General features: G+C 42.7%; 4 protein-coding genes and 1 long non-coding RNA gene across 9 annotated transcripts; 3 read left to right on the top strand and 2 right to left on the bottom strand.

The window, feature by feature from the left end:
* Positions 1-7,163: 7,163 nt before the first annotated feature.
* On the top strand, positions 7,164-42,731 carry LOC147901031 (uncharacterized). 3 transcript variants are annotated; one of them, XM_087376207.1, is made up of 7 exons: positions 7,164-7,678; positions 7,836-7,923; positions 19,714-19,808; positions 19,921-19,993; positions 41,233-41,325; positions 41,628-41,714; positions 42,359-42,731. In XM_087376207.1, the coding sequence occupies exons 1-7, from the start codon at positions 7,392-7,394 to the stop codon at positions 42,422-42,424; spliced, it is 789 nt and encodes a 262-aa protein (XP_087232333.1). In that variant the 5' UTR covers positions 7,164-7,391; the 3' UTR covers positions 42,425-42,731. The 3 variants fall into 3 exon arrangements, with proteins under 3 accessions (XP_087232333.1, XP_087232335.1, XP_087232334.1); XM_087376209.1 differs by having other exon boundaries at positions 7,650-7,678; positions 7,825-7,923; XM_087376208.1 differs by lacking the exons at positions 7,164-7,678; positions 7,836-7,923 and adding an exon at positions 12,561-12,811.
* Positions 42,732-49,162: 6,431 nt separating this feature from the next.
* Positions 49,163-69,997, top strand: LOC147901032 (putative methyltransferase PMT20). 2 transcript variants are annotated; one of them, XM_087375426.1, is made up of 9 exons: positions 49,163-49,416; positions 51,143-51,429; positions 51,680-51,828; positions 52,176-52,371; positions 53,084-53,294; positions 59,466-59,763; positions 60,102-60,476; positions 60,582-60,659; positions 69,549-69,997. In XM_087375426.1, exons 2-9 carry the CDS (start codon positions 51,166-51,168, stop codon positions 69,784-69,786), a joined length of 1,809 nt encoding a protein of 602 aa, XP_087231552.1. In that variant the 5' UTR covers positions 49,163-49,416; positions 51,143-51,165; the 3' UTR covers positions 69,787-69,997. The 2 variants fall into 2 exon arrangements, with proteins under 2 accessions (XP_087231552.1, XP_087231553.1); XM_087375427.1 differs by having other exon boundaries at positions 51,165-51,429.
* Positions 69,998-99,058: 29,061 nt separating this feature from the next.
* LOC147901033 (putative methyltransferase PMT17) lies at positions 99,059-102,688 on the top strand. Its single transcript, XM_087375933.1, has 6 exons — positions 99,059-100,183; positions 100,516-100,726; positions 100,815-101,112; positions 101,207-101,599; positions 101,697-101,774; positions 102,357-102,688. The coding sequence occupies exons 1-6, from the start codon at positions 99,527-99,529 to the stop codon at positions 102,598-102,600; spliced, it is 1,881 nt and encodes a 626-aa protein (XP_087232059.1). The 5' UTR covers positions 99,059-99,526; the 3' UTR covers positions 102,601-102,688.
* A 3,853-nt stretch (positions 102,689-106,541) lies between these two features.
* Positions 106,542-107,969, bottom strand: LOC147901034 (uncharacterized). 2 transcript variants are annotated; one of them, XR_015541231.1, is made up of 4 exons: positions 107,748-107,969; positions 107,611-107,652; positions 107,372-107,545; positions 106,542-106,932 (listed from the first exon to the last, which is right to left on the bottom strand). It is a non-coding gene; the product is annotated as an uncharacterized LOC147901034 (long non-coding RNA). The 2 variants fall into 2 exon arrangements; XR_015541232.1 differs by having other exon boundaries at positions 107,085-107,545.
* Positions 107,970-125,444: 17,475 nt separating this feature from the next.
* LOC147901035 (wall-associated receptor kinase-like 20) lies at positions 125,445-128,108 on the bottom strand. The gene is made up of 3 exons (XM_087375430.1): positions 127,300-128,108; positions 127,155-127,214; positions 125,445-127,050 (listed from the first exon to the last, which is right to left on the bottom strand). The coding sequence occupies exons 1-3, from the start codon at positions 128,084-128,086 to the stop codon at positions 125,948-125,950; spliced, it is 1,950 nt and encodes a 649-aa protein (XP_087231556.1). The 5' UTR covers positions 128,087-128,108; the 3' UTR covers positions 125,445-125,947.
* Positions 128,109-144,179: the final 16,071 nt, after the last annotated feature.

Below are 144,179 nucleotides of genomic sequence, written 5' to 3' on the forward strand. Positions count from 1 at the left end.
AAAGGTTGCAATGCATGCTTTCCAATGCAAGTCTTTCTGGTGGTTTTTGGGGTGAGGCAACGAAGACTACAATGCATGTGATCAATAGATCACCTAGTAAGAGTTTGGATGGTGGTATTCCTAAAGAGGCATGGAGTGGCAAGAAGCCCTCTTACTCTCATTTGCGTATATTTGGGTGTGAGGCATATGCACATGTGCCAAAAGAGCTTCGAAAGAAGCTAGATCCTAAGTCTAGGAAATGCATCTTTCTGGGTTATGGTGAAAGTAGAGAGATGGGCTATCGTCTCTGGGATCTAGAAGCAAAGAAGATCATACGCAGCCATGACGTAGTCTTCAATGAGAAGAAGATGCATAAGGCACCCATGAGGGATGTGGAAATGAGGAGAATCCCTTTCCAGGATGTGAATCCACCTGCATATATTGATAGACAACAAGCTGTCCATGCACCAAATGTACAAGAAATGGTACCACCAAGTACTCCCACAGGTATACAATCAAGGATAGATGATGGATCATCTATTGGTGGAAATGATGAGCCAAATGTGGCTGATATGTAGGTGGGATAGCAAGCTGAAATGCCCTTGAGAAGATCATCTAGAGTGTCTAGACCGCCTGATAGGTTTGTTCCAGGGGTAGACTATGTGATGCTTCCTGATTGTAGGGAGCCTTCTTGCTATAGAGAGGCTATGATGCACAAGGATCAACGCAAGTGGGAGTATGCTATATGCAATCAGAGATGAGTTCACTTATGAAGAATAAGACTTGGGACTTGGTTTCTTTGCCACATGGAAAGAAAGCATTGCCATCTAAATGCTTGTTTTCTAATAACTCACTAAATCATTTAATGTGCCAAGTGTTTCCCAATGAACTTGGTAATAATGCATTCTAATCCTTGGTGGAATTTATCTTGATTTTGACTTGTAATTTATAATTCTTTTCTTGCAAAGTAAGGAAAAAACTCGTATCAACTTCATTGTTATTGCTCATGTCGACTTAAGAAAGTTGAGTACCATTAGTCAACTCATTTATATGCATGGAATTGAACAAGAGTATGATAGAGAGGTATGAGAAAGAAGTAGTTGATGTGAAAAAAAGGTTGCTTGAGTATGCTTGGGTGCTGGACCACAACTCAAGAAAATCTTGAGTATGGTTCACTCTTTTCAAGTTTAAGAGTTCAAAGTATTATTATACTATGATCAATGCCCTGATTCATCATGATTTAAAAATATGATTACTACAACATCACAAGTATGACAACTTCCACTATCTTATGTGTCTCTAGGATTTCATATGTTTCCACAATTTGTATATTGCAACATAATATTTATGGCAGAGTGGTTGTTTTAATGCACATGTTGATTATGCTGTTCTTATTAATCAACTCTTCCTCTAGAGGCCTTCAAGTTGGTATCTCTAAGGATAAAGAAACCATGAGCATGCCTTACTAGACTCCACTATGGGAATTAAACAATTGGTTTGCTACTGGAATAAGGTGAAACTTCATTTGCACGTCAATTACTTTCCTATCACATTTGTTTAAAATCACACTTCATTTCTTTGGGGCTTTGTTGGAATGTCATGATGTCTTGTTCGTCAAGTGGCTTTGTGCTTTCCTTTCATGCAGCTCTTTGGGCTACCCAAAGAATCATTGTACCTTGTTATGCTAGCCTTTCGATTTAGCAATTCATTGCTTTGGGCCTTTTTTGGATTGATGTGATGGCTTGCTACTCAAATGTACTTTATGGGTTCCATTCACATAGCTTATTGGTCTACTAGCTTTTGGAATGTTATGTTGATAGCTTTCTCTAGTACCCAAAGTTATGCAATGAGTCTTCAAACTATTATGATGAACTTGGTCCTTTCCAAGCTTCCTTTGGACCAAGCGCGCTAATGAAGACCTTGAAATGGTTTTAAGATTATTATGATTGTCCTTTGGCCCTTTACAATACTGAAGGCCATAGTTCAAGCCTTTACAAATGAATATAAGATATAAGGGCTACTTATGCTATGCCAAACACTTTTATCACTCCATGTAGATGTTGTGCTACATATAATGTAAAGACTAAATAACGTGAAAAGTTCTAGCATGCCAAGAAGTTGTAAATTAGGGAGACTAGTAGGACAAGTGATGGAATAATGATTTCAATGTGTGTGTGTGTGTGTGTGTGTGTGCGTGCGTGCACATGTGTGCATGTGCATGCATGCGTGTGTGTGCACACGTGCATGCATGTGTGCGTGCGTGCGTGCGTGTGTGTGTGTGTGTGTTTGTGTGTGTGTGAGTGAAGACTCGATAAAACTCTATTTCATAGTGAAATGAAAAAAATTTTGGTAATGGACACAAAAGAGAAAATTACTATAATTTAACATGCGCATGAGTAAATTAGGAAAAAGTTAAAGCAAATTAGGGAAAAATAGGGGAAAACAAGAAAAATAGAAAAACTTATGGAGAAAATTGGGGAGAGAGAGGAAAATTAGGGAGAGGAAAGTTAAGGAGAGGAAAGTTAGGGAGAGAAGAAATTATAAAGCTTAGGGAAAATTAGAGAGAGAGAGAGAGAGAGAGAGAGAGAGAGAGAGAGATTGGGAGAGGAGAAAATAGGGAAAGTAGGAAAAACTAGGGGAAATTTAGAGTGAGGGAGAAAGAGGAAAATTAGGGATAGGATGAAATAGGGAAAAATAAGGAGAATTTAGAAAAAATAGAGGGAAGTAGAGAAAATTAGGGGAAACTAGGGACATGAGAGAAAATTAGGGAAGATTAGGAAAAATTAGAGAAATTCAAAATTAGAGACATTAGGCAAAATTAGGGTGCATTAAAGAAGTTAGGCAAAAATAAGGGGAAAATAGGGAGAGAGGGAAATTAGGGGGGTTTAAAACTTAGAGAGAGGGAAGTGATAGGATTAGTAAAAAAAGGGGGGTTTTCAAAAGGTAAAAAAGTTAATTGCATGGAGGCAAAAGGGGCAAAAGGACTCTCTCTCTCTCTCTCTCTCTCTCTCTCTCTCTACCTCCAGTGTTCCCCAAAAATATTTTTGGTTGCACAACAAGAAACCTTAAATCTCAAAGTTTGTAGATTTTTGGATCAACCTAGTCATCACAAACTTGAGATTTTACGATTTGTCCTTATAAGAAGGGAAATTTTAGCACTTAAACCACATTAAAATTTTACTTTTTGTCATCAAGGCCTTTGAAAAATTGCATCCACATATCCTAACAATTTAAAAAATTTACACTTATGATTTTACACTTTAAAGGAATTGTAGATAATATTGAAGTTATGGAAATGTAAATGCACATGTTACAAGAAGGAACATAGTTCCTCATACATTCATGAAAATGTAGAAGAAAATACATTCAAGAAACATGTGGATACATCTTCATTGAAAAAGGACCAAAATAGCTCAAGGATCCATGATACACATTCATAGCACTTCAAAATATCCACGTCTACATGTTTTTACTGCATTGCGCCATAGTTGTATAGCTGGCATAAAATCACAGTGAAGGGAAAAAAGCTTACCTGGCATTCAAGCAAAACTCCAAATGATGCTCCACGACCACCAAAGACTAGACCCGAGTGGACATTACTAGTTGAGAAGCAAAGATAACAGAGTAAATAAAACAGCTTCATCTTAGAAAGACAATGAAAAATGTCATTTTTCCTACTAGCTCATTACCAGATAGCTTCATAAATGTTATGGAGACCAAAATAGATACAACAGGAAACGTTATGGCAAGAGATCCCTTTGGAACCTACAACCTTCAACGTAATAAGGAAGATTGTATCAACTCACCTCTAAGCAAGTTGCCAAACGAAGAAGTTACTGAGGAAGCGAAGGATGCCCTTTTGAGTTTACATGCGTGCTATCTCCACGAAGATCGAAAGATTTGAGTGATCCTCTCCAAAATTATGATGAATTTGATGCTGAGGTTATATGAGAAAGTGTGGTATTTTTCACCTGGAAGCAAGCGAGGCCAGGAAATAGAAAAGCGATATGCTGTGACTTGAACAACCTTCATAAACTGAATATCATCTTGTAAGCAAGGCACTCACAATGTTACTTGGAGGATTTCTTTTCTCGTTGTAAGTGGGGCATGTGAAAGTGAGTGCGTAGCAACAACTTATACAATACTGGTCGCATTTGGGATTCGGGACCATATTGTTCGAAATGGCCCCTAAGTATGAAAACATTGCAAGCGTGGTTAGTTACGATTGTGTGGACGAATAATCTGGCTGCAATGCTATAAGCAAACTGTGTTTGGTACCGGATTTGTGGGTGAATGTATCCCAAATGCTCAAACTTTGGCCTGAACCATGGAGTTCACCTTCGATCTACCAATTGTCGAAAAAGGTAAACTGTGGAGTTCACCTTTGATCTGCCAACAGTCAAATAAGGGAGTGAAGGATATATTGACAATCTATGAGCGATGGATTGAGCAAATTCATGTGCGATGTGTATCGTGTGTCTATATTGTATGTGTGTGAGTAAAGAACGAAAAGTTGTGTAGAAAGGTAGCGGGAGTAAGCAAGCTGAACTAAGCGTCTCCTAATATTTGAGACCTTGATGTAGAAGGGAAGCGCCACTAGCGGAGGCTGCTGAAGCAGAGAAGGTCGAAGATGAAGAGGATGAAAAGCTAAGCCCCAAGAAGGCAAGACATAGGAGAAGGATGCAGCAAAGCCAGGTAGGCAAGGTAGGAAAGGCAAGGGAGGTAGGAAAGGCAAGCAAGGTGCCAAGGCTACAGCTCTGGAGCCTGAAGAAGACCCCAAGAATGGGCTTGTTGCAGCTTCTAAATCTTCAATAGTGATCGTAATCGAGGAGCAAACTTAAGAGAAGATCTGGTTTAGAGGTGGCTTAGCCAAACGTGGCAAAGCCTTATAGGTTATAAGGGAGATGAGATTATCTTGATCCTCCTCCACAAATGATGATCTTACATCTCTCTCTTCTCTCTAAACCGTAAGCTAAGGTCTTTGTATATGTAGACATGCATACTTAAAAAACCTTGACTTTATAATGTAATCCACTAAAGAACATGCATGTTTTATCAACTCAAATTCATAAAATTTCCAATTTCAATCTTGCAAGTCAAATCCCTAGGAAACACATACAAGAACAATTTCCAAGTTTTATTTACTCTGTTGTCTTTGTTATAGCAGCAATGTCCACTCGGGTCTAGTCTTTGGTGGTCATGGAGCATCATTTGGAGTTTTGCTTGAATGCCAGGTAAGCTTTTTTCCCTTCAAATCTTATGATGTAGTTTTCTGAGGTTTGGACTCTTGTTCTCCTACCGGTCCCAGATCAGATCTTTGCTTTTGAGTGTAGTTGGAGCGCTACATCAGGGATTTTTTTTTTTGAGCTCAAGTTGCTACGCATCTACAGTATTTCTGTTCTTTCATAGCATGTTGTCTTCTGTCTTTTTGTTCTTACATAGCTTTTTCCATTCTTCTTAATGTAGCATATTAAAATATAATATATAATGGGCTTTCTTACCAGTTTGTGTGAGGAATATCTCTAAGCTTTCATTGTATTTCATATATACAGATTTTGGTCTAAGCATGAGTTAAAGGCAAACAACTCTTTTTGCTTTTCCCGGATTGACAAGAGTGATATCTCCAATGAAAAGAAAGAGAGTAAGAAAATCCTTGTCAGATGTAGCATCATGCTCTCAAGTCACATGTGACTTAGATGTAGAAGAGATACTAGGCCCGAGTAATGAAGATGAGGTCTCTAGAATTAAAAATGCATGTTTATATTGGAGTGATTCATGGGCGATCTCTTTTGAATGGGCATTTTTTGATAGAAAGCTTGGACACATCTTTTGTACTACATGTCAAAAAATGAGAAAATGTTGTGTGTTATTGGCAGTGATCTCGCTGAAGCTCTTGAATTTCAACGTGCTTTTTGTAATGAAGTCAAAAGTAACTTGCAATCTCGGTTTCTTGAAAATCATGTGTTGGAGAGCTTTAAAATTCTTGCACCCTCCACATTTCCTTCAACTCAAGAGCTGAAAAGCTATGGAAGGGAGGAAATGAACTAGGAGTGTTGGTACAACAATTTGGAAATGATGCAAAATTAGTGGATGGCACACATGTAGAATGCTTGATTGATGGTAGAGCATTGAAGAGGGAATACCATATTTTCAACATACAAGCAGCATCAGATTGGAAAGGCAAAGTGTTGAAAGATACGTGGTGCTTTATTGGTAGAAATGAAGTGCTACGTCAAAAATATCCCATGCTTCTTCGAGTTGCAGAAATTGCAATGTTGCAATGCAGTAGCATAGCTATTTGTGAAAGGGGATTCATCATTCAAAACATCATTAAAAACAAGTTGAGAAATAGATTGTAAACCAAGAACTTGGATTCTCTTATGCGAATTTCAATTGAAGGTCCAACTCTAGTAGAATTTGATTTTATGCCGGCTATACAGTTATGGCGCAATGCATCAAAAACGTGTAGACATGGATATTCTAAAGTGGTATGAAAGCGTATTATGGATTCTTGAGCTTTTTCAATGAAGATGTATCCACATGTTTTCCTGAATGTATTTTCTTCTACATTTTCATGAATGTATGAGCAACTATGTTCCTTCTTGTAACATGTCCATTTACATTTCCATAACTTCAATATTATCTACAATTCCTTTAAAGTGTAAAATCATAAGTGTAAATTTTTAAACTGTAGTTTTTCAAAGGCCTTGATGACAAAGGGTAAAATTTAAATGTGGTTTAAGTGCTGAAATTTCCCTTCTTATAAGGACAAATCATAAAATCTCAAGTTTGTGATGACCAAGTTGATCAAAAAACGTACAAACTTTGAGATTTAAGGTTTCTTATTGTGCAACCAAAAATATTTTTGGGGAACAGTGATTTATAGATGAAACCTTGAATTTTATTAAAGGCAATCTATGATCTCAACTTCTAGACCCAATGGAGCGGCTGTCTAGCCCCTCGTAGATTGGGTCAGGTTACTCGTTGTTGTTGGGAAAAAATGTTCTTGGAATGAGGATGGAATCATGATATTCAAATTTGAAGGCAGGCCAAATTGACGTGTATAGGATGCGTGTGAGGACACGTGTGAGTTTATACTGCGAGGTTCTGCTGCCGCCTCCACATGGGCCAATTTTTGTCACCTCCATTTCATCCGATTTGCACTGTGAGACGGTGTGATGAGCTCATTGAGGCTTTATGAGAGAGGAAGCGTTGTTGGAGCCCAGAGTTAGTCTTCCTTTCGGATGATCTAGCTCAGCGAAACTGTGAGAGAGGAAGAGTAATTGGGCTGTTCGGCACTCAAAAAACGGAGCCAGAAAGAGAGAGAGTAGAGGGAGTAAGAATTTATTCCTGTCAAGAACCCACGTTGCTCCAGCATCTCACACGCATTCTTGCCGCCTGCCGTATCCAGCATGTCTTGCATTTTAGGCAATGCGCTCTCCGCACCCCTTTCCCGGCCTTCCGACAGCTTCCACTCGTTCTCGCGGATCAGCATTTCATGCAAGCACAGCGCCGCTTGCAGAACACTTTCATCTGGTTCTAAAGCGTTTCGGACCAAGGTGCCCCGGGTCTCCCAAGGGGATGGCGGCGGTCACGATGGTGGCGGTGGTTTGGGAAATAGTGGGGGTGGCGGAGGATCGGGGGATGGTGCCTTTGGCAAGGCGGGGGGAATCGGACTTTTTGGAAGCTTGTGGGCAAGGTTTGTGATAGCTTCAGCTATGGTGACTGTGCTTGTATTAAGTCTTATCTTTTGAGGTTTTGACACGTTGAAAAGGGTGGTCAGTTTTGTTCTATGGAAATGCATTATTGTTTGTTAACCGTGGGGCTATTGGAAACCCAATAAAGTGATGTGCCAGGTATATGGAATTACTGGACAGCCACCCTCTCGTCATCAAGAGCTTGACTGCAGGTGCTTTCAATCTGGTTGCCGATCTCATCTGTCAGGTATAAGTTTCTGTCAGTCAAGCAAGATTAAAATGTGTACCACATCTTTTCTGTTTCTACGAACTAATATATGTTTCATACTAAGAAGGCTTCTACAGCGAGCTGCTTTTTGCAAGTGCGTTCATTCTAGTGGAGGATTGGAATAATAACCATGATTGTCTGCGTCTCCAACTCTATTCATTAGCCTTAACAAAAATGGCCGACAGCAAGACAGTCGTCCAAAAAGGAATGGACTATGATGTCAATTGACATCATTGCACAAGCGTGCAAGACAAGGACATCAGTTTCAATGTGTGTGTGTGAGAGAGAGAGAGAGAGAGAGAGAATGTATTAACGTCCTCAGGATACCCTCGCAGACCTATGAGACAAGGTACAAGCAGAAAAGTAACCATACAAGCTGCTAAGGGCTGAGGCAAAGGGCTTGCCTAAGGTCCTGACCCCTTGTTGAGTGCTAAACTAAGAAACTCACAAGTATTCGAATTGCAAAATGCTAAAAAATATTGAGATACCAAGAGATGGGATCAGGTGACATCTATGATCCCGGTGCCATGGTAGCTCTCCGGTGGGATGCAAAGATATCGCGTATCTCCCTCTATCAGGTCCTCTCACGTTGCGGTGGGAGGCGTGGTGTCCGTGATCTTTGAGCCGTATTGAGAGTGACACCTCGATTCTGACAATCCCCTTGAGTAATCTGAGATGGGCTAGATCCCCATCGTGCGTGCTTTGGTGATCCTTTGCATCGTGTGTGGTCTTTTTTTTGTGGCTCAACAGCTCCGTGTCGTCTCTTCCCACTAGTCCACTCTGCCCTCATGTGAGCTAGCTCCTCTTCCTCCACTCCATTGTGTCTTGGGACTGACTCAAATGCGTAGAAGTTTGTGACATGTCTTTGTGCTCGATCTATCTCTGTCTCTTGTGGCAATGCCGCCTTCTGCAGTCTAGTCTGTCTTGGTAGGGTCTCTCGTTGTCGTTGCGTCTCAATCAGATAGAGGTTGACACAAACGTGGTCATGAAATTGGATTAGCCGAGAGAGTGGTGTCCCTCTTGAAAGACGCAATGGTATCATCCACGGATCTCATAATAGATTGGGCAAGTACATAGGAAATGCTCCTCTGTCTCCACCACCTCCAATGTGCATAGCTGTAGATCTGCTGCTCTCTAGGTGTGCGTGCAGCTCTCTTTGCCTCCATCCTCAACTGATGTGACAAGACCCATCTGTCCAATGGCAATCACAAGGTCCATATCTGTCACGGGCTTCCACAGCCCGTGGCCATACTGGACTGCCATGTAGGCCGCCAGCTAAGTAGCAACCGGTGCAGCAACAGTTGTAGCAAAGGCATCATATTTGCATAGCACTAACTTAATAGAGTGCTATAAAGGAAAGGGTTAGATGCCCTAACCCTAACCCTAATACTAACCCTAAATGGGTTTGTATATATTCTACATTTTCAACTAAATCTAGTGTACAGTTAGTCATTTGTGGTGTGCTCTCTAGCTGTGTCCTCTCTCCTCATCTCTACTCTTCTCCTCTCCCCTCTTCATATTTTGTCAGTTTCTTCTCTTGCTCCCTTTACTCCTTCTCATGCAGGTGGGACGGAAAGTTTGTTCCACAGTGGGGTGTCTTTAACCTAGCTCAGTGTAATCATCTGCCTCTGTTACGAGAATTGGAATTATCCCATTAATTTAATCCTTCAGTATTTAGTTTAGTGAGATCCAGCATTTTTATCGCGTAGCTGATGCATGTGTGTTTGCTGTTCCGTAGTGATGCATGTGTGTTTCTACATGGTTGGATATACGGCTATGGCTGTATGAGTGTGTAGCATTGTGTGCACTACTTACGCGATGACGGTATGTGTAGCATGTGTGCACCATCCGTACGATTTTATTCATGTGTAGCATCAAGTACACCATGAGATGATATGTATCACATGTGTGCACCATTTATTTGTGATTTATTGATTTCGTGTTGCCATAATACTGAAAGGTTGATTGATTGTGGTGATTGATTTCAATGTTATCTTATGCTTGAAATATTTCATTACTATTGATTGTGTGAATCCAGGGGAAGAGTAATTGATCAGGCGATGGCATCTGGCAAGTATGATCCGTCATATTTTGGGCACGTAGGCGCAACTCAAGTGATGCGGGAATGAATAAGGCTTATGCCTAATTTTTTATATTACAAAAGCTTATGTACATATTTGAATTTTGGAATATTAGTGGCTTAGCTAAGTGTATAAACTAAAGTTAGAAAAAAAGCTTTATTTTTAGAAAAAGCCAGCTATTCTAGAAGGTGGATGGGATTTTTGTAAAAGGGTGCATGGAGGAAAGCACAGAGGCTTTTGTATGATTTTTGCTCGGAAGCTTTTGGAGGAATATACATAAATACATAGGAGGTGGAAGGAGAGCACCACTTCTATGGGAGGAGATTGTACCGAGCACGCTTGTTTTGTCTCTTCCGTTTGTGAGTTTTGAGAGTTTGTGCGTATTTTCGAAGAGTGTTGCTGTGTTTTTCAAGGATTTGCAAGTTTCGCGAGCGTTTCCTGTCGCAATGGTATCAGAGTCAAGGTTTCGTTGTCCATAGCACGAGAAGCACACGCACCTCGCGTCCTTGAACAAGAAGCCGCAGCACGTATCACATTGTGGACACCACGTACAAGAGCGCAACGAAGTTCGAAGTAGCAGAAGCAAACAATGCAAAACGGATTAGAGGCAGAAAAATGTGCGGCGAAGGAAAAAAAAATCGCATTCAAAGAAGTTGGTCGTACGCAGATAGGTCAAAGCTTGCGAACGCACACCCGTGTCCTATCTTCTCCAAGCATACGATCAAGGCGGCGACCAAGGCATAGTCCTTGGCATACCTGGCATCGAAGGCATCGTTGGCTGCGCGCAAGGAAGCCTTGGGAGATTGCTCTTTAAACTTCCCGAGAGGTCTCCCATCCCAGTACTGTTCTAGCTCAAGTTTGCTTAACAATTGGTGACTATCCACTAGGTCAAGTCACTTTGTTGCTCTATTCTTTGAAGTTTCTAGTCATAAAGATATCCTTCAAGGCAAAAGTGCAAACAAGGGAGCAACCCAATGGATTTTGGAAGAGGAGAATCTCAAAAGCAAGTGTTCACAAGAGCAGGAGGCAGTCTACAAGTGCTATTGGACACAAGCTTTGCTTTGTACCTTGCAACGTGGATTCACTTATTGGAATCGTGTGAGTTCGAGAGCCCACAGAGATATTATTCGACAAATAGCCGCTTTCAAAGCTTGGAAATTGAATTGAGATAAGTCTTGTGTTTGTGTATATTTCCTTTCATAGTGATTTCTTCTTTGCACCGTGCACATACTTAACTATGTCTGGAAGGCGTATTCCATCAGAGATAGGTTATCCTGAAGATCTACATCATGATGAGGATGTGGAAAACGAAAACCATCGGCCAAGAAGTTCAATACTGATGACACTTACTGAGGAAGAATGGCAAGAACGCTATCAGCATGAGAAGCAACAACGTCAAGAGATTGAAGATGCTCTACGCCAAGTGACGACAACTTGGAAGCCACCTATACCGATTGAGGACGAGGAACCTATGCATGCATCAGATTCATTGGATGCATGGAAACATCATGCACGAGACCTTGAGCAAGAACTTGAGTACATGCGCAACATGTGCGACACGCATAAAGCCAACGAAGAACGTGCAAATTGAATGTTAAAAGAGATGACTGAAGTCACAAAGAAGCGTATGAAGGACAGAGATGATGAAAAAAGTGAAAGCAGCAAATCATCAGACACTAGTGATAGTGAGTGTGGAAGAAGCAAGACAAGACATCAAAGGAAGAAGAAGCGACATGTGAAGACTTCACTATGATGACATCATGACACTACTCCTTCACATGAGTCCAGCGATGAAGACAATGTACGAAAGGCCATCTTGAAAGCACTCAAGCTTCGTGATAAGAAGAAGTCTGGTAAGATTAATCGCAAAACTTTTTCTTTTCCAAAATATGATGGTAAAAGAGATGGACAAGCTTTACTTGCATGGATTAGTTCTTTCAATCAATACTTTTTGGGAGAACGGTACGAAGAGATCGAGAAGGTAAAACTTGCTGCAAGTCACATGACAAGCAATGCACAATTATGGTGGAGTGTGGTTGCCGAAAGCACTCATGTTCCAAAGACATGGGAAGCATTTAAAGATAAAATCAAGAAGTGCTTCCTACCTACACAGTTTGAAAAGGATACTCGCAGGCAATGGCGAAGATTGAGGCAGTTGGATAATGAGAGTGTGGACACATGCATCGAGAAATATCTTTCCTCTCTACTTCAATTGCAAACTATTGAGAAAATGTCCCGAAAGGAGCAATGTTGTATCTTTGTTGAGGGTTTACGCCCTACTATTCGTGCTGATGTACGTATGCTTCGACTATCTATAGCTTCTGATGCTATGGATTTGGCATTAGAGTCAGAAAGAAAGCAGGGAAGAAGCTTTGCTACTCGCACCCCTCGAGCAAAGAAGCATACTTCATACTTCAAGCAGGAGGGTGTAAGAGGTAAAGTTTGTAGATATGATGGTAAGTCTAATTGGAAACCTGCTAAGTCACGTATTAATCGAAGAACTGAAGAACTTGTCACATGTTACGAATGCAAAGAGAAGGGACACTACTCTTATGAATGTCCAAAGAATCCACTTGCCACACACAAGACAGGTACCCAAGCAAAGAATGCTACCAACAACAATGGAGGCAATGGAGGGAGAACCAATGGACGTACCAACGGTAATAGTCAGCGCAACAACTCCGCACGGATCAACTACATTGATGATGGATCCCATGATAAATCTTTCAAGCAAGAGGGTGAGGATGAGGACAATGACAATGAAGATGCCAACGACACCCCTTCAGGTAAGTGTTATTCAGGTAAAAGTGCATCTTATTTTCGTACTTCTTTGTTACATATGATTGCACTATTGCACGAAAAAGAACATAGTGTCTTATTTGATGATGGAAGCACCCATGATTTCATTTCGCAACGTTTAGTTGAAAAGTTAGGGCTCGCAACCATTTAAAAAAAAAAAAGTCAAATCAGCTTTTCAAGGATCGAATTATAATTGTTTGCAATGGTTAAGGATCTTGAGGTGACTTTAGGGCCATGAGTTGAGAGCCGTGATTTCTTAGTCGCTTCTTTGCGTGAGCAAGATCTCATTCTAGGGATGCCCTGGCGCGTTGATCATAATGCCAAACCTGATTATCTTGAACGCACCATTACTGTGACTCAAGGTACTGAGACCATGACTCTAGAATGCGACAAGAATCTTTCCTCTTGGCCTATATTGTCACATACCCAAGCTAAAAGAGCTTTGCGCAAACGTGAGAAGACATATCTGGTTATGGTCAATAAGATTGAGGTTAGTCGTGAGACTTAGAAAACTAAGCAAGAGCCTTTGGATCCTTTTCTAGCTACTTATGACGACTGCTTTATGGAAGACTTACCCCCTGGCCTACCTCAATCTAGACCTGAGGATCATAAGATTGACCTTATTCCAGGTAGCGCACCACTATGTAAATCACCATATAGACACAATCCTATTGAGCAGCAAGAGATTCAATCCCAAATAGAAGATCTTTTGGCTAGAGGCCTAATTCGACCTAGTAGCTCACCATTTGGGGCACCCGTTCTCATTGTCAAGAAGAAAAATGGAACTTTCGGAATGTGCATCCACTATCGTGTCTTAAATAAAATCACAGTGAAAAATCGATACCCCATTCCGAGAGTTGATGATCTACTCGACAAGTTGAAAGGATCCACAATCTTTAGCAAGATCGATCTTAAGTCAGGATATCATTAAGTGAGAGTGATCGAGATCAATATTTTCAAGATTGCTTTTAGAACCGAGACTAGTCACTATGAATTTCTTGTTATGCCTTTTGGATTGACCAATGCACCTGCCACATTTAGTCGGATGATAAATCGTATCTTCCTACCCTATCAAGACTTTGTGGTAGTTTTCTTTGATGATATTATGATTTATAGCAAGAGTCGAGAGGAACATGAGAAACACTTGAATCTTGTTTTTTCTCTCTTACGTGAGAACCAACTGTATGCCAACCTGGAGAAAAGCTCTTTTTTCCAACGTGAAATTGAATATCTTGGACATATTGTTTCAGTTGAAGGCATTCGAGTAGATCCCAAGAAGGTAGAAGTGATAGTAAACTGGCCACAGCCTAAAGATATCCATGAGTTACGATCTTTTCTAGGTCTGTGTAGTTTTTATCACAGATTTGTTAGAAATTTTACACACAAGGCACATCCATTGACCGAACTATTGCGTAAGACTCGTGCTTTCTCTTAGGGTGAGCAGCACACTTTAGCTTTTCAATGACTTAAGGGTGCAATGACGCACATACCAGTTTTGACCATGCCGGACTTTACGAGACCCTTCTTTGTCATGGTTACTGATGCTAGTGGACAGGGTTTTGGAGCTGTGCTCATGCAAGATAACCATCCAATTGCATTCGAGTCACGTAAATTAAAACCAGCAGAGCTAAACTATTCCACGTATGATAAAGAATTAGCTGCTGTGGTGCATGTCCTTAAACTCTGGAAACACTATCTTATGGGTTTCGAGTTACTCATTAAGACTGATCATCAGAGTCTTAGACATCTCCTTATCAGCCGGTGATCTCGGATCGGCACATTAAATGGACTGCCTTTATTGACAGCTTTAAACCGATGATTCAATATCAACCAGGCAAAGACAATGTAGTTGTCGATGCACTGAGCCGTCGATCTAGCATAAATAATATCTCAGTCATCGAGGGAGACCCTTTCGAGCCTATGAAGGTGGACTATCCTACTGATTGAGACTTTTAAAAAATTTGGCATAAGATTAAGCAAGCTAATAGCACCCCTATGGCCTCGTATTCCATTCATAATGACTATCTATTCTACGAAAAGCGCTTGTGTGTCACTGCACCATTTCGACAGATGCTCTTAGCGGAAGAGGTGGAATGGTCACCTCTATTTCCATAGTCCATGAGTCTTCTATCGAGGAGATGCGCAACCTGTATCATACGGATGCAGATTTTCAGACACCTTGGTACAAAGTCATGCTCGACGAACGCCCAGGCGACTATGCTATACATGAAGGGTTTATTCTTCAAAGGACGACTTTGTGTGTTGTGCACATACCGTGCTACCATACTTCATGATATGCATGATTCTCCTGCAGGCGGACATAGAGGCGTGGCATGCATTCTCGAGAAGATAGAGCGCAAGTTTTTTTGGCCTCATTTACGTAGTGATGTTCATCAATATGTGTCTCAGTGCCAGGTGTGCCAGCAAGTGAAGGTATCTCATGGGAAACTACCAAGATTACTTCAGCCCCTCCAGATTCCGAATCAACCCTTTGAGCAAATTAGCATGGATTTTGTTATAGAACTTCTACCAGCTATTGGTACCAAGAACAACATGTGCGTGCTGACCATTGTGGACAGGTTTAGCAAGTTTGTCATGTTGATTCCATGCAAAGGTACCATCGACGCACATGACACAACTCGTTTATTTCTCAGATGGCGGTATCTGATGTATGGCATGCCTCGTATTTTCTGACATGGATTCCAAGTTACCAGTCATTTTTGGAGAGCCCTGTTCAACAACTTTGGTACTAGGCTCAGTTTCTCCAACAGTTTTGTCAGATGACGAGACAGAAGTCTACAACAAGCTAGCATTTGATATTCAGAAATGCTAGTCCCGCTGGGAACAATACTTACCCCTAGTTCAAGGGATCTTGAACGACACCCATTCTTCTAGCATGGGTCGGACTGCCTATGAGGCACCTTTTGCCAAGAAGTTCAAGTCCCTTCTCACCAGGATATTCGAGAAGGTATACGAAGTCGATCGCATCACGAAGACCTATGAGCAAATCATGGAGTCCGTAAAAGACTGCATTGCCAAAGCCCAGGAGACCTACTGAATGCAAGCCAACAAGCACAGACGTGGCATGAGTTACAAGGAAAAGCAGTGGGTTTATTTGCGGGTCATGAAGAAACGTCTCAAGCACTCAAGCAAATGAAAAAGTGTCTGAAGGTTTCTCATCGAAGTTTTGGACCCTTTCCAATCATCTAGGTGGTGAACGATGTGGCCATGAAGTTGCAATTACCTTTGACATGGACCATGCACCTAGTATTTCATGTGTCCTGGCTCAAACCATGTGTGGGTTCGGCACTAACCACAGGTGCAGATGTGGAGCAGCCTGAAGTTGTTGATGAGGCCGAGATCGTGGAACCAGAGTAGATTTTACTTCATCGGCTCAAAAGAGAAACAAGCAATCGACAACATTTGTACGCAGTCAAGTTCAAGCACAGGGGCTCCCATGAAGCACCATGCAGAAGGGGATGTCACGGGCATCCACAGCCCGTGGTCATATTGGACTGCCACGCAGACAGCCAGCTCAGTAGCAGCGCCACGTCAGCAACCAGTTGGTTACCACCTGGACTGGTTGGTGCCACGTTTGCCAGTCATCCATGACAGCCCAGTCGGTGGGCAGTAGTAGGGTCGGCCATGCTGGTCGGTCAGTTTTAAGGCCCAAGGGGGCCTATGACAGGCAGCCCCTTGGCCTTCATTTCTCATCCCACCTCAGGCCTTCCAGCCTTCACTGAAGCAGCACCTAGGCCTCCCTGAAGTAGACCAGCAGGGTAGCCTCAGCCTCTTCATCTAGTAATGATTCACCTCCTCTAGGTAGTCTATTCTTTCAGTTTTGCAGTGAGGGTTCAGCCCCTTCATACAGTTGTATTCAGCCCTTAGGCATTCATTATTCAGTTGTATCTTTGGAGGTCCACTACATTCTCTCTGATTCTCTCACTCACATCCACAGCATCACTTTGTGTATTGAGTGCATCATCTTGCAGTTGCAGTTAGTATTGAGTAGAGAGAGAGTGAGGATAGTCTCTCTCCTGCTACAATATTTGTCCAATGGCAATCCTTAGTGCATGTGCTAGACTTGTTTGTCCTCGAGATACTCGGGTCTGATAATCATTCCATTCCTTGATACTCTCAAGAAGTGATCGTGATAGAAATGGGTCTTGGTGGAAAGCTCCTAGTCTCCATGCGAGATCCGCGACGTTTCGAGCTTGGGTAGGGCCAACTGTATGATAGAGTTGATCTTGTCTCGTGGGATAAGAGGGGACGGGGCATCCGAGCTGTATTGAAAGGGTGGGGGGGTCGATCCAACTGAATACCCCGCCTAGCAAACCATCTGGATATATGTGCATACCAAGCTGTGCTAACCTCTCGCTTTGCTAGTTGTATGACTCTAGTGCCAGCCTTGCTAGTCTCTAGGTAGGCAAAGCCCAAACCCTGTGAAGGTATGTCACTGTTTGAAAGTTGGCATCAATACGGAGTGGTTTCATGGCAAACTTTGCTTGTACAATTTGATGGGAGACTGAAGGCTTACTCTGAATCATCTTGCACTTCATAATCACATGTAGCCTCAAATCTCTGCCTGTTAGTTGACGAGAGATCACTCCCCAAGAAAACAATGGCTGTCGGTCTCACTAGCGTATCAAACAGCCATCCCTTCGTCGGGGGGTCTTGGAAGTGTGTTTGGAAGCATTGTCACTCTAGCGAGCCAGAGCTCCTTGACCTCGTGTAAGCCGTGCCCTTGTTGCATGGATCTCATGAAAACCGGTCTGTGAACATTGCCCCTAGATAGGTTTATGACTGTACGGCTCCCCTCGGTAAGTTGTGCTGATGAAGTACTGCCTGTGAGGAGTTGAAAATCATAACCTTAGTCTTGCCAAGGTTGACTGTCAAAGTCTCTCTTTGTAGAACACCACTAGGGCCGCCCAATGTCTTTGTAGGCCCGGTGCTGAAGAGGGTATGAGGACTATTTCATCTGCACACAGCAGTATTTGTATCATCAAATCAGCAAGCAGTGATGCCTCACCTCCTAGGCATTCAATGAAGGTCGTGATCTCATTAATGGAAAGCCCAAAGAGTGTCAATGAGGGGGGGGGAGAGAGAGAGAGAGAGAGAGAGAGAGAGAGAGAGAGAGATTATTAACTTCTTGGGGGCCAAAAAGGCTTTTGAGGCCAACTCTGAATTACATCATGTGTAAGAAAGAACCTTTGGTAGGGGAACCATCTAGCACATGCCCAAAGATCTTGAAATATGAGGGTCATCTCCCCATATGCGAAACCCCCAATGAGGACATTCAGGAGAGACACCTAGAAGAGGGAAGGGATAGAGCTGCTACATAGGCATGTGTAGGAGGTGTCAGATCTGGGAGGCACCTGAGCTGCCTCTTGGGCAGCAGAAGAGGGCTCCAGCTTGGGTTTGGCTGCAGTCTATGTTGAGCGCTGGAAAAGTTCATGTGGGACTATCATGGGGTATCCCACGTTTGGGATATCTATGAGCCAACACAGTGCTGCTATGCTGCCTTGCCCAGCGTATGCCTGGGTGGAGGGCCTTATATAGGCCACAGATAGGGTGGTGCGGTTACAGACCTGTTTGGGTGGTCTAACAGACCCAATCAGCCTGTATGACGGGAGGACAGGCTGGTCCTACTTCCTTTATATAAGGAGGCCTCATTGATGATTGTATGCACCCAACCAGCAGCCTCCCAGAAGGCACTGAAGCCCCTTGATCTATATTATTTTGGAGCATGATTTACATGTTGCTTTTGGCTGTCTACTTAGCTGTGTGATTCTCCAGATCTGATTTGTTCTATATCTACTTGTGTGCACAATCTTGTGGGTGTGAATCAGTGATAGTGAGCTCTGGCAACATTTTTAATGCAGGGGTGGGGCTGTAGCAAGCTCGCCTCTATATTTTAACATGGTATTAGAGACAAGGAGCTGTACATCACAGATCTCTGCTAACAATGGGGGGAGAAGGCCTTTGCCTGAAGAGAGGAAGGTGACGTCAAAACAATAAGGTGTGCAGCTTGTGAAGTTTCTCATAGTGTGTCTTGTGAATCTCTTAAGGTTATCCACATATTGGCATGCCCATTCCAAATTTTGCCGAGGCTGGAATATTGGATCAAAGCGGCTATCTGATTTGGAAAGTAAAGATTCAAAGCCATGTGGGGGCAAGGATGTCATGGGGGATTACTGGAAGCGTAGGTAAAGCCTTAAAATCAATGGATTCCATGTGCAAGGTGGTGAAGGATGCAGATCTGGCAGTGATCAGAGATGCTGAGGCATTTTCCATGATCTTCGTATGACTGCAAATTCGGTGCTTTTGATTTGCTTATGGTCAACAAGCTTCGGTGGATTCGTCACTGTCCTGATGGATGATTATCTATTTAAGGCACTTATGCTCCCTTCACCTTGTTGATCCGTTCTGGCTCAAAGTTGCAATGCTTGCAATTTTCCATTCCATTGTAACTATGGTCTCCTTTAAATTCCATTTGCTAAGGTTATTGTATCATATTATTGGTCTTCTTGCCCAATTTTCACAGGTAGACATGATATGGATGTGGTAGGATGCCTTTGGTCATTTGTTAGGCTGCATCAGATTTCACGTGAACAGTGTGCTTGAATGAGCTATTACAGCATGTATCTTCATGCAAAGTAAACAGTTGGCCCATTTTACTAGCTCATGTCTCTTTGTGATCATCTAATTCTTCTCATTTAAGCCTCCTGTTTAAGGCAAGATCTAGGAGGATGCAAAGCTAACCAAATTGTACTATTATGTACAAAAGCCGATCCTATCATGCAATTTCAAGTTTAAGCAGCTCTAGACTAGGAGGGATGGTATGATATTTCAGATTTTGATTAGTTAACCCACTGATGTTTTTGCGCAGGTCTTTATAGACAAGGCTCAACAAGTAGACATACAAAGATTGCTATCTTTTACTGCGATTGGGTTATTCATGAGTGGGCCTGGGCTTCATTTTTGGTATGTACGTCATTTTCTCTTCAAAATTCTGTTTGAATAGTTAGTTTGTTCCTTGATAAATAACTTGTAGTAGAGGATGGGTCTTTTGAGTTCTATTGGTTGGTTTGGTCAGGTATGGAATATTACCAAAAGTGATTACAGTGCCAGGATTTACAGGGGTGCTTCTACGCCTTGCTGCAGACCAAGTATGCTGCTACTCTTGAAGTGTTCATGCAACTCTTTTTGTGACCTGCAGAAAATCATGATACAATTTCTGGAAAAGATCAGAAGGCCACTATAGAATTGATGTAATCAGTATGATGCACTTTGTTTAACTATGGTATTGTTATATCATACTATCAAATTTACTTTTTTAAATGGCTGTAATCATGCTAGGGTTTTATCAAATTGCTGCACAAGGGTGTGCGCCTGCAGTGGCTGGCTGGAGTGTAAACATGATAAGGGATCATTATGTACACAGCAAAGGGAGTGCAGACATCTTATTGAGTTGCTGGATGGGCTGATTGCATCCTCTTTCTACCCAACCATTTTCAGATTCAATGCATTCCTCCTATTTTCCTCCTCAAAAGTTTACTGACTTTGATTTGGCATCCATTTTGCCTCTGTTTCTTGGAATTCCCCATTACTTGCCCTTGAGCTTCTACAAGTGCTCCAGACTCTTTTGTAGATCTGCTTTTTTTTAATAGTCGCAAAGCATTTTGGGTCCTTAACCGTGATGGCTGAACACAACACACCCATTAAAGCCAACTGGGCTTGGACCCAAGGCAACAAAGAGACAGTAAAGATTCTATCTTGCCAACTAAAGGTAGCACCAATACCGCCCCTCCATGCCACTGAGATGAGAAGGATAGTATCATGCGTGAAGCAGATCCAGCTCAGCCAGGCAATTCTTCAATGAGAAAATTTTCTCCTTCTGCAAAGCAAGTAGATCTAAAGACAAGCCTCATAACAAATATTTGATTGTTGACAACATCTACCCGAGCTGGATGAGTGAAATGCTGCACGTTCAGCAATAGTATAGTAATTGGTTGAACAACTACTGGGATTTCTTCTTCCCCTGTGAACCGTCAAGTCTGAACTGGCCCGATCACTATTGAGGGTATGCATCCACTAACGGCATGTCATGTTTAGCATCATGAGATCTCATTTTCTGTGTTTAGCATCGTATGAGTGGACAACCACCTATACTTGTGTACCATGGGTAAGCCCCTTGCTTGGAAGTTTGGTGTGTCTTTATGTAAATCAAGAGATCTGTCCTGCTGAAAGGCTTGGTGAAGTTGCTTGGTGAGGACCATAGAGTCTCCCATTTCTATTCTAGAGAACAATTGAAAAAGCATTGAGGGTCCCATAGGCTGATAACCTCTGTTGGGACCCCCTCTGGTTTGGTTAATGACTCTCCATGACACGCTGCATCCCAAATTTCTTGTGCATGTATTTCCTGGTTGTTTCCAAGGGCTGGTTGCATCATCCTTAACCCCTACCATTGTGAGCTTAAGAGCTTTGTTCCTCTGTAGCCCTCCATCTTAAATGTTCCTTGAATGATTTTTCGAGATTTGTGTCGAGTTTCCACTCTAGAGTCTAGACTAGGTTGGATACTTTTGGTGTGTGCCTCATGCATGCCTTAATTTTTGCCTCCATTTTATGAGATTCTTGTAGCGCTTTCCATTGGTTGTTTTTCAGTTCTTTTATGCATTTCTTAACCACTGTATTTATATGCTTCAAAGACTCTTTGGCATCAAAGTCAAGAGCTCTAGTGCTCCTCTATCTGAGTTATTGCACCTCTAATACAAGAGCCATAGTTAATAGAAGTTTCAGAAATGGTGATATGGAGCACAATGGGAAACAGTGTGTTAAAGTCTTGGCGACTAGCAGAAACCGTGGAAACGGAGTTGCGGTTTAAGGTTAATAATGTATATATATTATACATACATGTATCATTGATGAAAAGATTACCAAAGCAGGAAAGTTACATCTTTGATCAAGTTCAAAAATGACTTATAAGACAAGTCATATGCAATGGAACAAGTCATATCAAGTTGAGGATTTAGGAAGTAAGGGAACTTCAAAGGAGGGTGGAGATTCGAGACAAGGATAACGACCAGCTTCCAACTTGTGAACTGAATTGGGACATGCACTTTGTGAACTGAACTGTGAAGAAACTCCCTGGAACTTGAGAGCTTGGAGCCCGGAGCAAGGAACTAGTGCTGTTGGAGTGGAGCGATTGCAAGACAACTTGTTGGGTGAGCTTGCCTGCCCACAACACGCCCCGCAAGCAGCCATGGCCACCTGTTACTTGCCTGCAACACACTGAGTTGCTATAGGGAGAGGGGGTTGTGAGAGCCACAGAGAGAGAGAGACAGAGAGAGAGAGAGAGAGAGAGAGAGAGAGAGAGAGAGAAAGAAAGAAAGAAAGAAAGAAAGTTTATTAAAGTCTTTGGAAGACCGATGGGTCTATGACATAGTCACAAGAAACGTTTCATCTGTTTTGCCGTTTCGCTGTTTCAACAGGTTTTGTTTCGTTTCGTTTCGTATTGTCAGACGAAACGGATAGGTTTCGAATTGATACTTAATATATACCCTTATAGGTACAAAAAGATATGTTATATTTAAGTTAGAGTGAACAAAGAGAAATATAAAGTCAAGATACTAAAAGAAAATTCAAAACATAAACACCTTGGATTCTAGAAAAAACGGGGCAAAAATGTTTATTTTGATTTGGGCGAAACAAAGGTTTCGTTGAGAACGTTTCGTCCTATTTCGAAACGTTTCGTCTGTTTTGCGTTTCAAGGTTTCGAAGAGGACGAAACGGGTTTTCATGTGACTATGGGACTCTATGAGACTGTAAAAAACTTGGTACAAACGAGCTGTGGTGGTGGAGCTACTAAATGAGCATCCACACCAATGCAAATGCAAAATATGCAGAATGTCAGTACTAAATCCTAAGTACAACATAGTCATGTCATGTCGGTAATCGACTGTCTCATCATCATCATCATCATCACCATCAAGACATTAGGGTGGATGTGGCAATGGGGGCATGAAATCCGCGATAAGAGTGTTGTCGGCCACTCAAAGGTGCAGCCCTGGCATGTCTCTTGGTCATAGCTCTGCGTCTAACCAGGGCTACTGTGACCCCCGTAAGGCGAGACCCGACTCTAAACATGGAGGGGATGTCCCCAAATGTGATTTATGTGTCAACCCTTTGTCTGAGCTGTCGGGTCACAAGCTTCGGGTCACGGTCATGTCGAGGCCTCGTCCCATGGGTGTCCATGTGATCTGGCTGGAAAAACTCCGTGATAGAGCTCTGAGAGGGATCAGCCAAGGAAAAAGTCTGCTTCTGTCTCTGTGCTCGGAGTATCCTCTAGTAGTGTCTGAGTGCCTCATGAACGAAACCTGCCAAACATCGCCGGTCTGGGTAGGAGATGAATCGGGCCAAAACCCCATAGCTGTCTTTGAAGAGGCAAGAGAAACATCTGCGGATCTCATAGTAAATAGGACACTTGAAGATGAAGTGCTCCTCTGTCTCAACCTCCTGCATGCCACACAAAGTGCATATGCGCCTCTCCTTGGGTAGTCGCTCTGCTCTGCCGCTCTCGATACAAAGTCTATGTGAAGAGACTTGGAACTGCCCAAGAGAAATCCTCAGCGAGTGGGGTAAGTAAATCTGAGTGTACCCTGGTGGGTCAATGAAACCCTCTGCTGTGATATGTAAGAAGTGATCTCTGTAGAAGCCCAGCTCACTAGAAGATCACTTGGGCCCAGCCAGGTCTGGAATGTGTGTAGCTGTAATAGATCCTCACAGATAACTTGGTTGACCTCGTGTGATAAGAGGGGAGAAAACGGAGCATCCGTGCTGTATTGGAATGGGGGTAGTCTGTCCATGTGGAGCCCCAGTCCCTTGAACCATCTCTCTGTGCGTGCATACCAACACCTTTGGTCTCCTCTTGCTGCAAATGCCATAGAAGAGGACAGTGCTAGCCATGGTAGCCTGCTACGCCGAGAGGGGTAATCCCCATACTCTCTGACTCGGTACAGATACGTGATGACTTCAAATGCAGCATCTAGCTGTAATGGGGGTGACCCAAACTCCGCCCGAATGATCTAGTGAGGAACATATGGCTTACCACGGATCATCTGTGATAACATGAGAACCGGTAGCTGCTCCACCCTGGCCCACTCTGTATCCGACAAGCCTGGCCCTCAGCATGGACTGCCATACATCCTCGCTGGATGGACCAAGGAGTCAAAAAGCAACCCTTTGGTCCGTGGATCCTGAAGTGAGAGCGGAAGCAGTGCCTCTCTAGTCTAGCCAATGAAGCATATCCTCTGCTCAAGCGTGCATGCATCGCGGGTCTCATAGTGAAGATGGGTCCGAAAAAGACGACCCCAAGATAAGTGTATGATGAAACTACCTCAACAGGTGACCCATCAAATGCGAACTGCTCCTGGCGCATGACGGCTCGCTTCATGTAGTGAGCGGGTGACTAGGGCAGGACGATCCTCTAATAGGGGTATGAAGTCAAAGTAGGCGAGAAGTGTATACAGACGGCCAGAGTAAGTGGGTGAGTAAACGCGATCAAAGCGTATATCATGGTAGGTGGAGTAAGAACTCAGCGGGGTGGGAATTGCTGCGCGACGAGGAGTGGAAATGCTAAAGAAAAGATAGTTTTGATCAACCCTTGGAGGGAGAGGTGCTACGATAAAGTCAGTGATCCGAGATGTGAAGGCCAGTGATCCCATGATGTAGTCAACAACACTGGAGCCTCCCCCATGTGGAAAGCACGTGAAACTGCCTGAGGTGGGCCATCTTTCAAGACCATTATAAATTATGAGATCATGCATCTTGCCAAGGTCTAATAGGGCTTGCCCATAAGATGTGAATGGTCCTCGTCTGTCAGTCGAAACCCGTAGCATACCTGTCTCCTCAAGGTCAATGTCTGGTAGTAGAGTGGAATCATCCCTGAAGTCAAGGAGTGGTGCCTGACGTGCGCTTGTCCTCGTGTTGAAGTCCCCAACTAGGAGGACTTCTCCGCGGCTAGAGAAGTCAACAATGGAGTGATAAAGAGCAGTAAATGGAGATGTCTCATCCTCACCTCGAATATCTCTGGTAAAGTGGGAGGTCTCAAGGGGGAAGTAGCAAATAACAATAAACAAATCCCGGCTGTCCATGTGCCGAATCCGGATCCAAAGAAACTTGGAATGTGCATCTCTCTGCTCCACTGAGATGGCCCCCAAAAGTGTGGATTTGTAAAGGACTGCGACTCCTCTTAACCCTCGAACCCCTCTTGTATCCCTCGTCTCATCTCTGTAGGCATCCATGTATACCCGCTGACTACTGGTAGTGGGCGCTCTGGACTCTGATGTGTCTCTGTATAAAAGACTATGTCGTGACCTGTATAGGATTCCGAGAAATTCCCTTGTTCTGACCATAAGGCACTATTACAGTTCCAGATGGTGCAGGATAGGGTCTCGGATATCTGAGTCTCATAGACCCTGCCTCTCTATGTGGGAGGGAAGGTGGGTGCCTGACGGGGGCCTGTAAGGAGTCGTCCATCTCATACTACTGCCCGCTTCCCCTCCTTGTGGGCCTGATCCCGCTGCTGCAACAAGAAACGCCTCTTCTGAACCTATAGTGGAGTAAGGTCCTCATCCATGGAGATTGCTGGCTGGTCTTGTAAGGTTGACCTACGACATAAAGCCGAAAGTCGTGTTTGAGCGTCATGGAATCGTACGATAAGGGATTGCTCTCGGTTGGGGTTCATTCCTACCTGCCATGCTCTCTCAATCCTATGCTTAGTCGTCCTTAGAGTAGTGGCCACGAAGGCCGTCGCATCTGCCATCAGCGTAGCCTCAGTGCGTGGGATTCCACGTACTCTGATGTTGAGAGCCTTACTGGCTCTCAGCTGCTGCTTCAAGAGGGTAGCTGAAACCGTTACCCTTGTAGGTTTCCGTTTGGCTACGTCCACCCATCTGGACATCTCCTCGATGGCAGATTGCATGCTCGCAATTTGTGCCTCCACAACTGGGGTGCTTCGTGGGACTGTGTGTATAGCATTGACCTCCTGTCGGAGCTGTGAGATCTCCTATCCGAGTCCCTGAATAAGATCAACTCGGTCTCGGATAGCTTGAACTTGCTCTTGTATGAGACGCGCCTACTTCTGGTTGAAGCGTGTCAGATCCGGTGCGAGGCGTGACAGCTCCATCTCGCGCTCTCAGATGCTATGTACCTCTATCTGCAAGTTCTCCCAAGCCTCTGATGGGTCAGCTCGTCCGTGCCCTAGCGGAAACTGAAAGGATTGTGGCATGAAAGTGTAGGGATGAGACTGGAGGTTGGGTGATGACTGGGTGAGATGGGTGCGATATGAAGATGATAGTGACCTAGAGGAGGCAATCCTAGTAGGGTGTGGGAACGTGGGTTGACTGAGAGGCAGAGGGGAGAAAAAGGTCGAGTAGTGCGCAACAATGTATGACCCCTCCAAAGTAGGTATCATAATCGGAGAGAGAACTATAGCAGGGGAGGGTGGAGCAATCGATGTCATGGGTAGGGGTATATCAGTGCCAGTAGCTATAGCTGCAGATGTAGAGGCCGTGGATGGAAGTGGAGCTGAAACTGAAACTGAGGCTGATGCTGAAGTTGAAGCTGAGGCTGGCGTTGAAGCTGAGGATAAGGATGTAGCTGAGACGAAAGCTAAGACTGAAGCTGAGGCTGAGATGGACCCCACCTTTGCTTTGTTGTCAACTCCGAGTCCATTGCGGTTGTAGCGTGTGTTCACATCCTCGAGTTTTAGTTGTGTTTGTTTCTTGTTTTTGTTGTCGTCTTTCTTGGCATCTTTATCCGTATCTTTGCCACCTTTACCCATTTATTTTGGCTGGTCCCGTGTTCGGTGCAGGTCTTAGTGCAGGAGCGGGAGCGGGAGCATGAGTCCCCCCCATGGCGGGAGGCACACTCAGTCTTGGGGGCTGAAAATGTCGGGGAGCGGGAGAGCTCGAAGGAGGGGGCTGAAGGGGGATGAAGGCAGGGCTGCAAGGCGGAGGGTGGAAGAGAATGGATGAGGGTGGAGGGCAGTGTGGCGGGGGCAGCTGCCAATGGAGCTGCAAGGTGGGGGGGCTGTGAAGGCGGAGCTGCAGGGATGTGGGCAGCGGGCTGTAAGGTGGAGCAGCAAGGAGGGGAGGCGGGCAACGAGCGGGAGGGGAGGCGGAGCAGTAGGAGGGGAGACAACACTACAGGGCGGCGGGTAGCGAGTAGGAGGGGAGTTGGAGCAGCGAGTGGGCGAGTTCCCTAGTAAAGTTTCCATAAATTCATATAAATAAATTAAGAGCAGGGAGGGAGAGCGGCGAGCTGGAGCGGAGAGCAGCGGACGGAGAAGCTGCAGGCAAGAGAGCAGCGCGAGGGGAGTGGATGGACGAGAGAGAGAGAGAGAGAGAGAGAGAGAGAGAGAGAGTATCGATGTCTACGAGAGGCCAAAGGGTCTATGAGAACAAAAAAACTAGATACAATGAAATTTGCGAGAGAAACCCAAAAGCGGCCTCCTATCAATGAGTGACTGGACCTATGTATGCGGGTTATGCTGTTTGTGGGACTAACTCCACCGGACGATTGTGGAGAGATAAGAGGAGCTCATGTGATAGTGGCTCAGGACTTGGTGAGGATTGGCATTGAGGAGTGATAGATCGTTGTTGTTGGTGCTCGGCCTGTCCAAGTCCATTCCTCCCTTCTCTGTAGTCTTTGTGATGTAGCCCGTTGTTCGACAAGTACTATTGTCACTTCGGTGGTTTATCTCCCCAAGGAAGGATATGTTTGTAGTCCTCATGTTGTGTCCACCCGAGGTCGGGTCTGTCAAGTCGTGCACTTAAGCTCTCTGCTATGTCTGTTCCCATGCTGTTCCTAGCTTGGGTCACCCAGAGAAAGAATCCGTGATCGTGCTCTGGATGGACTTAGCCGGTCCCTCTTGTGCTCTCTCTATGCTTGTATTAGCTGGTCTCTATGTCTCCGGGCCTTGAGAATAAAAGTGGCCACACGTAGTCGATCAAGATTTCCTAGGGACTCTCTGAGTAGGCCAAAACTAATATTGAAAGAGAACGGTGTCTTCCACGGATCTCATAGTACACATGGCATCTGAATGCAAAGTGATCTCTATCCCTGTCTCTTGCATATGACATAAAGTATAGATCCATCTCTCATGTGGGATGCCCTCTGCTCCACCCGTAGCTTGTGTGAAGATACCCGAAACAAACCAATTTAGCTCCTCAGTGCATGTGGGATATGAATCTAGGTCCTTTTTTTTTTCCATGAAAAAGACTATGAAAGAAACCCGCATGAGCAAGCTTGAAGCAGAAATACATCATGTTGGGGATAAGGATTAAAAACACTCTAGAAGAGTCAAAATAATACTCAGAATGAGCTGGAAAGAAGCCATGGTTGAAGCTGAAAATGCCACCTCAACCTTGCTGTAGTCTCTGAAAAAAAGGGGAAACCCCTCCATTCCCTAAGGAATATATCCTCCTGGTAGAGGCTGCCCGGGAGGACTCCTGCTTGCTCGCCCAATCGGCCATCGGTGTGTGAATGGTATCAGCCCAAATACTGGGCAGGGTGTGTGAAGGATGGACTTGTGATCCATCTAAGGCCTATGTGCATCTAGCCCTCCAAATTTGCCAAGTAGTAATACTAGCCAATATCTCCCAAGCAGAATCCACACCAGCGTGTTTTGCTCTATAGTGGGAGATAGACACATCGTCCAGAGAGCAAGGCTTGACTAGGTGTTGTTGAATCGAGATGGCCCAAGAAGCATCCTACCACTCATAGAAGATCTGAGGCCCTGACAAAGAGAGCCAAGCCATTGATCCCCAAGTCATGAAGAAACAAGAGGGAACAAAAGTACTGAGGATCCTGGCAGCCCCTAGCCCTATGACTCTCGAATGCTTGTAGTCCCATAAGCAATGATGAACCCGTAGATGAGCACCTAGGACACATGCAGTCTGCCCCAAATCCGGACCTCCCCTTGTTCACATTGCAATCCCTCCATGAATAGAAAGCCAAAAAAATAAAGTGATCTTTCTATTTCTTCGGGATTTCCAGAGCCTCCTCCAAAAGACTTTGCAAATCAGCGGAATCTTGATAACTCTCCCAATGAGGGGATTTGGAAGGTCTCCAACCTCTACGAATCTCTTGGTATTATTGACCGTGTAACCAAAAGAAGGGAGACCCTTCTCTTGGTTCCCTGCAACAATCCATTTCCACTCTCTGGGGTCCTATTGAAGATACTTTATGGGGACTCCTCCATAAAGCCACAACCTCCATGAACCTGAGAGAGAAAGACGAGGGCTTGGATCTATATGCTATGCACAGTCCTTGCCTTGTTCCACATAGCCTAGGATCCTGGCATGCCCATAAGAATATAATCTGAATAAACAGACAGCTTGCCACTTGACAGTCCCTCAAAAGGTCCTCTTGTGCTCCCAAAAAAGCAATGACTTGAAGAGGAATACCTGTCCTCGAAAAAGCCCCCATCCATTGTGAACAAACCATGGGCCTGTCATTTGTATCCACCCAATCATGGGGTAAGGCTGCATTTATCTGAAGTATCAGCCCTGCATTTCCTCTGAGGTGACTGACCAATTGCTGTTAACGATTATCTAGGAAGCCTTTTGAAGCCTTTCCAAGAACCTACAGAGGCGGCAGGGCCTCTCTCCCACTTGGACCACTGCATATAATGAGAAACCAAGCTGCCTATCATGCTCATCAAGTATACAGTCATTCCACATGATAGGCTGCTTGTCACTTCGAGAGAGGAGGGACGAACCCTCCGAAGGGAATTTTTGAAGCTGGCCCAAGCTTTCAGAATAGCGTCAGGCGGGGAGGAAGGAGATCTCAGATGGGCTGAAGTGAAAATCCATTTGGTGTAGTCTATCCAGTCTCCACTTGAGGAGGGTTGCAGGTCTAAATGCAATAAAGAAGGAGGCATAAATCCTCTATCACAAACTTTCAAAGCAAGGCCTTGCATTGCAAATCTGGGTCTATGATGTTGAGAACCCCCTCTTGCATGGGAAGGATCAAGGTCTCCCAAGCCACCATGGCAATAGTGTCTGTTGTGCCATCTAGCCCACTTCATTAAAAATTTCTTATAGGCCTTATGAGCTGAGTGATGCAATCCCTGGAGCTGCACCAACAAGAGCAAACATACCAAGGTCCAAGCCATGGCTTGCAAAACTTGGTAAACAGCCACCACCTTGAAAAAGGAGTTTCCTCCTAATGCTCTCCAACACCAGAGCAAATTGTTACGAAGAAGAGATACCCAGACCGAACTAGCATCCTAGGTACCTGACTGACACACCCCTATGAGTCCAAGTGAAGCCCGAATCAGCCCCGTAGTCTGGAGTTTCATCGTCACTCATCCAAAAGCCATTGGACTTGTCCCAATTAACGTGAGCACCTTTTGCAATACAAAACAAATCCAAGGTTGTCCTAAAAGAAGTGAGAGTTTGAGAAGGGGCCTCTAAGAAAATTGCAGTGTCATGTGCTAGCTCACAGTCCACGCGGTCCTCCTCCTGTCTGAGTGGTAGTCTGAGCCCAAGAATGTCAACTCAAGATCTAAGAAAAATGCCCATAGCCTTGGCCACAAATAGGAAAAGAAAAGGGGCGAGAGGGCATCCCTAATGGCTTGATCTAGAAATCTGAAATCTGTCTCCCCTAACCCCTTAGATAAGCACCTGGCTGTGGGATGATCTATACAAGGCTGCATCTGAAAATCCAAAATGATGAAGGTTGCCCTTCAAGAAATCCCAATCTGCCCTGTCATAGGCTTTTCCAAAGTCCAAGAGTAGAATGGCTAGCTTTTGTCCGCTCCACGTGGCCCACTCAGAAGCTTCCCAAAAAGAGAATATATTATTAAAAATGCTTCTGCCATAAACAAATCTCGTTTGCGTATCATGAATGAGATATGGAAGTATGGGATGCAACCGCAAGTCAATTGCTTTTGCCAGGATTTTGTAGCAAGTGCCCAATAGAGTGACAGGTCTCCACTGGGATTAAATTTATGAGACCCTCTGTAAAAGAGTCAGGCATCTCATTGGAGTCTCAAACACCCTGCAGGGTTGAGGTGATGTGATCCCCAATCATAAAGGTCAAGAAAAAAGAGAGTGTAAGCCCATTTGAACCTGGGTGCAGTCCTGAACTCTATGTTGGTGAAAGGTGCATCAAGAGAGACTCTCATATCTGGTTCTAACAACATAGGAATACATTGCCATATGACATGTCTGGCATCATCTGTGGCCTCACTACCAGAATCTATTGAGAGAAGGGAGGCATAAAAATCTATAGCTATGCGCATGATGGCATCTGGATCTGATTGCAATACTCCATCTGAGTCAATGAGCTGAGAAACACTCTCTCTACTATGCTTACAGCCATGAGGAGAGAAGAAATGCTTATGGCTCTACCTCCCATATGGATCAGAAGGACACTCATGCATGGAAAGCATACTCTGCTCTTTGATCCAACAATAGCAGCAAGGCGCTCTTGAATCCAAGCATCTTGTGGCCTCTTCTGCTCTTGCCTCTGTAAGGCTACCAACTTCTGGCGAATACCAATCTCTCATCTAAGAATCTCATGTATCTTGATACTAGCAAAACGAGAAGGTAAAAGTCACTAATATCATAGAGGGCTGTTGCCATATGTGAAGAGGAGGGCACTCCATCCTGCATGTGAGAAACCCTGTTTTACAAAGTTGCCTCTGTGAGGTCCTCCTCTGCATAAAAAGCATCAAGAATCCTAATATTGGGAGATCGTCCTCTCAAGTGCGCTCAGAAACCATCGACACCACCGGAAAGTGATTTGAAGTGGAAACCCCAGGGGCAATGCATACTGATGCTCCTTTATCCAAGGCCCAATCCGGTCAACCTGTGCATGGATAGGCATCTGCGGCCTCCTATTCGACGAAGAAAACAGGAGTGACTGTGATTGAGTGTGAAAGGCATCATCAAAACAAACATCTATGCCATCGAACTGAAAAGGAAGGCAACCCAAGCACTCCTCTTCAAAGAATGGATGCCACCCTCTCCGCCACCTTTTTTATCTAAGGGTAACTCCACCATGTTGAAGTCCCCTCTAATGACCTAAGAATCTGCAATGGGGGCCTAGGAGTCTAGAGGGCATGATCACTCCGTGTCCAAAAACCAAGGGAAAAAAAGAGTCTGAAACTGAGATGCATGTACCTCCCCTAGTACCCAAAGCAAGTGACTAAAAGGTGTGACCTGAAAGTAATTTGCCCACTTTTGTGCAATCTCTGGCATCTAGTTTGTGCTCCTGAATGAATAAGACATCAATGGAGCCACCAGTAACACTTGGATGAAGATGATTCCAGATCAGCTATCTGCAGCGGCGACGAAGGACGCCACCAAGACCTTGTATGTTCCAACTAACAATCCTCATTGGCGGGAGGATGTAGCATGGAACATCTTACCTGACCTAGTTGCTCGACGAGCGAGGGAGGGAACCAAGTGGCGGAAAATCCAAGGGGGGAAATGCTTGTCCACTTGAGGAAGAAGACACCCTGTCAACAGGAACCCCAACCATTGTCTCACCAAAAGTAGAAGACACAAAGTCCTCCTTTGGGAAGTCCGTGATATCTGCTAGGGCTGCGAAAGTGTTCCTGTGAATCAAGCTTGACATAGGGGTGCGAAGAGTTAATTATCTTCGCAGTCTTATGGTTCAGCTTGCGTCAGTTAAGTCTCCCATCTCCGAAGATATTGCTATTGCTGTGCTTCTCAAAAGCTTACCTGACTCCTATGATACTCTTGTCACTACCTTCAAGTATCATAATAATCCTTCTCTTGAGGGTATCATCAATGCTCTCCAAGAGGAAGAAAGAGCTCAACAACGAAAGGTAACTGACACTGCATTTTTAGCAAAGAAAGGAAGTTCTAAGGTAAGAAAGCCTTGCACCCATTGTGGCAAAACTAATCATGTGGAGAAGGACTGTTTCAAGGCTCATCCATGCACCATTTGTGACCGTGATAATCACCGGGAGAGGGACTGCTACTCAAAACCCTCTACATCAGCCCCTGCATCTACCTCAGCCCATATTGCTGCAACATCTCCATCAGCAGATCGTGCTGTTCCTTCCTCCTATGATGAGAAGTGGGCTTTCTGATTACTTCTATTTCTTGTCTACCACCTTGACCACCGATGATGTAGGTCAAGGGGTTCTAGTGTCTTGGTCTTTCTGTTTGACTACAGTCAGTCTTCTGTCTATCTAGTCTTGTCTATCTGTCTATTTGTCTATCAATCTGACTGTGTTTTAGATCCATCTTGTCCCTACCCTTGTGGACCCATATGAGGATATCACTTGAGGAGGGGTGTCTCAGGATCTTTTGTCTGTCATGTTTTCTATCTTGTCTCTCAGTCTATCAGTCTTTATGTCTGTCTTCTAGTCTTGTCTTTCTGTCTTACTCCTAGTGTCCACTTAAGGAGGGTGTTGGAGATAAGTGCACACTAAGTGTACTATTTCCTAGTCTACATTTGTCTAAGTCTAAGTCTAAGTCTAAGTCTAGTCTTTATGTCTTGAGTGTGTGCCATGTGGCACTTCTACAATTATCCCATAAGCACTCTTGCTTTATGTCTTGTACTTTGGCCCATATATTCAATGGGTCACATCATTCTAATCAATCAGTCTAGCTTGTGTCTTGTCTACACTCTTCTCAAGGTATTTCTTGTCTTTTAGTCTTGTCATTTCATTTCCATTTCCAGTTTCTAGTTCTAGTTCTTTTTCCATATTCCAACAAGGTGTTGGGACTGTACCACCCTCATGTCGAGGTCGAGGGGGAGCTGCTATACCAGAAGGCTTTTTGGGCCTCTTCTTCTTTTTAGGGCAATCCTTGGCGAAATGCCCAAAGGGCTTGCAAATCTTGCATTGGTCTTGTCTGCCCGCAAACTGCACTCTCTGTCAAAAGAAAGAACCATTCGCACGGTGAAGCATGATATGATTGTCTAATAAATTAGGGTCCACAAAAAGGAGTGAGGACCCTAACTCTAGGAACCCCGTCAGACCTGATCACCTTTGCAGTTGTCAAGGGCAAACCAAGGAAGGGGGGGATCTCAGTGACAATACCAAAGTACTCCCCAATCACATAGCGTAGGTGATGGTAAATTGGGGGAGACCGGGAAATCTGACGAAAAGAGAAAACCCTCGCTTGTCCTCCTTCCTAAGGTCAAAGCCTAGTGTGAAAGGCTCAAAGAAAATCTTTCTATGTTCCAAGTGCAAGTACCCGGCTTTGAGTCTTCAAAAACAAAAACAACCTGGAAGAAACTTTGTCCCAATAACCTGGAAGAAACTTCGTCCCAATAAGCGAATATCTTTAAGTGAGAGGTGAGGTATGGTGTAGCATCACGAGCATCCAGTCTCTGCCTTATGACTTGGAAGGGTGAGACCCATAGATGCGTGCGATCAAAGTGGTAGAGCTTTCAAGCTCTACATCCTTCTTGAGTTGTTGCAACTCGTCTTTTGAAAACCTACTGTTTTCGTGGCCGGTGGAACCGGAGTAGGATTGGCTGAGTGGAAATGCATCGCCAATCTACTGATTCAGACATAGATGTGCGATCCATCCGTCACTTCTGTTGCGGTCAGGAGGCGAGGAAGAGGTAAAGAAAAGGGGCGGGATAGAAGAGGCGAGGAAGAGAGGTGGGGAAGGGGCGGTTTGAGGAGGTGAGGTAGGGAGGCGGGGAGGTGGCGGGAAAGGGAAGTAGGGAGGGGGTTGAAGGGGCGGGGATAGGGAGGCAGGGAGGCGGAGTGCAGGCGAGGAAGGGGCGGGGATAGGGAGGGAGGGAGGGGGTTGAGGGAGGCGGGGAGGGGGCTAAGGGAGCGGGCTAGGAGGTGGGGAGGGGGCGAGGAAAAGAGGAGAGGGCAAGGTGGGGAAGGAGGAGGGAGAGGCTGAGAGCAAGGCGGGGCTGAGGGGAGGGAGGGGCTGAGAGCGAGATGGGGTTGAGGAGAGGGAGGAGGGAGGGGCTGAGGGAAGGCAGGGGCTAAGAGGGAGGGGGATGAGGAGGACAAGAGGGGGTGCACGGGGAGGAGCAGCAGCTCAAGAATCTGGGTTTAGCTTGGCGGTTTTGTAAACCCCTCCTTTGAGACATGTAAGTAGTAATCTCTATAGAAGCTGAGTTTAACCGGAAGCTCAGTAGGTGCTATCTGGGTTTGGTATGTGTTAAGCAGTAAGAGATCCTCTTTCATGACCTAGTTCACCTCTCGACAAGCGAGTAAGAGATGTGTTGAGCAATAAGAGATCCTCTTTCATGACCTAGTTCACCTCCTGACAAGCGAGTAAGAGACGTGTTGAGCAGTAAGAGATCCTCTTTCATGACCTAGTTCACCTCCCAACAAGCGAGCAAAATGGATGAAGTCTCAAGGCTATACTGAAATGGTGGTAATCTATCCATTTGTAGTGCCAAGCCTGCAAGCCATTTGCGTGTTCGAGCATACCCTCCTCAAATCTCCCTTTGCCTCTAGTGCTATAGATGAAGTCAGGGCTAGCCTTGGTAATCTGTGTCGTTTGGATGTCGTGGTATTAAAGTCCCTTACCAAAGTGACCACCTAGAAGATTGCATCAAGCTGTAGAGGGCTAGTCCCACACTTTGCTAGTATGGTCTGATGTGGGACCGATGGATTGCTTCGGATCATCCGAGCAAGGAGGAACCTGAAGTCTCTCTATGAGGGACCATTTTGTCTCTGATAAATCTTTCCCCTAGAAGGGACTATCGTATAGGCCTATTGTTTGGTCTAATGAGTGAAAGAGGAGAGACTTGGTTTTGGAATCCTGAAAATGTGATTGGAGTTTTGGCTAGAGCGGCATATCCCTTACTCAAACGGGCCTACATTGTTGGAGCCCAGGTACATATAGGATGCAACAATCTCTATTAGAGTCCCATCAAAGGTAAATTGCTCTTTGTGTGCAACCGCTCATGATGTGTTGAAGATCATGACCTTGGTTTTATCCATGTTGACTTCAAATCATGTGCTTCACAGAAAGATTGAAGTGCGCCCTAATGCTGCTAGAGGTCCTCAGTCGAGCCACACCATTTGCATATAATAAAATTGGGATCAAGAATCCAACTAAGGGAGAGCGTGTACGCCTCAGAGTCATGATGAAGGACTTTAGCTCGTTGATGTAGAGGCCAAACAAGCTCAGTGATAACGGACAACTTGTTTGACCCCAATCGCATTCTTGATCTTCTTTGTCCACCCTATTGAAGTCTTGACGCTCCTTGATATCCACTCATATAGTGTCTGAACTACCTAATTGATGTCGTGATTGTACCTTAAATCAAGGAGTCATCTGAATAATTGGGCTTGTGGTACGGTGTCAAGGCTTTGCAGAAATCCATAAAGCAACAATTAACTGTTTGCATTCGTGCTCGGGACTCCTCAACGACAGCTCACTATAAAGATGTGATCTAGTGTAGCATGATCTATTCGAAAGCCTCATTGCTTCGAATTCGTCACACATGTCTCTTGGGTAACCCGAGTGTGAAGTGTTGTTGCATAAACCTTGGACACAACATGTCCAATCATGATGGTCGTGTAGTTTTCTGGACTCATGGGATTCCTTGCCTTGTGGATTGGGGTAATGGTATTAAGGGTTCAGGTGTGGAGAAAACCGGTGCAACCCGCTTCATTGAATAGCTTTGCCAAAATCGGGGTAGTGTACCAATACCATGTGCAATGTATTCAGTTCAAAGCCCCTCATGATCTTTGACTCAGCCATTGTGTAGATTGAGGTTTGCGTTTTTTATATCATCGGTAGTGAAGAGTGAACAAAAAGGAGGATATGGTAGATGTGGGGAGGTCTGCTGAAGGCTGATGAGGAATGTCATAAAGTGTTCGTGGGTAGGTGCTTCAAATGATTGGATCAGTGAGAAGGGATGTGGACCTCAGCTCGAGAAACAAACTTCATTGGAAGTGTTGCTAAATAGCTCATTCTTGTAAAGCCTCTATTCTTCCAGCACACCGGACTACGATACTCTCATGTGGTCTCTTCGTAGTTTGAAGGTGATACTTGGTCTCTTTGAGCTGACGGTGCAAGGCCTTAGACTTGTCATCGTACCGGCTATTGCAGGAGACCGATTCAATCGGTGGTGGATGGTGGATCTAGTGTGCTGAGAAAAGGATTGGATGGCGGCCTCATGTAAGGAATGGGTGGTAAGTGCGGCTCCGACCTATTGAAGAGGGATATCATTGAGGTCCTCAGGCATACTAGAGAAATCGGCAGCATAGGCAAAGGCTAGTGTATGGTCAAAGCAAATATCCTAGAAAGTGGTGTGTGTAGGGTGTTATGTGGTAATTGGATGGATAAAGTGAAGAAAAGGTATGTATGATTGGCTCCATGAGGTGGATGGGGAATAAAGGCAGGGGATCCCATGATATAGACAATTATTCTGGTCCCTCCTACGTGTGGGAAACATGTGAGCCCACCGGAAGATGGCCGTTATGATCAGGTCATGCATTCTATCCATATCAATGAAGACATGCCCATATGCAGTGATTGGGGATCATCGACCTATGGACACTTGGGAGATAGCTGCCTCATGTAAATCAATATCAAGCAACATAATTGAGTCATGATGAAAATCAATGATTGATCCTTGGTGGTCAACAATCAGTCTCTAAGGAGGAGGAATTCCGTATGACTGAAAAAGTCCATGATATCCTGGTATAAGATAGAGTATGGAGATGCCTCGCCCTCCTCCTGAAGCTCCCTAGTAATCTGTGAGGTCCTTGGAGGAAAGTAGGAGACTACGATGAAAGATCTTGCAATGATGTGCTCTGATCAGAATCTAGAAGAATCTGGCATGTGGGTCACATCTCTCCACGATAATCATCTCCAGGAGGAATGATGGTTATAAAATTGCTACCCTTAGATCCATGTAAACACCCCTCCTCTCCCGCCTTCCTCCCCGGGTCCCATACTCCCATGTGTATTCATAGACTAATGGTAGCGGATATTCCGGGCTCCAATGAGTCTTTGTATAGAAGACAATGTTTGGTCTTGTGTATGACTCCGATAAATTTCGTGGCTCTAACCATAAAGTTCCATTACATTTTCAAATGGCACAAGCCAAGATCTCGGTACTGTGGGGTGTTATAGACCCCACATCCCTATGTGGATGTGTCAAGGGGCCCTTGCTTCAGCAGATTTTTCAAGTTATTTCTGATGTCCCCATAACCTTCTCTGATGTGTGCGTAGGCTCTACATTTAAGGACTTACATGTTGCTCTTTTTCTACCTCCCCTGTGGGGCAGATTTTGCAAATCCTTTCTTCTCTGTGGATTTTGGGTCTTGCCCACCTGTCCCTCTCCACCTCGACATCATGTGGACTGTTTCTGATTTTGCATATTAGATGCCTTTTAAATATTGATATGTCTTCCTTGTGGTATTTCTGCATCACGTAGCTGTCCATTTTGTTAATTTCTTGTTCGTAAAACTGCATTTTTGTCCTCCATATTTTCTGTAGCATTTTCTGCTTCACTATCTCCCTGATTTCATATGCATCTTTTGGTATATCAGTGGCTGTTATATCCCATGATTCCATCCACGTCATCCCTTCCCTATGCCATCTCATGCTTTGCGTAGTTTCCATCACCCTGTGTGGTACCTACCGGCATCCATTTTCTCAACTTTGAGGTAAGCCATGAATTGACAGAATGCCTCGCCTTCTAGAGGTATCATACTTGCTTCAGCCAGTAGGATGGGGTAGGGTGTTTGTGCCTTTACCCCTAACTAACCTATTAGGAAACGTTTATATAGCGTTTCTATTCTTTCCCATTAGATCCTGGAGAGTCTGGGTGTCCAAGCTAGGCATCCGTAAAGGATTTTTATCTGTACAAGCACAGTGTATAGATATTTTCTCATTTCTTAATTCGACAAATGTGACTTCCTGCATCTATTTTGGATGCTATCATTCCTTCAAGTATTCTCCTATCCACACATGCATTCCATTTGTACTTGTCTGTGAAATTTAATCCTAGATATTTATATGTGTTGATTGTGTATAGGGGCTCTCCTTCGAAGGTGACATCCACCTGTTTATTACGTATCCCAATCACCATTATTTTTGTCTTATCTATATTGACTTTCATTTCTGAGTGTCTGCAGAATTCTCTCAATGCATCTAAATGCGTTTGCAAGTTTTCCTTGCTCTTGGTGAAGAATACCACATCGTTTGGGTAGATAAGCATTAGTAAAGCGTATCTTGTAATCTGCACACCCTCCTTGCTATGTATCTTCATCCACTCTTCCAAATCATCGATAAAGAGGCCAAAAACTGTGGTGAGAGGGGGCATCATTGCTTCACTCCTTATGACAGCTTTTTCCTTGGGAACACGATCCATCTACTAGCGGCTGTGCTAATTCTGCTAAAACTTTCTCATGGAGTCGATATGTTACTTCTCTGAGTTCTAGGACTTGAAGCTTTTCCAGCTTTTCCCACAACTTCTTACATGGAATTGTGTTGAAGACTTTCTTGAAATCTATAAGCAACAGTAGACAACTTCTTTCTTATGTTGGCTCCCACTGCTGCAGCTCTTATGGCAACCACATGATCAAGCATCAAGTTTTTAGGACGAAACCTTGCTTGGGATGGTGCTTTGACTTCTTGTTCCTCTGCCAATTTGCTGTGTTTTTGCTCAAGGATAGTGCTGTATAGCTTTGTCATTAAGCTACTCACCATGATAGTCCGATAATTGTTTGCCATCTTACTATCTCCCTTCTTATGGATTGGTACAATCCTACTAAGCTGCCATTCTGAAGGGAACTCTTCTTCGAGAGCCATATTCATGAGCCTGGTAAGCATTTGCTTTGTCTTCTCACCTCCCCATGTCAACATTTCTGCTACCAGCCCTTCGGTGTTTGAAGTTTTCCCATTTGCTAGCTTTTCAATCCTTTATCAACGTCCTCCACAGTTATAATTTCATTTGGTGCTTTGATAGTGTAGTTGTGTTTGATCTTCTCTTTCCCATCTGTTTTGTAAAGGCTTTTGACAAACTGTATCATGTCTTCCGATTTGCTTTCCTCTCTTGAGGTTTGTTTCCATGCAATTTCTGAAAGAACTTTTTTCAGCTCCTCAAAGCTCTCAAGTTGCTTGCTCTTGAGAAATATCGTTTTCTTATTCCTTACAATTTGTTTATATGTGCGTGCTTTTCTTCTTTCTCTGCTATGTCTGCGTTTTCCAGGCTCTATTTGCATCCTTACAATCCTGGTCATACCAGTGATTACATGGCATTGCCACACTCCTCCCCTTGCTTTTAGTGAAGCAATTTTGGGCTGTTGACAGCAGCATATCTGTACTGTATTTGCTCTTGTAGAAGGCATTTGGTCATGTGCCTTTGTTGCCTCTATCTCCCTTTTGTAGACATGAGCCTTTTTGTAATCCATTCTCCTGTTTTTTCTGTTTTTTCACAGCATAACTTGTCCTCCTTTGCCCATAGACATTGCCCTGTGGTCAGACTCAAGAGACTTGTCCTCAAGTTTGATATATTCAATCATGTGCATTGCATGCGGGTTTGTGATTACATAGTCAACTACTCATGATCCTTGAGCTATCTTGCATGTGTACCCACTTGTGTTTTGAAAATTTTGATCTGCCATTACAGATTTGCAGCCCAAAGCATCCACATAGTGTAACGAGTGGCCTTCCCATATGGGTGATTTCCCTGGCGTCATTTGATGTCTTTTTCCACCCCTTCTACTTTCTCCATTCTTATGGGGTCTCTCCCCTCCGATCATATGATGCCTTGGCTGTTCGTGCGTTAAAATATCTTGCAAGAATAATTGCATTATCTGTAGAGAACCTGTCCATATTCTGCCCTTAAGTGCATGAGGGTGTCTTCTAGGGATATGTGGTTATTATTTTTGTAGATGGGAGATTGTGGGGGTGCAAAGTAGCATGTTGCAGGTCTGATATCTCCCTCCCTTGTCCTTATTTAGTTCTCTACCTTGGGTTAGGATGCTCGCTTAGTAGCTCCACCCTTTTGCTCATTGTATCAAGTTTTTCTTCAGTCTCATAGACCCATCGGTCTTTAGCAGACTTTAATAAATTTTCTTTCTTTCTTTCTAATCACATATATTGTTTATGTGGGTCTTCTTTTACCACTTTTGCTGTTTTTTCCCATGTCATTCTGATGTAGCATACTATTCCACCAAATCCTTGTCCTTCGATGTGTGTTTTTGCATTCCACATTGATGTTTTTGAGAAACCTTGATTTTTTTTTGGGGGGGAGGGGAGAGAGGACAGAGAGATTTTTATACTGTCCATTGGAAACTCAACATATCTATGAGAGAGATGAGGAAATTGGTGTGCGGAGGTTGGGTATTGAGTGAGAAACTTAGGTTATTAAATGAGCCAATAGTGACTGACCTATGGTTTTTTGTGTGTGTGTGCAGTTTCTGTTCACACCATTGGGAGTAGGATGTCTTTTCATCGCTCTATGCACTTTGGAAGGTCGGCAACATGAAATTGAGGCAAAGCTCCAAAAGGTTCATGATTTGACCTTTAGGTTTTGTCATCCTCTTTAGCTGCACACTTCAAAAAAAGGAAGAAAAGGACATTTCAAGCTGAGAAAGTTCATGATCTGGCCTTGAGAGCTATTCGGCTCTTGGAATTTATATATTTCTCAGGATTTATCCGTAGTTGCATGCTTATATGTACATAGATGAGTTGCGACCGAGATAATACTATAAAACCTAGTATCCTTTATATTTAAGTTTATGTTGTTTACTCTTTATAACCTTTGAAAGGGAAACCCATTGTAGTTAAATGCTTCAACTATTGCTTGCAGGACTGGTTTCCACTAGTCGTAGCAAACTGGAAAGTTTGGATTCCATTCCAGCTGATCAACTTTGGATTTGTTCCACCTCAATTGCAGGTAAAATTTCCTGATATATTTGCAATTATTGTTATATTGTAAGGGCAGGTAGTTTGTCTGTGCAGGAGGCAACGATTTTTGAGTAAGTTCAGTGCATGTGTTAGATTTAGGCTTCCCTTCACCCACGGAGTTTTGACAGAAACTCCTTACAGAGACCCATGTCTATGAAGCAATACTCATGTATGCATAGATACATGTGCATGTGTGAGAGCCCATGGCTATACAATGGTCTGCACTCTTTGTTTGGTGCTGATGAGATGGTTTGGGGATGCTCTAGTAGCTCCTTCCTATTCTTATGATGGAGACTTGGGAGTTGTGGGTTATGGTTTTGCTGGCTTTGAAAGGATCAATGTGCCATGTTTGTGGATTGATTGGCGTAAAATCAATACATCTATCTAAACAATTTTCAGCAAAGAAGTTGAGAAGACTTGCTCGGTTGGAATGCTTTTTGTTTCAAGGATGCAGGATTTACTATAATTTTTCTTTCTATTTTTGTGAAACAAGCACCACTCTGCAAACCCCTTCTGCCTAGCTCGTACCCCAGAAAAACACAATACAAAATAATATGTCAAATTTAGTATGGGTTGGCATGCTTTAATGTACTCCATTGCTTGCTTAAAGAAATTAAGGCTCCCCTTGTACAGGTGGCTGCAACAAGTCTTATGGGCGTGGCTTGGAGCATCTTCATTTCCTTCATTGGCCACAATTAAAAGCATTCTGTAGTGCGGTATCATGGTGAGTGCAATAAATCTGTTATTATTGTTTGTTGGAAGGACAAACCATCATAAGATATTCCACCTTTGTACAGGAAGGTTTTCTTGATAGTGGTTTAGAACCACAATATACAATGACATGTTGCACTCATTTTATGGCATGTTGGATTTTCTTTTCTGGAAGCAATGCAATCCAGTTGAGAAAACGGGGTTACAATATGATGATTCGTACTGAGAAGGAAATAAGATATCCTTAGCAGAACTTTCATTTTGTGATTACGCATGAATTTGGAATTTTTTGGCATTTCAGGGTTTCAAGACGTGTGTCAGCAAGTATAATATTACTCCTTTTGTGGGCATTAAGTGGATAAAAGTTTTGTTTTTAATGTCTGGGATGGATGGATCTATGGTCAAGTTTTGAACTTAATTGTTCGATCTCACTGTAGTAACATAATGATAGGTTGGATGAAAATTCTATTCTGCAATTGTACGAGAAAGATGTGCCTTGTTGCACACATTATGAATAACCATGTGCGCATATCGGAGGAGAGGAAAATGTGTCCATTGGTCGCACAATCGTACATCAGAATGGGTCGCTGAAAATCATGTGAGCACAAAATTTAGGAGTTGGGATTCCCAAAATTCGGAATCTGTTGGTAATTGAAACTTTGTTGAAGAGAGTTCAGGATTTGTCAAAACTGCCAAATCTGGCGGACTATTGGACGACAATCGATGACTGACCGACCACTGGATGATTGAAGTTCGCTGATGGAGTGCTAGATTGACTGATTGACAAATGTTCAGATGGATTAAGGGAGGAGAAAAAAGAATCCAAGTGTTACTTCATAATAAATCTATGCGTCCGTGCACGTTGTAGCATAAAGAACGTGCAAGAGGAACATTTCCTTGGACTTATAAGACGATCCAAGGGTTACTTGGTGCAGGTTGTAGCATAAAGAACGTGCATGAACATAAGAGGAAAATTTCCTTGGATTTGTAAGATCCATGCAGTGGTTGGGATTTACAAGGAGCTCTAAACGCGTGCTTCAGTGCACACTAATACATAAGAAAATGTGCGCACCACGAGAAAAAGTTGCATATTTCAAAAGATACCAAAGCATCGGACGCTCTTAGGTGGGTAGGATAGAATTTATGCCATAGTACATCCTTAGTAGAAAATATGTGTGTCGTATCGCAGAAACTTGATTGTGCTTGTAGGATAGTCGGATCATTGGACATCGGGACATCGAAGATTAACTAGAACATTGGAACATTGAAGACACCAGAAGGTTGGATATTGGTTGGACGTCTGGAATGTCAGAGGTTCTATACAGTTGTCGATCATCCTCGAAAGTCTCTATGCTCGAAGAAGAGCCTTGCTTTCATTTTCCTAGCGCATCTCGGTTATAGTGGATCGTTTGAAAGCTAGCAACACCATCGCGGGGATTTCTTTGAGGGCATTTGTTGCAGGTAATACCCTAATTGGGGCTAGCGTCTGGTTCCTCCGGTGATTATGGTCCAATTCCTCCCTGCTTTCAACTAGTGAAATGACCGGAGAACTGGTCTGAAGGAAAATATGCTCCATCCTCCTAGTGCGTTGGAAGCAGTAGAATGTACATGGTCTCCGCATATGCATGTGGAACATAGAGGAGATTCATAGTCTGTCAGATCATGGTGATGGGAACCATTTACCAAAATATGGGATCTTTCCGACGCGAGGGTAGGGGCACTCAAGAAAATCTTCTGGCTTTGCCGACCGTTATGCTCTTCCCATGCTCTACAGACCTGCTTCGTACGGGACCTTAGATCATGGCAATACACGGATTGCAGCACCACCAACATTGGCTATGGCTGCACCACCAACATTGCTGAATACTTGGCCCTCATCATCCATTGTTCGTGCGAGCTTGATAAACTTTTTGTAGGGTCTCTCTCTTTATGTTGGTGTGAATGAACTCTCTTTATGTTGGTGTGAGTGAACCTCCACCAATTTGAAGATAGCTCGATTGGTGGCCCTTGGTTTCTATTAAAGTGACTCCTCCACTTGTGCGTAGCATCTCGAGTACATTGTAAGGTCCTTTGCATGCGTTGTTGGTCTCCGCCTAGGTTCGCTATTGTAACCATCGATGGTAATAGTGAAACTCGGGGAAAAAAAACGTGTTCACCAAAGCTTTAAGATGGAACAAATCTATGCATACAGGGTTGGGGTTTACCCCCAACCATGTGTTGGAAAAATGCACGGCGAAAGAAAAGCAAGACAAAAAAAAAGCGAGTAAAAGTATTCGTGAGCATTGTCCTTAGAGGGATGAGTTGATTTGGGAAGAGAGGGGGGCTGTGTGTGTGTGTGTGAGAGAGAGAGAGAGAGAGAGAGAGAGAGAGGGGGGGGGGGGGGGGGAGGGGGAGGAAAGAGGGAGGTAGGGAGAAAGAGAGAGAGAGAGAACTCACGAGAATATAAAGTGGCTAAACGTGGCCTAAAACAAGTGGAGAGACACTTTTTTCAAAAAAAGTGTCAGTAGAGCAACGCTATCAAAATGGGGTGTGAGAAGGCTGAGTAGGCATAAAGATTGCCCAAAAACGGGGCATGTGGAGTTTGCATGAAGAATGTTCCATACAAAGATACAAGTTGGCAAATGCCTAACTTTCTTCTCAACATTCAATTGCCCTCTCATAAATGAAGATACATTTGCTATATGCTTAACTCCATGCTTCAATGCCTACTTGTGGTCGACACTTAATCATGCGTATGGACCAAGGTAATAGAAACCCCCTTTCACCTCGGGTCAAGCTCAATATAATCCACTAGTCCCTAATCTAAACAAAGCTCTTCCCAATATTGAAGTTTACACCCACCCAAGCCTCTGCCACGATCCTTTGCTAGCTTCATCATGTTCCAATCACCACCCAACATCCAATTACTTTTCAGCTCATACACATGCTGAATTTACTATTCCAGCATCTTCAGATGATGTTTTTGAGGGGTTCCTTCCTATTGCCTTTAGTTCCCTAGCTGATATTGATGCTGAAAATCAGCATTTACAGCAGCCTCATCCTGTTCCACATGCCCCGATTCAGCCACCTGTTGATTTTGTTCCGCCACAGGCAGTGGATGATGTTGTCAGGCAAGAGATTCAAGAGACACATGCAGCAAAAACAGTTCTAAACTGGTTGCTACAAACTCTCAAGGAGAGTAGACTTGAGGCACCTTTACCTGCCAGGACTCGTAGTGCAGCAAGGGACGCGGGGGGGCTCTTTCCGTTGAATCAACTTATGCAGGTACTCTCCCTAATGAAGAAGAACCTGATACTTTCGAAGAAGCCATGGATAATGGTCTTGCCAATACTACCCTCTTTCCATCAAACTATTAGGGCCATAGAGCTTTGTTGGTCCGCCATGTGAACATGTGATCAATGGCATGCAATCTAGGCAATGCTATACAACATTTCCAATTAATCATGTGAGCAAGTGATCAATGACATGCTCTCTAGGCATTTATAAAAGAGTGAATTACTACATGACCAAAAATATCCAAGAGAAGAGGGCAATAAACATGATTCTTAACAACAAGCTATGTTCAAATCAAAATTATGTTGAAGAAGTGAGTTGCTAGTAAATGCCTCAAGGTAATTATGTCATTGCACTATTTACTATTTTACTAGCTCGTATTAAGCTATTATGAGCATGAAATATTTCTACTATAATTCTTGCATCTATACTACATTGAGGGAGACATTCTCTTCCCCTAATGAGTGCATAGAGTGCACACTATTATTGAACCTAGTATCTTGACTTGGCTGCCATTGTTGCCTTTCTCTCCATAAACAATACTAGGTGCCCTAGGACTGGAGTGTTCTATTTTTCAATTTGCAACAACACCCCTTGGGTTGGTGCTTTTCGTATCCTCTTTTTGCATTTTGGGACGAAGAGACCAAAATGCTTATATAAAGTATGGCAAACCATACTTTAGTGTTATCCCACTGTTGGAATCCACCAAAAGATCATGTTATAGAGAACGTTTATTTGATATGACATATTTTACGAGGGAAACCTTGCTATCAAAGTAACAACATTTTCCATATCGAACTAAAAAGCAAGCCGCAACTGGGGGTATTGCTAGTCGCATTGGGAAGCCAGCCGGGTGGGGAGCTTTAGCACCCAAGCATCAATAGAGACCCAAAAAGCTGACTTCTTGCCTTTTTGTTTCATTAAGTAAATAAATCACATTAAAAAATTCAATGGGTTGTAAAATTGGTCTTTTTGTAAAAGATTCGTATTTGTTTTTTAAAAAAATATTTAAAGATTCCTATTTGTTACAACATCTCGCTACAAATGAAGATAATGTGGAGATAACGAAATACAAGTTCCAAGAGAGAGACCACAAAGCTTAAGAAATGCAAAATAGATTAAGAGATCCGAGACCATGCTATTTAAGTCTAACTTAAGACATGATTCAAAAGATATCAAGCAATCTTTTTTAAAAACCCAAGTATAATGACTACCATGTGGATGTGCTTTTGTCTTGACACTTCTCCTTGCGGACATATGTGACTTGCCTCAAAAAGTACAAACACAAGTACAAGGTGCTAATTTTCCATGAGACATTAGAGTAGATAAAGGTTAATGCATGGGTTCAATCTTATTTTCAAAATTTGGGCGAGCTCCCATAAATACAATCCCTAAAAGACCAAAGTTTAATACATTTGAATCTCATTCTCACATTGTTAGATGTTCCAACATATTCTAGCACACATATTTACGCATATGGGTTTGATTCAAGCTTGATTCAAGGTGACTCTATCCGTTAGCAAGTATTGAACATGCTTTATCAAATTTCATCGAGCATAATTATGAAGTGAAATTAAATCATGATAATCCATGCCTTACATGACATGGAATTTTTAAAAGGCCACCATGCCATGCAATTTGATTGTAGGTATCTCTCAAGACTCATTGTTAATTTAATTGTTGATGTTGTTTTTGAGCCACTTTCATCACAAATTCAAAATATTATAGTAACTTCACGCTTGTAGTGACTTAAGGAACATTGAGATGATGTTAACGATAACATTATTTTTGCAATGTAGATAAGCCTATTGGAAGAAAGTGATGAGGAACTAATATTCAGTGTTTATGGAGGGAGTAGCTTCAAAAAACAATACTTTAAGACATATGTAGTGAAACACTTGGATGTGCAGGGTTGAAGAATCAATGTTTCTTGTAACCCTAGATGGGCTTTCAAAATTTGGTGGTGCTTTTAATAGAAAAATCATGTTTATATCTAAATCTCTTAGGGTGAATAGGGATCCATCAAATAGAAAAATAATAAATCATTCGAATAGTTAAAGGTAGAGAAGTGTCGAAGTAGATTCACATGGGGATGGATGGTTGCACTTTCAAGATGGACAATGGAGTTGCAGTTCCCAATTGAACTTGAAGCTAATGCGGCACACAAAATGCTCATAATATTTATTAAAAAGTTGTTGATTAGGGTGGATGATAGCATCACCAATGCCTTGGGTTTAGAGTTTTTAGCGCCTTGGCAATGATGGGCTAGCATGTCATTACATGTGGAGGATTTTGAGGCTTTCAATGTTGTAGTACGAATGAAAAACATCAACTTTTCAACAAAAAAGAGTCTATATTCACACAATTCAAGAAATGCTTTGTTTTATGGATTGTCCATTTACCTTGTGAATTTAAAAAGGGTGTCTTTTGTCTTAGTGCATTCACTCGAGAACTTTTTTTTTTCCCCTTAGTGCATTCACTTGAGGACTTGGGGGTGCCTCAATCAACATTGGGTACCCATCCCTTAATATGTTAGTGATACTTTGGCATCTACTTGGAAAAAGGTTAATAACCAGAGCCTAGCAAGACACTGCATGGTCATATTCGAACTCTTGTTTATGTATGCATAAGATAACTTGTATAAGATAAAATTTTTGTAACATTTACTGCTTATGTTTACACTTTCCTTGAAAAGGAGGAAAAAGAAGATGGAAATCTATAGTAGGCCTTGCCTATATCTGTAAATTAATGAGTGACTCAATTAAAGATGTATATCCAATCATGTATACCATCTTGTTGAAGACCACCATTTGCCTTTGTCCTTTTCTACACATGCATTGGTGACTTGCAAGAGGCATGTGCCAATCTCATGAGTGTGAGGGTGGCGTACAAATCTTGACCCTCTTTGGCCTTGACATGAAGTTCGAACCACAATCAAGAGCATTCAACACATACATTTGCCTACTACCGTTATATGAGATAACGAGTTTGTTGTAAGTCTTTGCCGTAAATGGAGGGCCCATAGAAGGGCTTGGTAGCAAGGTATGAGATGTTTGATTGTATGTATCCAAGTAATCTTCATGCAACCACCTTAAGGAAAAAATAGCATATGCGTTCCCCCCTTGTAGTCGGCCCATTTTTGTAATTGGTCCTTTTTTGAGGGCTGACCAGCCCTTTAATATATCCGGCATTTAAAAAAAGAGAAGGAAAAAATAGCATGTGGATGAAAAAAAAACGAGAATTTTTGAAAATAAAAAATGGATATTTTGGCTTCTTGTTGAATAGCCTTCACTGGGCGGAGATCATGAATTGAAAGCGAGAGAGAGAAGGGGGGGGGCTAAAAATGTGGAGGATTTCTAGAAAGAGAGTGGATGGTAAAGTGATGAGAGATTTTTTGAAAAAAATAAAAATGAATTGGAGACGTGCAGCTACCACTACGTGCTCTTTATTTTCTGTGTTCTTTCAAAAAGAACACTCTCTGAGAGAGCTCAGAGAGCTTTGAGAGCTTGCCAAGCTCTGGCTATGGCGGAACCCTCCCCCCCTTTGCCCTAACTTCTCCATCATCTCCTCCCCTCCCTTGCTGCATTTCTCCTTCCTCATTTGCCTCCTCTCCATCTTTGCTTCCTTTGCCTCCTTCCTCCTCCTCCTCTTCTCTTTCGACTTCAGGCTCCCTTTAACCTCCTGCTCACGGCCGCTCCGCCGCTTAGGTATATCACCTTTTGCGCCTTTTGATTTGTTATCCTCTCCTCGCGCAATAGTAGGCCTTCTTGTTAGTAAAATCTTCACGCGCAATCGATGAAAGCTTCATTCTTACATCGCCAGTCCATATCTAATCTCCCCAATCCTCCAAGACCACAGTCGGTGATGTAAGTGCCATGGCGCAACCCAGGATCTGATAACCGGTGCATAGATCGCGTTTTTCTGTTCAAAATCGCACGGTGGGGACTCGTGCTTATGCGGACCCGGCAGCATTGCAATATTTTGCGCCGCTTGTATTGATTAGACTCTTGCATTTCGCTACTCGTGTGTATTATTGCACCTTTTGAAGTACTAGACACTTGGCTACTACACGCTATCCCCTCTCACGCGGTCCCTGGTGCTGGATTCGGCTGTCGGTGCGAAACGTAATTTTCGAAATCCCGAGGATCGTGCTGATCTGCAGTCCCGTCGTTATCCTGAAACGATGGCTGAGAACACCATAATCGCGTCCTGCTTGGACGATATATTAGGGAGGAAGAATTGAAGAAAGTGTCTGAAACGTGTGCTGTCGGGCTACCTTAAAGCTGCAATTACATGGCTACATGTCTTCACAGATTTCAGCTTAGGGTTGCTAGGGGAAATTTTGCCAAGATTCTGCAGCACACAGAATGAGTCATGTATCTACTCATCGAAAAGGCCATGGTGACCGTAATGAGAGAAAAGAAGAGAGAGCAGGGCAAGAGTAAAAAACGTTTACACAATGCTCAAGCTTGAGATTTCCTTAATGGCTGAGAGATATAATTGCTTTACTGATCTGAACAATGGAGAAAACTATTTAACATACACAAGGTAGCATGGTGAGCTGAGGGCCTGGGTGCAAGTCCTGCCTGCCTGGGTCTATCAGGGTCCTGGTATCTTCTCTGCTCCCCACTTTTTAGCGAGCGGGGTCCACCCGTGAGGTGGTACGGAATCCATAAGGTGGGGGGAAAGAGTTTTCCATGAGATATCTGGTGGGTGTTCGTGCCTAGACAGAAAATTGGCTCTCAAAACAAAACAAATTGAGAGCTTCAAGTTAGAAATATCTGTGATTTACAGGATTTGGAATCCGAGTGGTGTCCTAAACTGTAATGTATGTAGATACAGATGTTCTGAAAGAAATGGCCAAGTTGGACAACATTGACGAGACCGGCAGGGATCATCTATCACGTTTGGATGTGACCAAACGTGCCCCATGGTGTAATATTTAATACAGCCAACCCTACCATCTTAAGAAATCTCAGATTTCTTCCCAATAATGAAACAAGTCTGCAGATGGTCATGTTTTCCTGAATGAGAGGGTCCAGTCAGAAAGAACACCAGATTTGCAAGGGTGATTTATTTATTTTGATATGCCTTCGGGGTCTTTTCTTGTGGCTGGATACTTCGATATGCACACAGACCACAGAGACCCTCTGATGGCTTCTGTACCTGTGCATGCACGTGCACACAGACGTTACAAACTTGGACATGGTTCTGTAATCCTGTGAAGATATTAGAGGTTTTCTGTTTGGGGTTGCTTCTCGTTCCTATATGTACTGCATGGTTATGTTTTTTCATTCCAAACTTTTTGTTTCTATGTAAGCTTTGCATCTGTCATTGAATTCTTGCGACAGTTATGAAGTTTTTACTTGTGGCTGTAATTTGCTTCTGTGCACTTCTCATTGGGTTTGCATGTGATTTGTATTTTATTTTCAGTGATCATTTTGAACAATTTCAGCATGAAGGAGAGGGACGGAAAACTAAACTTTGCATCAGAGAAGATGTTCAAGCTTCTTCCTCCAGCTCTTATGGTGCTGTCCTTATGCTCGATTTCCTTTTACTTGGGGAGCATCTTTTGCTCAGACAAAGACAAACTATTTGTGCAAAGTGAGCTGTCAGCAACCGGCACAAAGCTGACCAGCTGTCAGCCTCAAGTCAAACCTAGCAGTTTCAAAGAGTGTAACATAACTTTTCAAGATTTGACACCATGCATGGACCCAGGGGTAAGGGTCTGAACTTTTTGACTCTGAAACTACATGTTTCAATTGACATCATTATAAGCATGCTGTTTTGTTTATCTTCTTCTGAGCTTGTATGGCACATAGTCTGAAAAACTTGGTGTCCTTTGTTTGCTTTTTTTAGATCAAGATATTGTGCTGCTTTATTATTCTTCTAGATATTGTTTTCTCTTGTGTAATTACATTGGGATTGGAGCGGATGTTTGACCTGCTGCTCATGGATTGGTTTGAACAGCGATGGCGCAAATTTGATAGGCATCGAATGGCATTTAGGGAACGCCACTGCCCACCTCTTTCAGAGAGGATGGACTGCTTGATTCCTCCACCAGAGGGTTATAGGGTGCCTATTCGCTGGCCTCGCAGCAGAGGCGAATGCTGGTACAGGTATCTTCTTGTCAATATATATTCTTTAGGTTATTAGCACTCTGGAGAGAAAAGTTTTATTGTAGGCAGAGAAAGCTAAAATGAATGTAAGCGGTAAGTGTTATCTTGTTGTAAAACCCCGTTTTGTTTTACAGTAGCCACCTGTGGAGGAAATCTCCATGCCCTAGAGTTGGGCCATATTTTTATTGCTTATGTAACCAGTTATTGGACATATTTACTCACACTTGATCACAAACTCAAACTAAACTACCATGAAGGGTAAAGCTTCAGGCATGTAACTCAAAGCATGATGTTTTAAAATTGGAGTTTCACAATCCATTCCTTCATAACATTTTAATTTGGTACAGAAATGTGCCTTACGACTGGATCAACACTGCAAAAGCAAATCAGAGGTGGATGCAGAAGAAAGGGGAAAAATTTATATTCCCTGGTGGAGGTACAATGTTTCCAAATGGTGTGAGTGAATATCTGGACTTTATGGAAGAGCTTATTCCTGAAATGAAGGATGGAACTGTCAGGACGGCACTTGATACAGGCTGTGGGGTTGGTCCTTTCTTTTTCCAAATCAAAAGTTTTTCCTGCCAGGAAGAGATTTGTTTTCATGTATGCTGTCAGAAGTATTTGTGTGAAGTACTCCAAGATCCAGATGATAGTTGAGTCGTCGAGTTTATAGTGCGATTTGGAAATGTTTTCTGTATAGACATGTGCGTATAAGAAACCTATGTCAATTACCTTTTATGAGACTTACAAAATTGAACTTGTAAATGTGGTTGGATAAAATCGTTAAGCTTTGTTGTGCTAACGCTAGTCTTGGTTGAGTTTGTCCTTTGCCTCTATAGAGCTGGAAGAAAGTGAGCATGCTGTCTGAATATAAATTTCCTGTTCTTGTGCTGGTGCTTGGTTCTTGGTTTCATCGATACTGCTCGAAAGTTAATATAAGAGCAAATTGAAAAATGGCTCGGCCAATCATACCTGCCGATTGGAGCTGTGCCATGGCTTACAAGCATAGTTGTTAAAGGTCGTACGTTGTGTTTTGTTAACCTGTCATAATACTTCATCTCATAGAGATACAATATGAATTCACATGTAATACTCTTCAGGTATAACGTAAGAAGCAAAAAATGTTTGTTGGTAGTCCTGTATGGTACATCTGCTTGTAAAACAAGCCTTGAGAATGGATCTTTCCTTTGATATTTGATTTTGGAGCTGTCTGTTGTTCTTTGTTTGAAGTTGAAATAATGGTATTTTCTGTCAGGTGGCTAGCTGGGGAGGATATTTGTTGGATCGTGGGATAATAACTATGTCATTGGCACCTCGTGACAATCATGAAGCGCAGGTGCAATTCGCTCTTGAAAGGGGAATTCCTGCCATGCTGGGGATCATTTCCACACAGCGTTTACCATACCCTGCAAATGCTTTTGATATGGCTCATTGTTCTCGCTGTTTAATTCCTTGGTCTGATCATGGTAAGAAAGCCGTGTGACTCCATCCACTTTAATGTGATGTGCATACCTCAACAATAGGCACACAGTAATTTATATGATGATGGGTTCTTGATTCTCATGACAGTGTGCACCATTTGATAAGTGGCTAGTTGCTTTTTACTTGCTTTTTCAAGACCATGTCATATTTGATGTATAACATGTGCCATTGAGATTCCCTTTGACTCAACCTCTTTATTCATTGTAATTTATACGATGATGGGTTCTTGATTCTCACGACAGTGTGCACCATCTGATAAGTGGCTAGTTGCTTTTTACTTGCTTGTTCAACACCATATCATATTTGATGTATAACATGTGCCATTAAGATTCCCTTTGACTCAACCTCTTCATTCATTGAACTGCATAAAGTTTAAAAGAAAGTCATGAGTTAAGTAAGCAGCTAACTGAGAAAATGGCTGTGTTGAGTATCTGAACACTATGGAAAGGAAACAAGAATAAGAAATGAAAGAGATTCTACATGAGGCTGTACATTATTCCATAACACTATGGACCAGATAGAGTTTGACAGTGTATCCTTCGGTTTAGTATGTCTAACCCTACATTGCTCACATTTTGAAAATTTCCTGTTTTCATTTCTTCAAGTGCTTTGTAGCTTTAGCGTTCTTCATAAAAGTTTTCAAATTTAAGATTAAATATATTCTAGTCTTATGGAGGTATATCATTCTGAGCATGTAGGGTGAGGTAGATCTGCATGCATAAGAAGAGAAGTGAGGCGTGCAATTCTTACGATTTTAGAGCTCAAAGGCTTCAGATCCATACATCTGTGGGATAGACATTTTTTTATTATCTGGTTCATGGTCTCGATGAAGAGCTCTATCAAGCTTCAACTTAGGCTATGGGCTGGCGAAGGTAACAGAAGCCTTTGAGACTATAGTTCACCCCAATGGGATGAACTAGAGGTGTCTATCACACCTCCAAGAAATTACTGATGAACTGAATCCAGGAACAGCAAGAAATAAACTTTATGTGTTGGGAGAATGTCTTGTCATGTCTAGCATGTGTCTGCCGTGAGTAGTCTAAGCTTCGTGTGGGCTTGACTAGGGTCCCAACATGAGTGCTGGTTTCTTTGGTACAGGTTCGAGATTTGATATGGGTATCTTCGACTCCTTTTTAAGGGTGTACTTGTGGGTGAATAGTTGAGGTGTTACTTGGAATGGAGCAAGCGCCTGCGGGGCTTGTGTTTGACATGGTGCGCCTGATTGAAGAAGTATTTGTGATCTCTTTGTGTCTAGGCCCATGCCTTGTGTTTGGGTCTCATGAGGCTAGACCTGAGTAAGGTGATTTCTTATACAAAGAATGCAGTGCATCTTTAGTATGGATAGGCAGCGATTGTGCTCATATTTGTGAATCCATCAGGAAACGTTGCGACACCTTCCTCCGATCTCATAGTATTTGGGGCATCGCTTCAAGACATGCCCCTCGGTCTCGATCTCATGTATGCCACAATGAAAAATAAAGCCTCAGATCTCTACGATGTTGTATGGCTCCGCAATCTTTTTTTGGGGGGGGGGGGGAGAAAAATGTGGGTGTATATTATATCAATAAAAGGAGCTGAATTACTCCCACAAGGGAAAAAAATAATAAGCAACATCACGATATCACATAGAAGACTCCATATTGACATTGACGGCTCCAAGTATTCCATGGCCAATTGTATGTCCTTCCTAAGGCATGCATGGAATTATTGAAGAAGCCCATCACAGTGTCGGATAGTCTTGCGTGTCACTTGTAGTTACCCACCAATTCCACTTAGTTGCTCGTAGGCTGGTACTAGTTAGTTCTCGTCCTATTAGTTCATTTTAGCTAAGTCAACTCTTATAACATAACTTGTAAAATGAGTTGACGCATCTAGGGTTTAGGGCTAGCTTTCATAGGCTTTTGCCCTTTCACTTCAGGTTTACTACAATAGACTCTTAGTTCGACTTCGATTTGCTACAATAGACTCTTAGTTCGACTTCGATTCTTTCTCCCTTGCATTCACATTCTGCTTCCGTAGAACCTATAGTGACTAAAGGGCTAGAACTAACTAGTGCTAGCCTACGAGGCTAGCCTAGCCCTAAATCACACTTGCACTTGCATTTCTTCTACCTTGCTTCCGCACAAACTAGAGTGACTAATAGGACTAGAACTAACAGTACTAGCCTACAAGGCTAGCCCTAAACTGGTCAACTCATGTTACAGCTCATGTTATAAGAGCTGACTTAGCTAAAATGAACTAATAGGACTAGAACTAATTAATAATAGCCTATCCTGCAAAGCCCATCAAGGACTCTCTAGCGGAGACTTCGCCAAGGATGCCCTATCAGCTAGATTGTCTAATCATCTTTTTGCTTATATGGTCGTCTGGAGAGACTAAAATGAAATTGTAATGTCTTCACAAGCAGTTGCAGCTTGAGTGAAGAAAATGTGGACTAATTTTTTATTAGACTTATCCTTTAGTGCTAGCCTTTGTCATGGCTGAGTCTGCCTTTCACCTCCGAAGCGTCGACATAAAGTCAATATAAAGACCTTAGTATAAATGGATGGTCAATTACTTGTGGGTGTGTAGATGTCTATGTGTGAGAGTATATGTTTGTACTATGGTTTACAACCACTGCTGGGCGCTCATGACATCAATGGAGATGTCATAGTAGCTAGTTCGTACTATGCGTGATGGAGTTTTTGGTTTTCAATCTTATGAGTGACTATCATGAGATTGAAATGACACTATGTTGTGTTTTTAGAGAATTAGTTTGGGCATGTTCCTGGATTCATCTAGATATATGCTTGGCAATGTGATGTTTGCCAACAGTTGGGGCAGCCAACAATCCGACACCGGATGCCACACAACCCAATTCTCTCCCCAGAGCCATTTCATAAATGGAGCCTTGACGTCATTGGCCCATTCAAACTAGCACCTTGGCGATGTGGAACTAATTCCATGGTTGCACATGTTCATCCAAAAGGATATGGTAACCTATGGAAGTATAGGGATGGCAGAATCACATGACACAAGGAATCATTTGTATAGCTTGCTGAAAAGCTTCAAACTTGGGTCAAGGAAGTGCCTTGGTGAATATCTGTCAAAGTGTCTTTTGTAGGAATTTGAGACAAGGGAATATTCCTTGCTGACAGTTTCTCTTAGACATAATGATAATAAACCTTAACGTGCTTAGTACGTGCATGAAACATTGGATTCCACGCAATGGATGATACTTTGACCGTCTGTATAGATAGTGGTGAGAGATTTCTAACCAACATCAAGATTTGCTAATAGCTTTCGTAGCCAGATACATTCCACCATGGCTATAAAAGCTGCTTTGTACTTAGTCTCACAGCTGGAAGTAGCAACTGTAGGCTGCTTTTTACTAAACCAAGAGGCATGAGGTTCCAAGCATAAAACAGTTGGCACTATGTGACACTCTGTGTCATAGCATCCAGCCCAGTCACTATCTATAAAAGTTTGCTCTCAAAGGCATCCTTGTGGCACCGTGGCTCTTCCTTGCAAGCCGTAGCAATCAATGCAACCTATCCTTGCAGGTGACGAGAAGCGGCTCTTATGGGTCCAGACAAAGGCTCAGCTTGTTTGCTGTCCTTTAATGTATCGAATAGCCATCTAGGGACTGTTTTCTGTTGTCTTATGATAGCCTTTTCTTCTGTCATTGCTGGATATGTGGTGGCTTGCTCAATGTGAGAGAAATCAGGCTGAATATGAGATCCTGTTTGTGGCTGAGTTGGAGCCTCCACGGACCCATCAAAATTTGATGCAGACTTGAACAAGGGCAGCAATCTATCAAAGACACTAGAAGCAACAATAGTTGACTGTTTTCGACAGTCCAACTGGCAACAAGGGCATGACAGTTTTCAGCAAAGGCAACATCTCTGGTAATGATAACCTTGCATGTACAATCGAAATCCTTTGTGTTTTGAGCTGTAACCAATAAAAATGCATTTAACTGCCTTGTCCTCAAGCTTATGCCGTAACTGAGATGGCTGGCTCTCGACTGGTCCAAGCCTCATAGGGTGTGCTTCAATGCCCTGATGGGTAACATTTTCAGAACAATAATTGGCATACATAATGGCATTGAACCAGAAATTGTTGGGCAAAGACCTATCCTTCGTCATACATCGTGCCATCTCCATGAAGGTTCTATTCTTGTGTTTTGCAACACCTTTTTGTTGTGGTGGGTACGGCACGGTACACTGTACGATACGACAAGATGCTAAAAAATCAGCAAACTCTCGGGACATATTTTTAACCCCCCCGTCAGTGTGGATTGTGAGAAAGCTTGTGTTCCTTTCCATTCTCAACCATTTCAAGGAATTGCTTGAAGCAAGTAAAGACATTTGACTTGGATTTCAATGGGTAAAAGCAAGTATGTGAGTGAAATCATCCACAAAAGGAATAAAGTATGCATACCCCCAATAGATGTTGTCCACTTTGGACCCACACATCCTGTGAACTAAATGCTACTTAAACACTTCCATCTTTACGGAAAGAAAACTGATGCATTTTCCTGAGTAGGCATCCCTCACAAACATGTTTGGGAGATCAACAACCATATTTTGTGAATACAATTTGAACAGGCTGCTATGATACAGATGCCCATGCCACAAATGAGTGTCTGCAACCATTGAGTCCTCTGCTGCAAGTGCTGTAGTGTGTCTCTCTGTCATAGGCATCAAGTCTGCAACCATAGAGTCCTCTGCTGCAAGTACTGCAGTGTCTGTCTCTCTGTCATAGGCATCAAGTCTATATAGAATATTAGACAATGTTTCAATGATGAGAATGGTATTGCCATTCTTGAAATCATAGAGGGCACAGCGGTAACTATCAAAGACACAAAAGCCCAATCATGATGAGCAACATTGGCTGATTCATCCTTCTCATGGGAAGACAAAGCATCAGTAACTGCACAGCTGGACTGCTGCTTCTTCCTCTCTGACTCTATGCACTTTCAGCATTCAAAATATCATGACTTGGTTTTTTGCAAGGGGTTTCTATTATTTTTCTCATCTACATTCTTGTTGGCATTTGAAGTATTATCATAGATATGCTTGGGTTTTCCACAGGGTTTTGTTTTTTTCGCATTACCCTTACAATGCTTGATCACCTGAAATAGAGACATTCCGATTACATTGCTTTGCTCTTCTTGCAACAATAAAGTGAGGAGCTGATCAAAGATGTAATGGTTGGGATTATCCATGGCTACTAAGCTCAATGTGGTTGCAAACCCTTGATATGAGTCAAGAAGTCCACTAAGTGTCATGGACATACTCTGACTTTCTGGCACAACTTCATCAATGTCGGCCAATTGTTCTTAAAGTCCTTGACCTTAGGCATAAAGGCATCCATGCTTTCCCGCTCATCCATCTTTTAGGAATCTAATTGCATGTGCAAATATGCAATGCTTACTTCATTGCATATCTGATACAAAGAGGCTAACTTATCCTAAGCATCCTTTGCAGTCCTTCAAGGCCTGATGTGAGGGGTTATCATCCTCTTAACTGACAATGCAATTAAGGCGTGAGGCTGAGCATCTTTGGCACTGTAGGTGCGGTATGAGGCGGGCTCTCGGAACCGTGTCAAGAAATCCACAAAGCAACAATAAACCCTCTGCTTCCGTGCCTTCGCCTCCTCGATGATACATTTGAGCGTGAGAATGTGGTCCATGGTTCCATGATCATGCCATAATCCGGCCTGTCCTGTTGCTTTAAGTCCTCGACACTCTGCAAATCTGCTGACCTCGGAATCAAGTATTGATGCATAAACCTTTGACATGACATGTCCTATCATAATGGTCCTGTAGTTCTCCGAGCTCATGGGATCCCTTGCCTTGTGGATGGGCGAGATAGTGTTAATGGTCCAGGTGCATGGAAACGCCAAACAAACAGCTTCATTGAAGAGCTTTGCTAAGATCGGGGCTAGGAGGTTAATCCCATATGCAATGAACTTAGTGCATCCTTCACCCCCCCCCCCCCCCCCCCCCCTTAGTGAAGAGGGTGCAGGATGTGGGGTGTGGCATATGTGAGCTTAGGGATTGGCTGATTTGGGATGTCATAAAGTGTGCGTGCATAATCAAACCAGATGAGAGAGAGAGAGAGAGAGAGAGAGAGAGAGAGAGAGAGATTATATGCATCGTTTTGTTGCAGGTGGAGTGAATCTGCTAGAAGTGGACAGGGTTCTTCGTCCTGGAGGCTTTTGGGTGCTTTCAGGGCCACCAATCAATTATCAGGTTCATTGGAAAGGTTGGGACACAACAGAGGAAAAGCAGAAAGCTGATCTAGATCGACTCAAAGATCTTTTGGGTCAGATGTGCTACAAACTTTATGGCATGAAGGGTGATATTGCTGTTTGGCAAAAGCCTTTGGATGACAAGTGCTACAATGACCGTGACGAGGGTGCTGTACCACCTCTTTGTGATGACAGCATTGATCCTGATGGTGCATGGTAAAGTGCCAGATTTGCTGACATTAGGTTTTAAAAAGCTCTTATTGTTTAATGTACTTTCTTTTCCCCCTTCTTACTGCTTATGATATATCTCTATTTTGAATGAGAAGTATAAAGAGAGTGAAATATAAAAAGACAGTACAACTTAAGAAAGGGTGGGCGGGCTCTACCTATTTATGTTCCTAGCATAAAACATTGTGCCATCAAAGGATTTTAATTTTGTCTGCTTCATGCCTTTGTGCTGCACATCATCAACATCATGATAAAATTAGTGAAGTACATGCAGTAGCATAAGTACAAGTAATTTTACTGGTGGTGCTTTGGACCTGTATTTTCAGGTATGTGCCAATGCGTCCATGCATTGTGAAGAAAAATCATGCATTTCAACGTCTTGGAGTAGGGCAGACTCCCAAATGGCCTGATCGACTAGGAGAGGCCCCTGAAAGAGCTGGTTTATTTTCTGGGGGTAGTGCAGGTGCTTTTAAAAAGGATACAAGGGTATGGCAAGATGCTGTCAAGTATTACAAGACTGTTCTTCCGGACCTTGGGACCAACAAGATAAGGAATATAATGGACATGAATACAAGATATGGTGGCTTTGCTGCAGCATTAATAGATGACCCTGTATGGGTAATGAATGTGGTGTCTTCTTATGCTGCAAATTCTCTCGGGGTTATATATGACCGAGGCTTAATTGGAACCATCAATGACTGGTGTGCATTCTAAACCTTTCAACATAATTCTGGTATCTGTCTTCTTGCTAAGTTTGTTTACATATTTTTATCACCCTGACTACTTACTGTGATTTCTATGTGCAGGTGCGAAGCATTTTCTACTTATCCAAGAACTTACGACCTACTTCATGTTGAGGGTCTTTTTACTTCAGAAAGTCACAGGTGCCAATTTGATTAACCTTTTTAACCTAGTGGGCATGTATGTGATATTAAATTTGTCAACATTCACAAATGATAGAACAGTAGAACTTGCATGAACCCCAAATAAAGCGTTTTTTTTCGTTAGGCTGGCTGTGAGGTCATGATGTTGTGCACAATGTCTACTGCCTCCTTAGCTTATTGCAACATTGGTGTCCCGCTTCCTCCTTTTGCCTTGCAAAACCATTTTCCCATTGTCCTTAATCTCTCTCGTTCTTTTAACTGTGTCCTCATTGGATGCCAGAAGTGCCGTGCATCACTAGAGTGAAAATATGTAATGCTGCCACAGATCTGAAAGGATTAGAACTATTTGCCTATGACACGGGATTACGTCATAGAAGTGGTAGGGAGCTATTTGTGAGGTTTGTTCGCTTATTATTGACTAGGTTAAAAAATTCAGAGTAGATGATCCACACCCATTAATTAGGCTGTTAACATTGGTGGTAATGTCATAGTAGCTAGTCCTTGCTATTCATGATGGAGTTTTGGTTCAACCGGTGACTATCACGAGGCTTGTCAAGCTTCTTCCAAAGAAGCAAATATGTGAATCTTTGGTTGATTGGCGTCCTATCACTCTTATGCCAGTAATCTATAAGATCACGACCAAAATGGTGGTTGATCGCATCAAAGGATACTTACATGATGGTCTCCATCCTGCACAATATGGGTTTGTTTCTCGTAAGCATATCACTGATAATATTGCAAATGCCTATATTGGGATAGAATATGCAAAGTACATGGAGCAAGATGTGTTATTGTTGCAAGTTGATATTGCCAAGGATTTTGACTCGGTTCAATGGGATTTCATCTCGCAGACCATGCAAGCTTTGGGTTTTGGCATGATCTACTGGATGTACAATGACTGTAAAGCTGCCAGTATATTGTCTGGAGATATTTCTGAAAATTGGACTCTGCGTTGTTTGGTTCACCAGGGATGTCCACTTAGTGCGTTGTTGTATGCGATAGGCACGCATCTTTTGCTTCAATACATGGATCATTTGATGGCTACAGGCATGTTGCATGGACTAGAAATTCATAGAAGTTGCACTATGGTTGCTTAAGCATATATTGATGATTCCTTTTTTACCCCAAGGAATACTGAGAGAGATATTTCTTCCCTTATGCATGCTCTATCATTATATGGCCTGGTTGCTGGTCTACATGTGAATTTCAGAAATCTAAGCTGTTACCGCTGCATTGTAAAGATTGGCAGTCTTCTATGGATGGGGGAAATTGTTCTGCCTACTCACTTAGTTCGCCATCTCTGTTACCCTTTGGGTTGGAAGATAACTCATCGTCAACAAATTGACTGGGTACTTGCAAAATTTTAAAAAAAGCTTGAATACTGGAAATTGGCAACTTGGCCATTGCATGCTCGCCTGAGGATAGTTCAGTGTGTCTTTTGCATCATTCCTTTTTTCCTGCCTCTGATCATGTTACGTGCTTTATTTCAGCCATTATGGAAATTTTTTGGTGTTCCAAATATGGCCGGAAAAGTTTGAGATTGCTTTCAATGCAATATCTTTGTTCGCCAAAGATGCATGGGGGCTTGAATATTATCAACATTCATGTGCATATCCTTGCTCATAAGAGCAAAATGATACTGTAATTTATGCAAGGAGATCAACCTTGGGTTGCCATGATGCGCTCTTTGCTCTTGCGAGTCACCACCTCTGCTTTTGGTTATTGCCAGCCCACCCAGTGGGATTTTCTACTTGGATGTATTGATGGCAAGATCAAACGTTGTCCTTTGGCCTTATCAGATTTGAAACATATCCTTTTCCACTTGGAATGGCAGGGCCGCGACTCTATGCAAGGCAATTCTTTGAGAGCTGAAAGTCTGCATTGGTCAAAAGTCTTTGATCCTCCGTTGGCTTTACAGGGACCCATACTTTTCTACTTTATTAGTTTCAAAGGGATTCGCTTGGTGGATGATGTAATTCATGATGATGGTACCGTGATGTCTTTCCCGTTGGTTGCTAGACAGTATGGTTTAGGGATGCATTATTGTTCTTTGTGGCAAACCATTGCTCACATGATTCAGTCTTTTCCGTTGGTACCCCCACTTGAGCTTTGCAATAGGCTTGAAGATTGGACTCTTCATCCTCCAGATTCATCAGCTCGTCCTTTGAGGCTATCTCACATTACGATACCTTCCTTGTATAAAGTTTTGTTGCCCTGACCTTGGGTTTTTGATAAGGCAAATCGCGTCTGGGGTATGAATCGCTCGGCAAAGTGGTGGAGGAAAAGATTTAGGCAGCTTTGGAGCTTGAAATTTTCTCTTCTCCAGTAGGTTTCTTGTGGCGGCTGATGCGGGGGTTTTTTCCGTCTGGGTAGCTTTTGGCACATTAGCGGTTGTTTGTCACAGAAGTTTGGCTCCACAAGAATCTGTCTCTTATCTCCTTTGGCATTGTCCATACACCCGTGACTTCTTGGGTCTTCTTCAGCATCGTTTGAGAGCTAGATTTCCTATTGTTGCTTTTGGGAAGCATTTTTGGCTTTTTGGGATTCACCCACACAGACAGGGATTTGAGTTGTTTTTCTTTTGGGTTCGTAACTGGGCTCTCTAGACTCTATGGAAGCATAGAAATCATAGAGTCTTTGGTGATCAAACTTTTTCTCCTTTTCCTTTCTTTCGACGCTCTCTCAGCAATCTTTCTTTAATTGATTGCAGACTTGTTACATAGATTGCAATGTATACTTGTCATATATAGTGAGATCTTCTGTTGATGCACTTTTAAGATCCCCATTCAGGGGAAGCCATTCTCTAATATAAAGCATCAACATTTCGACCCAAAAAAAAAGAGTGTGTGTGTGTGTGAGTTACTATTTGATTGTACCATTTGTGCTCGTACTGTTCGATTGTATAAGCACTCTTTAGTGATCGTCTTCCCGTACTCTCGAGCGTCTTTGCTTCGGGTCTCTACAGGATGCTCATTCCTTTGGTGACCTTCCTTAGGCTTAGTTGGAAATTTTTATCACTGTTTTTAGTTAGGAGCAGCAGCTGTCCCAGTTTAGGACAGCTATGAATGTAAATGCCTTCTTAATGCGAAGTTTCTTTTACAAAAAAAAAGAAGTGTGTGTTTGTGACTCGGCACTTTGTGTTAGAGATCAACATCTCTTGATGAGAGAGGGCTAGTATTTGTGGGTGCGCCTGCCCACTGAGTGAGGGTAGCATAGAGAGTGAGGGCTTGTGTTGTGGGTGTGCCCCCCCCTCCCCCCCGTGAGGATAGTCTAGGGTTTGCTGGTCCCTACGTGTGTGCCGTAGGGCTGCAGCCCGATCAGTGTTGAGGGGCAAGAGGAGAGGCTCTCCCTTAGGGCTGTTGGCTATGGAGGCACCTAGGAGATAGAGCTATCGGCTATGGAGGCGCCTAGGGGATTGGCCTTGAGCAGCCCCTTGCAGGGCTGCTACCAGGCCCTTTTATAGGGCAGAGGTGGGTCGGCCCACCCCCCTTTGAGTCAGCATGCTGGTCTATAGGATCGGCCACCTTGCAGGCTGGTCGGCCAATCTGCCCTACCCGACTAGGGAGGGGTTGGGGGCTATATATAGGCCCCCATACTCAGCCCTCTTTGGAGCATCTTGTGCAGCAGCATTGCCATCTTAGTCGAGCAGATCCAGAGCAGCTTTGCATGCCTTGTAGAGGAGTGCTAGGGGAGAGTTGTGGAGTAGTTCATCCACTCCTCTCTGTGCCTCCCGTGCTCGTGGTTGTTGAGCTGTTTCTCTGAGCTCTCGAGCGGCCCGTTGTTTCCAAGGTTTTCCCCCAGTTGTAGCGGGGTTTTCTCCAGAGATCACTTGTAGTTCTTCTGTGCCTTTCTCTCTTGCTCTGTGTGTGTGTGTGTGTGTGTGTGTGTGAGGCACCGTGCGATCTCTCTCTCTCCGGTTGATTTCCGCTGCACTTCTCACACTTTGGACTCCGTGGAAAGATAGAAATCGCAGAGTCTTTGGTGATCCCACTTGCCCTAAATTTAGTTTTGTAAAAGTCTCTTTGTGACAATCTTTCTTTGATTGTCTGCAAACCCATCATATAGATCATGCTGTCTTCTTCTCATATAATGAAATCTTTTGATGATTTAAATTGAGCTCCCACAGGACTCCTTTTCATGATATGGAATAGTAAGAATTTCACAAAAAAAAGAGAGCATGTGAGTGGCTATCATGAGATTGAAAATGCACACTGTGTTGTTTTAGAGAATGAGTTTGGGCATGTTTCTAGATTCATCTAGATATATGCTTCTGCCGTATACATTCAATTTCACCTTGTGAAGTTTTTGTCCATGTTGTGGCTTGCTGATATTAGATGTATTCTTTCTATCTTAGTGGTACATGGCCCTATTAGCTAGATTGTCTAACGAGTTTTTGCTTAGATGCTTGTTTGGCAGAGACTAAAATGAAATTGTATAGTCTTCACAAGTAATTATAGCTTGAATGAAGAGAATGTGGACTACTTTTAAATTAGCCTTCTCCTTTATTGCTAGTCTTTGTCACAGTCGAGTCTGCTCTTCATCTTCGGAGTGCTGATAGAAACTTAGTACAAATACCTTTGTATAAATGGATGCTCTAAGGATGTGTGCGTTTGTGGATTTGTATGTGTCAGAGCATATGTTTATACTATGGTGTACATCCATTGTTAGGTGCTATGCGTGGTGGAGTTTATGGTTTCAACCTTATGAGTGACTAACATGAGATTGAAACGGCACATTGTGTTGTGCTTTTAGAGGAAGAGTTTGGGCATGTTCTTGGATTCATCTAGATATATAATTTCTACTTTTGTAGAAACCCCATCATTGCCATGATTTATGATTTACATCCTTGACTTACAAATGGTTTGATGGATGGGCACTTGTCAAGTGTATGTCTTTATGATGAGAGATTTCCCATGAGGCAAACCGTCCACGAGCAAACAATACTATAGAAGATATAGTTTCTTTACAAGAGCACACTTCAATCTTTAGCCAATTATTGTACACCCTCTGGTAAGGGGTCACATAATTCTCAATGGGTAGACACGTATTGATCCATGCATCCTTTGCTAGAATTATTATTATATTCTAGGCAGTGGCCAATGTAATGTATTAAGTGGGTTAGGGGCACTTTTCCCTCATTGAGGTTTTTCACCCTAACCATAGTCTTATCCCTAACTACGATTGGTGGATAAGATAGGGTTTTGTCACTTAGACAAAACCCCTCACTTCACTTTTGTACTCACTTCATTTCAGTCCACTATTCAGTAGACCTACGTTCAGCTCTCACTCTTGCTCACTCTTGAGAGGGGAGTCTTGGTGTTGGATCATCATTGGAAATTTAAAGACAACTATTTTGGGCAGGGAGTCTTGGTTTTTGATCATCATTTGCAATGTTAAAGACAAGACTATTTTGGGCAGGGATTCTTGTAATAACGGCCAAAATTGAGTCATGTTAATTAACTCAGGAGTAGTTTGGGTACATGTTGTGGTGGGAACTATATGAATCATCCTTAGTGCGTTAACCCATGACCGTCCACATAAGCAATGATTGAAACCATGTAGAGGTCAGAAGAGTGGTACTCACTTCCTAAAATTTTGTCCACTATTTTGGATCCCAATGTCTCACTTCATGCTCAAAAATAGGTTGAATCCCTGTCTTTCTTCATGATTCATGAAATTTTGTCATAAGTCTGGAGACTTTCAATAGGATTTGAAGGATCTTATGAATGCTGTGATGTATTAATTCATTTACTTTTTTGTTGTTTAAATTACCCTATAGAAGCCTCTGATCTGTAGACTGTTCTAATAACCCATGCAATTTCCCAATTTCTCATTGAGATTGAGCGGGCGGTGGTCCTGTCCAATTGACCCTTGAATGCATTGACTTACGTTTGGAGAGTAGAGCTCTTTCCTCGATGTATTAGTTAGCCACCATCTTCAAAAGCGTAAGCTAGCTGCCAATCTAGGATACCACACTCTCCTGTCTCAAACTGGGCGATTCATATCTACCAATCTGGGATACCACACTCTGCCCTGTCTCAAACTTAGAATCAGCAAAAGAAACTGCCTTGCACAGATGGGCACCATGTTGTTACACTCATGGGTATATTGGATTTTCCTAGAGACAATAAGCAGAATGAATGGGGAGACGTGAATTTTTAAACTTGGGCTCACTCCTTGAAAACATGCGACACAGGGTTCCTAAGTTAGGGGATATAAATTCAGATACAATTTTAGAACCCAATTCCCTTTAACCGCAAGGCCTAGTCTTTTTGGCAACTATCAACTAGGAGAGTATTGATAAAGGTTTGACCTACTGTCTACTATATCCAACAAAATGCATTCAACCCCCTTGTCAATCTTGGACCTACGTATATGTCACCCCCTAAAAGTGATTGACCTCGGGCTCCTACCCAAAAATGCCTAAAGATCGTGCTATCACTATCAAAAGAAACCTTCTCAAAATAATTCATTGCATGTTTCTGTTATAGAAGAACAAGAGCACAAGCTATGCAAGGTCAAGAAATATTTTTATGAGATGAAGCAAGCTCTTATGTATGGTACTAGAAGTTACAGTGATTTTACTTGTGGAGGGGCGTTGTAATAATCCCAATGAGCCTTGGTTACATATTCCACAGGAGGGGACAGATTTAGTGTGCTTCCTTCACGCAGTTTGATACCATGCTGAATAGCAATAATGAGCGTAAAATTAAAGCTGAACTGCAAGGTATATTTGACATGGCAGGATTGGGCTTATTGTTTCAGCATGGCTTTTGGCTATTCCCAACGAGCTTCTCAAAATAATTCATTGCATGTTTCTGTTATAGAAAAACAAGAGCACAAGCTATGCAAGGCCAAGAAATATTTTTATGAGATGAAGCAAGCTCTTATGTATGGTACTAGAAGTTACAGTGATTTTACTTGTGGAGGGGCGTTGTAATAATCCCAATGAGCCTCGGTTACAGATTCCACAGGAGGGGACAGATTTAGTTGTGCTTCCTTCACGAAGTTTGATACCATGCTGAATAGCAATAATGAGCATAAAATTAAAGTTGAACTGTAAGGTATATTTGACATGGCAGGATTGGGCTTATTGTTTCAGCATGGCTTTTGGCTATTCCCAACGAGCCCAGGTTATATATCCTGCAAGATTTAATTGTGCTTCGTTTAGGCAGTGATACCATACTCAATAGCAATATTGAGCATAAAATTGCATAGCGAAAGCTGAACTGTGAGGTATATTCGACATGACAGGGTTGGGCTTATTGCACTATTATTACAGCATGGGTGTTGGCAACATCAGTTGTTATTTACTTGTCACAAACAAGGAATGTTTTATGCAAGACAATCAATCAAATCACCATCAATGCTGTTTGAAAGGTTATCAAGCTTACTAAACCTGACATTGCTGAAAGTTTGATGGCACACAGTGGTGTTGCTTTGTGTTTTACGAGGCTAGATAATGTTCATGCTACAGGGATGCACTCCTTATGGTCTGACATTGGAGTGCAGCCAAAGAGTTCTTGGATTTGTTCAGGACTATTTCCCTTCTAGTTTGCATTTTTTCTAGCAATTGATCCGTCTAGGTTTTACAGACTAAGATTGGGCAGGAGATATGGATGACAGACATTCAACATCACTATTTTGTTTCTTGCTGGGTAAACCCATTAAGAAACAACCCAATGTCTCTCTTTATCCGGTAAGGCTGAATATAACATAGTAAATGCAGCCACCACGGAATGCATGTATTTCATGACGTTGATGCATGATCTTCATTGTTCACAGAAAGGTGTGGCCAAATCCACTTACTGGGATAGGTAGAGCTGCAGTGCCACTGCGGAAATTCCCGTATTTTCATGCCCATATGAACACCATCATTATACTTGAGGTTGTATGGAGGATGGTTTCTTTGATGTCATTTCTTCACCGATGGACTTTTTAAGGACACATTCTTCTATCTCAAAGCATGCCAAGGGATGAGAGATTTTACAAGAATATATGGGAGGGTGTAACGATGACATTTTTATATGTACTCCCAGAGTTCAGGTCTTCTAATAGGTTGCTCTATCCTCATGGAATGAATTGTACACTAGGTAACTCATGAGGCGTTTTTGTCAGTACAGCCATTGAAAGGGGAAGGGAAGGGTACAATTACAATGATATGGTAAAATAGGTCAGTCAAGTATAGGTTTGAACTTTTCTGGGCTTGCTGGTATAAGGCAATTCTCTTTGTATATCACTCATTCATGGTTCAGCGTGGAATGCACATCTTTTTGTCTTGCTTCTTGACTTTCTTGCCCCCTTTAAACGTTCAGTTAGATAAGGACATTTTGGGCAGGTTGGGTACAAGCCAGGACCCAACTTCTGCACCTGGGGCCCCATCCCTTCAAGTCTGTGGACCACATTCGGGCCACTCAGTGTTTGAGGTGGGGCCAGTTTGGGCAAGTTTACTAGTCTTGTCTTGGGTACGATTTCCCAAATTACCTAGGCACAATACAGGACATTCTTGCAACCCTATGCGCTTTGGATAAGTGGTGCATCTCTCCTGGCTCAATAGCGTTGCTCTTTTGTGAAACAAGCCATAGCTAGTTTATTTACTGCACTATTAAGTGATGCATTATTAGGATACCATTAGAGTATGTCTATCTGTTGCATGCAGAAAATGATAACATCTACCACGATAAATTTTTTAAAAAATTTCAATCTTCAAAAGACTTCACCACAAAGTATTGTACCTCACAAACTATTTTATCACTTTAGGGAAATCTGTGTATACTGTCTGTTCAAACTGTCTTTTGAGGTTTGGTCAGGATACAACAATTAATATTTTATTGAAAAACTAGCTGTATGTTCCCTAGTGTAATCAAAATTTTTTTTCTCCCTTTACAGATGTGAAATGAAATTTGTTCTACTGGAAATGGATCGCATTTTGCGGCCTGAAGGATATGTTATTTTGCGTGATGCAAGCAATTTTGTGGATAGTGCGCTTGCACTTGCAGAAGCAATGCGCTGGAAATGCAAGAAGCATCCGATGGGTAAACTCAACAATAAGAGTGAAGAACTACTTGTGTGCCAGAAAACATTTTGGCAATCAGCTCAGGTTATATCTTCAGAGGACAAACAGTAGCTGTTTTGCCCTGTAATTCTTTCCAGAAAAATTGTGCGCTGTTTGAAAAATCCAATTCTTTGCAACTAGTCTGATATTAGGCTTCCACTTCTTTTTCTTGGGGTTCCTCTGAACCTAGGTAAAGCTGGAAATATGTAAAATCATGAAGTAGTAGCACTGTTGCAGCTTAATGTGTACTCTGTTCGATTCATTCATTAGCCAGAGCAAATTTTATTCAAGTTTTTGCCCCCTTGCACCTTGTGAATATGAAAGCACTGTGACAAGTCCCTGAAATTATAGGGCATGTTTGATGTACCACTCAGTCCTTGCCCCTTAGCTTTGTTCTTTTGTGGTTCATTATGCAATTCAGTTTAGCATGTTCCCACTTAAAATATTTCTTCAACACTTTTGCAATCCATGATTTTTTAATGAATAAAGAAAGGCCATGATTACCATGATTATGTAGGAGGGAGAGGTCTCTCTCTCTCTCTCTCTCTCTCTCTCTCCGCTGACTGAATAGAGATACAAACTGAGAGAAGAATGCACTTACAAAAACAAGTGGAAGCAAAAAGGGGGGAAATACTGTATGGAAGGAGCTGGTCCTTCACTGTAGAAGACTGTGAACTCTCTGCTGCTGTTGTCCGGTGATGAGCTGGCCTGAAAGAGCTGTAGAGATCGTGGGATGGGAGCTGGCAAGCTGCTTCCCTTTCCACCGCTGATCCGCTGCTGCTGGATGAGGATGGAACGAGAACCCCCTAGGACCGACCCAACCAGGACCTGTCCCGACCCAGAGACGGGTTGTCAGACGGCCCTGCCATGTATGCGGCTGATGCTGGCAGCTGCTGTCTGCAGCATGCCAGGGGCTGCAGATGCCTGTGACTGAATAAAGGTAGGCCAATTTTTGTATGAATAAAAAAAGGCCATGCATAAAAGAACGGCCATGATTATTTTTAGTAAGCTCACATTACCAAGGAGGTGGTTATTCAAGTTGTGTAGTTGTGTTTCACCTCCGAAGTGCTGACAGAAACTTGGTACAAAGACCTTTGTATAAATGGATGCTGGAGTATGTGGTGGGTGTGTGGATTTGTATGTGAGTATATGTGAAGTTCAGGAGAGGGAGGCAGGCCAGGGTGGGTTGTCGTGAGAGGATCTGTGACTACTATTATTTGTGGACAGTGAATGTGAAGCCCAATCAATGGCATGGAAATTGTGGAGGATTGTTAGACGAAGGGTCCTATTTTACCAGATCATGATTAGCAAAAGATCTGGGCAGAGAAGTTTGGGTCACTTCAAGGGACATGTATGAGACAATGAAGTCAACACGGATTAATTTTCTTCATTTTGCGTGTGCCAAGGAGGTTTTCTCAAGCATAAGACCATTTATAACCGGCTGCTAAGTAATGGGAGAAATGATTAAGATTGAGGCTTTGGCTACATTTTGGAATAATTGCTAAGGCCTTTCATGGTTTTTTGATATTAATCATGATTTAAAACACGCCAAAGTCATTGATGTTTAAAGACACGGTGGTTTGAGTGGGTGTTGAGGCCCAAGTGCTATGATGCTTGGGGAATAACAAATAGCAGGGAAGAGTGCTAGGTGAAAGGGAAGAATAAGATGAAGGACAAAGCTAAGGGAAATTCTATCAAACTCAACTCAAGCAAAAGGTCAATTATTTAAGTTATTTTGACAATGATGTTTCGAAGGAGGAAAAAGACTAGGGTTTATTTTGCCAAAATGGATCATTATGCCTAGTCGATACTAATATATAGGAAATGCTTTTAGGAGTAGTAGTTGTGGGAATGAGCTCGTGTGGGATACAACTCGAGGAGTTGCTTCTTGTGATGGTGATGGGAGCGGTGTGTGGTCATGGAATAGTTACAATAGCACGTGCGTTTTTGAGTTAAAGAAGTTGGGTAAATGGATATCTAAGTGAGTTAAGTTTAAGAAGGTCCAATATTAAGAGACAATGTGGGGTGAGTGAATTATGATTGCTACATCCACACCTACACATGCACTTGAGCCACCAAGTAATTGCTCATCAAGAGTGTATGACATTCCAAAGGGATCCATGGAACAATTTACAGCAAAAGAAGATAGCTGATAGAAGGAAGAAGACAATACACCACACTAGGGGATAGAAATAAGGGTTGCCCCCCCTCCCCCCCCCCCCCCCCCCCTCTCCTTCCCAAATGGTCTTTATTGCAATACAAAATAACTTTGTACAACTGGCTCTGAGAAGAGCATAAAGCTGAGTACAACTCTTGAATAGAATGTAGGAGCATCGAGGCTCTTCTTTTATAGACTAGGCCTAGCAAAAAGCTAGACTTGCTTTTCTAAAGCTACTTTTACAAAAGCTGAGTTTTCTTGCTTTCAGCCCACCTTGGGCAACTTTTATGATCTTTGTCTCTTCCAAGTCCTACACAAACACAAACACTTTAACCCATTAAAGATTAGTGAACTGCATGCATTCCTAGATCTTGGATTAATCCTAGTCCCTTTTGGGCATTCCCACAGTTCCCTTTTATTAATGCAAAGCATAAGTAAAACAATAAACTTATTCATAGCTAACCAAAGTCGACATTCTTTGACCCAAGTCAATTCTAATAAAGATTCTACATTTTTTCTTGAGAGAAGTACCAAATGGTGACATAACTCCACAAAACAACTAGGATGATGAAGAGAGCAATTGTTCCTTGAATCCACACAACCCTCTTCAAAAGGACAACCTAGCGTTTCTCACACAACATGAGATTTTGCGTAGAACCTCACAACCTCGAATACACCGATGGAAAGCACGGGCACCCAACCACTGAGCAACCTGCAAACATAAGTCTCATGGAGCTGGCGTGCAACGAATCACCATAAACATAAAGAGGGGAGGCAAGAGCTACACGTCACCTCTAAGAGAATAGAAGAGAGCATGTGGAGAAGCAACTTGATATACAACAGCAAACGTCCTCAAAACGGAGTGATACAAGGCTAGGAGGGAATAAGAGCAGGGCGCATCAACAAGGGTAGCCCCAAGGCTCAATTTATAGATGCAGAGGGGGCCTAGAACTGCCAAAAGCTTGGCTTCTACAAGGTTGCTTCTCTCAGAAGGCTCCTCCATCAATACTCTGGCGACAACTTTTTCAAAAATGAGATGCCTTCCACAAAAAGCTGGGTAGCACTGCCTAGATCATATTTTCGTCCTAATATAGCATGGGTTCAGATTTTGACTTCTTCTAGAAATTTGTAGATTGCAATTCTAGCTTTCTCAATAAAAAAATTTGAAAAGGTGAAAGGAGCTTCACATCTTCAACTTCCTACACAAACACATTAACATTTATCATGCACATAGACCCTCTATCATAACTTGCTTCACCCCAAAGCACACAAAGTTGAACATTTCGATTAAAGTAAGTTTGCACCAAACATCCTTCCACAATCATTGTCCACAAAAGGTACATGCATGTAGCATAGCACAACTGACACACAGAGAAAATTTGCCTCACATCATAACTGCACAGCAAGGGTAGACCACATAGCGAACCTTGCATACATATCCAATTAAAGGCATCTAGCCTCCAGAACATCTTGCTTCATCTAGCCTTCAAACGAATTCACCATAGGATATCTTCGTCGACGCAAGCACACAAGCATGCAAAGAAAAGTTGTTTTCCATGTAATAACATCCACTCATAACCTCACATGCATCCTGTACCTCAATCTCTTCACTGCTATCCTCTTGCAACATCTCAATCTTCAATACCCTGGACAAATCCTCAAGGTTCTCCCCACCTTGCAAGGCAAACTCACCCTTGTCTATAATTGGAGACAACAAATGGGTTCACACATCCCTCTGTAGAAGACTCACGACTGCCAAATCCACACCATCTACCTTAACACATTATGACTCATGGCACCAACTTTACTATATGGACCCTTCTCTTTACATATAGCATAACAAATACCACCACAAGCTCTTTCCCCAAGTTGATCATGACGATCACCATTAAAATTTCATCCTCAACATATTGGAACAAGGAATTAGGAACATCACTTTCAACTCTCTCATCTTCACACATAGCCTACATACATCCTCATCATCCTCAATGTAGCCATCTCCAATAAGACCCATAGTAGGCGACCAATCCATCAGGGCAATGTTTGTACCCCCCTCTTGTTTTGCATCACCCACATGCTTCTCATAAGCAATGATGAGGCACATCATTTTATGCATCCTCAGCTTGATCAAAGTGAGCATTGCCAAGTACCTCATTTAAAGACATGCAACCATCCCTAAAAGCTTTGGCAAGCTTAAACTTATGCCTTAGGTGGGTCTCCAAGAACCGAAGGTGTTTTGGCAAGCTTGAACTTATGCCTTATGCACTATATCAGTTGAACAACTTTCCCCAGTACCATAGTCACTATCAAGAAAAGAACTAGACATGGAGTCCCATACTTGATCAACATTAGCATCATACTCTCTAGTGAAATCCATGGCATCTGATATAGCATCGCTCAAACAAATGACATCACCAACAAGCATACTCAAAGTACACTACTCAATCATGCCCTACATAAACATTATGACCATACATATGTCTGGCACCACAAAGATAAGCATCATCCACACCATCCATATAAGACTGATCACCATGATCATTCTCCAACACCAAAATTTCATCCTCAACACATTGGAGCTTAAGATCATGGGGCTCAATACCTTCTCCTAGCTGACTCTTCTCTGTGATCATTCTTCACCTTCTTTTAGCAATCGGTCTCCCTCCTTCATGCCTTCCTTTTTTCCTGACATGCCTAGGTGGTCTTGCTTCCTCTTAAGTGAGTCATTTTCTTTCAAAATTTTCCTCTTTGCTCCCATAGTATCCAAATTCTGCAATATTCCATGGCTTCTCCAACTCAACCATATGCACAATCCTTTCTCCTACCTCTTGTTGAGGCCTTTCACCCTATTGATCCAAACTAGGTGCTGCTAATACTCTTTGAGATACCTCTCTTGAATGAGATCCTCCTTGCAATTGTTTGATTCCCTCTAGCTAATATTTTGAGGCACATGTGCCAAATTTTGGGGGTAAGTCGAAAAGCCTTTCCCAGGCTCCATCTTGAGCTAGGGACAATTGAAAATCCCGTGTCCCAGGACTCTAAAATTCCAACATTGCAACCTTCCTCTCCCTCGGCCCATCCCATTTGCTCCTCTACCTCTGCCTGCACCTTTTGCTCTCCATCTCTTGTTCTCAATCTTTGGGCCAGAATAATAGCAAGATTCTACATGTTCTCATTCAACCTATCCACTACATCTGAGGTGATAGCGAGGATCACCTGTGGATGACCACCTTGCATCATAGGCTCTTCTCTTTCTTGAACTTTTGGCTCTCCTCCCTTTGGAAATGTAGGTTGCTCCACTCCGACGACTTCATGCAAATTCCTCCTATGCTTATACTTCTTAGTCTTATATGATGCCCTATCCTCTACCTGCTTGAACCTCTTTGGTTGGAAATCTTCCACATTTGAGGGATGCAGTCCTACTATGAATCTATCCTCCAAAAAAATCCACTTGTGTCTCTAGGGTTTTAGCTAAAGCTCACAACCACCTCTCCCACAATCTGATGAACTCGGCCTTATACTCCATATAATCCTCCAACTTCCTTTGCTTCAAGATTAAAATCTTTTGCCATAGTTCACAATATCATCACCTTTGTAATACCGTGTCGTGAAGGTTGCTGCCAACAAATCGAGATCATTCTGAGTAGCTGGATCTAGACTATTGTACCGTACCCTTGCTTCTTTTTTGATCCCCAGCACCACAAAAGGTACTTCTCCTTTTTGCAGGAGTATCTTTGTTAGTCATCACACAAAAAGTGTCCAATTTCTCCAAGAAGAGCTGATTGTCGTCCCCTTCTTCTCCAAAAGATAATGGAATACCCAAATATGTGGGCGTGTACATGTATGTCATTCAAGCCTTCTTTTTGAACAACACAAACAACACTTGATTCATAGTCCTCCCGAGCAGGATCGCTAAACTATGAGAGAGGTTTTCAAGTCTCACACACTAGCTATTGCTAGCTAGCCAAAAGAGAGGGCTATGCCAAAAAAACGTGATGTGGAGCACTAGCCTCAACGACAAAAAGCCACACCTACCAAGGAAAATTTGGGTCATGCCTCCACTACATTGCAAAGACTCTTGCCATAGATGAGCCAAAACCACCTGTATAATACTCGAGCATCTTTGCACCATGTGACATGAATCAGCTTCACAAAAAAACCGCCACAATGAAGGGAACATTTGCTCCTTGAATCTATGCAACCCTTTTCAAAAGGACAACCCAATGCTTCTTCTCACATAAGAGATTTTGTGTAGAACCTCACAACCTCCACATACATCAATGGAAAGTGCACATCCTTCGCATGCATCGATGGAAAGGTCAAGTAGGCATCAACACCCAAACACTATGCAACACAAACACAACTCTCATGGAGATTGCACACAAAGAATTAGCATAAAAATAAAGAGGGGAGGCAATTTATATGCATCACCTATAAGAGAATATAAGAGAGCACGTACGTGGAGAAGCAACATGATATCAAGATATTATGCATAAAAGCAAGTAAATACAAGGGTGGAGCAGCAAAAATGAGCTCGAAACTCAGTGATATAGGGCTAGGAGGGAATAGGAGCAAGGCACATATTCTAGGTGATTGCATGGGTAGAAGGGCAGCTGCAAGGCTCAATTTGATAGATTTAGAGGGGGACATAAACATCCAAAAGCTTGGCTTCTACTCTACACAAGGCATGTTTCTCTTGAAAGCCACCTCAACACCTCTGATAGAGGTGAGTGCCTATATTTCTTCCCCCCCCCCCTTTTCTTAGCCCATTCCAAACATGGTAGGATGCTTTCTCTTCTTCTAAAATCACATATCTATCTAATATCCATCAAATAACATCTTAGATTCGTGAGATTTTCCACCACCTAGGACAAAATCTAGGGATCAGAAAACCATGCTTCAATGCAAAGGGACATGAAAGCATTATTGACTTGAATACTTTGAGCAAAGGGTCAATGTTTGTCTAATGGGTTCTAGGAGGACACAGAATTGAAAGCTACAAGAATTGATTTAAAATTACATATAAGCATTTAACTTATAGGACAAAGGGTGTTGAGGAGCTCCATAGCAATGAAAAAGTTAGGATGCCAAGATTGCTTGTAAATGAGAGAGAAAAGGGAGTGATATGAGGGGGAGAGAAGAAAAGGAGGGAAGAGGCGAGTACAAGATATGTTCCTCCTCTTCAAGTAATGAGGCTAAGGTGCAAGTGATTCATCATATCATAAGTAGAGACGATTGGTTATTAATGCTTTACGTAATTGAATAACCATGTTGTCTTACATACTATGTGCTATGCATGATCCATTGGAAGAAAATTCAGAAAATCAAGAAAGACGTTGAGATATTCTTGAATGGGATGGATTCTATCTGTTTAAGATACAATGACAAAGAGAGGCCCTCTTGAGATAGATCTGGCGAATTGGATGTGACAATGCCACATAAGATAGAGACAAATTCAGCAGAGTGACATGGCATAGAGTTGTTAGAATCTCAAGATACTCCATAATGAAAATGTTAAAAATTTTGCATGATCTCAAATTTTCTTCTGTAATTAATGGAAAGTGATGATGCAGAGCTATGGAGCTATAGACATAGAGACCACGAATGATGTATAGGTTGACTAGAGTATGCACGATGGAGGTCTAGCCCATCCATTCTCTAGTTAGAGGGTACCTCTAGAGTGGAGGTGTCAACCCTTGATATGGCTCACAAGATATAGAGATCATGGAGACCACACCCCCCCACCACAACAACTTTACAGAGGGAGGATACATGGTATCTTTGCATCCCATTGGAGATCTTCCCATGGCCATGAAGTTTACATTTGGCTCTAAATGAAGTCACATCTCTTGTCATCTTAGGATTTTTTGAGTACTAGCCTTGAGTTTTCAATTTCCTAGTAGTTCTTAGTAAGAGCCCTAGTGAGCCCTTTGGCTTAGTCCATAGCAGCTTGTAGGAGTTCCTTTTTTTGATTATAACTTGTCTCATCAGCCTGTGAGGCCTCTCGACGATGTTAACGCATCTCTCTCTCTCTCTCTCTATATATATATATATGTATATATATGTATATATATGTATATATATGTATATATATGTATATATATGTATATATATATATATGTCTATCTCCATCTATCTATGGGTGGGTAATTTCTTGAATGATCTCTAGTGGATTGTCTGGGCCTAAACATTTATTGCTTTTTGGTGTTTTTAATGATACAATTGAATGCATATGTATGATATGGTAGTGTGGGTTCTTGCCAAGTATGTTGTTAGCATTGAAAGTGGAGAGATGTTTGAGTAATAGTTTTGAAATTCTACAAATAACTTGCAAGAAAACATGAAAATAACTCATTTTTAAATTTGGTTTTAAAATTTATGTATCTTAGGCCATCAATTACCCTTTGACACTCTCAAACCCCGGGGGGTCTGCCCAAAAGTATGCAAGTATACCACATGAGTTCAAATGGAGGGGGGTTCTAATTCAAAATTTTAAGGCAAATGGCACTGGTTGCAAAGATTTATGGCTCCAAAAATGCTTGATAGGACACAAACTTGTCAAGTAATCCTACTCGCATCGATTTTAACAATATCACCATGCATGCATCTTGTAAGAAGCCCTATTTTTCATGCCTGCACCAAGCAAATAGAGATGCACTATCACTACATTCAAGAGAAACTCCTATCATGAGTGGTGCATCTTGTTTATTGTCCCACATTTGACCAAATTGTATACATATTTACCAAACCTTTCAACTATGATCACTTATACTTCTCAAAACCTTTTGCAACCTAAAAGGTAATCATGGATGATACCCCAGGTTTACACTTCTAGAATATTGCTCCATCTTTTTTCATTCATGTTTGTAGAAGAACTAATTTTTGCCAATAGCACTCAAAAGAACTATCTCTAGAACATATAGTCTAAGAGGGGTTATTAACATTATAGATTACACTATGTGCATATGCTAGGATCTTGTACGCCAAGTGATATGTAGGCATGAGTATTTAATGTCTAATTATTTATTTTCTAGTTGGGAGTACTCATGTTGTATCATGTGGCTACTTCTCTCCTCCTACCTTGTACGCACTCACTCAAAAGCTTTACTGATTGAGAAGGGTCGTGTAATTCAAGAAAATATTAAGAGAATTGATTTAATAAAATAAACTTTGAAGGGCACATGAGAACACCAAAAAAGTAACGTATAGACTAACCTTCCATACAAAAGATGAACCTATAGCATCCATACAACAAACCTTTTCCCACCCAACATTGAAGAAGATTAAAATCAAGTAAACAACTAATCAATCTAGGTGCATTCAAGGGCTATTTAAAAATATCCTTATCTGTACAATTGCATGGATAAAAAGACCCCTCTTTGCTGTACAAACTTACGTATCTTTTTCAAATTTCAATTAAAAAAATGGTTGCAAAACCAAGTAACAAGTAAAACCACTGTAGATCTATTAAAATTGATGCTCCTAGCCCTAACTTTCATCTATGAACCTAGATAATTGTAGTTTTGTTTGGTTTGCTACATATTTGGCTGAGTATACCACTAGCATAATTGAGATCAAGTTGGTTATTTGTAAAAATAAATATGATTGCCAATGATTTGATGGTATTGCTTTGGATTTTTGTTAAGTGAATTTGTGTCATGTAATATCTTTGGCATTTCCTTCTACTAGATTGTAAGAAGATGTGACATCTAGTATTTTGTTACAAAACATTTACGACATACTTGGATTTTGAATTGTTAAAAATTTTTATGGCTAAGCATGGTTTGTGAATTTGTAATATGTACTTCTATGCCAAGAACTTAATGCAACTTACCCATATCTTTCATAAAAAATTCTTCTTTCACAATTGTGACTAGTTCTTCGTGTAATTTTGTGCTAAGCAAATCATCACCATAGACAATGAGGCTCTTGAGGATATACAACGATAAAGGTTGGAAAGTGAGTTTGTGAAGTAATGTAACAATTTAGACATTCCATTACTAGGGGGCTTGTTTCAAGCCTTGGCTAGAACGAACATAACCATCTGGTTGACTCTTGTAGATTCCCTCATCAATATATCCACTAAAAAATTCATTCTTTACATTTATCTCTTTGATGTGCAAGTCATATTAAGCAATGTTAAAGTGCAGAGGAGAGGGAGAGAGTGAGAAGTGTGGAATTTAAATTGGAGAGGAGACAGAGAGAGTGAGAGTGAGAGAGTATAGCATAGATATATGCAATGTCTATTGAAAAATGAAGGAATACACACTATATACACCATAAAAACCTACAATGTCTATTGAAACAACAGTATGAAGGAATACACACTTTATTCCTGTAATGAAATACACACTATATTCCTGCAATGAATGAATACACACTATATGCACACTATCTATACCATAAAATCCCATAATTTCTATTGAAAGAGAAGGGATACATGTTAGGAGCAATGTGATAATGGAGCAACAATGCGAGAAGAAAAATGCATAAAATACACAAAACAGATGGCCATCTTCAATGCATTGCAATATCACAACTTGAAGACATGGATTGTAGCATGGTAGACACAAGAACAATGAAATCATACAAGGAAAAGATTGCAAAGGATGTGGGCATGGCCATGAAGTTTACATTTGGCTCTAAATGGGTAAGGTTGTTTTGGTTTATGCCTCTGCACATTTTTGCTTCTTGTTTTTAGAATATCCAGATGTACATAACAAAAACCATGTGGTCATGCAAGTGCCCTTGAGGAATTGCTTGGGGTGAATTGGGGAAGTAGGTCACGTGAACAAAAGGGTGATCTATTTCAATGCCATGTATGTAAGGACAATGTGGTTGTCAAGTACCACATCTCCCACCAAATGTTATATTTCGCTTTCCAATATAGGCGCTGGAAGAAACTAGAATGCTTCACCAGCTGCTAAGTATATTATAAGTAGCTAATAATAGGACAGTTGATCTAACGGCTTAGAATGTGCCACATGGCTTCGTAGGATTTTATAGTTTCATAAAATGCTCTAGTGTTGGCCAAGTAAATAGGTAGCAATTGGCTTCGCCTTGACTCTAATAATGATGATAATACAGGGGTAAGTTTATGTATTGATTCTCATTTAGGAGATGTCAAGAATGTGACCGTGATGATAATACAGGGGTAAGTTTATGTATTGATTCTCATTTAGGAGATGTCAAGAATGTGATCGTCACGTGACAATGGATTCTCAAGGACATGCAGGAACACCTATTGGTCATGGAGGATGGCATGTTTGAGTCCTTTCACTTTACCTTAAATGGTGAAAAGGTAGGAAAGCGTGCAAAGAAGCACATGCATAGTGCCACTTTTATCCCCCCACCTCCTCCCCCCCCCTCGGTCCCCTCTCTCTCTCACCCTAACTAAAAGGCCTTGAAGCCTTGGCTGCCCATGGGTGGCTAGCCCACCAACTAGGCGGTAGGGCCCGCCCAACACTCCGACGCCCAATGCCCGTGCCTACCCTCAGCCCACAGGCCTCCCTAAGGGGCCTCTCCTGCAATACTTCCCCCTCCCCCCTCTCCTTTCATGACCCACCTCCCCCTCTCCTTTCGTGACCAACCCCCCCATGCTCCCCCCCCCTTCCATCGCCGCCCACCCCCCCTTTCTCCAAAACGTAAAAAAAGAAAGAAAAAAGGGATAATGAACCCTAGGAAATTAACATTAGTTAGGTTAGATGACCATAGGCTAGGTCAGCTTGAGGTTAGATTCAAGCTACCTTTGGATCAGTTAGTAACTAACTATAATTAGTTGGACTAACTGATAGTCACACTAATTAGATAGTTAGATTAACTAGGTTCGGCTAAAGACTAGTTAAAGTACCTGTGTCCCAAATAGCTAGTAGTTAGCTCACAACCCTAGTTAGGTCTAAGGTCTAAGTCCATTCACACTTGGACCTAAAGACCAAAGGGCCCCTAAATTCCCCTAACTTTAAAGGTCCATAACTTGATTATTTGGGACCCGAATTGGACATTGAACCACAAATTCACACACAGAACCATCAAGCTACGGGGAATTTTTCTAGCTAGTCCCACTCCATTTAGGCATCCATAAAACTCATCAATTTGTGCCCTCGTGTGGGCCTCTTTTTCACACTAATTCGCTCCATAAGATTTCACCGTGACCTCCGATTGACAATCCGTCTGCATCGGCACATTTTCCCACTCATGTGGGACAATCCTAGGCACATTTTTAACATCACGGTCTGTACTACACTAACGCATCTCTAACACCCCAACATTTTTGGGAGCCCGTATCTTGGCCGTTTGAAGACCAGATCACACCCAATCTGACGATAAGAGTCACTCACGCAATGTCCAATCTCAAACGATAATTTTCAAGTCTTTTTACCATTGTTTTCAATCTCAGTAGTCTCCATTACGTGGCATTGATTTTGACTCATCAATTGCATATTTTTTGCCATTATCAGGCTATGAAGGTCAAAATCAATTGCAAAATTTAAAGTCAAATGCACTCACTTAAAGGATACACTTAAGCATTGTGTATGCACCTGAGATCTGGATGAAGACTAGCACCTACATACTTTTGCAAGCTTTCTTCGGCCCTGGATGCTCTTCAAGAATTCAACCTCTCACCATCGACAAGTAGCATGGAGGACCTAACAGTTGAAGAAGAAATAGGTTACAATGATCTGCATCCTGCAGATCACCTTGGAGAACAATGCAACCACAACCACAACAACAATGGCAGACGAGATCCTGCCAGGTTCCTTCAACTCTTCGACGTAGCATGTTGTGCTGGAGGTGACCAGTCAAATGAAACCAAAGCTGCCTGGTTCCCGATGGCCCTAACCGATGAGGCTTCGAAATGGTACCTCGACCTTCTTGTAGAGGAAAGAGCCACATGGGCACTGCTATCTGAGCAGTTCAGAAGAAGATTCCAAACAAAAAGGCTGCAAGATGACCCTGCATTACAACTAGGCAATATAGATATGCGCAAGAAAGAAAAGGTCAGAACATACTTAGAAAAAAGAATGAAAAGATTAATAGCAAAGTCTGATCCCCGTTCGGAAGACAAGTACCTCATAGCATGGTTCTTCTCTCGCCTGAAAATATCCATTCGTAACGACATGAAAAAAGTCAACAGCTATGCACATTTCAGTTGTGCTCATGAAGTTGCAATTGACAGTCAGGATCGCATGACCATTCTGACAGTGAGACAGTGATGACTATAAATCAAGTCAACGCCACAAGAAATCTTCAAACAAGGGAAGCACTTCCAACAAAGATCGCACCACCGAGGACAGTGTGGAACCCATGGCCCTAAGAGTAAAAGATGAAATGATGCACGTCATCGAGTAAAAGTTGCGTGTCTCTCAGCCACCACAGTACGCACGGAGAGAATGTTTGGTGCCCACACTGTATGGCCAACCATACAACCAATGAATGCTCAATCTTGAGGAATGGACTAAACCCACAAGAAGTGGCTCAGCCCCCACGGTTATGGTGTCCCATTTGCAACGTTGCAGGGCATGATGTAAATACTTGTTTCAACAATATGAGGGTAGCAGAACCCCGGCCCTAACAATACCAAGCAACCACCAATCCCAGTGTACAAACAACCAGAACTGGCACCTAATGCACAAGTGCCACATCTCAACCCACTTCTGGTGATTACACAAGTGCCTCAACTAATGAGGAATCCCAATCCTCCACAATATCCACGGGCTCCCAATCTTGATCCAGTTGTTCCGGTGCAACAACTCCAACCTAAACAGCTGGAACCTCACTATGAGTTAGAATACCCTATGTACTACATGGATGGTGCCAAAGGACTCATCCCGGTGTATGCTAATCAAGTAAGTCCCACGACATATTAAACACCCATCAAGTGTTTTGGTTGTGGAGAAGACCACCGCATAGCTGAATGCCCACACAAGGATAACCCCATTACATTCCAACCTGTGTGCAGGGAATGCGGAGTTGGGCATGCTTGCATGGCTTCCCCACTAAGAACAAAGCCTGAACCAACCACGGAAGTAAAACCTGATGTACCCCTGCGGATGATAAGTGTGAAAAATCTCAATGTGGCAACACAAAGTGTGGCATCATAGCCAATCTTGATCATAACAAGAGAGTAGAACGAAGCGGCACTAGAAAAACTCCTTTCCACTCAAAAAGCAAAGAGCCCTCTAGCAAAACAAGCCATGCCAATCCCACAACACAGTGAGACCATGCCTAGCACATCCACGGAAAGTGCCACCCAAGGAGCCAAGGAAGCATACCCCAATGCTAAAACTAAAAAGGTGCATTACCAAGCCTTGAAGCAATGGGTACAATAGGAGAAAGAAAAATTTGAGACAGATAGGATGGCAGCAGTAGAGGTCAAAGTACCATCAACACCTAGCATTGACACAGTGATTGATCCCAACAACTTCCAACGGGTAATAGAGCAACATGCAAAACATCCCCAATTGGATGGCACCGCACTAGCAAGCTTGATAAGCTGACCTGTCAACGATGCCAATTGGGACCTTACTAAGAAATTGCCCTACAATGTGGGAGAGTTTCAAGGGATGGATCGAATCTTCACAATACTCCCCCCCACCTAAAGAAGAGGAAAAGGTAATTTCAGTAAAATTTGGTGCTAGGGATGACATAAAAAATGTAACCATCCCATTGGAGCATAAAGCCTTTGGTCAATACCTGGCAATAGTGGATGGCAGAGCTGGAGTGAACATTCTAGCAAGAGAGCTTTATGAAGAATGGGGCCTCTACCTCCGATGCAGAAGGCCACATTTAACATCCGCCTAGCTGACCACACGAAAATAAAGCCATTGGGTATTCTTAACAATGTGTTAATAAAAATTGATGGAGTAAGGTTCACTCTCTAGTTTGTTATCTTGGATCTTCCCAAGGGAGCCACAGCATACCAGATATTGTTGGGAAGACCATGGCTTCAAGGAGCGTCGGTACTCCATTATTGGGGCATTGATAGAATCACTATCCAAAATAGAGAAACTGTTGTCAAGATAAATCTGGGAACAGGGGAAATCAAACCCACTATTCCTAGAAATGTTGAAGACAATTCCTCCACTACAGCCACTAGTCATGCATCCCCTGTACTTACCATTGTATTAAATCCCATAGAAGGGGATACACAAAGTGACATCAATAATTGGATACAGACGTTGGCTACAATAGATAATTGTAAAACAACACATCCAATGTTGCCAGATGTGGATATCATGTGAATGCCCAAATGATACAACTAGAAGCACCAATATGGGATGATGAATCAGAAGTAGTGGAAATGCTAGTCTTCATGGCAAGCGTCGAGTGGGACAATGACCCTGAAGAGTCCATAATAGAAGGCTATGGTGCTGACATAGATTGGGATATGGAAATAGAAGTTGATAATGCAACCTTGGAGGGCCAAGTATTTGACAATGACTTGGCAATCCTACAGGCACTCATGGCCATAGAATACCCCAAGATCAACCCTCCAGCAGTATCCAATAGCAATCGATCCAGGATTGAGGTCGACCTCTTCTCATCTCGAAAACGCCTTGTTTGCAGTAGCTTCGGTCGAGATCACTCACTGGCACATTACAATGTTTTGTGGTTATCCCACAAAAAGTTTTCACCACAAGGCATTGATGACCTCCTGAAGTGCAAGGCCTTGTCACGAGGCATTGGTCATTCTGACATCAATCAGAATGTTGACAAGGTCATTTTGGTGAATTGCATGGCTGCCCTTAATGCTTTTGGAAGCAATTTTCAAGGTAAGGTATTGACGGTAGCAGCCATGTCCCTGGCCAGCAAAATGACAATAGCGTTGACACTCTATCGACTAGGTTTAGAGCTAGGAGACATGGAAACACATGTCAAGTACACTCAAATGGACTAGAACAGTGCCTGTAGTACAACATTATATCCTCCACGTGGCACAATAGCTCTAATGATACTAACACCATAGTGTGTTTATTGAGTTTATAGAGAGATAGTGGCTCAAGAAACCTTGGGATGAGCTAGTGATATCTTAGAGTAGTTGGTTGAAGTTTTGGGATTAATGGTGAAATATCATGCCGCTAAAATTTTTGGGTATTTTCTTATCAAAGAAGCGTTGCACTAGAAATTAGAGAGATTCATTCAAGGATAACTCTCTCTCCCAATGCTCAATGCAGTGATGGGAGTTGTGCTTGGAGCGGATCACTCAAACTTGCAAGATTCATGATAGACTTAGGGCCAAGCAGAGGTATTCTATCCCCCATTCGTGCTTTGCTATTGGTGACAATACAACCGAGTCCTTTGGACCCGGATTTTTCTCCCTTACTTCAGTCCATTGAGCTTCACTTTAGGTCCGTTGAGCACAATAAACTTGGAGAATGCAGTCAAGGTTCACTCACAACTCATATGGCTCAATTGTGGAGACAAGCCAGCAAAATTCTTTTCCAAGTGTGTGAAAGATAAAAAGATTAAGGAGAACACGAACAGCATTATTGATGAACAAGGGCACAAAATAATTGGGATGATGCAATTGCACCATGCACATGTAATTCTTTGTCATATTTCTTCCATTGTTAGGACTGCCTCCACTTGCAGTTTATGATGATCAAGTTTCCAGCTTCTTAGAGCCTACCTTGCTGACTGTGTCTAAAGCCAAAGCTATTCATAATCAAAGACCGTTCACTAAACATGAACTGAAATATGTTGCCAAGGCGATGGCGATGGAAAACATGGCTAGATGGAATCCCTACAAAAAATTATATAAGATCTATTGGGAGCTATGTAGCGATGATTTGACATCTCTTCTCATCTCTTGTGAATGGTCAGCTCCCTCATTTTGTTAACTTAGGCTTGATTAAATTGATTCCTAAATCATCCAATAGGATTTCTTCAAGCGATTGGGATCCTTTGACCATGTTGGATGGGGCATATAAAAACATGGCTAAAGCCATGGCACTTAGGGTTAAGTTTATTTGGCTAGATCTGTGCATCCTTGATGGTAGTGCCAATTCTTGCATGTTGCAATATCCATGAAGCCATCCTCAATTTGCTTCTGTTTATAAATTACGGTTTGATACAAAATCAAAGGTTCATGTTACTAAAGTTTTATTTGGAGAAGGCTTATGATTGCATCAGATGGGGTTTCATGTGTTAGGTGATGGAGAAGCTTAACTTTGGTTAGGGTTTTTGCAGAACAGTCAATGTTCTGCTCACTAATGGCACAACAACACTCTCCATAAATGGGTATCTCTCTAACAGCTAGGGATGTCCACTAGCATTAACCATCACACATCTTGAGGTTTGCTGCATGGCCTTAAGCTCCTTGATGATTCTTGCTTGTCTTCCCAATTCTTTGCTGATGACAACTCTAATATGCTGCTGGCTGATCAAAGTATTGTTGACAAGCTTTTGGATATCTATTCTATATTTGTTGTCGTATCTGATGCCATAATTAATAATTCTAGGGGTACAAATGTTTGGTTGGTTGGGGAACTAGCGCTTGAGTGGCTTTTGGACTATGGCTTACTTATTCCATTGAGCTGCAAGTACTCTACTTAGGTTTCCCTCTTAGCTTTGATGTCACCACATGGTAATGCATGGAGTGGACTCTTTAAAAGGTTCATGCTGAATTCCATAAATGGAGAGACAAGCAACTGTTGTTTCTTGGTTGTATCATATCTCTCATACATTTTCTTGCCCCAGCTGTGGTTTATGTCACAAGTTATTTTCCATTTTTATAGACTAGAATCTTAGAAGTTGTCAAATTGGCTAAGGATATTATTTGGCAAAACTATTGGCATCCTTTCTCCTAGGTTGCTTCAAGGCCTAAAGATCAGGGAGGCCTAGGCCTTGAAGATTTCAAATCCAAATGTGTTAGAGTATGTAACAAATGGCTCACGAGACTGCACACAACTCAACCTTGGGCTATTATAGCCCAGCTTTGGATCGAGACATAGGAGTAGTAGGGATTGATGGAGGTAGTGCAGCATCATAGGAAATTCTTCTTACGGAGTTCCCTCTTAAGATTCGCCACTTGAAATTTCTCACAAAGTTGGTGCGTGTTTAGAGAAAGAGCATACGTAGATGCTCTTGGGTTGGCAATACTTGGATTGGTGATGATGGTGCCTGGGAATGAATATCTGGCTGAATCGATGGCCATTTCTCAACAATGTTGAGTCCTAGGATTGCCAATGCCTCAATCACAAGGGATTTGTGCCTAGGATTTCCTGTGGGATCATAGCCGGCATCAATGTTTCGGTGTGAAGATATTGCCATTGCTTATCAATTGTCAGAGTGAGGGAAATAGTTCGTAGCAACCACATTTCATAGGTTATAAGATTTTGGGTCCACTAGCACGGTGTTGATTTGATCGAGGGACCTTTGTGGGGGTCAATTTGCAAGGCAAAGATGTAAGTTGCCTCTCTCTTCAAGACTTTACCCTACAATCGTCGACCAACATTACTCTCAGTGTAAAAAATGCATGGAAAAAGTATGCACTCTATGATGCATATGACATTTGGTCATTACAACTATGCGAACTGTGGTAAGCTACTCCCTCAAATTGACTAAATTTCATGTTACAGAGGCTATTGATTTGCAAATTTTCAATGAAGGACCGTTTGTGCAAATGGATGGACATATAATCGATTTGCACTTTTTGCAATTTGCATATGGAAGATCACTACCACCTTTTTTGGGGCTATTTAGTTATTAGATTGCTATGGTGATTCAAATCAAGTGGCTCATAAGGGCCCATTTTAGTCTCCAACTCAATTGGAAGCAAGTTCTGCTAGGAGACATAGGGGCTTTGAACGAAGTTCAGTATTACTTGTGGAGTCTCATTAGAGTAGAGGCAAATATGGTTGCGCATCAGAATCTTGTTGCCTTTGAACATAGAAAACTCCTTACGGATTTTCACTAGCTTGTTCAATAGATATGATAGATGTGCTTGGATACTTTACTTGTCATCATGCTCATCTTGGGATCATGTTTAAGGCCTTATGTGCTGCTCATTAGCTATTTTAGCTTGTACTTTCTTAAGACAATCTTTCTCATTGCCAATTGTTTTTTTAAGAAACTGGTGTTGGATGGTCCCATCTAGCGTGCAAAAAACTTGGCAAGGCACATGGATAAGGCTGAGTTGTCCACAATTGCATAAAAAATTGTTACTAAAGCAATTTTGCCATAGAGTAAGGAGCACAAAGGATGTAAAGGGGTAAATTTGGTACCAATTTTTGTCTTGATTAGTGTTCATAAAAAACCGAGGTTCAATGTTAGGTGAATAAATTGACCTTGAAAAATAAAAATAAATTTCCCATTTTGCTTACAAAAAAACAAAAACAAAATTTAGGGGTACGCAATAAAGGAAAATCTTACGATATTTTTTTAGGGGTATGCAATAAAAAAAATCTTACTAATTGTTTTTAGCAATAAAATCCCAATTTTTTCTTTTAAAAAAAAAAACTTAGAGTGTGCAATAAAGGAAAATATAACAAAAATGTTAAAAAGTTATATATTGTATAATGTTCACAAAATTTTAAGGAAGTAGAGGAGTTGCGTCCTAGGATCCATCGTTTAAGATTGGGCCAAGAGACTGGGCAATAGCCACCTCTAAAAGAGTAGTGATTTAGCTTAGACCTTCACCAATTAAAAGTTATTACTAACATTACTGCTATTATTCTAGTGAGGTCACAAAATTTTAAGGAAGTAGAGGAGTTGCGTCCTAGGATCCATCGTTTAAGATTGGGCCAAGAGACTAGGCAATAGCCACCTCTAAAAGAGTAGTGATTTAGCTTAGACCTTCACCAATTAAAAGTTATTACTAACATTACTGCTATTATTCTAGTGAGGATGGATAGCTTTATAAGGCAAAGATGAGTACCTATTTTTCCAAAGTTTTTTTTTCTTGTATCCTCGGCTCTTGGTTTGATTTGCAATTTCGTTTTGTTTTTAAAAAAATATTATTATTAACCATGCTGACTTGTATTAAGGGGGAAAAGAGGATATACAAAAAGGGTCAAGAGGGGGGCCAAGCCGCTAATGATAGCAGGGCACATCATCCTAAAGCATGGGAGTATCACAACTTGTTGCCTACTACCTCAACTAAACAGTTTGCCACCAATAGAGAGTCAATGGACCAATAAATCTTGGCCAAGTCCATTACACAACGCCATAAGAGTGGAATTCGTATAACCGAAAGGCTTCAGCTGAGCTAAACACAACTGGTTTTGCACGGACAAGATTGTCTTAACCACAGCAGCTCACGGACTAGGGGCCAACAGGTAGCAAGAGTTGAGGGCAGCCCTTGTACATCACCATGCAACAATAACTTCCAGTTGGATCCTAACCGAAATTCGGACATTAGTCTTGATCTCCTAGTTTCCTGTCCCACCTTACACCAAAGCACTCGTGAAGCTGGACATTGACGAAATAGATGTCGAATAGATTCCACAGCCCGACCACACAAGGGGCAAGTTGGATTGATCACCATCCTCTTCATCAACTTAGCCCGAGCCGACAACCAATTTCTAGAGAAGGAAGCTACACGCTCCCACCTTACATGCATTCCAGATCTGTCTAAGCATCACCTTCCATCACCGTGATGCACTCCCGAGACCCCAAATTTTATTTAGATCTACATCAAATTCAACCTTCTTAAGAAGGCTTCTGTAAATCACTTTAACTGACAGCTTTTTAATAGAGGCCTTTGCCAGGAACCACTGATTGTGTCTCCATTTCATATCCAAAGTGCAGTTTGAGGGCCAAGAAACTGGCAAACGATCCATTAACCTTTGTAGAGGGAAAATCTATCCTTCAAATCCCCAACAGACCTCCAATCCCCCTTCTACGAGTCCCAGAGCTGAGACCACACATGGAGACCCTTTATGTACAAACTCCAAGCATGAAGTAAATCCAGCATAGCAAAAGACACCCCGTCAGCCGAGATAGCCTTACCTCACCAAATTGATTCCCCCAAGCTTGCATCCCCCGGTAACCCACCATGCCCTTCCATTCCAGCAACCCAATTAGAACTCTCCAAGCTGAAATTAAACCACTCACCAGATTCGAACCCAAGATTCTAATTGGAAAGTCTAAAAAGAGTTTCCGATACCAGGGTAGACCAAGCCACAATCATATAGCAATCCCTTTTCCATGCCCAATGAACCAACACGATATTTTTACCCAGGGAATGTGTTGTACAAATATCTTCATCCTTTCCTTTCTCCATTAGCGTCACTCCTTAACCTTCTCTTTCTTCCCTTAGTGTCCCTATGTTTGACTATCTACATTACTTATTGATTCCATTTGAAGGGAGTTATTTTAGGCATTTTCTTGAAATATTATTGGTATATAGCTACATGCAAATTTTGTCTTTGACTACTTTAGACATGGACCTATGATTTTGTTTCTACCAAATGCTAAGGTTCATTGAGGGCACACCTCCCCTTTGCCGAGCCAATACTTGCCACTAGGAACCCAATTTTTGGCCTGCTCGTGTAGGGGTAGGACTTAGTTATGATACCTCTTTTTCGAAAGAGAAAATTGGCAGCTTAAACCCTAAACACATTAGAAGCCCTTAAACTTCTACTAACCCACATTTAAGCCTCATACTAACCATAATTTGCAAGGTCAAATTGATCAAATGAACTAACTTCAAAACTATGGCCCTGATTAGCAACTCAGTGACCAAATGAACTAACTTCAAAACTATGGCCCTAATTAGCAACTCACTAACCAAGTCATTCTTTAAGACCCTTGCAGGGCCAAAAAGAAAGTGTGTGAGTGAGTGTGTGTGTGAGAGAGAGAGAGAGGGAGGGGGAGAGAGAGAGAGAGAGAACCAAAATAAAAGGGGGCCGGGAAAGTATAGGGTTGCTTGGAGGAAGGCGCACTCAAATTGTCATCTCTCTCTTTCAGGAGGAGATGTTGTAGCCAAAATGGAGTGTGGACTCTTGGAGTGAATATACTCTCTCTTAAATAGTAAATATACTCGTGGAATGACTGTTCCACCGCCGAGTTCTCGTGTGCTGGTGGTGGGTATGGTGCGTTTATGATTTTGTGAAGGGGAAGAACGGAACTGGGTAAGGTTTCTGTCAATGTAGAAAGGCCGTTTCTGTTCCACCGCCCTTAACCATCTGCACTTAAAACACCCATCCACGTGAAGTTTATCAATCCTCACATTCATTTGTGCCAATCTTTACTCCGCTCTGGCGATTCAATTCGAACAACGCCCTCCCACTTCATCGCAGAGAGAGAGAGAGTTCTTGAATCACAAACTTTGAAAGATGAAGATCTGGGTTGTAAATCCACCTCCACCAGAAGCTAGTATGCTGGTTTGTAACCGTCAGTGGCAAGGATGCGCAGAGCTACTGCATCTAACTTCTAACGACCCATTTGGGTGAAGATCTCGGAGGCTGATTATAAGAGTTGCAAGTGACAATTATTTACATGTCGCAACATGCCAGTTGCAAAATACAACACGCCAAGGTCTTTTATTTAACAAGGCTGGATAAAATGGAAGAAGGTTTGACTCGTTGTCCCTCAGGCTGTCACAAAAGACTAGAAATTAGTGAGCCGGGTCGGTTCAGGCACGAAGAATTTTGCTAGGTACACGCTTACATCACAGCAACAACATTGATCCAGAGATTTACAAACAACGGAGCCTCTCCCACCAGACCAATCCACGGTCCACGACCTCCCCTCCCAGGCTGCGACCTGTAAAACTCCACTCAGCCTCGCCCAGTTGCCAGTGGCCACTTCTCCTGGGCAGCTCTGTCAACGTTAGATCCTGCTTCGACAGACTGCAAGTATTCAGATTCAATTGACCCCCTACTCCGACGCCAGGCCCGCCGCCCCACGTTTAATGTGTAGACTCTGTAGAGTTAAAGACAGAGCAGGACAAATAGTGATCATTTTGCAAATACTATTTCAATGATCAATCGTCTTTTCTCAGGCGTCGTACGCAACTTTGGGTCCAGATTCCAAAACCAAGACCACTGTTTTCTCAGGCCTCGTACGCAACTTTGAGTCCAGACTCCAAAACCAAGACCACTGAACGTCAGCTATAACGATCTTCAATACTACCAAGTTCTTATCTTCAAGAATCAACACCCCGTTCTCTCTTGTAACCTGTTAACATACACTCATACACCTCCTGAAGATTCCCTATCTTATTGCCCAAAAATCTCCCAAATTATCTTGGGAAGTATCACGTTTGCAGCTTTACAGGTTCTACCTTCCCTGTATAGATGGTTATAATACCCTCTTGTACGCCTCTTGTACAAAAACTTTACATGCCTTTTACATCTTTATTACTACATGCCTTTTACATCTTTATTACATCACCTCACTCTTAAATACAACTTAATGAGTTTTTTATATTGATTCATTTGCAAGTGCTACTTCATGTATGTCTCATCAATCATGTGTCAAATCATGAGAAGAGGCTACATGCTACACAAGGCTAAAATTTTAGCAATAATGTCTTTACATGGCAAATGTTAAAATCTAATAATGACTCCATGGGAGGCCACACGAATCAAGTCCTAGAGTACTATAGCATATACTTATAGTTCTCTTGGGAGAAGTAGAAGCAAGTCATGTTGACCCCTTGGGCAGTTTATTAGGAGAGATGCAAGACAATAACAAGATGATGAAAATAAGACACATAATTATACACCAAGCTTCAATATAGACCAATGTTATTAAACTTGCACATAATTGTTATGAGAAACGATGAGGTTTTACTAGCTTTTAAGACACCAAGCTTCAGTACAGACCAATGTAATTAAACTTGCACATAATTGTTATGAGAAATGATGAGGTTTTACTAGCTTTTAAGACTAGAGTGCAAACACACCCACATTGATCAATGTGGCTGTCTGAATGGCCGTTTGTCAGTGGACCCCCATTTCTTAAGAGTCACCCAAGACTAGCTGCCAGAATGTTCAAGAAAGGACTTCGAACTTTCTTTCAAGTTTGGGACCCTGGTGGAAAGAAATGGATGGAAACTGAAACTATTGGGCAAAAATACGGGCTAACTGCATGGGAAGAGAAGGTGCTAGCTGTCTTATTGAGGAGGATCAAAGAGGACTAGCCAACTAGCCAGATTCTTCAAGAAGAGGTGGGCTTCAGGGGCTTCCTTTGGGTGAATGGGAAACTATTTACTAAAGTTACTTTGAAAGACTTTAAGGAGAGATCAACTATGATAGTTCTTATGTACTGCAAGAGGTTAATGGAAATTTCAGGCTCCTAATGACAGCTTGACAATGTGGGGAATATGGCTTAGAAGGGCGTGGGGGGCAACTCCATCATACAAACTAAATCTGCTCCTTTGGAGAGTGATTGTTGGGAAAATGCCTATGAGAGCAAGAATTGCCAAATGGAATCCCGGCTGCTTTGCAATTCAGGGAGGGAAACCCATATGCACTTATTTTGGGATTGTTTCTTCAGCAAAGAGGTTGGAAGCAGACAATTCACAATCTGGCCAGAGCTCAGATCCATCTCAAAGTTAGCTGGAAAATGGCCCTCTTAGGAGACAGGGGTGGACTGCCTGACCCCTTATATGATTTTTGGCAGTTGGTTAGAGGGTTCGTGATTCAACATATTTGGAAGCAGAGAAACGACTTAGTATATCATAGACCCCATCTTGGGAGAATGCTGGCTACGGCTATACTAGATGATATAAGAAAGGCTGTATAGTTTTTTGGGAAAAACAATGAGAGCTTTAGAGTGATAGGTAGGAGCTTGAACTAGAGGTGTTTGCCTCTCTTTCTGAGGCTGCCTTCTCCTTTTTTTTGTACAGTTCACTTTACCTTTAATACAAACTTTTGTTACCGCAAAAAAAAAAAACACACCCACATTGAAAAAAGAAATCCATACACATAATATGTACGATTGAAACACATGTTAAGGTGTTATGATTTAATTAAAAGATATGCAAAGATTGACCGTATGCAGATGTCCCTTTTATGCTACCTAGGTATAAACATCATAGAGAAACATTGGAAAGGAACAATTCGTGATTTCAAAGCACGTATGTCGAAACCTCTCAAGTCTCAATGCTATGTGATTATCAAGTTGTTTTATTAAAAATGTTTGAAAGTGATGATTGTTTCTTTATGTATACGTAGTTTTTCTATGAAGAAAATTGTCAAGTGAACAAAATAAGAGGAAACTAATTTACAACAAGTTCAAAACAAAAGTAAATTGGTAAAGAAACACTTCTTGGATAGAACATATAGATATATTGCCATTGGTATCAATTTACTTGATGGAGGCCATTTACAAAAGAAATACTCCTACCCATGGAGTTTTTTGTGGGTGGCTGCTCATGTTTTGAGTGATCTTGTTCTCTTTTTCCTTCCTCTTATGCATTTCATTCTCTTAAATAATAACCACAAAAAAATGACCACATATTTTGAGAAATATTTACTTGAATAAGAACGTGGGTTTGATCTATCCACATGGTCATGGTGTGATAGATATCTTACTTCTCTTTATGATCCACCCATTGGCTTTAAGGAGCATAAATGGACATCCACACATGCATAGCTCTAAGCAATATTACATTATACTTTTAGGAACATACAACCCTTAGATTTCTTTTATGTGTGTAGTTCATAGAGTTGGTGAAAAGAAAGTTCAAGTGGAAGTGAATGGGAACCCTTTTAACAACTTGTTCCTCATTACCAAGGCTTTAGCATGTGGCATTTTCTATCATCCCAAAAGAGAACATCAAATGGGAAGGGTATGAATTGTTGATAGCTTTTTGGATTAGCTTGGGCTTCTTTGCACTCGATATCACTAGCATCTTCATGTTCTTAATGAAAAAATAAAAAAATTATGAAATCTTTAGGGTTGAAAGCAAGATTATCAAATAAGATATTGGGTGTTGTGCCTATGTTGGAATGACGAGTGACGGGAGATAAGGGGGGAAGCAAGATGGAAGGATCGATAATGGGACCAATTGAGAAATCTTGTGAGATGAGAAATGGGGTTATATAGAATTGGGGAAGCCCTCTAATGCAAGGGAAAATTTTGAATATCTTCATATAAAACTAAGGCCAAAGTGTTAAAACGATTCACATTAGAATCTGAATAATAACCATAGCACACATGCATAGTCCTTTGTCCATTCTCTATCCATTGTGGTACCAAAATCATGGAATACACTTATGAGGAATGAGTTGGTGCATTAAGTAGACGATAAAAGAATTTAAGTGGTTGAAAGGTCAACTATATACAACATTTGGTTATAATATTCCTACTTTGTTACACAAGAATAGCAAATGTGCATCCATTTTATAAGGTAGATCTTAAGAGAAGTTTTTTGCAAGGCTTCATGTATTCCACTATAGAAGAAAAGGTCAAAGTGTTGCCAAACTAGTATTTTGTTCTTTACACCCTTTTATACACAAAAATGTTGCACAACATATATCAATCAATTTTTTTTGAATATATAAGAATTTTCATGTACCTTTATCTTGTCTCACAATGATAGGTCCAAGAAAGAGAGCCAAACCCAACTAGCCAAGTGAACATTTGTCTCTAGTTCAATTGTGGTCCACATTATTTGGATATTTCATGTGCTACAGAGTATTACTAAGAAGTATTGGTACACAAACATTGTATTATGTAGCTATATGATACAAATATGATGTGTTGGGTTTAATTGCATTTGCATATATCATTGTACTATAGATGAGGTGCCTTAATTTTATACAATTACCTACAAAGCCTTTACCTATCTGAGGCTTCTTTGCTATAAGAGACGTGGGCTCGGTACATTTAAAAGTCCATTAGCCTTTTGGAAAGAAAGTACTATTTGCTTATGTCATGTAATCATTACCATAAGGACGTGGAACAAATGAGGTCCCAAGGCACTTTTACAAGAAAAATGTTGGAGCTTTGCTTGGAAAGAAAGTACTATTTGCTTAAAAGTCCATTAGCCTTTTGGAAAGAAAGTACTATTTGCTTATGTCATGTAATCATTACCATAAGGACGTGGAACAAATGAGGTCCCAAGGCACTTTTACAAGAAAAATGTTGGAGCTTTGCTTGGAACTATGAAGTTAATGACTAAATTTGCGCACGCGCATGTGTGTGTGAGTGAGAGAGAGAGAGAGTGAAAGTGAGATTGGTTGTTAGTAGAAGTTATGTGTGACCTCACATTTGGTAATAATAGACTCCCTTAGTGGTGTTAATGTCGATGTTTTTATTCATGGGCGCAGTTTAGTCTTGAATTGATGTCGCTTTGTGAAGATAATGGTGTAGATATATGAAAAGGTGGGACTTACCATATGGAGTCGATAATTTAAATGCATTGATGTCTGCTACCCAACGAAAGGGGAGCCAAGATTCCACTTCACCATCCAACGAATCAAGTTTATCTATGGAGGACATGTTCTTTTTCAGCTATGGAAAGAGCTCATTGTGGGCTACCATAAGACTCCAGTCAATTTTCAAGGAAGGAACACAAATGGAACCTAGAGGGCAAGGTCACAAATTTCCAAACATATTGAATACCAAGCAACACTAACAAATACGCCTGTGTTGAGGCCAAACATCCATCCCACCATGACCTTCGCTATATCGCCCCTAGAAGGTGAGTGGTCCATGGTAGGTTGATGTTTGCATTGAGGCACCATAATGGGTGAAGTTCATGACTATATGGTATGTGGCAACAAGATGAACTCTAAAAGCCACCTTGGTTGGGTTCATTGAGTGAACTCAAAATAAGGTCAAAACCCAATGTTTGACTAGTATTGGCATATACTAAAAAATAGCTGAAAGGACAATAAGATTATGATGGCATATGTCTAGATACCAACGCTAGGACACCTTCTAGACAATGCAATTGAAGCCTAGGGAGTCAACAATGCAGTTGAAGCCTAGGGAGTCAATAACTCCTAGTATTGCCCAAAAACTTAATTAATTTCAATCACTAGCTTGAACATTGACGCTTCCATGTACGTATTCAAAAGCACCATTACCCCTACCAACACACATATGAAATAAAAGTTTGTCGACCTCATAACATTACAAAAAAAGTGGCAAACGTTAATGGCATCAACTTAACAAAGGATTCCCTACTTCTTCAAAGGTATGGTGTATAATGCTTATGAACTTTACTCGTGTTGGCATTACTCACCCCAACTTGAATGTAGAAGATGTGCCTTCCATGAAGGTAGAGATTGTAATATCCCAGTAGTGATGGGGTTCTATATGGTGCGAGCCGGAGTCCTCAGAGGATTGACCTCCAGCTATGGAGTAGCCTTAAGAACAACCAGGTAGGGAAGGGCCTCAATAGGCTGAGGCCTAAAGGGAGTCTGAGTCCACCAAGGCGATGCAAAGCATTGAACGAAGAATAGTGGCTACTCTCTAAGACTATTTGAAGTCAAACGATGATTGGGCAATGTTGCAAGCTTAGTTGAGGATCAATTGAGGGCATGTATGTTCTATTGGGCTACAGTCTGAGATCCAATGGGAAGGGAAAGCCATACCTTTTAAGGTAGGTTTTATTGTTCTCCATGCATGTCTTAATCATACTTAGGAGTTGATGTATATCTAACTTAACCAATGGTTTTTGGGACGTGAGGAGGCATGCATGGCTAGGGGAAAGAGGTGTAGGACCTCCATACCTAGTGCCATTTGGCAATCGAAATGGTATTAGAGTAGGTGTAGGACCCTCCATACCTAGTCCCTCCTTTGTTGCCATTTGGCAACCAAACATTATACTGATGCTACTGTATGGCATGGAATGTGCATGGCTAACCTTGGATTGCAATTGTAGCAATGCTGGTGGGATGTGACTATTCAGAGTAGGTTGCTCTTGCAGACTATTTAGACTAGATGGGTTCTGATGTTTTTCCTCGATGAAAATGCTTGACCTATACGTGTATTAGTGCTAGCAGCAACATTAGCTTAGGTTTATGAAAAAGAGATTACATGGCTCTATTTAATTAATTTCTTTAGTTAGTCACTATAGTAGGAGTAGACCAAATATCAACATTGCACATCCAAAATTTTTGCAACCGCATGATTTGTGGTCTACACATAAGTTTATGGATAAGGGGGGGGGGGGAGAGAGAGAGAGAGAGAGAGAGAGAGAGAGGTTGAGAGAGAGGGGAGAGAGACTCTGATTCTGAGAGAGAGACAAGTTTTGAAAGAGGAGAGAAGTTCTTTTAACTGTCACGTTGTAGTTTGTGTGTGTGCATGACGAGGGGAAGCTTGTTGGGATGTGAGACAATGCCCAAGTTCTAACCTTCCCCAGTTTCTCTCACCACCCTCTCCTCTGTTTATTACACACCAGAAGCTTGCCTTGTACCACCTCCATTTGCTCAGTCACCTCCCCTTTGCTCAACTCCTCCTCCTCCTCCTCCTCCATTTGCATGGGCTTCATCTACTCATCTTGCTTCCCTCTGTTGGTTCTTGCCTGGTCATTTTGGGCAGGGGAGGCTCGCAGACCATGGCTGCATGGCTGTGCTGCTGAATTTCTGAGGGAAAGACAAGAACCACAGCTGAGGCTCTCTGGGTTTTTGGTTCGGTTCTCCTGCTCCTCAAATCTCCACCCTTGATTTCTCCTTGCAGCTTCTTGAAGCGCGTCCTCACCTTCCGGCAGTTTTCTTTCTTGTGAGTTTTTCCCGCTCCTCTGCTGTCATGGGCAAAGAGACGCTCGTATCCCCCAAAATTCATCAGTTTGAGGCCAAGCGGAAAAACCTTACGTGGGTTTTAGGAGTGATCATCCTCTGCTCGGTATTTTATTTGCTGGGCGCTTGGCAAAACGCGTCGCCGAAGCCCACTCTGCTCTCCACAGCTTCTTCAGACTGTGCTCAGGTCACCAGCGCCGCCGGAATTGAGCTTGATTTCGAAGCCCACCATTCAGCGACGAGCGAGGATGATTCCCCTGCACTGGATGTGTTTCCTCCATGTGATTTGAAGTATAGCGAACATACGCCATGTGAAGACACACAGCGTTCCCTACGATTCGAAAGGGATAGACTAATCTATAGAGAAAGGCATTGTCCCGCAAAGGAGGAACAGCTTAGATGTCTTGTCCCTGCTCCCCCTGGGTATAAAAATCCGTTGCCTTGGCCAAAGAGCCGGAAGTGGGTGTGGTACGCGAACGTTCCTCACAAAGAATTAACCGTAGAGAAGGCTATCCAGAACTGGATTCAGTATGAGGGTGACAGGTTCCATTTCCCTGGTGGAGGAACCATGTTCCCCAAAGGAGCAGATTCTTACATTAAGGACATCAGTAATCTTATTTCTCTTTCGGATGGCTCGATCAGGACGGCGCTCGATACAGGGTGCGGGGTAAGTCATACGGATTATGATTTACTAGACTGTGCCACGTGGTTCATCCGATTAGTCACCCCTGCCGACTAGCTAAGGCAAAATCACGCAGCACAATGAATCTGTCTTCTTTTGCAAGACTGGTCAATTTTAAGGTCCTCTGGTTGCGCTGGAGTACGGCGAAGAAGCTTTTAGTCGTCATCGTTCTAGAATGTGTGAAAGCGATGATCGTGTTGTTGTACATCGGGGAAGATGTGTTGTGCTAATCTCGTTGGTCCTTCGCAAAATTGGCGGTTCTAAAATAGTTTGGGCCAGTAGGAGGGGTAAAAACCAACAGATTGTATTCTGGACAGGTTGCAAGTTGGGGAGCATATTTGTTCAATCGGAACGTTTTGACCATGTCTTTTGCCCCGCGAGACACTCATGAGGCCCAGGTGCAATTTGCATTAGAACGTGGAGTTCCTGCCATGTTAGGCGTTATGGCATCAAAACGCCTGCCATATCCTGCCAGAGCTTTCGACATGGCTCACTGTTCTCGCTGTTTGATCCCATGGAAAGATTACGGTAGGCGATTATGTATTTTAACCACCTGCGGGCTGTAAATTTTGTTGCACAACTTGAGCTTTGCTGATGAGTTTTCTGTGGACCGTAGATGGTGTATATCTTATTGAGGTGGATCGGGTTTTGCGGCCTGGTGGTTTCTGGATCTTGTCCGGTCCCCCCATTAATTGGCAAACACACTGGGAAGGCTGGCAGAGAACCAAAGAAAATTTACAGGAAGAGCAAGATGCAATTGAGTTTCTCGCTAGGAGATTATGCTGGAAAAAAGTTGTCCAGAAAGGCAATCTTGCCATCTGGCAGAAAGCTTGGAACCATATTGACTGCAAGAAGAATCGAAGAATTTTTAAGACACCACACATTTGTCAGGGAGAAGATGCTGATGCAGCCTGGTAAGCACTTTTGATTTGAAACTCGTATCGTTGGAGCATCTGCACTTGCTGCAATAGTGTTTAATCTTGGAACCTGTGCAATTGTTGGCTGTAGGTACCGGAAGATGGAAGCTTGTATTACACCCCTCCCTGATGCAGAAGATAGGAAAGAAGTGGCAGGAGGTCCCCTGGCCAAGTGGCCACAGCGGTTGACGGCTGTACCACCTCGCATATTAAGAGGGACCCTTCCTGGAATTACTCCTCTTTCATTCCAGGATGATTCGAATTTGTGGAGGGAGAGAGTTTCCTACTATAAGAAGTCAATCATACCGCCATTGGGGCAAGGCAGATATCGCAATATCATGGACATGAATGCTGGCTTTGGGGGCTTTGCAGCTGCATTGGCTAGGGATGACGTTTGGGTCATGAATGCTGTTCCACCAGATGTGAAATACAATACTTTGGGTGTCATCTATGAACGTGGCTTAATTGGAAGCTATCAAGACTGGTCGGATGGCAAGATCTTATTGTTTTTATGTTCTGTTTAAACAAGTACATAGGTTTCTGGTTACTGGAAACAGACTGACACTTTTCTCACCTTGCAGGTGTGAAGCATTCTCAACCTATCCCCGGACATATGACCTTATTCATGCTGATGGTACTTTTAGCCTATATCAAGACAGGTGAAAGCTTGACATATGTGTCATGATTAAGCTCTGTAAGCAGATAATAGTTTCTCTTAATTTAATACATTCTTTTAACGAACAAGGGATCATGGGGACAGCTTATGATTGTTATGGAGAGAGAGAGAGAGAGAGAGAGATTCTTTTAATGAACAAGGGATCACGTGGGGAGCAGCTTATGATAGTTATGGGGGGAGAGACAGAGAGCTCATGCCTATTTATCTCCTCCAGCTCTCATGCCTATATATCTCCTCTATTTTTCTCTTTCCTTTAATTCCTTCGATTTGTTAGTTGATAATCCGTAATTTGTAAGATGGAGTCAGCATTTACAAACATAGAATCCTGCATAGTCTTGGCATGCCATTTGGATGTATTACCACTTCCACAATATGCTCTGACTTCAGCTCATGCATCCTCTAAGGACTTACTGGTAGAGGGGATATAACTGTGGCGGGAACAAAGTCGACTGTGTGAAAACTTTAAGCTATATGACCTATCGTAAAATTTTCAGGCTTTGTACAGTTCATGGAAAAGTCAAGATGGTAGTTTAGTTTTTCTTAACTTATGTATATTATGGAGCAGATGTGATATTGCTGATATTATTCTCGAAATGGACCGCATCTTGCGTCCTGAAGGGGCTGTAATAGTTCGAGATGATGTGGATGTGCTGAGTAAGGTGGCCAAACTAGCATCAGGCATGAGGTGGGAAATCAATTTGGCAGATCATGAGAGTGGTCCATTCAACAGACAAAAGATACTTGTTGCTGTGAAGAAGTATTGGGTAGCTGCAGTCTCGAATTCTACAGGCATCAGTCAACCTGGATAAGGCTCTGGTAGATCTGCAAGTTTGTGGTGATGGTATCAGGCTGGTTGACGATTGCTTATGCATAAAGAATCATCATGTTTCCATTTTATTTTGAGTGGGCTGTGAAGTCTGTCAGCACCTGTGTCACTCTTATTGTACACAATGCCCATCGGGCAGCAGTTCAGGTAATGTTTGGCTCTCGCAAGTTCCATGTGCTTGAAGCCCTCGTTTGGACAAGCAGTTCTTTGGTTTGAAGGCATGAAACCATTTTCTTCTTTGTGTAGATGATTGAAACTTGTGATTCTTTGCCAATGTTATGAAAGGGCAACCGAGACGCTTGCCGGTATTGTTCGATCTCCAAGTCTTTGCAAGGCTAATTCTTTAACTCATGTGGGGGGATCATGAATTGGTGATGCATAAAGTACTAGTAGGATCTTAAGGTGATTAAACCCTTAAGACTATGTGTACTTTAGAAGGAAGATTAGCCGTGCATGCAAGCTCACATACACATACAACTAACATGAGCAAATTGGATAGGCAAAATTACATTTCTCCAACTCCATCTTCATGACGAGTAAATGGACATGGGTCTTCATATGCACCCATAATGAGTTGACTACCATAACTTTCGTTGATTACCATGATGGCGTTATTGGAAAATGTAAATGCAAGAAATAAGAAAGATAATGTTAATTACAATCCAAAAATATTGGCAGACCCCCCCACGTCAGCATTGGAGGATCTACAACAATTTCTTTAGACAATATTCAAGCTAAACAAAACATGACAGCATGCAAAGACAAACTCTCAAATTACATACAACTGCAAAAATAATTTGACAAACCATAGGGATGCACATCGATTTTATGATTGCCAACGTTTGTGTGTCCAATTTCAATTGGAGGAAAAAGTGCTGGCAGACTCCCGACTGGCAAGGGCTAGGACTACTTTAAAATTGTGTGTTGTTCATACTCCGAAGGATGTTTATGCTTAGCTCTCAATGGTCTTGTTGTTCATATTGAAGTTCGAAGTCCATGCTGAAACGTGTGCACCTACTAAATTTACTAAACTCTAAGTCCATTTTGTTGTTGAAACGCCTACAGCTACTTACCCTAAGTTGTTGTTCGAAGTCCATTTTGCATTCTAGCTATTTCTCCAAGCGTATTACCCCAACTCAGTCCAAACAAAAAATGTTGAAGAACCCCCCCCAACGCCAACGTTGGGGTGTCTATGACCGTTTCATGGGAGAGCGTTATAAGTTTTGAAATAGGTTTTTTCTTCACAACCACAACAATGTTTGGCTAAGCTCCACATACAAGATACTTTTTTGGGAGATGCAATTTCTTAATTGAGGTTACATAGTTTGTGCTGCACTTTGAACCCAAGCTTGGTGTTCTTGCACTAAGTCCACTTTGAGTCGTAGGAAAAGAGTAAACTTCTTTGCTACTCGGGACGCGAAGCAGACAAAAGAGCTTTTCAACTCCAGCACAAATGTTGGTATATCCCTCATCGCTCAACGCCTGTGTTGGGGGTCTGTCAACATTTCCTTCACCCAGCTTTGATTGTGTAAATAGACCCACCTAAGAACATTTGATGCGTCATCCTCAATTGGAAATTCAATTATGCAGTCTAAACGTGCCAGATGCAACTCTAAACCTCGAGCAAAAACATTGGTAAACCTTCGGCTCTACAACCATTTCTAGATGCTTTGGAGGGCTCTCGAAGGTCTAGTGGGGAGGAAAATGAAAGAGCAAAAAAGAGAGAACCTGATTGAAGATGAGCAGTAAACGACCCAGGACCTCCACACCAACCTCATAGCTCTAGCAAAAGCAACAAAGCATAGCAAAGAAAGGCCTTTTGTGTGAAGGTACCAGCAACAATCCACCACAAGTAGGGGGGTCCTGTTTGAAAACAAGTTGAATACATTCAAGAGGCCTGTCGGGGCAAATTGAAAGGTGAGAAGAAGAGGAAGAGGAAGAAGAGGAAGAGGAAGAGGAAGAGGAAGAGGAAGAAGAAGAAGAAGAAGAAGAAGAAGAAGAAGTGGAAGAAGAAGAGGAAGAAGAAGAAGAGGAAGAGGAGGAAGAGGAAGAGGCTGAGCATCCATTTCCTGCGTATTGCCTATACTGGAAGCAGGGATGTATACCTCCAACGACTTCAGGAATGGAACCATAGGCTTCTCATTAGCTGGGGGAGCCTTTTCAAGAAGAAGAGGAAGAAGAGGAAGAAGAAGAAGAGGAGGAGGAAGAAGAAGAGGAAGAGGAGGAAGAAGAGGAAAAAGAAGAAGACTAAGAGGAAGAAGAAGACGAAGAGGAAGAAGAGCTTCGAGGAAGAAGAAGAAGAAGAGGACGAAGAGGAAGAAGAAGAAGAGGAGGTCGTCACCACCCGCGATCCACATCCTGGCCTTTTCAGACTTCACAGTGGTTTGCATCCTTGCGGCCCCCAACCATGTTCACATTCGTGATTTGCATCCCTGTGGCCCCGTCCGTGTCCCCCAACCATGGTGAACATCTCATGGTCAAAAGCTGCTCCGCCTTCGCCATCCCTACCTTGCTCTCCGCCTCCCTAGAGCCAAACTCAAGAGTTACCAGCAGTGTGGTGTAGCGGAGCTAGCCTCGTACAGAATGGCTATCTATGCTTTCAATTGCAGGCAGATTGTCACAGATGGCAGCGACAATGCAAGAATAGGAGGGGGGGGGGGAGAGAGAGAGAGAGAGAGAGAAGGGTGAGGAGGACGCGGCGAGGCGAAGACGAAGGCGGAGGAGCAATAGGACTGGCGATGGTGAGGGGGAGGAAAGGTTTTTAATTTAATTGGATTAATTAAATTAATTTAAATATATAATTAGTCTAAAGTTTCAATTAACATCCCAATTTATTTTTTCAGGCAATCATGCAAACTTATCAAGCTCCGTAGATCGAATGCAATTGTTGAATGCGTAGACAATTGAAAGACAACATTATAAAGCTGCTGGAACAAATCCTGTGGAAATCCCATGATTTAATTCGTAGATATGAATTTTTTGAATTAGGAGACCCATTAGGTCAGGGGGTTGAGGGTGTATTCAGAGGCGAGTGAGGGCTAGGACTCAAGTAGCAAAGTGGGGAAAGAGGCAAAAGGAGCTTTGGAGAAGCCAAGCGAGCTCGCAATCCTTCCAAGAATCCATTTCATTGCAGTGACAACAGAGGGAACAAGGTGAATGATAAATTATTATCATTCAAAAGGCTTGCCCAAAAAGGTCGCAAAGAAAGACCATAATCAAAACATAACATTTACTCGTTTTTACACTAAAATATCAAAATATCATATGGTATTCTAAAGGCACAACAAAATTTAGTCGGTTTTTTGGCCTGCCATATATGGAGCCTAAGTAAAGCCGATGGCATTTAGAAGCTCATTTTTTTGAGGAATTTGAGCCACTTGTTAGAAATCTAGAGTCTCCTCTCTCTCCACATTTTTAGCCCCCTCCTCTCCTCTTCTCTCTCTCTCTCCGCCTCTCCCTCCGAGTCCAGACTCTCTCTCTTCCTTTCTCTCTCTTTCTTCCTCCTCTTGGGCAGGCCTATTGAATGATACATATCATTCATCTTGTTTTCAAATTTAGCAGGTGCAAAATACACTAAAGGATGGTTTTTTTCTAGGATATGGAGCAATGGAGGGTCTCTCTAGCATGTCTAGGACCACTTGATTTGCTAAGGTGAGCAACAGTACCGACAGTATCTACACCATGAAAAAATTCAGTTTGTCGTCCGTGAAGATATAGCAATAAATATCCAACCATCTCTTGTTGGAGAGTATCAAACATTATCAAATACGAACACAACCACATCCCCGAGCTTCTATAGGGACTCGAGGTATTCTTGAGTGATTTCATTCTCCACTCGAAGTCACAACAAACAGATTCAACATGAAAGGAATACAGCACAAGAGAAAAAGAAATGCCTCCATCGTCAATCAGTTGCATCTTTACATCCATTTGTGGAAGCAATTGAACAAGAGCCTTTAATCTTTCGTAAAAGATCAGGCAATGCTTGTAGCTACTGCATATCCAACACTCTAGAACCAGTCCCTCGGAAGTCCCGAGAACATGCTGAGCAGTGAATTGATGCGAGGGGGAGCCAACGCCGTTACAATTCTCTACACCACAGAGACAATATCGTCAAGCCAAAGAGGCTACGCTCTCCTTCATGCGGCTTTTGCAATGGATGGTCAAGACCGATCTCAGTTGCGATGCATGATCATCACTGCTCAATCTACCAGTTTCGGATCCAACCTCAAGGGCGGATGTTGAATCTAGAGTTCTTGTCGTGGATGGTCCATTTTCTTGCTCATGCCAAGGCATCATCTACCTCAATCAGAAGCTGTTGTAGCAAAAAATCAGAGGATGAAACAAAAGTCAGCTCGAATCATGATTGAAGGAATGCTCTTGACTGCTTCATCAACTCCAATTACTGTCATAAAAAACAAACGATGAGTGTTCTCAACAACTAGTAAATTCGAGCGAGAAGTATACCTAAAGACGGTGACTTGCTGGGAGATACTTTTGGTGACATAGAAGGACAAGCTGTGGGGGGAAGGATTTGCAAAGACGCAAACCCAAACTCTCAATACAAAAGTTGGCAGAAGCACTTCACGCAAATTACTAGGAGAAGAAAAGGTAGAGGAGGATGAGGGTCTTATGGGGAGGAGAAGGGCTTGCAATTGGGGGCCGGGGATTTTAAGAGCTACAAAATCCTAGATAGAAAGTAATGAGTTAGTATTCTGCAGTCAAAGCATCACACATCTGACAAGGCAACTCACATTTTTCTTTCCCAAGAGGAGTTTGGATTGCCGTATCTGTAGACCATCGGAACGGTTCAAATATGATTCATTGAGTCACAACGTGATTCCACTTATTTCAACCCAGTTCTTCGTGGTAGCTTTAAAGCAAGGCTACATAGAGGTGTTTGTTTCTCTGCATTGTTCTTTGGTAGGCTGCACCGCTGGGATAGATGCGACTTAGCCATACACACGAAAAGCAACATGAGCCAAATGTGTACCTTTAGTACTCTTGGAAGGCAACGCACTTCAAACCTTACGGCCTGCAGACGAAAGGGGTGCAGGATTAACACCTCTGGATCCTTCACGATACGGTGCCAAACAAAAAATCCTGGAGCGAATTCGAAATGCCCAGTACCTCGTGCTGTCGTCTTTGCAAATTCTGGCAAGCCTATGAGGTGTCCGTAAGGGTAAGAGAAGGAAGAGAGCTTGGAGAGTGGCAGGGAGGAATGGAGGCTCCGAGGTGTTGCAGGTAGGGAAGAAGGCAAAGGAGATGGCTATGGACGCTCCAACAAAAAGGGAGATAAAGAGAGGGTGTTGTAGGCAGGGAAGAAGGCAAAGGAGATGGCTATGGTCTCTATGGCGCGTGGGGATGAATGCAGAGACTTGTTCTCTAGATTTGCGAGGAGGGGGTCCCGAGTTAATAGATCTTCAAGCCATGCATTGGCGGCCCTAATAAGCACGCCGTCAAACGCCGCTATGCCGAAGGAATCTCACTGTTCACAGAAAACTTTTTTCTCAACAAATCACAAAACTTGGGGTCAAATTTTGAAGGTTTTCCCTAAGAATTTGCCGATTTTTCTAGCAAAATATAACTAAATTGTCCAAAATTATGCAGATTTTACAAAATTGAGGAAATATTTTTTACGGGTGAAAATGAAAATGTTGCAGGTTCATTGTATATAGTTTGCAAGTTTTCTGTGAACACTGTGAAGGATACATCAATCGTCTCATGTGCAAAAAGTCAGGACTCTTCCACGTGTTTGCATGCTTTAAAAAATAGCAAAATTACAAGAATTCCTTAATTTTTCCTTTGCAAAATTGGAACGATTGCTTAAGCTACCTAGAGGGTATGCCAACAAAGGAAAGATGCCAGGAGAAGCAGTCTGCCAGTGAAGAAGTGCTGGAGTCAGCTGTAGCAGTTAGTGAGATGCTCGGTTGGCAGCATTTGTTGAAGGGTTGGCAGGAATTTGATGGACTGACAGTCATAGCAGTAAACAATCTACACTAATGCTGCAAAGGACATCCACAACAAACAAGTATTTGAATTGCTAAAAAACAAACCACATATCCTACAAGTAATAGACAAGAAACACAAAACATGTAGCAAAAAAATTGCAATACCAACTGATCCAAAAAACACCGTAGGCTTGCACACAACATTACATTTAAAACCAGGAATGATTATTGAAATTCACTCAAGAAATTTAGACATTTTTGATGGTTTGGTCAATGGCACCGATGGAATATTCAAATACTTTAACACAAACACATAACCTAAAATAGTGTGGGTTCTATTTGACAACAATGAAACTGGATATGCAAGATTGGTTGTAGTGGGCTATGTTAATTTATTCGTATGCTTTGTCTGAAAAGAAGAGATTTTGTCATATGATTACTTAGAAGCTACATCCCAAGTTTGGAGATCAGATACGGAACTCCTGAGCCTTCTACACATTAGACGCGGAACTTTCTAGCCTTCAGTAGAGTAAACTTCTTGCACACATGGATTTCGGTATTGCATTAACACTCAAGTTTTTTCTTTTGGAGACAATACACTCTTTTCTTCATGTTTGTGTATGTTCCACGTTTAGTTGGTATTCTAATGGTCTCAAAACCAGTCGCATTGGGTGGATTGAGACTATTTTTGACATTTGCTTGTAAGAGTTCTTCAAAAAGACTTTATAGCATTGTGTGCTAGTAGCTGCATTGGGGACCGAGACCATTTTTTGGCATTTGTTTGTAAGAGTGCTTCAAAAAAACTTTAAGCCATTACACTACTTGTTGCAAACTTCAAATAGGTTGCCAAAGCAATGCTTGGAAATGGTTGTAGACCCCCCAGCATCGACGTTGGAGGATATGACCATTTTTAGGCTTTGATTCACCAAATGTGAGATTAGCAATTGCAAGGTATAATGTAGCATGCTTTTTTTAGATTGCATTTTAGATAGACTATTTCATAATGAATAGCATGACATGAGTCACATATTTTGACATTTAAGAGTAGGAATATTTAGGGCATGGCACACATCATCCACATTTGCTATGGGATGTCAAATTCAATTTTGTCCATAGGATTCGTTGATGAATGTGAAGGGTTGCAACAAGACCTTTGACATTACTTTGCACTGGGTGAAGGGCCATTAGTTTTAGAGCAAATAAATGAGCAAGTAGAGAATACAACTATTATACCAAAAAAGGTTATTGAGGGAGTTCCTAGATATACTTTGGAATATCACTCTGGTCAAAATTATTTGGTGATACTACAACAAACTCTTGAAGAACGAGCTAAAGGATTAAAAAGTACCAAGCTTTGGAAAGGTGCAAAACTCATATGACGTGGAGGAGTTGCCGGTGCAGTGCGATGGAGATGTTGTATTCAAACTTCCACAAAAAAAGGAGGGTTCGCCACTCACAAGAATGGACCAAAAGGCTGATGGGCATGTATGGACTTCTAATGTGACATGCATAAAGGACACATTTCCAAGGCTAGTAACATGAGCTGATGTGGAGGGCATTTTCATTGTATGAACTTGGATTTCTCTTATTTTGAATGTACTAAACATGAAAATGAAATGCACATAACAAAAAATTTGGACTCAAAAAGGGGCCCTTTGGAGAATTTCTAAAATATTAGAGGCTTGGATAAGGAAATATGGTATCCATGAAGGAGATTATGCCATGTGGACTTCTTTGTAACAGAGGCTCCCCAAATCTAGGGGAAATTTCAGTTTTTTTTTCAAAATATCCCAAAAAACGTCATTGGTGGTTCACAATAAAAAATTATCTTTGGCAAGCTTGTCCTGACCATGTCAAGCCTCCTTGTTTTCCTCCCATGGCAAACTATCCCCTAGCTAGAACTATGCTCATGTTTTCCATTTGGCCCAAACTTTGACTTCCTAACCACCTCTCCCCCTATTCTCTCTCTTCCAAAACATTTCAAACATTCATTCCCGCCACTTTCTAGCAGCTGGTTACAAAATATCTTCTTTCCACTCTTGCTTAGACATTCTCTCTCCTCTTTGCTCACATTTTTCTTCCACATTTGAAAATCTCTCAGAGATACTTCTGTCTAAGCTCTGTCCATCCCTCTTCTCTTCCATTCATTCTCTACTTATTTCACTCTCTCTTAGAAACCACAGTTGTGACCTAAATCTGCTTGGAAGGAGGGAGAAAAACGGGTGTTCTCTCATTTTTGGTTCTTTCCTCACCTTTTTGGAGTATAGAGAGTCACCTCCTGAAGTTGCGACCTAAATCTGCTTGGAAGGAGAGAAAAACGGGTGTTCTATCATTTTCGGCTCTTTCTCTACCTTTTTAGAGTATATAGAGTCAACTCCAGTAGAAGGAACACATACTTTTCAGGTAATGAAGTGGTTTCGCCTTGAAAGTTTTGTTTGTATTAAGTAGATACATTTTTGTATCACTTTTTGTCCATATGTTTGTTACAAGGGACAGGGAAGAGGGAGAGATTGAGGTAGATGATATTTAAAACTACAAGATGAATTTTGACATTTCTTTCTTTATTGGTATAGGAGGGATAGATAGAGTAAGGGAAAGAGAGAGAGAGAGAGAGAGAGAGAGAGAGAGAGAGAGAGAGAGAGAGAGATTATTGAGAATTGCTATGTTGTTTTCTATTTGAGGGGATGAGTGAGGGAGAGAGAGAGAGAGATAAAATAGTTATTTTTTTCTTCATTAGTATAGGAGAGAGAGAGAGAGAGAGAGAGAGAGAGAGAGAGAGAGAGATTATATTTGAAACTGCTATGTTTTTTTATTTGTTTAAGGGGATGAGTGAGGGAGAGAGATAGAAAATAGTCGTTTTTTTCTTTGCTACTATAGGAGGGATAGATACAGGAAGGGAAAAGAGAGAGAGAGAGAGATTATATTTCAAACTGCTATGTTTTCTTCTATTGAGGGGATGATTGAGGGAGAGAGACAGAGATTGTATTTCAAACTGCTAGGTTTAGAAGTATTTGAGAAAGAAGGAAGAAAAAGATATCCTAATCAAAGAGTTGTAGGAGTGAGAGAGAGAGTGATATGATATTGATAATGTTTTCTTTGTTTGTGGAGAAACAGAGTAGGAAGAGAGCATATCGTAAACTAAGTATTTCAAAAAAAATTGTTGTTTGTTTGTGTGAGGGGTACCTTGGAAGATAGACTGAGAGAGAGAGAAGTATTCTATGTTTTTTGTAATAATATTTAGTTTGTTTTTGTGAGAGAGTTAGTTAAAGGAGAGAGAGAGAGAGAGAGAGAGAGAGAGAGAGAGAGTGAGACTTGCAAAGAAAGAGAAAGAGAGGGATAGAGAAAGAGAGAATAGAAGACATAAATTTGGAGGGTCTTTGGAAGTAGAAAGAGCTAATTTTAATCATATGGTATAGGGGCAGAAACTATGGAAGTAGAAAATGATAGATATAGAAGTAGTTTACAGTCTGTTGTATTGAAGAATGTTAAGGATGAGCATGGGGAATGGATTTCTTAGCTCTACAAGAAATATTCTTGTATCACAATGCAACCCACTAATCGTGGGTGCTACAAAGTGGGTTGGAAGGATGCAATGGACATCTCCAAACATTGGAAGGGAAGGATGAGCATGGGGAATGGATTTCTTAGTTCTACAAGAAATATTCTTGTATCACAATGCAACCCACTAATCGTGGGTGCTACAAAGTGGGTTGGAAGGATGCAATGGACATCTCCAAACATTGGAAGGGAAGGATCTTAGATTTTGAAAGTTCTCCTGGTAGTAACACAGTGACACAGGTATATATTCATCATGTTTTTACTCATGCAAACATATATGTGCATTCAAATTCAGGACTTCCATATCGTAGGCCCAATTGTAAGTTTTTCAAAGTGTACTAGTACTTCATTTGATTTTTAGAGTATTTGCATTTATTTGGGGACTTTGACACAGCTGTCTTATGCCTTGTATTTGTTTTACAGACTTATATCCATCTACTTACAAAGAGTGGGAGCATATCAACAAATATGACATGTTTCAGAAAAGTATTAGACCAAGCAAAAATGAAAACCCTAATTGCATACAAAATCTAATGATTGAAATCTACAAATTCAAAAAAACATTTACTTATCATCAAACACTATTAAACTATGTGAATGAACAATACCTCACAGGGATCTTTGAAGAAAAAACGTGATCAAACTTGTCCTCCTCAATGGTCCCTCTTGTAATCCAAGATGCTGAAATTGATGGATTTCTCTCCAATACTAATTATATGCTTCCAAACAACTGCAAATCTATTTCAAACCATCTTTTGTAAAAAACCTCAATAATAAGAGTGTATCTTTTAAAACAAAAAAATCTTTCTTCCTCTTTAAATCATGTATTAAAAGAAAACAACAAAATTACCAAAACAAACTACAAATTAACTGCTTCTTCAAAGTTGCATCATAAAATCTCGTTATTTTCATTGTCTTGCATTGTTCTAAAGATTTTCTCACTTGAATCTCCATGCAAGTTGCCTTGATAGACCCTGATTTGAGTTTAAAACTAAAAACATTCTAAAACTACATGATTGAACAGTACCTAATTCTTGGAGCAAGGTTCTTTGAAAGAAAAATGTGATCAAACTTGTCCCTCCCAGTGGTCCCAAATGTGTTCTAGGATTGATGAAGATGATTCTTGCTTCAAATCTAGGCATACACATTTGGGTGCACTTGGTATTTGGTGTGATTCTCTCTTGTAAGCACTAGCATTTGGGAATTTTGCTTCATTTGCATCATGGCATCCTCTTCCATGTCTGAAAAGGAGTTTTTTAGCATTAAAAAGTTTGATGGGACAAACTTTTCTTTGTGGAAAGAACAAATAAGGGATGCGCTTATTCAAAAGAAGCAGATTAAACCCTTGGCAGGGATTGAAGCTAAGCCTGCAAATATGTCTAAGGATGATTGGAATGAGTTGGATGCATTAGCAAAATCTACTATTAGACTTCATCTTGCAGAGTCAGTTTATTTCACAATAGTAAATGAACAGACTACGGAAGATTTGTGGAAGAAACTGTGTGCCACTTATGAAAACGAAACTGCCTCTAATAAAGTTTACCTCATGAAGAGGTTGTTTGAGCTACAGATGAAGGAAGGGGTCTCCATTGCTTCTCACCTAAATGAATTCAATATTATTTTCAGCCAGCTTCAAGCTCAGAAGATGAATTTTGATGCGGAGACTAAGGCAATATTTCTCTTATGTTCATTGCCATCCTCATGGGATACCTTCCATACAGCTATCAGTAACTTTGCACCTGGTGGAGTACTGAAATTTGATGATGTTGTAGGTAGCTTGTTGGCCGAGGAGATAAGACGGAAGTTTATGGATGGCAACAAGCAAGATGTAGCCTTAAATGTGCAAAGGGGGAGATCAATGTTCATAAGGAAGTCCCAAGAAAGAGGGAAGTCTCATAGCAAATCCAGGGCACGAAAAATTGAGTGTTACCACTATGGCAAGAAGGGCCATATGAAAAAAGATTGCTACAAGCTGAAAAGAGAGCAAAAGGATAAGAAAAAGAATGCAAATTGGGGTGCAAATCAAAAGGAAGAGAATCCAAGGGATGACAAAGGAAAAGTGAAGATCGAGGAAATCAATGCAGTCACACATGATAGTGACAATGACGTTCTCTTCATGTCTAGTTTATCTGCAGAGTTGCTTACCACTTCAAATGATGCATATTCCCAGGATTAGATTTTAGATTCTGGTGCTTCATTCCATGTTACTCCCCATAGGGAATGGTTCTCCACTTATGACAGTGGAAAGATAGGTTGTGTGCATCTTGGAAATGACTATGCATGTGACATAGTGGGAGTAGGTGACATAAAATTTTCTTTTGCAAATGGGTCTGCATTTATTTTAAAACATGTGAGACATGTGCCTAAGTTGACCAAGAGTTTTATTTTAGTGGGTCAGCTAGATGATGCTGGTTTTCACACCATTTTTGGCTTTCAGAGTTGGAAAATTCAGAAGGGCTCTATGCTTTTGGCCAGGGGTGCCAAGTGTGGGACTTTGTATCCCTCCCTTACATGTATCAAGGGTATTTTATCATGTTGTTGCAATAACCGAGCAGCCAAGAACTTCTTTGTGGCATTGCAGGTTGGGGCACATGAGCCAGAATGGAATGAAACTCTTATGCCATTTGGGTTATGTACCGCATTTGAGTTTCTTTGATTTTGAATTTTTTGAGCACTATCTCTATGGGAAGTAGACTAAATCAGCCCATAAAAGAAGGGGAAAGAAAGAGTTTGAAAAGCTTGATTTGGTGCATTCAGACGTATGTGGTCCCATGTCTACACAGTCATTAGGTGGGGCTGAATACTATGTGACATTCATTGATGATGCAAGTAGGAAAGTGTGGGCTTATGCTATAGCTCAGAAGAATGATGTGTTCCATGTATTTCAGAAATGGCTAGCCTTGGTTGAGAATCAGTCAGGTAGAACGCTTAAATGCCTACGGACTGACAATGGTGGAGAGTATCTCTCTTATGACTTTCAACATTTCTGTGATACACGTGGGATTAAGAGGGAGCTCACATCCCCTCGTACTCCAGAGCAAAATCCAGTTGCAGAAAAGATGAACCGTACCATTCAAGAAAGGTTGCAATGCATGCTTTCCAATGCAAGTCTTTCTAGTGGTTTTTGGGCTGAGGCAATGAAGATTGCAGTGCATGTGATCAATAGATCACCTAGGAAGAGTTTGGATGGTGGTATTCTTGAAGAGACATGGAGTGGCAAGAAGCCCTCTTACTCTCATTTGCGTATATTTGGGTGTGAGGCATATGCACATTTGCCAAAAGAGCTTCGAAAGAAGCTAGATCCTAAGTCTAGGAAATGCATCTTTCTAGGTTATGGTGAAAGTGGAGAGGGGCTATTGTCTCTGGGATCCAGAAGCAAAAAAGATCATATGCAGCATTGATGTAGTCTTCAATGAGAAGAAGATGCATAAGGCACCCATGAGGGATGTGGAAATGAGGAGAATCACTTTCCAGGATGTGAATCCACCTGCATATGTTGATAGACAGCAAGCTGTCCATGCACCAAATGTGCAAGAAATGGTACCACCAAGTACTCCCACAGGTATACAGTCAAGGGTAGATGATGGATCATCTATTGGTGGAAATGATGAGCCAAATGTGGCTGATGTGTAGGTGGGACAGCAAGCTGAAATGCCCTTGAGAAGATCATCTAGAGTGTCTAGACGGCCTGATAGGTTTGTTCCAGGGGTAGACTATGTGATGCTTGCTGATTGCGGGGAGCCTTCTTGCTACAGAGAGGCTATGATGCGCGAGGATCAATGCAAGTGGGAGTATGCTATGCAATCAGAGATGAGTTCACTTATGAAGAATAAGACTTGGGACTTGGTTTCTTTGCCACATGGAAAGAAAGCATTGCCATGTAAATGGGTCTACAAAATGAAGGTCACAGGTGATGATGTACCTAGGTACAAGGCCCGTTTGGTCGCTAAAGGGTTCAAGCAAGAAAAAAGTGTGGAATTTGATGAGATATTCTCTCTGGTTGTGAAGATGACCACACTTAGATGCATGCTTGGAGTAGTGGAAGCAGAGGATATGGAGCTTATGCAGATGGATGTCAAGACAGCTTTCTTGCATGGGGATTTGCATGAGGAAATTTACATGGTGTAGTCGGAACGATTTGAAGAAAAGGGCAAAGAACATTTAGTTTGCAAGCTGAAGAAGAGTCTCTATGGTCTTAAGCAAGTGCCTAGAGAATGGTATCAGAATTTTGATGGTTTCATTCGGTCCTAGGGTTTTAGAAGGAGTGAAATTGATCACTGCCTCTACATTACATTAAAAGGGCTAAGGATAATAGCCTGATAATCTTGGCACTATATGTGGATGATATGCTATTGGCTAGCAAGAATACTTATGAGCTAGATGCATTAAAGGCCAAGTTGCATGAGGCCTTTGATATGAAGGATTTAGGACCTGCAGGTCATATTCTTGGTATGCGCATCACACGTGATCGGAGTAGGAAACTCCTTTGGCTTTCACAAAAAGAGTATGTTACAAAAGTATTGCAGTGTTTCAATATGGAGGGGGGGAAGGCAGTGAGTACTCCATTGCCTCCATGGATATGTGAAACTGAGTCATACAGATAGTCCCAAATCAGATGAGGAGAGGGCCATGATGGCCAAGGTTCCTTATGCATCAACGGTTGGGAGTCTTATGTATGCTATGATAGCTACTAGACGAGGCATTGCATTTGCAATGGGAGTTGTTAGCTGGTATATGGCTAATCCAGGAAAGAGACATTGGGAGGCAGTTAAGTGCATCATGAGGTACATGAAGGGTACCAAGGAGATGTGCATTTGCTTTGGTAGAGGAGACATGCGTATACTTGGGTACACAGATTCAGACTATGCAAGGCATGTGGATAGTAGGAGATCCACTTCTGGTTATGTGTTCACCTTTGCAGGTCTCGCGCACAGAAGTGCACTGCTTTGTCTACCACAGAGGCTGAGTATGTTGCAGCCATAGAGGGTTGCAAAGAGGCTATATGGCTTGATCAGCTAGTGGGAGATTTGGGGATTCATACAGGTGTACTGACACTGCATAGTGATTCCATGAGTGCTATTCAGCTAGCACGGAATCCGGTCTTTCATGCAAAGACCAAACACATTGAGGTCAGGTACCATTTCATTAGGGAGGTACTTGAGGACAAGTGCATAGAGCTTGTTAAGGTTCATACAGATGATAACCCTGTAGATATGCTAACGAAGAGTCTACCTAGTCAACGGTTTGGGTATTGTCGTGTATTGATGGGCATTGGATAGTATGCTCACTGATTGTTCTCCCTTAAAGGCACATTGTCATTTAAGTGGGAGGTTGTGGGGGTTAAAGGTCACTGTGCCTTTACCCCGGTTATGTACAATACTCAAACACATATATAAATGAATGAAAAAGAAGATTATGGTGGTTCTGCACCCACCAAAACTTGTGTGGCTCTCTGTTTCTCTCTCTCCCTCTTTCGTTCTTGCTTTCATTGAGAGCACTCTCAATTCCGTCATGGCGTTAATTCAACATGTCACCACAGCGGAGGAGCCATGGATGGTCTTGAAAAATCAGTACGAAGCCACGAATCAGACGCGGATTTAGAATTTGGAGACTCAACTCGCGAATGAGAAGTTGTCTGAGTCTGAAGCGGTAGAGAAGTTCATCACCAGGGTGAAAAATCTGCGCGATCAGATGACTGCGATTGGCATCACCATCACCAGCGATTATCTAGCATGAAGGTGCATACGGATTCTCCCACCAAAGTATGACGGTCTTGTTACGGCACTGAATACGCAGAACAAGAATCTGCCCCCTCAACTTTGAGGATTTTAGCACGATGCTTCTGGAGGAGGAGATGCGTCAAAAGATGAGGACTAGAGAAGATACGGCTTTTTGGACCGAATCAAACAAAGGTAAGGGTAAGGACTCTAGTAACCCATCTTCTTCTGATGATAAAAAGAGAAAGAAGAAGATCAAGTGCTTCTATTGCAACAAGGCAGGGCACAAGCAAAATGAGTGTCGAAAGAAGATTGTAGATGAGAAGAACGGAGTAAAGAAAGAGTCCAGCAACAGCGCGCAGGAAGTACCAATAGAGCTGTTCATTGTAATTGAGGAGATTTGCACTGAGGCAGTTCATGTACCTACAGATGAACCGTGGATCATTGACAGTGGTGCATCATGCCACATGACCAATCGGAAGGATTGGTATACCTCTCTACAACCGGTAGGGAATGACATCCTGGTAGCAGACGGCTATGATGCAAAATGTCCAGCAAAAGGAAAAGATACGATTGCTCTCAAGTCAGATGGAGTTGTAAAACAGTTGTCCGATGTTCTTTATGTGCCAGATATCAAGAGGAACTTGTCCGTTTCTGCGATCATGGATCGGGACCTCAAAGTTCAATTCAATAAGAATGGTGCGCAGATCCTAGATCTTCAAGGGAAGGTCATTGGTAAAGGTACATGGTGCAACAACATTTATGAACTCTCAGCTTTCAGTGCTCGAGCGGATGTGAAGAACACTAAGTTGTGGCATGAGAGGTTTGGTCATCTAAACCTTAGCTCTTTGAAGGAGATGCATAAAAGTGGAATGATTGCAGACCTACCAGAAATTTCAGATCTGCCTGATGTATGTGAAACTTGCATGATGGGCAAGCGGCATCGGCATCCCTTTCCTAAAGAGGCCAACAGGGCAAAGGCTCCTCTAGAGCTCATTCACACGAACCTCTGCGGAAAGATGGAGACGGAAGCTTTGGGTGGTTCCTACTACTTCATGACGCTGATCAATGACTACAGTAGAAGGATATGGATATACTTCCTGAAGACTAAAGACGAGGCTTTTAGTAGGTTCAAGGAATGGCATGTAATGATCGAGAAAGAAACGGGGAGGAAGGTGAAGAAGTTGAGATCAGACAGAGGTGGAGAGTTCACATCAACTGAATTCAAAAGTTACTGCAAAAGTCATGGAATCAAGAGGCAGAAACCCCCGCCACATACATCACAGCAAAATGGAGTAGCAGAATGCAAGATGCGCATCATCTATGAAATGGGCCGGAGTATGATGAAAGGGAAAGATTTGCCAAAGACTTTCTGGGCTGAAGCATGTAACACTGCAGTTTACATCCTGAATCGTAGCTACACGAAGGCTGTGAACGGGATGACTCCACTGCAAGCCTTTTCTCGTAAGAAACCTTCAGCTGCACATTTCAGAGTTTTTGGATGTGACTGTTTTGTGCATGTCCCTGATGCTACCAGGACCAAATGGGAACCGAAAGCGGGAAGTGTATTGTCTTGGGCTACAGTGAAGAGGCGAAGGGTTACCGTCTCTATAACCCTATTACCAAGAAGGTAATTGTAAGTCGCGATGTGCTCTTCTCAGAACAGCCGCATCAATTGGAGGAGGATGCTTCCTTCCCAGACAACCGGGACCAAGATATCCACCCAGTACCACCACCAATAGCAGACCAAACTCCCCCAACGGTGCTTGGGAGGATTCAAGACAAAGAAGATAAAGAAGAGCTTGCAGAACCACAATGGCAACGACCATTCCCGAAGTGGGTAAAGTAGCTTTTAGACGGCAGAGAACCTCCAGCCATTGAGGAGGAACCATCCGAACACCGCCGGTCCAAGAGATTAAAGGAGCAAAGAAGGGTGCAGGAACACTTGGTCAACTATGCTTTGATGACAGAAGTGATCCGTGCTGATGAACCCAAGTGTCTTGAAGAGGCACAGGGCGATGATAGGTGGATGGCGGCTATGCAGTCGGAGTATGGTTCCATAATGAAAAACAACACTTGGGACCTTGTGGATCGTCCACCAAAATGCAAGGTAATCGACACCAAGTGGGTGTACAAGACCAAGTATAAGTCCAACGGCATGTTGGATAAGTACAAGACTCGGCTCGTGGCAAAAGGATTTGCACAGGTACATGGTTTTGATTATCAAGATATTTTGCTCCCACAGCTCGACTAACCACAATTCGCAGTGTTTTGGCTTTAGCTGCCCAGGGAAGTTGGCCCGTGTTTCAGATGGATGTGAAATTTGCCTTTCTGAATGGAGATCTCAAGGAGGAGGTATACGTGGAACAACCACCAGGATTTGAGATCCCGAGTTCAGAAGGTAAAGTCTGCAAACTGAAGAAGGCACTTTATGGGCTGAAATAGGCCCCACGGGCATGGTACCAGTGAATTGATGCCTAATTTCTACAAAACGGGTTCAGGAGGAGCCCATCTGATGCAAATTTGTATATTTTCAGAGGAGGTAGGTGTATGATCGTGGTCCTTTATGTGGACGACCTTGTCATAACAGGGAACCATGAAGAGAAGATCTCGCAGACAAAGCATTTGCTAGGAAGAGAGTTTGAAATGACGGACCTCGGACTGATGCATTTCTGTTTGGGGATTGAAGTTTGGTAGGAGTCGAAATAGATCTTCATTTCACAGCTGAAGTCTGTTGGAGAGATACTGAAGGCATTTGGCATGGCTGAGTGTAAGACAGTTGGTACCCCTATGGAGGTTAACGCGAAGCTCTCAAACGAGGATTCATCACCACTGGTGGACAAAGTGAAGTACAGAAGGCTTGTGGGTAGCTTGATTTACCTCTACAACACACTGCCAGACATCAGCTTTACGACTGGTGTACTAAGCAGGTTTTCCAGTAAGCCCCGAGAGAACCATTGGAGGGTAGGGATGCGGGTGCTGAAATACATCAAAAGCACACTTGATTATGGCATCACCTATACCAAGGGCAACATCTTGATCGGATTCTGTGACTCGGATTGGGCAGGAGATGTGGATAGCAGGAGATCAGTGACAGGGTACTGTTTCTCACTTGGATCTGGAGTTGTGTCATGGGTCAACAAGAAGCAACCCACAGTTGCTCTTTCTTCTATTGAGGCCGAGTACAAATCTGCATGCTTTGCTTCTTGCGAGGCAGTGTGGTTGAGGAGGATTTTGGGGGACATTGGTGCAGTGCAGAACAAGCCTACGCAGTTATCATGTGACAATTAGAGTTGCATGGCGATTGCAAAGAACCCGGTGTTCCACGCTCGCACAAAATACATTGAGATTCAATATCACTTTGTACGTGAGCTCATCATGGATGGAGAGGTCGACTTGGTATACTGTCTGACTATAGAGAATGCTACGGACATCTTCACAAAGGCTCTTGGAAGAGACTTCCTAGAGAGGCATCTTCATCGACTTGGCATTGGGCCTTCATTGACTTGACATTGGGCCGAAAAAGTAAGTTCACTTGCAGGTGGACATTGAGGGGGGGTGTTAGATATCAATGCTCCACTCTCGTGTAACTACGCAGGAACCAGCTAACTTTACTTCACATGCCAAGGCTATGCCACGCCGGCCTTCATCTCTTCAAGGCCCTTGCTACGTCTATGTGATAGCACCTGCTTAAACACAAATCCATCTTGGCTTCTTGTAGCGGCTTAACACAAAATCCTAGAGGCTCGCCATCTTCCAATAACCTCATCGTAGTGTCTCCACTGTAGCTAACGTGATGCACTGAGTGATCGATAGATAGGTAGATTGCTTAGCATCATTCCCATAGAGCTCTAATCATTCAATTGTCTCACAACCTTAAATCTATAAACAAAAAATACCGAATGCACATCGAATGTCTGGGAGGGAATCTTACCTTGGAATCTTGGTTGAAGACATTGCAAGCAATGAGAGCTCTCCACTATTGCTTGAAGACACAGACAATGCTAAGAATCATGTGCTGACTAGCTTCCTCTATTTCTTGGATTCTAGTCTATGCTTTTCTCCCACCTTTTGATAAAAAGCTTAACTATGCTTTTGTACTTGCTTTTCACACCGTTAGATTTGCTTGAAATCAATGTCCATGATTGTGACAAGTTGCTCAAGGAGTGGCTCAAACTTCTCCCTAGGCTTCTTATCGTAAAAAGATTTTCTCTTTTTATGTAAAGAATGGCTGTATTTCTGGGAATAAGCATGGTCATAACTCCATTGGCACTCTCTAGGCCCAAGCTAAGCGGAGTCACGTCCAGAAGCAACACACTATTCACGTTCTCATCACCTTCTCTGTTTGTATTGTGGTACCATAAGCTACTGCCTCGTCTGGATTGATAGTCTTGCAGAGCTCCTTGCCATTGAAGAAATCCTACAATAGTTGCTGCACTTTGGAAACTCGAGTTGATCCTCCCACTAGAATGACTTTGTGAATCTAGTCTTTATCCATCTTGGCATCACGCAAACATTTCTCAACGCTTGCCCTCATGTACTTCCTGAACAAATCCAGGTTCAGTTCTTCAAATCTAGCTCTCCATAATTGTGGAGTAGAAATGAAAACCTTCATAGACCGATGGGTGTGTGACTGATGCTCCCGAGCTCGCTATGTTGGATCATCCACCGTCCACGGCACATAATGCTCGATCGGTATGGTTCTTGCTTTGGATATCGACATCGTTTTGCTCCAAGGGCTTCAACTCGCATATGCAAAGGTTGCTACAAAGATGGGAGCTGCTCTTGCTAGTTCCAGTAGCAACAGCGCACTAGCTGTTGTGCTCCATTTAGACGCCGATGTTGTGCCTACTTGTTGCTTGATGAGAGAAAGTCCCTCAATACATGGTTGAACAACAACAGCTCGAGCCTCTTGCGTCATCAACTGCACCTTCTATCCTCCTTTTTGCCATCTACGCACAAAATGGATAGTCCAATGAGTGGCTCCCCCAATGCTGTCGATTCGGGCCTCCCAAAGACTACCTTACAACTACATGAAATCATCCATGGCATCTTCATCTTCACGCTACCTGGATCACGTCTTGAGTTCTATGGCGCTCGAATCATCACGCATCCATCTGTTTGAGCTTCATTGGAATCTGCATGACTTGCCATAGCGTTGGAAAGCAAACTTGCAGATCCGGATTGTAGGAAGATTTCCTGCACTTGCACACATTCCTCGTACACTACATCTGTCTCGTGTCCAGTTTAATTGTCGACTGGCAAAGTACACAGGGTAGGCCAAGTTGTATTCCCCTAGTTGGGCTAACACGCACCCAATGCAAGCACTTGGCTTTAGCACTCCTCCTCTAGGTGGCTATCTGACGAGCATCACTACTTGTGCGCTCCCCCTTCATAGAACTTCGTTTGAGCTCTAGCAGTAGCTCGGGTAGATTCAAGCTCCATCTTTGAGCACATTAATAGTTGCTTCAACTCCTCTACATTCTATTCATCAACAAGATCTATTCTTAGATGAGCAAACTAGCAATGCCATATCACAAACTCGGTGACAATTGATCAACCTATATTCTTTTATTGAAACAAAGAAGCAATTCAGGCCATCCTCACATGTGGGTGGGTGTAGGAGAGTTGATGAAGAGGGTGAGAGAGAGAGTTTCAAGTTTTGTTATTTTCCATTTATTGCTTTATTAGGGTAGGTAAGGCTAGGTTCTTTAGGATCATTAAGATACGTTAGGTTTTAGGTTTTCCATTGTAGGATAGATTCTTTTCATTAGATTACCTTATTGTTTTCAGTTCAACCTCCTAGGCGACTTCCAATGTCATGTGGACACCCAGGTGCATTCTAACTTAACATTTTTTTCCCTTGCCGTGATAGTTTGCAACAAGGAGGATGAAGGAAGAATAGTGGAAAAATGAGTTTAAAGAAGCAACAATAAGAATCAATCTGTAGCAAGATGACCATCTATTGCAAGAAGGCAGCAGAAAGACCAATTTCTACGTCATCCATCAGGGGCTATGCTGATTTCAATTAACAGTCACGTAGACACTGTCAATGCTCAGAGACGGAACACAAGCTCTGTTCTGCCAATTCCACAACTATTGGGGATTATCTCTTCGAATTCAGCTATTGACGAAGAAATGGGGAGTCTTAGGAGGTTGGCCTCAACACGATCCTGTTGTTGAAGTCTGCATGACCAGTACCAGGCCGTAGGCAGTAGAAGCTACAGTCGGCTCATCGATGATTCTAATCACATTAAGGCTTGAAATAGCTCTCGCATCCTTAGTTGCTAATTGTCGTTGATAATCGTTGAAGTAGGAAGGCATGGTAATTACAACAATCTTGACGGTAGAGCCTAGGTAGGCTTCTGCTATCTCTCTGCAACTCGAAGCGAAAAGCGAAGGTCCTATAACTATAGACAATGCGAACTAGTGCTATGATCGTCGAATCACAACTACTTTCAATCTCACACACACTATCGCTCTAGCCTGCCATCCCTTTCTCTTCCTCTAAACTATTTTGTTGAAATGAGAAGAGCCAATGTTTATTTCAAGATTACCTGAGTGGGATGAGGTTACTCATACATATAAACAACGTTTGGAAGATTGTGCTATGACCTATCAAAGAATTGAGCTTTAGGAACTCAATCTTGTATGTCTTCTTTTAAATTTGGAAGGATTGCTTTACAACTAATGAGAAAAGCGAGTGCTTAATCTTCTAGGTCTTAGATCAAAGGCTTACAATTGTACATGTGGCTTCATGGCTTAATCTTCTAGGGCTCAGATCAAGGGCTTACAATTGTACCAGTGGCTTCATGAGGGCTTACAAAAGGGAAACTTCTCTCTAGGTTGCTTACCGTAAAGAGCAAGGGGAGAGGGCGTAGAAAATTGCAAGACATCCACTACGACTCAAGATTGAACAGAAGGAGTGAGAAGGCATCAAATGGCATGAGCGGAGGGAGTGAGGAGGAGGAGGGGTCAACGGTGGCCGAGGAGGGAGTGGAAGAGGGTGGTGGCGGGCGGGCTTGGTGGAGGGGGGTGGTTGATGAGGGAGAGGGGAGCAAGATTAGGAGAACCAAGTTAGGAGGTAGTTAGTTTAATTTGCATTGCTTTAATTAAATTAAAGTTGATTTACATTATGGGCTTTTGCTTAGGTTAATTATTTAATTAAATCACAAATGAATTTTTTCAATGAATCTTTCCAACTTTTTAAGTTTTCTGAATCCAATCCAAATTATGAATGGCAAGACAATTGAAACATAAAATTACAAACCCAATGCAAAAGGTTTGATGCACATCCGATGTTTAGATTAGGAGATATGGAATTTAGGAATTTAGGAGACCCAAATTTTCTTTATTAGATGAATATGTGCCATGACTAGGAAATTCATTGCTTTACATGCCATGCCTTGATATTTAGAGACCTCTTTGAATGGAATGTGGCGATCATTGGTCCTCCACACACTCTCTAGTAAGCGTAATAAAAATTAGAATTGTTAGGCAATCACAAATCACAACAAACTAAAGGCTGAGGTCGACGAAATTATCACAGATACAAAAATTAGAATGGTTAGAGACACTCACAACAAACGAAAGGCTGAATGAAACCAGCTCAGAACCCTTACAATCAGAGAGCGTTTCTGTAAGTACGAGTCCGAGAATACAAAAGAAGCTAACACAAACTTTACCTCCTGAGCAACAAGAGCCTACACAAAAATGATCTCAGTACCCTAACCTATTAACTGTGAGTTCGCAGCCTTGACTGGATCCTCTGCAGGATCACATATTATCAACAAAATGTTATCAATCCACGCAAGCAGAAACGTCCGATGCTCTCACCACGTCCAGCTCGACAAACTCATACACCAAAGCCAGTTCACGTCTCACCTTCCCGTTGGCTATCACCTGATACGCAGCTCACAAGGCACAAACCTTCCAACAACACTTCAGTCCACTGACAGAACTTCGTCGCTCCTCCGACATCTCACAGCAAGATGATCAGTATGAACCCCTCGGAAGCTTCATTCAGCTCAGGCCTCACTGGCAACTGAGCAGGCCAGCATGCAGATTTCCCATGCCCATCAGCCAAGCTCCTTCATGCTTTCCTTCAAACGCCTGCCAGCGGAAGCACGTGGCCAATCTCCGAGACGTTGGAGTTCTCTCCTGCAGCTTCCAGTGTGATGATATACTGCAGCTCCGCGGCAACCTCCTTCATGGATGGACGACTCACCCTATTCTCATGCAGACAATCAAGGGCCAAATACAGCACTGATCTCATGGATTCCACTGAGGCTTTAGACGCACCCTCCAACAGCTTCGGATCGATAACCTCGTCCAGCTTCTCTTGCTCCGCCTTAACCTGCACCAGCACTGCCAAGTTCACATCATCCTGACCTCGGCTAAAGTCGATCGCTCGCTTCGAAGTCACCAGCTCGAGAAGCACCACGCCGAAGCTGTAGACATCGCTCTTATCTGTCAGTTGATATTTGCGGTAGTACTCTGGATCGAGGTAGCCCAGCGTACCCTGAGCGCAGGTAGAGACGTGAGTGAGATCGGGCTCTGCAAGGCGAGATAGGCCGAAGTCTGCTACCCTTGCGTTCATCGTCTTGTCGAGAAGTATGTTGCTCGACTTCACGTCGCGATGGTAAATAGGAGGGTATGCTGCTGAGTGCAAGTAAGACAGCCCTTCAGCGGATTGCAGAGCGATGTTCAAGCGTGTTGTCCAATCCAGCATGCTCTTTTTCAGACCGTTCAGGTGATCAAATAGATTTCCATTGGGGACATACTCGTATACCATGAGCGGCAGCTCACTCTCCACACAGCATCCCAGCAACCTCACCAGATTCCTGTGGTTTACCTGCGACAGAACCCGCACTTCGTTTAGCACTTGCTCTGTTCCTTTGATGTTTCCCATCTTGGCAGATTTGATAGCCACCACCGTGCTATCATCTAGAATTCCTTTGTACACCTCCCCGAATCCACCACATCCGAGCACCCTATCTCGCGCAAAGCCGTTTGTGGCCCTTTTCATCTCTCGCTGGCTGAACAATTTGGCAGACCTTCCGCCACTGTTTGCAGCCAGGATCATGGACCTCTCTTTGACTAGTTTAGCGCAAGCTCGCTGAGCGGCCTGGCGTTTTCTGAAAAGAATGAATGTCAAAGTCGATAATACGATTAATACGATAAACCCCACAAACCCGAGAGTCAGACCTGCAAGCGAAATATTGCAGTAGACGGTGTCAGAAGAGTGGAAGAGGAAGAAGCAAAAGTAGAAGAAGGGTATTTAGTCCTTGAATTCTGAAAGGAACGAGTACCTATTGCGTATTCAGACTTGTGGCAATCCACGCTTCCGCTTTTCCGGACGCAATAAGGAGCTGCAATTGGACCAGCAGCAATCTCAGAAGCCATTGAATGTTTCAGGACGCCGACAAGTAACTTAAGGGCTTACAAAGGACTAACCTTTAGGACAGGTTCCCGTGATTGGATCCCACACATAACCATCGTTGCACAAGCACAGCTTGCCGGCTCCATTCGAGCTAACGGAGCATATCGAATTACTACCGCAATCAGACTGAGTGGAGCAAGGAGGTTCCGGCGGTATGTTCCATCCCAGCTGAAGGCCGTAGTTCCAGGTAGATGATGGGGTCCCGCTCAGCAAGTTCACCACGCTGATATAAGCCGTCTCGAGAGGAAAGCTATACTTGAAGACGATAGGTCTGTTGGTGTTGAAAGAGCAACACAGCAGCTTCTTGCAGCTCTCCTGCGAGAGAACAGTGAGGGCCTGGACGCAAGGGCTAAGGGGAGAGCACTGGAGGAGGGAGCGACGCAGCAGATTGGAGCCATTAAGATACATGACAGTATTATTAGGGGAGACGAAGAAAGGTCCGGAGGGGTTCAAGGAGAAGTTCCCATAGAGGGAGTCACGAGTGATGCAAGAGTTACCCAAGAAGGAGCCAGTGGAGACGATGAAGGAGCGAGGGGGAGGGTCGAAGCTGAGGATGGGGTAGGAGCCAGAGAGAGCAGAGACGAGGAAGGAGTGATGGGGGGAGCAAGTGATGGGGAAGAGGGGGTGACCACAGGAGGGGGAGGTGCTGAGGGGGTAAGGGACGGACAGGTTGCCACAAGGAGGGCAAGCGACGGATGAGAGTGCGACTTGAGAGGAAGCCAGAAGGAAGATGGCGATGCACAGCAGCTTACTACTACTCAGAAACAACAACAGCAGCTTCATCTTCCTTGGAGCCGCCATAGCTTCTCACCTCAAACTGTGGAGAAAACAAGAACGAAGAAGACGACTGTTTATCAGCTTACGTTGATGTATGTATCGGCCTCAGGGTAGACTTATTAGCAACCAGAAATTAGGCATTTCTTTTATTTTTTGGTCCGCCCTCAGGGTAGCCTTATTAGTAATGCTCTTAATCACTCGATTAAACTCCGTGCATGAAGAGCCTGATCAATGCCTCAAAGAGTATTTAGGAAAATGGCGATGGGTGGCAATAGGTATGTATGGCTCACATTTTTCTTTTTTGGTCTGCCTCAGGCTAGCCTTATTAGCAACCATGAGATTTTGGTAAAGCCAAAATTAGGCATTTCTTTTATTTTTTGGTCTGCCCCCTAGGTAGCCTTAGCAACCATGAGATTTTGGCAAAGCTGAAATTTGGCATTTTTTGAATTTTTGGAAGTGAGTTTTTTCTATTGGCTTTCTTCGTTGGACTTGAATGCAGACTTTAAAGTGGTTGACTTTCTCTCTCTCTCTCTCACCCCTCCTCTCTCTCTTCCCTTCTTTATCTCCTCAAGTCTTCTTACACAATATCTCTACCTTATCTCCCACACCCCCCTTCGCTCTCTCTCCTTTATCTCCTCTACCTTCACACCATTTTCAATGGATTCCTTTTTGTTTACTTTTTTGATCTTGGGCAATCTTGGGCAGGCCCTGTGAACGATTGAATATCATTCACCTTGTCTTTTTTCCTTACGCCCGTCCACATTGGGTCACAAGGTATATCCTCATTGCCCCATCCACCTTGCAGCACTTCTTTTTAGGGTGGTTAGTGAGGAGGCACCCGCTCACTCAATCCATGGCGTTGGAAGCCTCCTCACACCCATTTAAAGCAGGTCCCCATGCCGAGGAAATCTCAACCGCACATCTGAGACCTCATGCCAGTAGCTCGCTCTACAATTTTACTACGCACACATGCACAGGTGGTGTGCTGGACCAATGGTGCCTCCCACAGTAGGCATGGCGCATTCAATGCAAACCTGTTTTTGGAGCCCAACCGTTAGGACACCCTCAAATGAGCTCATATCTCTGGCACTGCTGCCCCAAAATAACAGAGTGGTTCTATCAATCCGTTGCATGAGGACCTGTTGGATCGTCTGAAAACTCTAGTTCCATCAAGATCCCCGACTCATAGGGACCTGCTCTTATTGCTCCCAATTTTCCACAACAAGACAAAGCACCCATAGACGCGCTTGGTAGATGCGCAAAATAGCGGGCGCGTCTATAGGCGTTGCTTTAGTAGAGAAATTACGGGCGCGTCTATTAGCGCGGCTAAATGCTCGTCTATTTGCGCGTTAATCACCGCGTTTATTTGCGCGTTAGACCTGAGAAAATATGGGCCCGTCTAACATCCCGTTTATTAGCGCGTGTATTTGCGCGTTTATTTGCGCGTTTACACTGAGAATCAGACGCGCATTTAGACGCGTTGTTAGACGCGCTCCAGAGAATACAGAAAGTGAGATTTTGGTGTGCATCATTGCTTTCCAAATATTGCCCATGATTACCAAAGCACATAATTTTTTGCAAGCCCACATATACAAGAATTAAGGGAAATGAGGAGAATGAGACAATATGTAAAATAGTTTTGCCAATATCAATTGTGGGGCTACGGTTCAATCTCATCCTCAATGAGATCAACCCTTGCCAAACTATCTACTTCAAAATCCAAACAAGTGTTTAGATCTACAAATACATTCAACCCACTACTACTTGTGCCACTCATGTGCTCATCGAAATCAAGATCTCCAATGGTAGGCTCGTCCTCACGGGTAATGCTGGCCTTAATATCTATATCTCCTATCTCATGATCATCCTCCTCTCTTGTATCACGGTCATCATCACGTCCATGGCCATGATCATCCTCCATACGCTCCATATTAGTAAATGTACTATACATCACTTTGGAACGTGGCATAATAGGTATGACATGCCACCACCTATTATTATCCACCATTGGTTGATAGACAACCTAATTCAAACACAAATACAATCATGTTACTTTTCTTGCATCAAATATTTAAAAGCGAGTATTTTTATGTGTGTGCACAGTACCTGTTCACATTGTTGCGGTAGTATTAGTGTGTCCTTCCTACTTTGCCAAAACTTTGTGGAGTCAATAGTTACAAAGCCACTTGCATGGCATTTGATTGTTGCATTAGGGCCTCTTTCCACCACGTCCTTAAACCACTTTACATCCAAAACATACACAAAGAAGCGTCGAAAGTCAAGCATAATGATATCTTGGATTATGCCACAATAATCATCCATGACTCCATTGGCTCCCTCAAAGCTAGCAATGACGCCGCAATCTTGTGTATTTCTCTTATCATCAATCCATTGTGTTCGAAAATGCTTGCCCTCACACCATATAGCATTGAACATAGTGCACTACACCAAGAAAAAATCAATTAAATAAGCAATCTAAATTATAAAAACCTCCTAACTTATGCATAACATTCTATATACCGACCTTGCTCATGCATCCCCTAGCATACTCCCATTCTTCCATTGTGATATGCATCCCCTCGTCTTTCACAACAAGACAAAGCACCCATAGACGCGCTTGGTAGACGCGCAAAATAGTGGGCACGTCTATAGGCGTTGCTTTAGTAGAGAAATTACGGGCGCGTCTATTAGCGCGGCTAAATGCTCGTCTATTTGCGCGTCAATCACCGCATTTATTTGCGCGTTAGACCTGAGAAAATACGGGCCCGCCGTCTAACATCGCGTTTATTAGCGCGTCTATTTGCGCGTGTATTTGCGCGTTTATTTACGCGTTTACACTGAGAATCAGACGCGCATTTAGACGCGTTGTTAGACACGCTCCAGAGAATACAAAAAGTGAGATTTTGGTGTGCATCATTGCTTTCCAAACATTGCCCATGATTACCAAAGCACATAATTTTTTGCAAGCCCACATATACAAGAATTAAGGGAAATGAGGAGAATGAGACAATGTGGGGCTACGGTTCAATCTCATCCTCAATGAGATCAACCCTTGCCAAACTATCTACTTCAAAATCCAAACAAGTGTTTAGATCTACAAATACATTCAACCCACTACTACTTGTGCCACTCATGTGCTCATCGAAATCAAGATCTCCAATGGTAGGCTCGTCCTCACGGGTAATGCCGGCCTCAATATCTATATCTCCTATCTCATGATCATCCTCCTCTCTTGTATCACGGTCATCATCACGTCCATGGCCATGATCATCGTCCATACGCTCCATATTAGTAAATGTACTATACATCACTTTGGAACGTGGCATAATAGGTATGACATGCCACCACCTATTATTATCCACCATTGGTTGATAGACAACCTAATTCAAACACAAATACAATCATGTTACTTTTCTTGCATCAAATATTTAAAAGTGAGTATTTTTATGTGTGTGCACAGTACCTGTTCACATTGTTGCGGTAGTATTAGTGTGTCCTTCCTACTTTGCCAAAACTTTGTGGAGTCAATAGTTACAAAGCCACTTGCATGGCGTTTGATTGTTGCATTAGGGCCTCTTTCCACCACGTCCTTAAACCACTTTACATCCAAAACATACACAAAGAAGCGTCGAAAGTCAAGCATAATGATATCTTGGATTATGCCACAATAATCATCCATGACTCCATTGGCTCCCTCAAAGCTAGCAATGACGCCGCAATCTTGTGTGTTTCTCTTATCATCAATCCGTTGTGTTCGAAAATGCTTGCCCTCACACCATATAGCATTGAACATAGTGCACTACACCAAGAAAAAATCAATTAAATAAGCAATCTAAATTATAAAAACCTCCTAACTTATGCATAACATTCTATATACCGACCTTGCTCATGCATCCCCTAGCATACTCCCATTCTTCCATTGTGATATGCATCCCCTCGTCTTTCACAACAAGACAAAGCACCCATAGACGCGCTTGGTAGACGCGCAAAATAGCGGGCGCGTCTATAGGCGTTGCTTTAGTAGAGAAATTACGAGCCTCTTACGGGCGCGTCTATTAGCGCGGCTAAATGCTCGTCTATTTGCGCGTCAATCACCGCGTTTATTTGCGCGGCGTTAGACCTGAGAAAATACGGGCCCGTCTAACATCCCGTTTATTAGCGCGTCTATTTGCGCATGTATTTGCGCGTTTATTTGCGCGTTTACACTGAGAATCAGACGCGCATTTAGACGCGTTGTTAGACGCGCTCCAGAGAATACAGAAAGTGAGATTTTGGTGTGCATCATTGCTTTCCAAACATTGCCCATGATTACCAAAGCACATAATTTTTTGCAAGCCCACATATACAAGAATTAAGGGAAATGAGGAGAATGAGACAATATGTAAAATAGTTTTGCCAATATCAATTGTGGGGCTACGGTTCAATCTCATCCTCAATGAGATCAACCCTTGCCAAACTATCTACTTCAAAATCCAAACAAGTGTTTAGATCTACAAATACATTCAAGCCACTACTACTTGTGCCACTCATGTGCTCATCGAAATCAAGATCTCCAATGGTAGGCTCGTCCTCACGGGTAATGCCGGCCTCAATATCTATATCTCCTATCTCATGATCATCCTCCTCTCTTGTATCACGGTCATCATCACGTCCATGGCCATGATCATCCTCCATACGCTCCATATTAGTAAATGTACTATACATCACTTTGGAACGTGGCATAATAGGTATGACATGCCACCACCTATTATTATCCACCATTGGTTGATAGACAACCTAATTCAAACACAAATACAATCATGCTACTTTTCTTGCATCAAATATTTAAAAGCGAGTATTTTTATGTGTGTGCACAGTACCTGTTCACATTGTTGCGGTAGTATTAGTGTGTCCTTCCTACTTTGCCAAAACTTTGTGGAGTCAATAGTTACAAAGCCACTTGCATGGCGTTTGATTGTTGCATTAGGGCCTCTTTCCACCACGTCCTTAGACCACTTTACATCCAAAACATACACAAAGAAGCGTCGAAAGTCAAGCATAATGATATCTTGGATTATGCCACAATAATCATCCATGACTCCATTGGCTCCCTCAAAGCTAGCAATGACGCCGCAATCTTGTGTGTTTCTCTTATCATCAATCCGTTGTGTTCGAAAATGCTTGCCCTCACACCATATAGCATTGAACATAGTGCACTACACCAAGAAAAAATCAATTAAATAAGCAATCTAAATTATAAAAACCTCCTAACTTATGCATAACATTCTATATACCGACCTTGCTCATGCATCCCCTAGCATACTCCCATTCTTCCATTGTGATATGCATCCCCTCGTCTTTCTCTGCTTTCTCCATTTCATCAAGTAGCCAATCCAATGGAATATCCTTTGGAAGTGCTCTTAGACGCTGAGGGTATGGCACACGAGATCCGTGGTGTGTACGAAAGAGGGCCCTTTCTTCTTGTCTTCTTGCCTTTGCATCCTTGTATCTTGTCACCCATCTTTTCATCACATCACTATTAAGCACGCAAAAGAGGTTGATACTATTACGCAACTCCGTGTCTATTACTTTGTTGCGTCCTTTTCCTTGAGGCACAATAGAGGTCATCCTTAGGTCTTCATCATCTCTCCATAGTCGTGGGAGAGAGCTATCCACATCAACAAGAAACTCAGAAATATATACAAGTGACTCTTGTACCAACCAACCCTCGGCCATGCTACCTTCGGGTCTTGCATTTTGTCTCACGAAGCCCTTCAAGGTCTTCATGAAGCGCTCGAGGAAGAACAACCATCGTGCATGTATAGTACCGCATATAGCAATCTCATCCACCAAATGCACTATGAGATGTAGTTGGCTTGTGAGAATAGAACGTGAAAATGTCTCCTCCACTAAACAAACCGCCTCCACTGACATAACTCGAGCATTCTCAAGCGTGGTGGGATCTATTTCCTTTGAGCGCACATACCTCACAAGCTCGCCCATCTTGTAAATACAATCTTTCACGTCCTTTGATGCACTACGTGAAATGCTAGTAGGTAGTATGAACTGAACCCGCGAGGAGGTGGTTGATTAGTTGCTTATAGCTTTTCACTCACAAATTTGAAAGGAAAAAGATATTATGCATATAAAATACTTACTTGGAGCATCTTGTGCCAATCATGAGATTTCAAGCCATATAATTGCTCTACACCTCTTTTCTTGCTCTTTGTAAAGGCTCCCTTCAAACACCTCATGCATCCAGTGGGAGTACGAATTGTAGTAATAGTGCGCTTCACCGTCGCCATCCCTAGCTTTGATAACATCCACGGTGCACGAGGTAAAAAAACACGCCCATTTGGTCTCTCTTGAGGCCAAGCTTCACGCATCCTCCCTGTGGTACGTAGATCCTCCCTTATGCCTGCCGAATCTCGTGTCCCATTCAAATGCTCCCAAATGGTAGATGCCACATTCTTGAAGATATGCATGGGATCGAGCAGGTGATTGATCTTGAGGTGGGACCAATATGGTAAACGATAAAAGATGGAGTATCTAAACAAAATAAAGTGTTAGCGTGCAATCCTCACTTTCAACCAATATAGCCAATCTTTACTTCCAGCCAATAGTTACAAATCCTTACTGGCTCATGCCAAGTGGTGGAGGAGTCGTGGAACCGTCCCAAATTCTCATCCAATCTCCCGCGGTGAGTGATTGTGGGAGGACTTCATTCCAAGGGGCAACATATCTAGGATGATCAGGTGGGAGAAATCGATGGTGATTCTCATAGATGACCTTATTCAATGTGTCTGCCCGTGAGGCAACTAGCGAAGGACCACAAACAGGACATGCATGGTAACCTGATGTAGTGAGACCTGAAACAATAGATGCAATTAAGAGTGGAAGGTGGGTTTAGGGTGCCACGTCCTTGCCTATTCATAATTAAAAAATGCAATGCTTACCTGAACACTCGCCGTAGCCTGGGAAGTCATGCATTGTCCACATCAAGACTGCTTTGTAGTTGAAGTCTCGTGACGAGGGAGGCCTGCTCACATCATGCACCTCGATACCTCTCCAAAGTATCTCTAGCTCATCAATCAAAGGCTCCAAATAAACATCAGGGTTTTTGACTTTATGTTTCCCTGGAATTAGAAGGGACAGCATGACATGTCCTTTCTTAATAGCCATAGAGGGTGGAAGATTGTAATTCACCAATACCACTGGCCATACACTGTAAGACGTGCTTTTGAGACCAAATGGGTTAACACCGTCCATACCCAATTCAAGTCTCAAGCTCCTAGGTTCTTCCTTGAAGCTTGGCCATGTGTCTTCAATATGCTTCCATGCAGGAGAGTCCGCGGGAGTTCTCCACTTGCCATCGGTTGATCGATGGGAGGAATGCCATGACATGAGCTCTGCAATAGATTTACACTTGAACATATGTTGGATGCGAGGGATTATGGGAAAATGTCGCAATACCTTACGAGGCACGTCCAAAGTTTTGAGATCTGCTCTATATCTTGCCTCTCCACAAGTAGGACACTCTCTTGCATCCTTATGTAGTCCACGAAACAAAACGCAATCGTTGACACATGCATGGATGCGCTTGAAATCTAATCCTCCAAGAGAGGTCTCATGTTGCCTTGCCATATCTCTTGAGATCGGTAATTTATTCTCCCTTGGAAGCATTTTACACAATAGCCTGCACGTGAAGACCTGCACGTGAAGACCATAAATGAGGAAAAGCATTCGAGTAATTGACCCACTAGCATAATTCACCATGTTTGCAAAATCGACTTTAAAGCTTACTTGAGTAATGCATTCAAACTTGCATTGCTCCATCCATAGATGGTTTGCAAGTTTAGTAACTCAAGGGAGGCACGTAGAACAGAGAATGTGCAGCCCTCAAACAGTGGAGTCGATGCTGCGGTAAAAAGATCATCCTGCTCCATGCTATTATCCCTCCCTTGATGGACATATAAATCCCGCACCATATCATCAAACACCTCCTCCTCCACGGCTTCATGAGGTAATGGTGGAGGGCTACTATCACCATCACTCCATGCATCCGTAACGGTCCCTCTTGAAGATCCCACCTCATATCGCCGACGCTTCACCTCCTCACGACGGGCATAGGGTAACATGTGCGGGTGTGGCACTGCATCCTGTATCAAATTAAAACGGGATCATTATAACTCAAACATATGAACACCCATAGGTATCTCAATCAACCTTAACTTACAAATCCTTACCCTGTTTACGGTCACATCCCATTCTCCATACTTTGAGATATGATTGAGCGTAATCCTGCATGCACGATACATGTTTCCTCGACATCGATCACACAGACATTTGATTTTTTGCTCCAACCACATTTCGCGATGGTGGATACGGAGGGATTCATCCTCACTGGAGCTGCTTGTTGAAGATGGAGACATCCTACAAACAAACAACCCACCAAATTTGCTCTTCTTCAAATGCTTAACTTAAAAACTCTGTTTTGCGTCTATCGCCGCGTCTATCGTCGCGTCTAATATCGCGTGTAATTGTGCGTCTAAATGCCCATCTACTATGTGTATTTAAACGCGCCTGTAGACGCGCTAATAGACGCGACTATAGACGCGCTAATAGACGCGACTATACCCGCGACTTTTAAACCTGCTTTTTGGCGCGCCGCTCGCTTTTCTTTTCTTTTGACTACTTAAACTTCACGAGCGGCTTTCTTCCTTCTCTATTAGCAGTTCTATAGATTCGAAGCTTAAGAGAGAGCCTCCCATACCCAGTTCCAAGCTTTCACTCAAGACAAAGGGACCGTACCTACACAGCTTGCTTCCAAGCCTAAAGAAGAGGAGGAGTACGAACAAGGAGAAGAAACAAGTTTGGAAAAGAAAGATCCTTCCATACCTTTTTCCAAGTAAGTCCTTTTGAAGTTGTTCTTGCTTGCTCTTTCCAATTTTGTACTTTTTCGCATCCACGAAACGCAGCATCTAGGTATGAGCGACACGTTCTTTTGTCGGGCGAAACGTCCTTTTCGACTTTTGAGTATTCTCGACTGTCGGAGCGCGTGTATAGAGGCGTCTGAGGGCGCGTCTAAACGCGCGTCTACAGGCACGTCTGGTTTGTTACAGACACACACAGACGCGTATATAGACGCTTACACAGACGCTTTGTTAGACGCGCTTTTACTTGAATTGTTAAACGCTCTGTTAGACGCGTTTATAGACGCGAAATTAGACGGGTCTATAGACGCGCTCTGATAGAGCCTCTTTTTTTTTTCCCCTTTCTTCTCAGCTCCCAAAGTAATAGATTTGTTTATTTTTTTACAGTTTAACATGTGGGGAGGAAGTGCTTCTAGCTCACCTGATCCGCGTGAATCGATATGGAAGGATTTATATAATATTTTAGGGCACCCTCCTAGTCTTGCGGAGTTATACGGGTACATGACGGGTACTTTTAACACTCCCCAGGAGTCGGCACTACAGACTCCGAGCCACCCCACACTGCCTGAGATCACCCCAGTGGAGTCCGCACAGCCGTCTTATGACCCTTCCCCCGTACCGTCTTATGCCCCTTCCCCCATGCCGTCTTATGTCCCTTCTGCCATCCCGTCTTATGCCCCTTCCCCCATGCCTTCAGGAGGTTCTTCTGCCTCAACGAGCCGTCGACGTACTCCCCAGCCGTCGAGACTCGGTTCTCCAGCTACGAGTGGTCAGCGTAGTCCCACGCAGTCCCCATCTACGAGTGGCCAGCGTACGAGCTCGACACGACAGGGTGGCAGGCGTAGTAGCGGGGAGAGCGGTGGCGGATGCATGGCACAGTGCTTTGGGCCATGTGGCGGTGAGGAGGATGATGATTCCGATGATTTAGACGTGCCTCTGGGTGATGGTACGATTTATTATGACATCACCCAGACAGGAGGCATCTTGTTAGATGCGAGGGGGAAGGATATAATGGCCTTCATGCGCTCTGTAATTGCTAACAATTACAGAGATTGCTTTATCCACTATAAAGACCACCCAAAGAGGTTGGCTGATGAGACCCTCGCTACTGTTCGCTCTAGGTATCCTAACCCCCCCAATCGCCAGTTCACAGATAAATGGGGGAAGTCAAAGATTGTTACGATACTTAGCAATAAAAGATCTTCCCTTAAGAGGCAGGCACTAGCGGAGCTTGCTAGACTTGAGGCAGGTCAACCTCCAAGGGGCCCGCCCCACACCGCTCAGAAGCGTGAGTGGAAGAAGGCAATGAAGTCAGCGAGGGAGGAGCCCAGTTTGCAGCACGTGGAGGCACGGAGGATCCAGATGGAGGAGTATGGGAGCGCGCATTTTGGAGCAGGGGGTGTTGAATCATGGGAGGCCCAATTTGTAAGTATCGATCTCAAATTATATTGCTTATGTAGTTTATTAGGAGGTTGGTTGTTTCTTTGTACTAATCCCTCCACAAAGTGTATCGCGGTCATGCAGCTTGAGATCGTGGGCAGATACCCTACTCCAGTGGAGACAGCCTACCACCGCCACCATCGCAGAGGAGATACATGGAGGCACTTCTATGATGACAGGTTGATTACTGAGGAGCAGTATACACAACAACACAAAGCAACTATAGACGCGCTTGGTAGACGCGCAAAATAGCGGGCGCGTCTATAGGCGTTGCTCTAGTAGAGAAATTACGGGCGCGTCTATTAGCGCGTCTAAATGCTTGTCTATTTGCGCATCAATCACCGCGTTTATTTGCGCGTTAGACCTGAGAAAATACGGGCCCGTCTAACATCCCGTTTATTAGCGCGTCTATTTGCGCGTGTATTTGCGCGTTTACACTGAGAATCAGACGCGCATTTAGACGCATTGTTAGACGCGCTCCAGAGAATACAGAAAGTGAGATTTTGGTGTACATCATTGCTTTCCAAACATTGCCCATGATTACCAAAGCACATAATTTTTTGCAAGCCCACATATACAAGAATTAAGGGAAATGAGGAGAATGAGACAATATGTAAAATAGTTTTGCCAATATCAATTGTGGGGCTACGGTTCAATCTCATCCTCAATGAGATCAACCCTTGCCAAACTATCTACTTCAAAATCCAAACAAGTGTTTAGATCTACAAATACATTCAACCCACTACTACTTGTGCCACTCATGTGCTCATCGAAATCAAGATCTCCAATGGTAGGCTCGTCCTCATGGGTAATGCCGGCCTCAATATCTATATCTCCTATCTCATGATCATCCTCCTCTCTTGTATCACGGTCATCATCACGTCCATGGCCATGATCATCCTCCATACGCTCCATATTAGTAAATGTACTATACATCACTTTGGAACGTGGCATAATAGGTATGACATGCCACCACCTATTATTATCCACCATTGGTTGATAAACAACCTAATTCAAACACAAATACAATCATGTTACTTTTCTTGCATCAAATATTTAAAAGCGAGTATTTTTATGTGTGTGCACAGTACCTGTTCACATTGTTGCGGTAGTATTAGTGTGTCCTTCCTACTTTGCCAAAACTTTGTGGAGTCAATAGTTACAAAGCCACTTGCATGGCGTTTGATTGTTGCATTAGGGCCTCTTTCCACCACGTCCTTAAACCACTTTACATCCAAAACATACACAAAGAAGCGTCGAAAGTTAGGCATAATGATATCTTGGATTATGCCACAATAATCATCCATGACTCCATTGGCTCCCTCAAAGCTAGCAATGATGCCGCAATCTTGTGTGTTTCTCTTATCATCAATCCGTTGTGTTCGAAAATGCTTGCCCTCACACCATATAGCATTGAACATAGTACACTACACCAAGAAAAAATCAATTAAATAAGCAATCTAAATTATAAAAACCTCCTAACTTATGCATAACATTCTATATACCGACCTTGCTCATGCATCCCCTAGCATACTCCCATTCTTCCATTGTGATATGCATCCCCTCGTCTTTCTCTGCTTTCTCCATTTCATCAAGTAGCCAATCCACATGAATATCCTTTGGAAGTGCTCTTAGACATTGAGGGTATGGCACACGAGATCCGTGGTGTGTACGAAAGAGGGCCCTTTCTTCTTGTCTTCTTGCCTTTGCATCCTCGTATCTTGTCACCCATCTTTTCATCACATCACTATTAAGCACGCAAAAGAGGTTGATACTATTACGCAACTCCGTGTCTATTACTTTGTTGCGTCCTTTTCCTTGAGGCACAATAGAGGTCATCCTTAGGTCTTCATCATCTCTCCATAGTCGTGGGAGAGAGCTATCCACATCAACAAGAAACTCAGAAATATATACAAGTGACTCTTGTACCAACCAATCCTCGGCCATGCTACCTTTGGGTCTTGCATTTTGTCTCACGAAGCCCTTCAAGGTCTTCATGAAGCACTCGAGGAAGAACAACCATCGTGCATGTATAGTACTGCATATAGCAATCTCATCCACCAAATGCACTATGAGATGTAGTTGGCTTGTGAGAATAGAACGTGGAAATGTCTCCTCCACTAAACAAACCACCTCCACTGACATAACTCGAGCATTCTCAAGCGTGGTGGGATCTATTTCCTTTGAGCTCACATATCTCACAAGCTTGCCCATCTTGTAAATACAATCTCTCACGTCCTTTGATGCACTACGTGAAATGCTAGTAGGTAGTATGAACTGAACCCGCAAGGAGGTGGTTGATTAGTTGCTTATAGCTATTCACTCACAAATTTGAAAGGCAAAAGATATTATGCATATAAAATACTTACTTGGAGCATCTTGTGCCAATCATGAGATTTCAAGCCATATAATTGCTCTACACCTCTTTTCTTGCTCTTTGTAAAGGCTCCCTTCAAACACCTCATGCATCCAGTGGGAGTACGAATTGTAGTAATAGCACGCTTCACCGTCGCCATCTCTAGCTTTGATAACATCCACGGTGCACGAGGTAAAAAAACACACCCATTTGGTCTCTCTTGAGGCCAAGCTTCACGCATCCTCCCTGTGGTACGTAGGTCCTCCCTTATGCCTGCCGAATCTCGTGTCCCATTCAAATGCTCCCAAATGGTAGATGCCACATTCTTGAAGATATGCATGGGATCGAGCAGGTGATTGATCTTGAGGTGGGACCAATATGGTAAACGATAAAAGATGGAGTATCTAAACAAAATAAAGTGTTAGCGTGCAATCTTCACTTTCAACCAATATAGCCAATCTTTACTTCCAGCCAATAGTTACAAATCCTTACCGGCTCATGCCAAGGGGTGGAGGAGTCGTCCCAAATTCTCATCCAATCTCCCGCGGTGAGTGATTGTGGGAGGACTTCATTCCAAGGGGTAACATATCTAGTATGATCAGGTGGGAGAAATCGATGGTGATTCTCATAGATGACCTTATTCAATGCGTCTGCCCGTGAGGCAACTAGCGAAGGACCACAAACAGGACATGCATGGTAACCCGATGTAGTGAGACCTGAAACAATAGATGCAATTAAGAGTGGAAGGTGGGTTTAGGGTGCCACGTCCTTGCCTATTCATAATTAAAAAATACAATTCTTACCTGAACACTCGCCATAGCCTGGGAAGTCATGCATCGTCCACATCAAGACTGCTTTGCAGTTGAAGTCTCGTGACGAGGGAGGCCTGCTCACATCATGCACCTCGATACCTCTCCAAAGTATCTCTAGCTCATCAATCAAAGGCTCCAAATAAACATCAGGGTTTTTGACTTTATGTTTCCCTGGAATTAGAAGGGACAGCATGACATGTCCTTTCTTAATAGCCATAGAGGGTGGAAGATTGTAATTCACCAATACCACTGGCCATACACTGTAAGACGTGCTTTTGAGACCTCCTCCTCCACGGCTTCATGAGGTAATGGTGGAGGGCTACTATCACCATCACTCCATGCATCCGTAACGGTCCCTCCTGAAGATCCCACCTCATATCGCCGACGCTTCGCCTCCTCACGACGGGCATAGGGTAACATGTGCGCGTGTGGCACTGCATCCTGTATCAAATTAAAACGGGATCATTATAACTCAAACATATGAACACCCATAGGTATCTCAATCAACCTTAACTTACAAATCCTTACCCTGTTTACGGTCACATCCCATTCTCCATACTTTGAGATATGATTGAGGGTAATCCTGCGTGCACGATACATGTTTCCTCGACATCGATCACACAGACATTTGATTTTTTGCTCCAACCACATTTCGCGATGGTGGATACGGAGGGATTCATCCTCACTGGAGCTGCTTGTTGAAGATGGAGACATCCTACAAACAAACAACCCACCAAATTTGCTCTTCTTCAAATGCTTAACTTAAAAACTCTGTTTTGCATCAATCGCCGCGTCTATCATCGCATCTAATATCGCGTGTAATTGTGCGTCTAAATGCCCATCTACTATGTGTATTTAAACGCGCCTGTAGACGCGCTAATAGATGCGACTATAGACGCGCTAATAGACGCGACTATACCCGCGACTTTTAAACCTACTTTTCGGTGCGCCGCTCGCTTTGCTTTTCTTTTGATTACTTAAACTTCGCGAGCGGCTTTCTTCCTTCTTTATTAGCAGTTCTATAGATTCGAAGCTTAAGAGAGAGCCTCCCATACCCAGTTCCAAGCTTTCACTCAAGACAAAGGGACCGTACCTACACAGCTTGCTTCCAAGCCTAAAGAAGAGGAGGAGTACGAACAAGGAGAAGAAACAAGTTTGGAAAAGAAAGATCCTTCCATACCTTTTTCCAAGTAAGTCCTTTTGAAGTTGTTCTTGCTTGCTCTTTCCAGTTTTGTACTTTTTCGCATCCACGAAATGCAGCATCTAGGTATGAGCGACACGTTCTTTTGTCGGGCGAGACGTCCTTTTCGACTTTTGAGTATTCTCGACTGTCGGAGCACGTGTATAGAGGCGTCTGAGGGCGCGTCTAAACGCGCATCTACAGACGCGTCTATATGCGCGTCTGGCTTGTTATAGACACACACAGACGCGTATATAGATGCTTACACAGACGCTATGTTAAACGGAGTTTTAAACGAATTGTTAGACGCGCTTTTAGACGCGCTGTTAGACGGATGTTTGGACGGATTGTTAGACACGGTGATAGATGCGCTTTTTAACGCACAGTTAGACGGATTGATGAACGGACTGTTAGACGTGCTTTTACTTGAATTGTTAAACGCTCTGTTAGACGCGAAATTAGACGGGTCTATAGACGCGCTCTGACAGAGCCTCTTTTTTTTTTCCCCCCTTTCTTCTCAGCTCCCAAAGTAATAGATTTGTTTATTTTTTTCCAGTTTAACATGTGGGGAGGAAGTGCTTCTAGCTCACCTGATCCGCGTGAATCGATATGGAAGGATTTATATAATATTTTAGGGCACCCTCCTAGTCCTGCGGAGTTATACGGGTACATGACGGGTACCCTTAACACTCCCCAGGAGTCGGCAGTACAGACTCCGAGCCACCCCACACCGCCTGAGATCACCCCAGCGGAGTCCGTACAGCCGTCTTATGCCCCATCTTATACCCCTTCCCCCGTACCGTCTTATGCCCCTTCCCCCATGCCGTCTTATGTCCCTTCTGCCATCCCGTCTTATGCCCCTTCCCCCATGCCTTCAGGAGGTCCTTCTGCCTCAGCGAGCCGTCGACGTACTCCCCAGCCGTCGAGACTCGGTTCTCCAGCTACGAGTGGTCAGCGTAGTCCCGCGCAGTCCCTAGCTACGAGTGGCCAGCGTACGAGCTCGACACGACAGGGTGGCAGGCGTAGTAGCAGGGAGAGCGGTGGCGGATGCATGGCACAGTGCTTTGGGCCATGTGGCGGTGAGGCCGAGGATGATGATTCCGATGATTTAGACGTGCCTCTGGGTGATGGTACGATTTATTATGACATCAATCAGACAGGAGGCATCTTGTTAGATGCGCGGGGGAAGGATACAATGGCCTTCATGCGCTCTGTAATTGCTAACAATTACAGAGATTGCTTTATCCACTATAAAGACCACCCAAAGAGGTTGGCTGATGACACCCTCGCTACTGTTCGCTCTAGGTATCCTAACCCCCCCAATCGCCAGTTCACAGATAAATGGGGGAAGTCAAAGATTGTTACGATACTTAGCAATAAAAGATCTTCCCTTAAGAGGCAGGCACTAGCGGAGCTT

Source organism: Dipteris shenzhenensis, chromosome 6 (genome assembly GCF_047967505.1).
Source record: "Dipteris shenzhenensis isolate YYH24624 ecotype China chromosome 6, Dip_SZ_1.0, whole genome shotgun sequence".
NCBI lineage: Eukaryota > Viridiplantae > Streptophyta > Polypodiopsida > Gleicheniales > Dipteridaceae > Dipteris > Dipteris shenzhenensis.

Coding starts and splice junctions, on each gene's coding strand:
- LOC147901031 (XM_087376207.1), top strand. CDS start 7,392: ATGTCTTGCATTTTAGGCAATGCGCTCTCCGCACCCCTTTCCCGGCCT. Junction 7,679..7,835: donor TTTGGAAGCTTGTGGGCAAG/GTTTGTGATAGC, acceptor GTGATGTGCCAG/GTATATGGAATTACTGGACA. Junction 7,924..19,713: donor TTGCCGATCTCATCTGTCAG/GTATAAGTTTCT, acceptor GTTTTTGCGCAG/GTCTTTATAGACAAGGCTCA.
- LOC147901032 (XM_087375426.1), top strand. CDS start 51,166: ATGAAGGAGAGGGACGGAAAACTAAACTTTGCATCAGAGAAGATGTTC. Junction 52,372..53,083: donor CACTTGATACAGGCTGTGGG/GTTGGTCCTTTC, acceptor ATTTTCTGTCAG/GTGGCTAGCTGGGGAGGATA. Junction 60,660..69,548: donor TTTACTTCAGAAAGTCACAG/GTGCCAATTTGA, acceptor CTCCCTTTACAG/ATGTGAAATGAAATTTGTTC.
- LOC147901033 (XM_087375933.1), top strand. CDS start 99,527: ATGGGCAAAGAGACGCTCGTATCCCCCAAAATTCATCAGTTTGAGGCC. Junction 101,113..101,206: donor GAAGATGCTGATGCAGCCTG/GTAAGCACTTTT, acceptor TGTTGGCTGTAG/GTACCGGAAGATGGAAGCTT. Junction 101,775..102,356: donor TTTAGCCTATATCAAGACAG/GTGAAAGCTTGA, acceptor ATTATGGAGCAG/ATGTGATATTGCTGATATTA.
- LOC147901035 (XM_087375430.1), bottom strand. CDS start 128,086: ATGGCGGCTCCAAGGAAGATGAAGCTGCTGTTGTTGTTTCTGAGTAGT. Junction 127,215..127,299: donor CACGGGAACCTGTCCTAAAG/GTTAGTCCTTTG, acceptor GTCCAATTGCAG/CTCCTTATTGCGTCCGGAAA. Junction 127,051..127,154: donor CAAGTCTGAATACGCAATAG/GTACTCGTTCCT, acceptor TTTCGCTTGCAG/GTCTGACTCTCGGGTTTGTG.